General features: G+C 40.4%; 1 protein-coding gene and 2 pseudogenes across 1 annotated transcript; 2 read left to right on the plus strand and 1 right to left on the minus strand.

Annotated features, from left to right (window-relative positions):
* Positions 1–25,609: 25,609 nt before the first annotated feature.
* Positions 25,610–97,709, plus strand: Bard1 (BRCA1 associated RING domain 1). The gene is made up of 11 exons (XM_028870032.2): positions 25,610–25,884; positions 38,759–38,815; positions 40,527–40,675; positions 46,532–47,451; positions 58,285–58,365; positions 59,808–59,980; positions 72,847–72,955; positions 80,318–80,450; positions 81,054–81,146; positions 95,468–95,565; positions 96,888–97,709. Exons 1-11 carry the CDS (start codon positions 25,745–25,747, stop codon positions 97,218–97,220), a joined length of 2,286 nt encoding a protein of 761 aa, XP_028725865.1. The 5' UTR covers positions 25,610–25,744; the 3' UTR covers positions 97,221–97,709.
* A 26-nt stretch (positions 97,710–97,735) lies between these two features.
* Positions 97,736–97,829, plus strand: LOC114693641 (annotated as a pseudogene).
* Positions 97,830–98,238: 409 nt separating this feature from the next.
* Positions 98,239–100,380, minus strand: LOC114693627 (annotated as a pseudogene).
* Positions 100,381–144,179: the final 43,799 nt, after the last annotated feature.

Genomic DNA, 144,179 nt, shown 5'->3' on the forward strand with positions numbered 1-144,179 from the left:
GAATGACTGGTACATGTAGGACACAGGATACTTTGCCCTTTCAATAAACCAATGTCAAAACTGTCATTGCCACTGCCCTATGGGAATTGATGGGCAACTCCTGATATTGTGAGAACATACATGTGGTGGATAATAGTGAAATAGTAAAGCACAAAAAAAAGATAAATTTTAAGGAGTGTCTCTTCTAGTTAAAGCAAATAGATATAAGTATATCTGCAGAACTCTAAATGCAACATAAATAAAACACAGTGTTACAAAAAGAACACAATATGAATGAAACCTTAGAATATATAAGCATTAACAATACCACACAGCAAGCTTGTCTTATTCATTTAGTGATTTCCTATTGGGCAACAACAGCTTGACTTCTAGCAAACCATTCTTAATTGTTCGTTGGAAAGCATTGAAAAGATCCAAATTCAATTCACATTTTTATCATGGGTGATGGTTTGAAAGAAAATGGCCCCTTAGTAGGGAGTGGCACTACTAAGAGGTGTGGCCTTGTTGGAGAAAGTGTGTCACTGTGGGGTGGGCTTTAAGGTCCCTTTTGCTCAAGCTTCCCTCAGTGTGACTATCAGTCGACTTCCTGTTGCCTATGAATCAAGATGTAGGACTCTCAGCTCTAGTACCACATCTGTCTACACACCTCTATGCTCCCAGCCATGATGATAATGGTCTGAACCTCTGAAACTGTGAGTCCCTTTAATTAAATGTTTTCATTTATAAGAGTTGCCATGGTTCGCTGGGTGTGGTGGTGCACGCCTTTAATTCCAGCACTCGGGAGGCAGAGGCAGGAGGTTCTCTGTGAGTTGGAGGCCAACCTGGTCTACAGAGTGAGTTCCAGGATAGGTGCCAAAGTACACAGAGCAACCCTGTCTCAAAAAACAAAAACAAAAACAAAAACAAACCCAACAAGAACAAAAAAAAGAGTTGCTGTGGTTATGGTGTCTCTTCACAGCAATAAAACCCCAAACTAAGACATCATGATAATTCATTGTTTCAAGATAAACTTCCAGAATGAATCAATACATACATTTAATAGACAACTTCAGAAATACTAATTGGAAGCAAGAACTTCAAATTATGATACATAAATAACTTATTTCCTAGCAGCAAGTTTCATACCAATATTATATTTGTCTGACAGGAAATATGAATTTTATCACTTAAGGGAAGAAAAATGATGTCACCTCTCATCTTCTAAGTTCTTGGTTGACACAAACCTGTATAACAAAAGCCATTAATAAGATTAAAGAGAGAAGTGTAATACACACACACAAAAAAAAACATGCATAAATATTCCTTATATTTACAAGGAGACACTTAGGGAATTAGAAGTTCTCAGAGATGGCTTTTAATTTGGGCTTACAGAACATCTTCGATAGAGAACAGTAGACATTTAGAGTAATAGTGAATCAAAAAATAAGCTTGAGTTTCTTAAGGGTGGCAAATGTGAAGTTGTGAAGAAATGGGAGATAAAAGCTGGTTAGTAAAGATTATCAATATGGTGGTTTAAATGAGAATGTCCCCCATAGTCTTGGACATTTGAGTTCTTAGTCCCCGGTTGGTGGTGCTGTTTGTGTTGGAGAGGCTTGGGAAGTGTGGCCTTGCTGGAGGAAGTCTGTCATTGGGTCGGCTGGGGGGCTTGGAGAGTGAAAATTGTCATCCACTGTACTTGTTCTCTCTGCTTTGTGCACGTGAGCTCTCAGTAGTCTACTGTAGCCACCAAACCTAATGCTTCCTGTCATACTGCCCCGCCATGGTGGACACGCATCCCTCTAAAACCGTGAACCAAGGTAAACCTATCGATAAGTTGCTGTGCTCATGGTGTTTTACACGAGTAACTAATACAGTCCTATGGTGCCATTTCCAGACTGACAGAGTCTAAATTTGTTAGGGCGAGACACAGCGGTGCAGGTTTGCAATCCCAGCAATCAGGGAGGTTAGCTACGATAGGGAGATCTTGCCTCAAAAACAAGAGTAAGTTAATAAAAATAATTATTCACAGTGATCAACAACTGTACTTTTTAGTAGAGAGGGGACGAGGTCACCCCTTTTCTTTTTAGGTGATATCCTCATAATCCACATAGGGGAAGGGCAGAGGGCTTCTCTTTAATGTGCTCTTCTTAACTGCCTACAGATTAAAATCATTGCACCAAACATATATTTTGTAGGGTGGCATATACTGGCCTCAAATAACCATAAACTTATAATTGCATTTCGAATAGTCAAAATTTATAATTATCTTCCATATACATATACACACACAATTTAACAAAGAACAATTTTAAGAAACTAATAATTTTTATGCATTCATTTTTTTTCTATGCTGGAGATTGAACAAATAAGCCTCATAGTGTGAGCCAAATACTCTTTCACTGAACTACATTCTCACTACCAATTTTTACAAATTTAAATTAATAATAAAGTGTAGTGGGTAGCCATTCCAGCTTGGATCTGGAAGTTCCAACCCCCATTGAGACTCTGGCAACTGTCACGCCTACGAGGTGGGGCCAAGGGAGGTGTCTGGAGACCCGAGACCTGGATGGGCGAGCGCTCTCTCTGGTCCTGGACCCTAGACGGTGGAGGTTGACTGAGCAGAGCTCCAGAGAACACTGCTGGACTGCAATACACCTTCCCCAGACCCCCGCAATCTACCTATTCCTTCATTTGTAAATCACCCACTAAATAAATCTTCCTTTTAACTACGTGGAGTGGCCTTAATAATTTCACCAATAATAAAGAAAATCTACTAAAATAAAAATCCTTTATTTGCTGAGAAACTACCAGCCACATTTAATAGATAAGCAATTACTTTTCCCGACTGTATACAGAAAATATATACGCGTGCTTACACACACACACACACACACACACACACACACACACACACACACACATATGATTTTGGGAGACAGGATTTCTTTGTGTAGCCTTGGCTATTCTAGCTTTGTAGCCCAGGCTAGCCTTGAACTCACAGAGATCCATCTGCCTCTGCCTCTTGAGTGCTGGGATTAAAAGTGTGGGCTACCACCACACCACCACTTGGCCTCTACTGTATGTTTTGAGGTTAAAATTTGAGATGAACAATTGACTTGCAAAGACTAGGAACATATTCCCCAAATTTGTTAATGTGCCTGAAGAGGTCAGAGGACAACTCTTAGGAGCCGCTTCCCTCCTGACCCCTAGTGTGGTCCATTGACTGAACGCCTGTCATCAGGGCTTCAGGCAAGTGCCACCACCTAACTGCAGAGCCATTTTGCCAACTCAATAACCCTCTTCTTAAATGCCATGTAGATAAGGAAACATGTTTTCAGACAGATTTATGGATGAATGTATGCTTATAGGACTGTTGTTGCTTTTCTGACAAGGTCTCACTCTATAGCCCAGGCTAGTCCCAAACTCACAGTGACCTTTCGCCTCAGTCTGGTGTTAAGATTACAGGGACAGGCCGAAATACTCAGTTTACATCACTTGGTAAAAATGTACACTTCAGGAATCCTTTAAAATGCTTTCCGAACAAAACAAACAAAATTCATTTTCTACATGAAAATCAAGTTTTAGCAAATCAAACCCAGCAGAGCACACAAAATCTCAGGAGGACCCTATTGTATTATTATTTTTCACTATGTAAAAACAAATCGCCTTCGCCCTGGATCTGAAACTTAATCTCTTCCCTATCCAATGTACTTTAAAAAAAAATTCTAAGTATTGGAGACTCCCACTGCTTGAATAAATTTCGATGTCTTCCTGTACTGAGCGATTGAAAAAAGGATATGACTGAATAGCCTTGTTTATTGTGATTCAGCCAAGGTCGTACATAAGCGAAGAACAAGCCATATTGGTACATTTGCTCCCGGTACATTCTAATGAATCATGGGTAATGAGTACTTGATTATTTGGACTCTCCTTGTTCTGGTTTATAACAGGAAAGCACTGAGCACACAATTAGGTTGAAGTCCATTCTTATGGGCCTTTCTGTATTTTAAAGTATATTTTCAGATACCTGTGGCTGATCTTAATGGACTGTTGTGGACAGCGGTAAAACTTCACATTCAAAATGTAAAATGATTACTTTTTGGAGAAACACAGTTTATAAAGGTTTTTATTATAGTTATTAGGTAAAGTATGGACTACTATTTGTGATCAATTTTTTAATCAATTTTTATCATGATATTTTAAATTTCACACATACAGAACACTTGTTTTTGAAGAAAGAATTTTATGTCCCATTAAAGTCCTATTGGAAATGAATTAGAAGTTGAAAAGCAATTCATAATTTAAAATTTCTTAGCCGGGCGGTGGTGGCGCACGCCTTTAATCCCAGCACTCGGGAGGCAGAGCCAGGCGGATCTCTGTGAGTTCGAGGCCAGCCTGGGCTGCCAAGTGAGCTCCAGGAGAGGCGCAAAGCTACACAGAGAAACCCTGTCTTGAAAACCAAAAAAAAAAAAAAAAAATTTCTTCTCCTTTTTTCCATTTCTTTGAGTTAAAATACTGATTTTCTACAAACATTTTTTATGTGTTACTGTATTAAAAATTATATTAGACCTCATAAAATAATGAGTACAGTGTTTTTGTTCCAGATTTCTCCTATACCTTTTAACAATCCATGTATATGAAGTACCTTATGAAAAATGAAATATGGAACAAAATGCCAGACCTCCAGTAAAACATACCTTGAATATGGTTGTTCTTCACTTTCCCAAAAAGGGGTATTACCATTTTTTCATTCTGCTGGGAATTCATATTGCTTTCTTAATCAGGCTAGGATTTTTGCTGCCTTGACAAGACACAGTTCTTGATTCCTGTGGGTATAGAAGGAAAGCAGCACAGTATGTCGTAACACGTACTGAAGCTGTTTCACAAGCCTTCTGTCCTGTTTAGATTGACTTAAAAATACCTGTACTCTATGAAGGCAACGACTGCATTGTCTGTGCTTAAGTACTATGTAAACCTTATTTAGTGGTCTGTTTATTTTTCCCCTTCTCACTTGAGTGGACTCATGGCTTAGACTTTAGAAATATCTGACTGTCTACAGTAATTTCCCGAGTAAAGAGAAAGGTCTCCCACGTTTCTAGATTCTGTTCCTCCTTAGTCTTATTAATCGAATAATAACGAATCCATTTGATCTTATACCCTGTAGTGATACATCTGAATTCTGTACTGTAATATTCATATGTTTTATATCTTTATGTGATATGGTGGTTCTGTTCTATGATTACAGTTGTAAACTTAGAGGACAATGGAGAGATGCATCCCGATGTAGACTTAACAGCTAAAATGAAGACTTTTTCACTTTGTGAAGAAGATGGTCCATTTGTCTATGTTCTAAGAGGTCTGTATTGGTAGACTTCATTTTCTCCAGTGAATGGTGACCACAGAGCAGTGAGATCATCAGAAGTGGGACCACCACTTCTGAAAATAGAGGAGAAAAGTTTTCCCGATTGTTCTTCATAGCCACACTATAGGAAGGAAATTCTTCTTTTCCTTGGCTTAGAGGTATTGAAAGGAAAGCGCAGGTTGTAAATTCTGTGAGAACTTGGTTGGGTTACTCTTTCACCTTTATATGTCTGGTACCCAGCAAAGTGTCTTAGTTACTTTTCTCTTTGCTATGATAAGACACCATGACAAAGGCAACTTAAGGGAGACAAAGGTCTCTTCAGTTCTGTCACCCAGCAATAAACACAGATGACTTCTGTGTTTTCCAGTCACCATGAAGTAAGTGATAGGAGCTTCGTCTTCCAGCAACTAATCAGGTTTGTAGTGGCCGACTGCCATAGTTTGCCAACTCAATTCACTTTGGGTAGTATCTACTTGGAGGTAGCATTTGAACCCCCAGGTTGAGGATTTCAGTCATACAAGACTGTGCACACGCTCCCCATCACTTCAGGAGCCAACTGCAAGCTTCCCCCATGACTCTGATTAATATTGTAGAGGTGGCTCACAGAAACATACTTATACGCATTTATTCATTTATTATAATGAACGTTACAGAGGATAGGCGTGAAGAGATGCATTAGACAAGGTATTTCAGAAGGGAGGCGTGTTGAATTAAGTGTAAGCTCTCTGAATGCTGCTGCTTTGGGTTTTGATGCAGGTTGCATTATGCAAGAATATCAAGTCATATCGGGTAGGTTTCAACCTGGGACAAATGGCTGAGGTGCCTATTGAACATCCCAAAGCAGACCCTGGCAGCCAGGTTCTCCCAGTATCCCTCAATAGCCACCAGTGATCAACTTAACCAGCTCCAACCCCCACCCCCACCCCCACCCCCAAACCTCATTCTCTCCCCGCCCCCACCCCCCTCCTTTCCGAAGACCTTGAGGAAGAAGTGTGAGGTTGAAACTCTCTGAAAGCTTGCTTGGTTCCCCCATTCTGGGGTGGCAGGGGCTTTTCAAAAATGGCCTCCTTAGCATAAACTCAGGTGTGGTTGAAAGGGGCCTAAGGAGCCGTCATTTGTCTTGAAGTGCTTCAAGAACTGTTTAAGGCCAGTGTTTTAACAAAAGACACTTATGGCTCCAATCATTTGGACAATGACAAGGGTTAAAAGCGCTGAGCTAGGAACAGGGCAGTCCCCCAATCTCTCTCACGCTGCCATGGCGCTATTTCAACACTGGTATGCTTTGAACCAAGTGATACTTGAGAGGCGAGAAATACTCATTTTAAGCAATGCTTAACCTTTTTTGAATAATTATAAAGTACTCAACAGAACTAAGCTTATCAAGACTGCGCGATCTTCAAGTGTGTTCAAGCTGTAATTTCCTTTAAAGAGACATAGTATATAAATACCAGAAGAGGACAATAAGCTGTGGTTCTGTTCCATTCAATCCTAAATGTATTCCCCAAATGAGCAGGTAAAGTCACTATTTTAATTCAATATTTTTAAAACTTATTTTTAGGGATGGATTTTTCACTATCTTTTACGAATGTTGTATAATAAAAACATTACCTAGTCTGCGGATATTTCTATTTAAATTACAGGGCTTTTTTCGTCTGTAGTTCTCCCACTAGGATAGAAATACTGAGATTTTTGTGCCTCTTGTTCAATGCTTCAACTGTTTCTTCTGGCACCCTATAATTCAAGAAAGGAAATTTAATTCCTCCCTGGAAATGAAATATAGAAATTTCAAAGCAAGCCACATTATCTATTGATCACAATGGGAGTTACACAAAACCTTCAGAGGTTTTTTTAAAAGAAGGTATTTTTTTTTCTAAAGGCAATTGTACACTGACAATTGAAGTTAATAATTTTGTTTTAACTTCACAAAGGTGGGGTTGGCTGAGTACTTCTTATTTTAAGTTTGAACAAAGAGCGGTATAATCATCATCTCTGACACGTACGGTTTACAAACCGCTTTTACATAAGGTATTGCTATTTGATCTTCCCAGCAACACGATGAGAAGGCAATTATTCTTTCCCATCTTTGAGAGTTATGAAAGGAAAGCAGGAGTGGTAAGCTCCGAGGACAGGGCCGACTATTGTCGCTCACTCTCCTCTGTCCTTCTAGCAGCCAGCAGTGTTTTGCTTTTCCCGCTGCTGTGATAAAATCCGCTGACAGAAGCGTCTTCAGGAAGAATGGCTTCTTTCTGGCTCACAATCCAAGGGTCTCTGAATCATCATGGCGGGGAGGTTGCAGAGGCAAACGTGGCGGTTGGTCACCCTGCACCTGTAGTCAGGAAGAGGAGGAGGAAGAATGCCTGTGCTTAGTTCACGTTCTTCTGTGCGGTAAACAATCCAGGACGCTAGTCCAGGGAATGGCGCCACCCACGGTGGGCAGGTATTACTCCAGTTAATCTAATGAAGAAAATCTCCCACAGGTGGCCCAGAAACTCATCCCCCAGGTGATTCCGGATTTCATCAACTTGACAGTAAAGATGAACCATCACTCCAAAATCATTTGAGGCAGGAGGCCAGTTAAAAAAATTAAACATTAAATGTTTGTGATATTTTTGTTTGTGTTCTGACAAATAAAGCTTGCCTGGATATCAGAGGGTCGACATAGCCACTAGTTAACTATAGAGACCAGGCAGTGGTGGCACACACACCTTGAATCCCAGCATTTGGGAGGAGGAAGCAGGAAGATCAGGAGTTCAAGGGCACCCTGGGCTACACAAGATTGAACCGGTCTAAAAGAGAAACAGCCTGGATGGTGGTGGCTCACACCTCTGATCCCAGCACATGGGATCTCAAGCCTTTGATCCCAGCACTTGGGAAGATCATGCCTTTGATCCCAGCGCATGGGAGGCTCACACCTCTAATCCCAACACTGAGGAGGTGGAGACAGGATCTCGGCCCACTCAGTCTGAGGATTCATAGAGACAAGACCTCCATTTGGTCTGAGATTTCATAGAGGTGAGAAGTCTCTAGAAGTCTCTGCTTCTCTGATCGAAAGCTTTCACCCTCAATATCTGACTCCGGGTTTTTATTGTTAAGACTAATTAGGATTGTGCTTCAATTAAATGGCTTAACCGGGGCAACAAATACAGCATACAGACAGGGTATAAACATACATCTTATGGCTCCAGTAACACTACCATAGCCTTTCATTTCCTCTTTAGTAGCTATCTCTTGCCCTCCCCCAATCTCCTACCACTGTCACTGACACTCAAACATTTGTTATTATACATTTATAAATCTATCTTTCATTTTAGTTGTAAATTTTCTAACTAAAAAGTAGTTAGAAAAAAAAAAAAGGCTATTTTTCCTTTTTCCGACCATTCCTTGTTTCGATGATTATTATCACAACATCCACATTCACCTATAGCACTAAGCTGGAAAGATGTGGCAATATTTGACATGAAGTCACTGAGTGTGAAAATGAAAGATAACACGATCTGAAAGACAATCAGGTCCTATGCCCACAGGACTGTCATTTCTTGCCTCTGGCAGGATGGTGGGGGAGCCCTGAGCACAGGATGATAGAAACCTAGCTGGTTTCGGAACCTTTGACCATCTTGTTCTGGAAGCAGAATGTTTCTAGTTGGGATAGGGGAATATTTATATATGTTTATCACAGCAACAGCAGCAGCAGAAAAACAGCTGGGTATGGTGGCACATGCCTGGAAACTCAGCACTGGGAAGGCAGAGGCCAGAGGATCTTTGTGAGTTAAAACCTGTTCTGTATATCAAGTTCCAGGCCAGCGAGCTACATAGTGAGACCCTGTCTGAAAACCAAACCAAACCAAACCAAACCAAATAAAATACCCACTTAAAAAAACAACAAAAGGGGCCTCGTTGGTTCCCATGCAGGTTCCACAGCTGTTGGTCTAAAGTTCCTGAGTTCCTATGAGCTTGGTTCAGTTGTCTCTGTAGATTTCCCCATCATGATCGTGACCCCCTTTGCTCATATAATCCTTCTTCCTTCTCTTTGATTGGACTCCCAGAGCTGGGCCTGGCGCTTGGCTGTGGATCTCTGCATCTGCTTCCATCAGTTACTGGATGAAGGCTCTATGATGACAGTTAGGGTGTTTACCAGTCTGATTACTGGGATAGGCCAGTTCAGGCACCACTTTTGCTAGTAGTCTAATCTGGGGTCGTCCTTGTGGATTCCTGGGAATTTCCCTGGCACCAGGTTTCTCCCTAACCCCATAATGTCTCCCTCTATCGCGATATCTCTTTTATTGCTCTCTCACTCCATCCTTCCCCCAGCTCGACATCCTGTTCCCTCATGTTTTCATCTCCCCTCCCCTCCCCTCTATTGCCCCCCCCACCCCCCGGCCCTCTGCATATGAGAGACAGTTGTATAGTTGGGTCTGTCTGAGGGGCCCCTGGCGGTGGGATCAGGATCCATCCCAGGCCTTGCTCACCCTTGATGGAGAGGGGAGGGGCTTGGTCCTGCCTCAACTGAATGTCCCAGGCTTTGCTGACTCCCCATGGGAGGCCTTACCTTGGAGGAAGGGGTGGGTGGATGGGTCGCGGCGGGGGTGGGGGGTGGGGGTGGGGGTTGATGGGAGGTCAAATGAGAGGGGGATATGTGGTTGGTATGTAAAATGAATAAAAAACAAAAACAAAAACAAAAACAAAGAGAGGCCTTTCTTACCCAGTTCTACTGAGTAAAAGATTGGGTTTCAGACAAAGAGAGACTCTCCCCTCCTCCCTTCCCTTCTCTTTCTTCATTTCTTTTCTTTTCCTATCCTCCTTCCCTCCCTCCGCACTATCTTAATGATTTATATACAATGTGTGCAGCTACTTCTGCTTACACAAAAGGACTTACTGGAATATGAAATTTCTTCACCCTTACACTCAGTTCCGCAGTTGACATGGCATTTTCCAAGGAAATTTTCTGGGTCTCACAAGTCTATGGATTTCAGATTTGTTTCCATGGAGTCCTTACATGCTTCTAAAAAAAAGCGTTATACAATGAAAGCCTCTTGTTCTTACGGTGCTCATCTGTCTAACTCCTGAACTTCTAGCAGGCTTTATTTTTTCATGGCAAGACTCCTCTCTTACCTTTTTCTCGTCTTCTTTCTCATGCCCCCAAATTGACTTTTCTCTTCCGGTATCATGAAAAATAATTTAAACATTACCCTTTGCTGCTTTGGATTTTGCTAATACTTATCCCCCAGCCAAGGATCCTATCAAGAATTTCCCCCAAGTCATCCCATCAACGAAATTTGTTCTGAGATGTTAAGAAAATGTATTGCTTGTTTCTTTGATGCGAGGTGTCTGTTTAATAAACCCAGGATGACCCTGAACTCTCTATGTAGCTCAGGCTGGCCTCTAATCTCCTGCCTCAACTTCTGAGTACTGGGATTGCAATCCTATGCTACCATTGTAAGGATTTGATCCTTAATTACGTCATCAACCTTCGCCAGCTTCCCAGCCTAAAAAGAGGGTGAGCCCTTTGTGGGCTCTCTGTCCCCTCTCCTCTCCGCTCCTTCCTCCCGTCGGCTCCCCTCTCTCCCTCCCCCCCCTTTTGTGTCTCTCTGTCTCTGTCGTGTCGTTGTCCGTCCGGGTCCCGTCCCGTCTCCCCCCCCCCCCCCCCCCCCCCCCCCCCCCCCCCCCCCCCCCCCCCCCCCCCCCCCCCCCGCCAATAAAGCTCTAAAAAGGTAACCATGGCTATGATTCTTTTAATCAGCACGCTGCTCCGACGGCATGGTTGCTGCAAGCGGCGGCCAGCCACGAGGGGCAGCGCCGGGACATAACTAACAACCATGCCCATCTTTTAAAAAAATTTAAAGGCATTTTCAAAAGAAAATTTGGGTGCTGAGCTGTAGCTCAATGGTAGAACATTTGCTTCCAGTGAGCGCCTGCTGGCTTTGCGTGCCTGCCCCTGACCCCCGCCCCCTCCACAATTCCCGTCGATAGGTTCCATTTATTTTGCCCCAGATACTTAGGTTACATTATGATTGTTCTAATTACAACTTCATGTGCGGACAGAAGATGTGTGGGGTGAGGATTTAAAGTGAAGATAAGCTACGGAGCTAGAAGAGTTGAGTCACATTGGCGAGCTTGGTGGGTATGAACGACCTGGGAGCATCCACGGAGATCAAACATCATAGGAGAAAAGAGAGTTGGGTTGGGTCCAGAAATCAAACTACTGTAGGATCAAAAGATCAAATCTACTCTGACTGAGGCCTGGTCTCTTCTACCTTGTCCTCATTAGTTGATTCGTATGTACATATGAAGTATCCTTAGGGCTAGCTGAGGTATTATGATGGGTACAGAGAAATCCTTGCTCTCTTAGTGTATACACTATCAAGAAATACCGATAAAAAGTCAGGAGTAGGTTAAATATGTAATGTGTTAACTAGCGATGTGTGTTGGAAGTACATAAAGAAGGAAAAGTGAACTGTCCCTGACGGCACAGGTGTATAATCATAGCTACATAGTAGGCCGAAGCAGTAGGACCTCTCTCAGGTCCACGGCCGCCAGAGCTAGTTCAAAGCCAGCCTGGTCAACTCAGTGAGACCTACCCTCAAAATAGAGTGGAAAGAGAGCTAGGGAGAGAGAACATTTGTAGAACACTTCCCTAGTGAGGACCTGGGGTGGGGGGAGAACAAGAAAAAAAAGAAAAGTGGTACAGCCCTCCATGAACTTGCGCTATGAATGTAAAAAGCACCGAAACCCCCCAAAGAACTGATTTCACATAAGGTGTCTGAGAGATAAGAGTCCAAGACAACACTAGGTGTTGGGGTAGGAAAAGGCATTCTCTCTGTTTGAACAGAACAGTGTTGCCGTCCTGTGTCTAGAATATTAGTTTTGTACTGGAGGGATGTAGGGCCCCCAAAATGAGGACGCATGACTTCAGGCCATGCCAGGCATATGAACCTAGATGGAAAAACCCAAACCAAACAAAATACGGACCTCAAATACCCTGAGACATGGTCAAATACGCCATATTATTCTGGCAGCGCTGTGCTTGGGAGCAGTTGTGAAAACAAGCTGAACTTCTATGGGGTGGTAGTCGGGGAAGACACTAGATGTCATATTGGGCACTGGCACTGATGTGCCGGTAAACACTGAATGTGACCTTTCTGAGAGCAGTTTCGATATTTTGGTTGATACTCGCATTAAATTAGTAACGAAATAATTAGTAAAAATTTTGTCTATGATATATTTGCTGTTTGTTATTTTTTCTGATTCTGTTTTGAACACGGTAAGGAGATATGACTGACTTTTGTGGGGTGGCTATTCACAACACAATAGCAACAGACATGATACACCCATGCCTTTGTGGGTGTGAGGTGTAAATGCTCCCACTATGGTTAATTCCAAGCTACCATGGTGATGACATTGAACATGGGGCTGGCAAGAGATGTATAAGAAGATCCCTTCAAATACTACAGTATTTAGTCATAATGATAAAAATATAAATAATATCAAAAGCATAGATAATAAGAAAATATAGTAAAATATTTAGGAAGTGATGTTTTAAATAACTTACTACATTTGTTTTAAAAACATAATAGTTTGTTTGAAGCTGGGAGTGAGTAGGGTCAGGAGGGTCAGGAACTCAAGGACATCCTCAACTACATCATGACTTTGGGGCCAGCCTCGGCTACATGAGAATCACCTAAGAAAATCAAAATAAACAATAGCAACACATCATGAATTTTATATTCACAAGTAATTTTAAATGATAGTTATTTTAAACAAACAGCTTGTAAAATTCCTGGAAGATTTAACCTATGGTTCTTGTGAGCCCCTGTATACCAGGTAACACAGGCCTTGGAGGATGCCAACGTTAGATAAGCTTAGCTGGGCCTGGGCTTGCTGCTGTGGGCCTGGGATCCTGGCACTTGGGGGATGCCAGCAGGCAGTTGCTACAGCAACTTTGGGACCAGTCTACATGCTGAGTTCTAGGTCAGCTAGGGCTGCATAATGAGCTCTATCTTAAAAAAAAAAAAAAAAAAAAAAGCAAAACTAAAACCCAAACGCAGGATGAATAAATAAATAAATGAATAAATAAATAAATATCGCTTATTTTGAAAGTAACAATGCTTATTTCCCATCTCAAATACCACTGGGCTATTTTAGTTTTCTAATTTTACTCTCTTTCCTTTGATTTGACTAGGGGGTTCTCTCTGAATATCTAAGCACCACATTACCGACTCTCTTAGAGGGTGACACACGGGAGCAGACAAAAGCCTCGGCCAGCCTTTAGTTGCTGATTCCTGCCAGCCTCCTTCCGGAAAGGTGATATTTTCACTGAGTTCTCCCCGAAGTTTAGTGCTTCCTTAATGCGGCCAGTTGTGTGCTTGCTGGGGCCACTGCTATCTGATATGAATTAGGCTGAACTAAATGGATTGTTATTGTCTGGCTTTTGTGGATTGTGGGGGGAAAAAGCATTCTTGGCTTCAATTCAGTATCTCAGCTCTTCAATGAAATGGATGCAGTGTTTCCCCGTCCTTTGTCTGTGTGTATGCTCACTATTTTGCCTGTCCGAAATAATCCTCCTCCCTTCTACAATTTCAAACCGCTTTCTTTTCCAGGCTTAAGCTTCCACTTCGCCCTCTCCCACAAAGCTATCCACGGTCACACCAATCTTCTTAAGGCAATTTTAAAAAGTCCTTCCCTTGACCTCTTGTTATATTTGTGTGTTACCACACACACAACCGGACAATGGTAGTGTGCCACGTACTGTTTCCATTGTTTCTTCTATTAGCCTTGTCAGTAACTGGGCAGCCCGTTTTCTGCAAGGAGAGACTAATAAGGTTCTGAGGTGCTTGATCTATGGCAGCTTGATAAGCCAGGCTTTGCTGAAGCCCATGGGAGGTCTGCCTCTTTCTGAGTGATTACAGAGGAGGAGAGGAGGGAGGCTGTAGTCAGGATGTAAAATAAGTCAATGAATTAATAAAAAAAAAAGTTATGCTCCAAAACCAAAAATGTTCTGTAACGTACAATGCACAATTGTCTGGGAATTAGTGTGCATTCTTAGTATTTCAATAGATGTGGCCTTAAACGTCATCCTTTGAAGTTAAACTGAATACAAACTCGGTTACAAAGGTTCGGAAAGTCTGGGCTTTGAAGTCAGGGAGACCTGGATCTAGTTCTGTGCTGTGCTGCTTGTGAGTTGTGTATCCCTGTGAAACTCACCAACTACTTAGGACCCTGTTTCCCCTTCAGCCAAGAGGGGTGATAATGGTACCCACACTTTAGATCAGTGGTTTTCAACCTTCCTAAAGCTTTGAAACCTGTACACGGTTCCTCATGTTGTGGTGACCCGCAACCATAAAATTATTTCCTTGCTACTTCATAACTGTAATTTTGTTAATGTTATGAACTGTGATGTAAATATCTGATAGGCAGGAAATCTGGTATATGACCCCTATAGGGGCTGCGACCCACAGGTTGAGAACCACTGCTTAGAGTGCTACTGTAATTGCATAATGAATTTGGGATGACAGATTCTTTTCTAGGGGTTAAAACCAGTGGAATATGTATGTGCATGTATGAGCATGTGCATGTTTGAGACAGGGTTTCGCTATAGCTCAGGCTGATCTCAAAAGTGTGATCCTCCTGACTCAGCTTACTCAGTGCTGGGATTAAGAATGTGTGCCACCTAGGCCAGCTTTGTTTTAGTTTGTTTTGAGGCAGCACCTTGTAACACAGGCTGGTCTAGAACACTCGTATGTGTTCCAGGTTGATCTTCAACTCTGGATTTCCATGGCTCATCCTCTACAGTAGCTGGGATCAGAGGGTTGCACAACACAATGACTTCCTTTTTCCTTTTAGCATTAATTTTTAACTAATGTATTTAGTTTCATATAAAATAATGAGTCCATTATTTCTTTGAATCTAGGCTTTACTGTAGGAGTCTAAGTGCTAGGCTGTATCCATAACATTATAATGCAAGCACTCCACTGTATATGAGCTTATTTATTCATACACTGGGGATAAGACATTTTCTATTTTGCTAATTTCATATGAAAAAAATACATAAGACATCATTTGAGGTAGTGAGAAGTTACTAAATAAAGGTATGTGCAATAAGATCAAGGTGAAATTTAATAATCTCACATATAGTGGTGAGATTTAAGTACATCATTCTAATTCAGTCTTCTAAACTAAAGTGCATTACCTAGTGTCTGTTAACGGGTTCTACCAACACTAATGAAATGAACCCAACACAAACATGGCATAATTCCCAAGTGCATGGAATGGAGATGGGGAATAATGAAGTTGAAATGTAGTTTATAATTGATCACAACTTTTATGATAACGGTACATAGTCTTCATTTCTCATATTTATGGAACACACAGTACAGTGTTTATGAGGTATATTCAAATATGTCGGTTGTTTCTCACTCTTCTTTTGAAAGAAATTTTAATCATTGCATGAATTTGATTAAATCGGTTCCAGAATTTTGAAGTACAATGGACCCCACGTAGGGCCATGCTCATTTCCTAAATGAACATTTTATGTGCAAACAAACAGCTGCTGGACTCCAGCAGCATTTTAAACAAGCTGTTTTTAAATTTTACTGACAGCTGGTTTTGGTGATTTTTGTCAACAGAATTTTCCTGCTTTGCATCACGGCTCTCTTTTATTACAGTGTCCCTTCAAAGAATAACTTGCTCGCCTTAATCACGTTTACGGAGATTTACGACTTAATGCTTCTTCAGTGGTGGGGCTTCTCAACACAAAATGTCAGTGAGCCTGTTATAAATTGCTTCTGGCATTGCTACTCTATCTTTTATTTGGCTGGGAGTGTTTCCACCTGAAAGTGATAAATTCCTGCTATAACTGCTTTATGTGCTTCAGTAATTACACTGTACCGAAGAGGGGTGGGAATGGGGGTTTCTCCTGAGGTATTTCCTTAAAAATAGCAAGTAATAAAATGCAGCGGAATGGGCCGGACTCTGACATCTGTTGAACAAAAAGCAATGACCAATGGGCTATCTGTGTCAGGTGGAATTTGACAAGTGACGAGGAAGTACAGAAGATATACAAAAGCCTATCAAACCCAATTTCTAGAGGGGCCTATTGTAGCTATGCCCTTAAACTGGCTGCTTTTGATCCTATGACAGAAATGTGGGAGTGTCCACCAAGATGCTGCTTACGTCCTTCCAAAAACTGTCTCAAAACAGCAAGCGGATGCTTCTGGAGCCTTGGGTAACTTTCCACTGAATACCAAGGTCTACGTGACATTGAGACCTAATCTGTATGTGTGAGTCAAAGAGACTCCAGCCTGTCCAAACAGCTCAGTTATGCAAACAGTCCACTGCACCCGATATTTTGATCAATATATACAGACACAAGTGACCGGATCAAGGGGAGATCCACATTAATCATTATGATATCCATGGGTGGTGGATATTGACTCATTTTGATCCTACTGGTGTGTGCTTTTTTTTTTCCTTCCATAAAATCTGTCTATTGTACTTAGGAATAAAGAGCATAAATCGCTGAGGATATTTTGCCCATGAAGGAGCAACACAATGCTATAAACAAAAGATGTCCAAGTTATGAAGATTCTTATTATCAGGTTTTTATGACAAGTCAAGGAATCTTAGGGATCCAGTAGCTGCTTTATTTAAGATGATACTAAAAGCGATTTTGATCATTCAATAGGCTTTTGCCTTCCTTTCATGGTGATTGCATCATTTTGCAAAGGAATTGCAATAGTAAGAGTCTCTCCTAATAGAATGATTGGATCTTGCATAGAATATTTATTCTTTCATAAAAGTATTTATAAGTATATATACCTGGCTTAGTCCAATTCAACAATAATACAACCAGTTCTAAATGGGGGGGAGGATATACTGACTGTTCATTTTGAATTAAATTTAATTAAATTTAATTCTGTACAGTCCATGGTGAATGGGGCTCCATTGACTGTGTTATACTCAGGGCTTCCGACAGTTTCACAATCTATGATGCCTTTCAACAGCCCTAGGAGTCTGAAGTCAGTAGTTCTTTTCCTCTGTTCTTCTCATCCCCTCTCCCTCTCCTTCTCCAAATGTTCTTATTCCTGTCTGTCCTTATGTCTTCCCCTTCTCTCACCATCCTAAGTGGGACTTCATTTGTAAAGTCTGTACTTCTTCACTCATCTATATACCTGGCTGGGAGACTGGTATAAATTAATCCTAAATTTACAAACGATGAAGAGAAATCCTAAAGTAGGCAAAACAATGGGCCCTAGGAGATAATCCTAGGAAATGGCAGGGCTTGGCTTGTAACACAGCTTTGCTGATCTCCAAGCTCTGGGTACTTAATCATTATGCCACATTGGATTCCAGAGGGAGAAAGCCAGCATAAAGCGTATTACTTTAGCTTATTTTAATAGCATTTTTATGCAGGAAGGCTAGCTCAGTCAGATGCATACAGCAGACACCATGATCCTAAACTCTGTGACGGTTGGTTCATTTCATTAATTAACATACTTGATTGCTCTGAATCAATTGCTTTCAAACTGCAGGGTTTTTTTTAAAGCTTTGGATTTCATAAAAGTCTCCCCCTACCCAGCCTGCCCCGTGCCCCAAGACAGGGTTTCTTGCTGTCTTGGAACTCTGTAGATCAGACTGGCTTCCAACTCAGAGATCTGCCCACCTTTGCCTCTCAGGTGCTGAGATTAAAGGCACGGGCGACTCTCACCCAGCCATAAACATCTTTGCAAATAAAATTTGTATCTGACAAAGAGAATGTTCTCTAAAAATATCAAAGTGGTTGACCCCATTGCATGATTCCATAATGGAAAGCCAGAGAAGAATTAGTGTGAGGGTAGGGATTTGTAAAATATCCTTGCTAATTTGTAAATTATTCATAGGAGGAAAGTCTGGGGATTCCAATATCCATATAGTCCATTTTTCTTGTTATATATGCTTATCCAAGTGGCTGTGAGAAAGCCTTACCACTTATGAAACCTTTCACAACACAGGCAAAGAAAAGGGGTAGTGTTGTGACAACTTCCAACAAACTGTTCTATGACATTGAACCTGAAGAGCAGGAAAGAGATCCAGACCGGGATGTCTTTGCCTTTGCGCACAGAAGTACTACCGAGGATAACCAAAGCCCTGTGGGGAAGGTGTGGGAGAGTGTGGGAGCACAGGACAGGTAAATAGGTTAAAGCAAGCAATTTGTATGCCTCAGAATCCTCCTAGGATCACAGTGTTAATTGGGGGAAGGATGAATAGTTTTGAGAGTCGCAGGAACTTTGGAGAACTACTTAGCTGGGAAACACATGCAAAGTGAAATGGAGCAACAAGCCTAAATTTTTGTGTGCACAGTTGGTTCTTATGAAGAAACTCTAAAAGGGGCATAGAAAACCACTTAGCCCCTTTAAAGCAAGAAGTGCTGAAAACTAAGGCTTTAGTAACACCTTATTGGTGGACTGGGTATCTGTACAGATTTTTTTTTTCCCCTCTGAGAGAAGAATTCTAATATTCCTTCATGCACACTCCCATTCTTGTTGGGAGTGGAACAGATCTTGTGAAGTGCTCTACCACCACCCAAGAATTCCAGTATTTTCCCCATTATTGGTCACCTCATCCTAAAAAGGTTGTCTGTTTTACACACACACACACACACACACACACACACACACACACACACACACACACGAGAAAGAACTGGTTCTTGAAATTGAGCATTTATGGCTGAGGGGAGGAGCTGGTTCCAAACTATGAAACCCATCTCCAGTAATAGTAAAGGGCTAGCAACTTGAGTGATAGCAGAGTGAGCTTGGGAGTGATGGGATGGGCAGTTGCAGACAGGAGGGTAACCCTGTTTATTCTTTTTAAGGTTAATATCGCCACCATTACAGAGCTGCTAAGGATGACATGAACCCTGCAGAGAGGTATCTGGGCCATGGCAGAGGGACAGAAACCAGGAAACTAACAGAGAACTCATTGCGTCCGCATCACAATTGCTTCAACAGTATTGCAGAAATGGGCCAATTGCAATCATCTGGTCCCAAAAGTATTTTACAAATGTGAAAATTTTCATTTACCCTGATCACAGTTAAATAGTGCCATAATTAAAAAAGCATTTGAGAAATGTGTTCCATCTTCTTCTTTAATAAGTATGGGATTGTCCTCACTGGTACCATTTCTTGGACGCTTATTGACATAGGTGATTCATACTTATGCTCATGCGACAGCATCAAAATTCTATATCAATTATTGTTCTCATTTTTTTAGATAAAATTAATGCTCAGAGAGCTGAAGATTGGACCTAAGTCTGTAATCCTAGCACTTAAGAAGCTGAGGGAGGAGGATGGAAGGTTCAAGTCAGCCTGGGCTACATAGCAAGACCCTATCGCAAAAACTAAAATTTGACATAGGTCACACATTCGTATGAGATACTGTGGGACTCGGTGCCGAAATTACCCATTTATGTCATGAATGCTGCAGTGGCTTTCTAAGTTTTAACATTTGAAGTTACCTCGGACTTGACTTTCCTGAGGTTCAGCAAAGAGTAAGCAACAGCTTGACCGAGTTTGTGATCGGGGACTAACTTCTTGAGAGTGCTTCTACGTTCTGGAAAAACTATGTGGTTAGTTTTCTCGTGTTAAAGTCTCATTAAAATGCTTTATGAGCCTTAACAGGAGAGGCTGGGAAGTGACTCCGAGGTAGAATACCTACCTGCCCAGCGTGCACTGGGGTAGAGGTGGGGTCGAGACTCAGATTTGATTTTCATCCACTTCTCCGACTCAAATGGTCGCTTTTGGTTAAGTCACTGAAACTTGTTGGGTCTTTGCAGTGTAGAGGACTACTGAGGTTGAAGAAAAAAGATTGCTGAAAATAAAAACATCTGAGTCAAAACTAACATCTCTGAGCCATACCCTAAATGCTTCTTTTTAGATAGGATTTTGTTTGGCTGGGCTGCTATAACAAAATCGTAGTTTGGGTGATGAAAACGTCAAGAATTTATGACAGCCGGGCAGACAGACATCCGGGGTCACTGTCAGCATGGCCAGGTTCGGGTGAGGGGCTCCCCCACTCTCTGTGCTCTTACATGGTAGAAAGTGAGCAAATTCCTCCTCAAGTGAAGATTATTGTGGTTCCATCAGTCACACAGATGGGAGAAGAAAGACCACCGACCCAAATCATTATGGCCAAACTAATTAAAGCAAGCATTTTTATTTGTGTACACAGGCTGCCTCCCCCTAAGGCAGGGTTTGAGAGCTCAGAATGAGGACATGAGGAAGATTAAGGTTTTTATAGCTCAGGGGTATAGAGTTTCCAAATGGGGGATTTGGAGGGCAAAATAGGTGGGGTTATAGGAACAGAACACAAGCATAACAAGTTAGTCACAATGACCTCCAGAAACACAGAAATGACTGCAAGGTGGTCATAAAATAGTTATAACAAGGTAGTCATAACAACCTTTTGGAACAAACGTAAGTGTTGCAAGATGGTCATAACTTTTTGAAACAAAGACATGGTTGACATGGAACAGACAGTACAGAACCATTTGCAGTTAAGGTTACAGATGGGACACAGCCCAAATCTTGAGAAACAGAGGTTGAATCATAAACAGGAATGAACCTGGTTTGTCTTTACTATCAGATAGCTTTCAAGCCTAAGATGCAGGCTGGTTCATCAGTTCCACTCTCAAAATCTTGCTGAAGATCTCACTAAGTAGCTCCATTGGGCATTGCCTCTAAATGCCATATGATTTGAGGCTAAGGTGTAGCAGGAATCTTAAAAGTTCTTATTAATAAAATCAAACCTGAGGCGAGTTATCGGGGTCCATGCTGGTAGATCAGAGAGACAAACAAGCCACAGCTATCTCACCTTGCCAGTTGCTCAGCTGGTCCTGTTTCCTCAGACTAGAGGCTTCTGAGTCCTCATCCCAATGGCTTTCAGCTGAATTACTGCTCAAAAGCCTGAATGCTTAACCAGCCACATGCTTAACCAGCCCAAATGCTTAAACAGCCAAAAGCCTCTAGTTTCTTGCCCTCACGCCTTATATATCTTCCTGCTTTCTACCACCACTCCCTGGGATTAAAGGCTGGCTTTCTGGGATTAAAGGCGTGTCACCATGCTTGGCTGTTTCCAATGTGGCCTTGAACTCACAGAGATCCAGAGGGATTTCTATCTCTGGAATGCTAGGATTAAAGGTGTGAGTGCCACCATTTTCTAGCCTTTGTATCTAGTGGCTGTCTGTTCTCTGACCCCAGATAAATTTATTAAGGTACACAATATTTTGGGGAATACAATACCACTACATCTCCTCTCTTTTTGTCTAAAATTAAAGAAAGCTTATAACTAATACAAGAAAAACTATCTTCAATAAATATATGCAATATACAGTCAAGATTACATTAACAATGTCTAGTCCATTAACATTTGACAGATCCAGACCAAAAAACTCCATTATATATAGTAACAATGTCCAGTCCAGTAACATCTGATAAACTCAGACGAAAAATTTTCATTACTTATCTTATTTAAAACAAGTAGTTCCTTTTTAAAAGTAGATTCCATAATCTCCCTTTTTATCTTATCATATCCATATTCTTTCTCTTTTCTTTTCATAATAGATTCATTAGTCTACCTTTTGTCATTTTTATATCTTCCCCTTTTTCTTCAGTGTAGATTCAGTGATCTACCTATTTATCCTATTATTTCTTTATCTTTTTTCTCAGAGTAGATTCGATGATCTATCTCATATCTATATTCTCTTTTTATCTTTTTTCTCAGAGTAGATTCAATGATCTATCTCATATCTATATTCTCTTTTTCTTTTTGCTTTCTAGGGGTGAAGATATCTTTAGGGAATCTTGAAAAGAAAATTTTTGGGGTTAATCATCAAGTCCTGTATCATTTGTCCAGTCTCTGCATAATAGGAAAGTTCAGGGCTTGTTTCAAGTCCTTGTTTGAGTAGTCTGTCAGGCTGGATCATCTCAACTAGTCCTCTCGAAATTGTTCTGACCAGTTTGTAGTCCAAAGTTGATTTTTCCACAGTGTTAATCGGCTTAATGGCTTTATCATAGTCCATGTGGAATCATCGTTGTAGGATCCTGTCATCTTTTTGAAGATTTCAAAGTCACTGTTAGGCATGGTCATGGTTTCCTGCGGCTTTTTTTTTTTTTTTTTTTTTTTTTTTTTTTTTTTTTGCCTCCTCTGTGGTTTGGAGCAATCACAGTCTGATAAATGTCTGTCTCTAGGAACCATGAACATTCTACCCTAGAACAGAAAATCTTCACAGCAGTTTCTCCCCACCATTTTTCTTGCCAAACTTTTTCAAACTGACCTTTGCCGATGCTTTCTTGTAACACGATGGTCCTGACAATTCTTCTCTGAACCAGCAGCAGTAAACCCTTCGTCCCAGGTAGCAGCATCACCGCAGTCACCAACATGATGAGAAGGAGCTGGCAACATGGAGCAGTAGCCACTGCTTCCATGGTCCCACCACTGTTTGGGGCTCAGTCTGGGCCAAAGCTTCTCCCAAACCTCCTAGGCCGGCCTCAAACTCGGGATCCTCCTGCCTCTGCCTCCTTCAGCAAATCCTACCGGTGCGCGCCACCACAACCGGCTGAGTGTAGCTTGGGCCTGCGCTGGGGCTCACAAGGCCACAGGCAAACAGCTTTTTCATGAATTCGTAACACGAACGTTGGGCGCCAGATGTAGCAGGAATCTTAAAAGTTCTTATTAATAAAATCAAACCTGAGGCGAGTTATCGGGGTCCATGCTGGTAGATCAGAGAGACAAACAAGCCACAGCTATCTCACCTTGCCAGTTGCTCAGCTGGTCCTGTTTCCTCAGACTAGAGGCTTCTGAGTCCTCATCCCAATGGCTTTCAGCTGAATTACTGCTCAAAAGCCTGAATGCTTAACCAGCCACATGCTTAACCAGCCCAAATGCTTAAACAGCCAAAAGCCTCTAGTTTCTTGCCCTCACGCCTTATATATCTTCCTGCTTTCTACCACCACTCCCTGGGATTAAAGGCTGGCTTTCTGGGATTAAAGGCGTGTCACCATGCTTGGCTGTTTCCAATGTGGCCTTGAACTCACAGAGATCCAGAGGGATTTCTATCTCTGGAATGCTAGGATTAAAGGTGTGAGTGCCACCATTTTCTAGCCTTTGTATCTAGTGGCTGTCTGTTCTCTGACCCCAGATAAATTTATTAAGGTACACAATATTTTGGGGAATACAATACCACTACACTAAGGCTTCAACTCACGAACTTGGGCAGACATAGTGACTCAGTCCCATGTTGTAGTACTCTCTGAGGCTTAAAGCAGATAATTAAGTGAAGCACTTACAATAGACCTGGCTCATATAGTCCACAATTCAAATCTTTAGCTTGACTCAGAGCCCCACACTACACTGGTACTATATTAAGGAACAGGCCAGATGTAGTAGATCTCTGGCCTTTTGGGACTTGGAGAGAGAGGAGAAAACATGCTCATATAAATGTACATGCTACAAAATGTGATGTTGAAGGACCTGGGAGAATCTAAATGGAGGATGAGGAAAATCTTTCAAGGACTGATGATTGAGCTGATCTGGTTAACTTAAGGAGCCCTGGTTAACTTAAGAGGAAAATTCCAGGTTCCAAAGTGAATCTTTGTGTACAAGCCCAGAGGCAGCAAGACAGAGACCTCTGAAGAGTTGAATAAAAGCTCCATGGGACAACATGGCATGTTTCCCAGGTTGGCATAGGCCACCTTATCAGAAAGCAAGGAAATACCGTTAGAGTTTTATTTTTGGTTTTTTGACACAGCGTTTCTCAGTGTAGCCCTGGCTATCTTGGAACCCTGTAGACCAGGTTGGCCTTGAACTCAGAGGTCCGTCTCTGCCTCTGCCTCTGGAGTGCTGAGATTAAAGGCATGCTGCCACCACCAGCCTGCTGACTGAGTTTAATCAGGGTAATGCCAAGATGAATTTTGTGTTTGGCAATGTTTTAGATTGCTTTAGTGAGGCCTAAGGATTGGAGGAGACCTAGGCAGATGTGTGGGTTCCAGAAAGAAGGCTGTAGCAACAATTTTGGGGAAAAAGGCAGTTGGGGATGTTAAGCAGAGAGTAGGTAGATTAAAGTAGGGGGAAAATGCAAGAATGTGTAAATAGGTTGGAAGCCCTGGAGAGGCAAGGCACTGCTCGCCTTGTGCTACTTGTAAAATACTCAGCTCCCCAGGAGGGTTGGGGATATGGCTGGTAGAATGCTTCTAGCATGAAGGGGACTCTAGGCTCAATACAGCGCACGAAACTGGGCATAGTGGTACATTATCTGTAATCCCATATCGCTCACGAGGTGGAGGAGGATCAGAAACTGAGAAGTTCAAGGTAATCCTTAGTTACAGTTTAAGCAAGCTGGGCAAACATCAGACCCTGCTTTAAAAAAAAAAAAAAAAAAAAAAAAACATATCCCGGAGGAAGGTAGACACTCTTTACCAAACAAAAACGTTTTATTCTTTTCATATTGTAAAAGTAAATCCGACTTCTCAGACATGCCCTTGATCAGATATTTACAGCTAGTTAAAACTCGATTGAAACCTTCTTTCTACCGGGTTCTTGTATCTTACAGCAAGAAGGAAAAGAAAACTTGCTTATGTAAAGGGTCGTACTTTCATTGACATGGGTAAAGCTTTTCCAAGTTCAACAGTAGAGGCCATTCTTTGCTGATAGCTTTCTGGGGCCGTGGGTGCCCTTGACTCCAGCTACCCTGGGTAGGTACACAAGCTCAGCTCCGGAAAGAAACCCATGCTGAGCCCCGCTCCTCAAGGCCCCGCCCCTTTGCTTGGCGCTCAGGAAGTTCGAGCGCGTTATGTCCCGCCTCCCGGTGCTTGAGGTCATGATCTCTACCCATGCCTCCTCAACCCGGCCACCAGGGACATTTGCAACATTTCCGCTGTCCGGGACGCAACCCCTGAGGGCGTGGCCTCCAGCCTCTCCCCCTCCGTTTTCGGAACTTGGAGCGCACTCCTGAAACACCGCCCCCAGCCCCAGAGGGCGTGGCCTCCAGCCTCGCCGCTCCGTTTCCGGAACTTGGAGCGCACTTCTGAAACCCCGCCCCCAGTCCCTGAGGGCGTGGCCTCCAGCCCCGCCCCTCCGTTTCTGGAACTTGGAGCGCACTTCTGAAACCCCGCCCCTAGCCCCTGAGGGCGTGGCCTCCAGCCCCGCCCCTCCGTTTCTGGAACTTGGAGCGCACTTCTGAAACCCCGCCCCTAGCCCCTGAGGGCGTGGCCTCAAGCCGCGCCCCCTCCATCCCCGGGAATTTCAGCGCCTTTCGGCGGCCGCCCAGCCCCAGGCGTCCCACGGGCTCCGAACCTCCGCGCGCCCCGGGCTCCGGCGGTGACCAGGGCGGGGTGCGGCACCCGAGCTAAACCTGACCTCCCGCCCTCCGAGGGGATGCTGCGCAGGCCGCCGACGGTCCGCTCCGGGAACAAGCCTTCTCCCGCTCCCGCCATGGAGCCGGCTGTCGCCGGGCCCTGGGCCCACAGCCGCGCGGCGCTCGCCCGCCTGGAGAGCCTGCTGCGCTGCTCCCGCTGGTAAGGACCGGCCTCGCGCCCTGGTGTCGCCTGGCCCTCCGGGACCCGTTCCTGTCTCTTCCGAGCGGCCTCCCAGCCACTCGGCCGCAAACTTGGGTTCAAACGGCGCTTTTCGAATTTTCGCGGGAGAACAGCCTTGGGGGCGTGGCCTGAAGGAACTCCGCTCGCTGGCCCCTCCCCGAAGGCGACGCTCCGAGCTGGGTGGGGCTAAGGCTTGGAGGGGAGGGGAGGGGAGGGGAGGGGTCCTTGGGTCGGAGTGCCCAGGGAAGGTGGTCCCCTGGTTCCGAGCCACCACTGCCCCTTTGAGGCTGACCTTTTGGACCTTTTCCTAGTAGCATCCTCGGTGTGGGGCAGAGTAGGCGGGCGGCATGGATGGTGACCTGGTTAGGGGTAGTTTGACCACGGCAGTGGGATGGCCATCGCAATTTTCCCTTAGTTTGATGGGTGGAGAGATGATGGCACTGGACCACTGATCTCCACCACGCCCTGTCAAGGATTTTATTCTGTCCAAAATACTCATCTTGTGTGGCACTTCCTTACCTGTAGCAGTTTGTCGAATATGACCCAGGAAGTGACCCTCTTTTTCCCATTTTTCTCTTTTGGCAGTAGTGAATGTTGAACCTCTAGCCTCTAGCACTCAAATTACTGTAGTGTTAAACAGCACCTTTTTTTTTTTTTCAAGTAAGAATTAACTGACAGCGAGTTTTTCACTCATATTATTATTATTATTTACAAAATCTTAGAATCTGAAAGAATGTCAATACAGTCCTTAGAAAATTGGCATGAAGACATTTCTTAGCATGAAGACATGCTAAGCTGTGCTTATGTTTTCCTGAAGTATATGGGTCATCCTTCTGGGTGTTGACATTATCTGAAACTGTACTAATTGCAATAGCTGAAGCCAATGAGGGCGCACACTTTATATTTATTATTTATTTATTAATTTATTTTTGGTCTTGGTGGCGCACACTTTCAATAGTGGAATCAAAGGTGGACGCTGGGATGGCAATGACATTTCACTTAGGGTGTGTCAGAGCACTTGAGTTCAGGTTCCAGCCACATCTTTGGTCTTTCTGTACCTCAGTCGTAATGATTTGCTCATTCGTGTGTTATTTTGTGAATAATCAATATTTGTGGCACACAAGTCGTACCATGGTGACAGTGTTCTGAATATCAGCAAAGCAGACAAACACCCCGTTTCTGTCACTCTGTCTCAGGGATCCCAAACCTTCTATTTGGGAGAGAAGACTAAATGTAATTATACCTGTAGATTGTTCCCTGTGATGAATATCATAAACGGTTACAAAAAACGTGATGTTAAAGTGATTTAGTCCATTGGCTGAACCATTTGGAAAAGACTAATTAGGTAAAGTATATTAATAATCTGTAGATTGTCCTAAAATTGAAAAAGTTTTCCTTTTTACCACCTGCCAACTATTTCTTTATCATCTAAATTAAGTGAACTTAACATGAGAGCCACCAGCCTGAAGATAGACAGCAGTAGTTAGGCCCAGACTTTAATATAGCACATCTAGTTGTCCAGAGAATATTGGATTTCTTTTTTTTTTTTTTTTTTTTTTTTTTTTAGTATTTGAGCCTCAGGTAGATGAACTAAATTTAACTATTAGATGATATAATTTCATAGAGGGCCTTGAGTTAATGTTTTCCTGTGAAGTGTCAGCAAATACTACTTAGATTTTGCAGCCACAAATAGTCCATTTTCTTTCTTTCTTTCTTTAAAAGGGTTAAAACAGTGCTTGTGCCTTTAAGCTCTCTGGAGGCAGTTACAATCAGATGGCTCTCTTGAGTTTCTAGCCAGCCTTGTCTACATAAAGTTCCAGGCCAGCCAGGGCTACATAGTGAGACCCGGTCTCAAAAACCAAATCAAAACAAAAATATAAAAGCGTTCTTTGTTTGTTTGAGGGTTATAGAAAAGCAGGCTGCTGGCTTGATTTGGACTAGAGATAACTTTCCAAACTTAGTTTTGTATTGTTTTTTTTTCTGTTGATACTTGGTATGTAAGCCTAGGCTAGGCTGGAAGGTATTATATACCCATGCTGTCCTTAAATTCAGTGATCTCCAGCTGTAGCCTCCTTAACATTAGGATCAGCTATAGCCTCCTTAGCATTAGGATTATAGATGTATGCCACCAGGCCCAGCTTCAGACTCAGTTTTAACAAAGGAAACTTAAGTTGAAAGAGCCTTTGAGCACCGGGCGGTGGTGGCGCATGCCTTTAATCCCAGCACTCAGGAGGCAGAGCCAGGCGGGTCTCTGTGAGTTCAAGGCCCAGCCTGGGCTACAGAGTGAGTTCCAAGAAAGGTGCAAAGCTACGCAGAGAAATCCTGTCTTGAAAAACAAAAACAAACAAAAAAAAAAAAAACCAAAAAAAAAAAAAGAGCCTTTGAGCATACAGTTTTACATTGCACAGAAAATGATTTCTGTCACATTGGGAGTGCTTTTCTTTTCCCCTTTCACTGTCTGTCAAGCTCTCTCTGCCTCTCCCTTCCCTCCTACTTGCTAGAAAAGAGCTACCCAGGATGGTCTGCTGCTTGCTTCGGCTCATCATCATCCGGAGTGTCATGTTATTTGAAATTGTGTGTGTCCTTTTACAGAGCTTCAGAGTCCTCCCCGGTAGGCTGGCGGTTACCCCGATTACCCTCACATTCAGCTTGCAGCTGTCATCTCTCTTGCTGCTCCCAGCTGTCACCTGTCTTGTGTAGCACATTGGATCTGTTTTGTAGCAAGCAAGACTTGCTCTTACAGTGGATTGGCTACATTACAGGGCATCCTTTCCTGACCTTTAACATGACTCTGGCTTCAAGGGAAAGCTGGTGAAAGTGTCCAAGAGGCCAGATGTGACATTTATTTCAGACCAAGGCTCACAATGAAACAGAAGCTATTTAAAGACTGGGGGAAAGCAGACCGGAAGACCTTATTATTTGAGGGGCTGGCAGAAAGCAGAGTAACTAGTGTGTTCCTGAAGGAAGCAGGAAATGCATGTAGGAGCTGCCCTGTCAAAACTCCAGGTCTTCCCTGGTGCTCTTTTGTGAATTAAAATTAATTAGGTACTTCCTGGCATAGTTTTTGGGGTAGGGAGGGTTGGGCTTTTTATGCCAATTGTATTTTGAGCTTTTTATATCATTTTAGAGAAGATTAAATGTAATCCTAACTTTGAAGATAGTTGATTTTCTTTGATCAAGTTATCCCTTATTTAAAAGACAATTCATTTTACATGATATATACGTATCTATGTGTGTTCATGAACATGTGTCTTTTGAGGTATTCTTGCTCTGTGGTTCAAACTGTCTTGGTACTCACTGTGTAGCCCAGGGTGGCCTTAGGCACATAGTGATCCTCCTGACTTAGCCACCTAAATTCAATGATTATAGATGTGAACTTGGCTTTTTTTTTTTTTTTTTTTTTAATGTCTTTTGGCGGGGATTTAGAGATATAGGATCTTGCTCTGCAGTCCATGTGGGCTTTAAATTTAAATTTGGGATCCTCCTACCTCAGCCTTGAGAGTGCTGGGACCACAGCATTATACTTGGGTTCTAGGGGCTGGGTAGGTTTTTCAGTGGTTAAAGTGTTTGCTGTACAAGCATGAGAATCTGAATTCAGATCCCCAGCTTCCACATAAAGGTGAGGCTGGGTGTGCACACATGTAACCTCAATGTGGGGGGTGGAGGGAGACAGTATGGCTGAAATAGTTATCTCTAGGTTAAGTAAGATTGTCTCAAAAAAATTAGGTGAAATGATTGAGGATGATATCCTAGCATTAGCCTACACATGCATATATCACACATGTCTATACCATGCCTACAAGTAAGTATACATACAAATAAAGGAGATAGATAGACACATGCCAGGCCAGCCCAGCCCAGCCCAGCTTCAGATCCTGGGTCAGTGTTATTACTCTTTGTTTATTCATTGTTTACTTAATAAGATTACCTGTTTTATACTAAATGGTAGATGAATGTTCCTAAAATAAAGCACAGATTGCCTGACTCTAGCATTTAGCTCTTGCCTTTCTTTAGGAGTTTTGATTCTTCAGAGTGATTCTTACAGGCCAGTGATCCTTAAGTAGGATGATTGCTCCCTCTGGTTTGCTGTGGCTCTGGTTGGCTATTCATTAGAACAAGAAATCACTGAGGCATAGTAGTGGCAATGCATTTTCTACCCGGAAGGCATATGTGCTCAATTTGAAGGAGAGTAAGGGACACACACAGTTCAGGGTAATTGATGGTGAAGGCCCAAAAGATGTAGAGGAATGAACTTGGCTTTGGTCTGTACAGCAGAGGCAAGCCATGGGCTTGCACTTGTGCCGTTGAGATGTGGGTAGATGTTTATTAATAGAACCATTGGTCACCGTGGTGGGGGTGGAGATATGATTGTGTGCCAAAAATGGGAGTGGGTGAGATGGTCTAGGAGTTAAGACCAGTTGGATCTTGAGGGATAAGTAGCCCAACAACAAAGTGTTCATTTAGTTTACATAATTAATGTTCTAGTTTGCTTCCCTGTGGTTGTGATTAACACCATGACCAAAAGCAATTTGGGGAGAAAAGGATTTATTCCAGCTTATATTTCTAGGTAAGGGTCAATCACCAAGGGAGACCATGGCCGGAACTCAAGACAGGAAACTGGAAGTGGGAACTGAAGCAGAAACTATGGAATACTGCCTGCTCTCTAACCAGAGTTCAGCTGGCTTACTTATTCAGCCCAGGCCCAAGCCCACAGTGGCCTGGGCTCTCCACATCAATTGTCAATCAGCACAATAGCCAATCTGATAAGGCAGTTTTTCAATTGAAGTTCCCTTGACCCAAGTTAACTCAAGGTTGTATCTAATTGACAATTAAAAAAATGAACCAGCACAGCTGACTTCCTAAAGAAAGCTATTCCTGTGGCCTCCTAGAATTCTGGTGTCCGTAGCTATCCAATGATGAACAGAAATGAACTGGCTTTTAAAGCTGTCTCCAGTGTACAGATTTCATAATTGTCAGCATTGTGTAAAGCCTTTAATAAAAATGGAACATCTATGTAAAAAGGGTACAGATGGTGTCCAGCTTGCACCATATCCTCCAGTCTAGAAATCATTTATTCATGGAATTTATGTGTTACTTTACTTATTAGCTTGATAATCTGCCTCCTTCAGTTATGGTATAGTTCTCATAAAGGTAGGTTCACATTTTTAGCCACAGTGCCAGATATAAAATAATGAATGAAAAAACATTAGGTTAAGTAGGTCCCACTTTCAAAGTGGTGATACCAAGATGACCTACTTAATTCATCAAGAGCACAAGAGAATTCTGCATTGGTTTCTAGTGTTAATTACCAATACTGAGCAGTGGTTAAGGCCTCAAGGCAGCTGTCCATGTAGGTCAGTCTGACTTCTGAGATTCAGAGTCGAAACGACCATATATGCGGTCCCTGTCTGGCTGAGGAAGGGCCCAGCTGCTGTTGTATAGGGCTTGTGACTTCTAGAGAAATTTATCAGATACATGGGACGCCTTTCTTTAATTTTGAGACAGGGCCTCATTATGTTGCTTAGGTTGGTCTCAAACTCACAGATTCTCACTCCTCAGCCTCCCTAGTGGCGGGATGGCCGGGGCATGTCACCGAGTGCAGCTGTATGCCCCCTTTTCTGTCCCCTATACCACAAGCCAAAGTGTTACTGGTAAGCAGGTTTGGGCTCAGAGGAGACATCAGAGCGTGACAATGGACACATGCAAGAGTTACTTACACGTGATTGAAGTCTATTTCTAGAAATGAGGAGGGAAGAAAGGAACGCCGAAGTGTGAGCCTTGAAATCCAGCATTCGAATGGCAGATGAAAGGGATGAAACTTTAAAGGACAGCCAGGGCAGCAGCTGCTTAGATGCTGTCTTTCTTTGGAGGACAGGGAATGGAAGACAGACACGACACTGCTCGGTCAGGTCTACCTGACACTCACTGGGGCTTGTATAGAGATTCTCCTAGGATAGGATCTACTATAATTAGTCATTACTGAAATTCTGTTGTGCATTTACTTTTGGGATAATTGTCTCATTCATTCAACAATTGTGGACACTAAGCAATTAAATACAAATTTAAAGTTTTCCCACGTGATTTACCTGAATCTGACATAAAATCATCACAAAGAGACTCCGGCCAGGGAAGCAGATCAGTGCCTTGCTCAGCCATCATCAGAGAAGCTTCCTCCTGCAGCAGATGGGAACAAAGACATACAGAGAGCCACAACGAGACAATATTCAGAGAGGAGACACCTGGGAACACTCAGCCCAAAATGGGATGTCTCCATCAAATCCCTCCTCTCAGGGCACAGAAAACCCTGAGGAAGAGGAGACAGAAAGAAAGAAAGAGCCAGAGGGGATGGAGGACACCAAGAAAACAAGGCCTCTGAATCAACATGAGCAGAGCTCATATGAACTCACAGAGACTGAAGCGGTATTCATCAGGCCTGTACGGGTCTGCACCTGGTGCTTGTAGTATTATGGCTTCCAGTTCTGTTTTTGTGGGATTCCTGGGTGGGAATGAGTGGTCTCTCCATCTGTATCTTTCCCTTACACCATTTCTTGGGTTCTTTACCTTCTGGTTGTTTGTTTTGGCCTATTCTGATCTGTCCGTTTTTGTTTTATTTTATCATCCTGTAGAAGTCTGCTTGTCTCTAATGAGAGACAGAGAAGGGGTGGGATCTGGGTGAGGGGGTAGGGTGGGGAGGAACTGGGAGGAAGAGTAGAGGGAGGGGAAATTGTAATCAGGGTATATTATGTGAGAAAGAAATCTCTCACGAATAAAAGGAAAGAAATAGTCGTAAAGAATAGTATGCTTAGTTGGGCATGATGGCTCCTGCACTTGGGAGGCAGAAGCAAGAGCATTATGAGTTGAGATTAGCTTGAACTGTATGGGAAGAATGTCTCAAACAAACAGACATAAAGCCCAAACCAAACGAATAAGGTATAGTTCATTTACCTTTTGCCTTACTCACCAAAGATGTCTCTTCTTCTCTTAAAGGGACATGTAGCAAATGGCTTAATTGGCTTGGAAAATTTGTACAATTTCTTGTTAAATACACTGATCTACAACTTAAAAATACCTTGAGGATACGCTAACATGTAAGAGCACTGGAGGCCTTGTTCCATCTAAAATTAACTAGTAATTGGTACCTCATGGGAGTTTGGGGGAGCCGTTTAGTTAAACCCTTCAGCTTCATTAGTATAATCTCAATTGAATTCAATTTTCCTTTGTAAAGAAAATTTTGTCAGTAGGATTTTTGTAGACTTGCTTGTTCTCCCTGTTTAGGTCTTTAAGTTATAATGCATAGGTTACTCTGATCTTCTCATATCCTCTGTAGAGAAGTGTGAGTGTAGTTGAGAGTTGTAAAGCTGAGTTTTTAAGAGGTGTGGAGTTTTTTTTGAAAGATCTCCTTATCAAGTAAGTGTTTTTCTGCAGTTTTTCCTTTGCAGTGTATTTCTATATCATGGAAAAGGGGGTAAAGGTAGAGTGATGGATTTTTGCACAACGTCTTCCATTTGCTTCATCGTCTGAGGGTTATTGAGATCAATGCTAGGTGGGTAAAAGGGACTAGGGACTTAAAAAAGAAAAGGTCTCATGTGAAAGGCTGTAGTCTATTTGGAGAAAAGGAAATGAGAATTGGCAGGTAAAGTAAAAGCCTCTGTTTTCAGCATTAAATTCCAGAGCCCCAATTAGATGCCATTGCTGCTCTTTGGAACTTGAGAACATTTTATTTCTCCCTTCGGTCTTATGTTACTTTGTTTATACAACCCCCCACTAGATTGCAAGCCCCTTAGGAAAGAATGGCAGAGTCAGTTTAGTGTTCTTCACCTGCCTGGTAATTGCCTGCAGTCCTGGGATGGACCTGAAATCCACGAAGTTCTCTGCTTATTTGTGTAGTGTCTTTTTTGTGTGTTCCTGTATAGTGTTTGGGTAGTGTGTTGAGTGTATTAGATGCTCATATTTGTTGCATAGAAGGAAGTATATTTTAGACTTGGAGAACAGTTCAGTCAGAGTTGTGGGGCTGGAGCTGGATAGAGGATATGTGGGAATTGTCAGTGACACTGGCCCAACCACAGCAGAGCTTCTGCTGGAGAAGAACAAGAAGGGTCCTACTGCATGGCTTTGCTGTTTCCAGATTCTGAAGGGCACTGTCATGGTAAAATGTTTAATTTAAGATAACACTCCTGAAGGAGTGAGTGGCAGATAAGGTTGATCCTTGATTGTCTGGTAACTGAACATTCTCAGTTGCTTGTGTATCCTTTAAGAGATCCTCTGTGTGTGCCTCCATATGAGATGATACTGTACATGAAGTAAGTAGTACAGGAAGTAATGGCTTAGCCATTGCCTCACTGCTAAAGACTTAAGTTGCTTGTAGTCTTTTTAGTAACACTCAGTGCTGGATTCTTTTTACCAGATTTTAAAGGCCTATGCATGAACATAAGGTAAAAGCCTGTAGTGAATACATTGTTTATCTCATTGCTCCTGAGGTCCATAGTTTGGGTTCAATTCATTTTTTACCTCTAGGTTTTCAAATAACATTTATATCACCATTTCTAGGTTGTTTTCTAGTTTAGATGCTATTTCCTTCCTTCTTACTCTCAAAGCTGAATTTTCTTATTCTGTATTAACCTTGTACTGTAGAAGGTGACTGACTGGGTGTAACACTCACCATTATTAATTAAGTCTTCACTATTCTGTCACACCTCTTACAACCTTTGAAAAGTCCTATGTGCCAGTTTCTTTTTAAACAATATATATGACATTTTAATTGGATTTCCTTTTCATATTTTGAAATTTCAAATAGGTTTGTCCTGGGGCCTTTAAAGCAGCAAAGACGTCTTACTTTTTAAACATCTATCTTTAGTTTTGAGGGCTTCATACATGTATATAATGAAATATGATCATAGTTATCCCGTTTCCCCCTCTAGTTCCTCCTATACTCTCCCAGCCCACCCTGCTCCAACAGCTCTTGAAATTTCCTTCAACCTGTTAAGTCCTCTTCGTGCTGCCCTGTGTGTGTGTGTGTATGGGGGGGGGCTGTCCACTGGAGCATGGGAAACCTCCCAGGACCACACCCTCAAAATGATTCCTTCTCCTCTCCTTGGCAAGTCTGTGGATCTCCTTAGTAAGGCTTGCACCTGGAGATCACTACCTCATCTGTGCTTTGGCTGTCTTGATCTTGTGTGGGTTTAGTGTATTGTTTAAGTTTCTGAAGCTTTTAAAGACTTAACCAGATAATGTTTGCTGTTTTGAAGTTTCATTTACAAGTATTTATTATACTCAACAGAAATTCCTGCAGCTTGAATAATTGAGTTAAAGTTGTGTGCATTTAAGATTTTGGTTAGTATCTCTTAGTTGTAAGATAAAATTTTTCATTCTTGGTATCTTATTAACCAAAAGTCTGGCTTTGACATAGATGAACCTCTGCAGTGTCTACCTTGTACCTCCTCTTGAAGTTGGCCTGCCTTCTCTCAATTTGGCCATCACATTTCCCTCACTGCTCTTCTCCCCAGAACCCACACAGAACTCACTCACAATTGCCATGTCTTTTCATTTGTTAAAAAAGCCAGCCTGCCCCACTAATTAGAATAGTTCTACTGATCAGTTACTCATAGATATCATGCCACTGCTAATCACATGGTAACATATCATTGCCAGGGTGAAAGGGAAGAACTATAGAAAAGGTTCAGAGTTATCTTAGCAAGGAAATGGGAGGCTTAGAAACAGAACGCAGACTTAGTGGTACCAGAGGAAGCCAGGAGGCTGTGGACTGACTGCATTGCGGAGATCTGCTGCCGTGGAGGGTAGGAGGCAGAGCAGCTCAGGCAGGGAGAGGTGCTGTGAGAAGATGAAGATGCAGTGGAAGGAGAGGCTTCAGGAAGGAGATGAGGTCAGTGTAACATCACAGGGAAGTCAGGGAGGAGAAAGAAGCAACACCCTCCCTCGGGAGAGCTTCGTTGAGGTACGAGCCAGAGCTAAGATGGTAAGAACCGGATTTACTGGTGGAGCACTTAGTTCATTTGGGGGAGATGGTAGAATGGGCGTTGGGGGCCAAGTGCAGGGTTTTTTCAGGTTGAAGGGGGGGTTACCTGGATTAAGTTTTCTCTTGCTGTGAAAAGGCACTTTGGCTACAGCTACTCTTACAAAGGAAAAGATTTAATTGGGGTGGCTTACAGTTTCAGAGGTTTAGTCCATTATCATCATGGGGTGGGGACAGGACATGGCAGTATGCAGGCAGACATGGTGCTGGAGAAGGAGCTGAGAGTTCTACATCTTGATCTGTAGGCAACAGGAAGTAAACTATGTCACTGGGCTTACCTTGAGCTTAGGAGACCTCAAAACTCACCCCCACTTCCTCCAACAAGGCCACACCCACTCCAACAAACTGCACCTCCTAATACGCCACTCCCTATGGAGGCCATTTTCTTTCAAACCGCCACATTACCTGTGTATGCTTACATGTGAGTGAAAGAAAGGTGATTCAACCCGTGATGGCCACAAACTTTAATCAGCTATGGGAGCTTGAGAGTAGCCCATCTCAGGAATGAAGAATACCCGAGGAAGGGCTTCTGCCCTGAGACCAGAGGAAGAGATGAGGCTATGAAACAGGTAGCAGGGCGTCTAGATGGTCACAGTTTCATACCGTGGGAGGGACTTCGGAGCACAGGCAGCTTTGAATAACCATGTAGTCATCGCTTAGCTTTTTACTTACTGATCATCTCATCATTCTGGAGATATAAAGAATACTACTTTTTAGAGACGTATTTTTTCCTCTTTTTCTCCTGTTCATTTTGGATAGAGTCCCATTTTTTTAGGCCAAGATGGCTGGGAACTCGTTGTGTAGCATAAGCTGTCCTAGACCTAGGATTCTCCTACTTCCGCTTTCTGAGTGTGGAGAATTAGGTGTGCACACCACGTCAACCACCCTCCCCCACCCTTTGTGTTTGGAGACAGGGTTTCTCTGTGTAGCCCTGGCTGTCATAGAACTCACTCTGTAGATCAGGCTGGCCTTGAACTCACAGAGATCCGCCTGCCTCTGCCTCCCGAGTACTGGGATTAAAGGCGTGCACTGCCACCACCCTGGGCTTCCTTCAGTTTTTATTGTGGTATCCAGAGCCTGAGCAAATAAGGCAGAGAACCCCGGGCCTATCTAGCATTCTGAACTTACATTCACGAGTATCTTATGCCAGTGGCAAAAGTGGCTCTGAATCATTAAACCTTGTAGTCTGGACTGAATAGGGAATCCAGTGAACTACAAAGATGGTCAGTTTTCACTCTAGATAGAGAGCAGATGGGTTTGGCTAGGATGATGCAATATGAAATACACAGAAAAGGTATAGGAAGTCTATATTGTAGGGGACCAAGTAGAATTAGCCCTTAATTATGAATGAAGTGGTTAGTTTTGGTAGTTAATATAATACAAATTATAGAAGCCACATGAATACTGGTTATAATGATCTAATTGCCAGGGTTGGGTCACCAAACTCATTTTGTCAATCTATCCTGTGTAGTGTGGTCGAAAAATGAGATTTTGTGAGTTTTTGAAAGGAATGGGTTTTATAATGTCAGCGAGCAGCATTTTTAGTAGCTTGAGAATGACGGGGCTGTACTCTCTCTTCATAGCCTCTTCTTGAAAGCTCCATTTCACCTTAATGTTCATATCTATTAAAATGTGCAATGTGAAACGTTTGATCTTTGCAGAAATGTGGAGAACTGTGTTTCACTGATATGTGGTTTGTGTTCAGAGGTAATTGGATAATAATGGTGTAAACACCTAAAGGTCTTGGGGTTGGTATAATAAGCCAAGTGCAGGAAGTGGTTGTCCTTTAAAGGCTTTACTTGTGTGCTGTGCTCTTGACGCATTACCCCGCTGAGTGTCAAGGCTTAGCATATACACATTGGAATTGAAATGTACCGTATACAGAAGGCTAGTGTTAGTGGAAGAAAATTTTCATAGAACGTGTATGAGTTGGTTGTAATGAAATTGTGGGTAAGATGCTTGAATTCATGAGAATAATGTAGTTAAAATTAGGGTTTTGATTATGAAGTATGTAGTGAATATTTCTGAATTACAGGGGTCGCAGAGTGGGCCTATAAATACAATAAGAGCCTGTCCTTTCCCAGGACTTTGAGAGGCAGCAGGCATTCTGATGGACAGTACTGGGGAGGTTTTGCTTTGGCCTCACTTCTCTCAATGTATTGACTCTCCTTCAGTCTGAAGACTGCCAGCTTGAATTGTGTCTGGAATTGTTTAAACAGTCAACTAGCTGTGGACTGAAAGAATGATCATATTTGGTCAAAACTTCTATAAAAAGTAGATGGCTCCTTAGTAGTAAACAATTAGGTTTTGTTTGTTTGTTGTTTTTAAATGGGAAGCCAAGTATTATTATGGTCAAGGTGTCCCAATGCCCTAGTTTTTTGGGATAGTTCTAGTTTGTATCCCTTGTCTCAACATTTTATCCAGTTAAGCAACCCTCTTCACTCTGAGAAATGCTCTCATTTGGATGGCAGGCCACATTTTGAGATTTATGGGTTTCACTTCAAGTCAGTCAGGGTAGATGTACCTTAGCTGTTGAAAGAGGAAGTTTAGGGGTGCTTGAATACTGATCCCTTTCTCTCACCTCTCAACAGATGAATTATAAAAAGAACTCAGACTTGTCATGACATTGATATTTGCTATTTGAATACAGCAAGTATGTCCGTGGGGTATATAACCAGCAGAATTAAAGCCTTTGCAATAAATGTATCCTTAATATTTTCTGCTTTGATAAAGAGAGAAATGATAGTGTGGGGTCTTGGGTTTGTAACATATTGGGAATGAAATGTTTATGTAGCAATAACTTATCTTCCTTTCTTCAATCAGCACTAATATTCTGAAGGAGCCCGTGTGCTTAGGAGGATGTGAGCACATCTTCTGTAGGTGAGTGGTTAGAGCCTGACGTCCACTCTGATGTATATCATGGTGTCTATCTTGATGTCCACTCTGATGTAATCATGATGTCTGTCTTGATGTCCACTCTGATGTAATCATGATGTCTGTCTTGATGTCCACTCTGATGTAATCATGATGTCTGTCTTGATGTCCACTCTGATGTAATCATGATGTCTGTCTTGATGTCCACTCTGATGTAATCATGGTGTCTGTCTTGATGTCCACTCTGATGTAATCATGGTGTCTGTCTTGATGTCCACTCTGATGTATATCATGGTGTCTGTCTTGATGTGAACTGTTGTAATCATGATGTCTGTCTTGACGTCCACTCTGATGTAATCATGGTGTCTGTCTTGATGTCCACTCTGATGTAATCATGTCTGCCTTGAGTGCACTCTGATGTAATCGTGATGTCTGTGTATTACCTTGAGTTGAGATTTAGAACTGTTTTCATTTACAAATAAGAATTAATGCTCAGAGGGGAATGTCTAGCGTTCCAACGGAAGTAGCTCTGCTAAGGTTTTAAAAAAACCTCAATGCCTTTGACATAATTCTGACATGTCTTCTTGAATATTCCAGTTTTGAATTACTGAGATAATAATCTTTCAAAATTTATTGAAATCCAATTCTTCAATTTCCAAGGCGGGGTGACTTCAAACAGTAGATGTTTGTTGTTGTAGTTCAGGAGGCAGAAGATCAGGTTCTGATAGATGTTGGTAGGGTTCGTTCCCTCTGAAGGCTGCAAGGGAGACTGTTCTTCCCTATATTCTTGTGGGCTGGTAGTAAGGTTTTCATTGCTGTGACAGAATATCGGATTGATAATGACAGTTGATGGGCATATATTAGTCAACTTTTTGTCACTGTGACGGAATACCAGGCATACATTACCTGAGGAGAGATTTGTTTGATTCCAGGGTCTCAGGTTTCTGAGGAGAGATTTGTTTGATTCCAGGTTCTCAGGTTTCCGGTACAGTGCTTGGCTTTGGTGTCTTTGGTGCTTGAACACCAATTTTGCTTCTTGGGGTTAGTGTAGTAAGCCAAGTGCAGGGCATGGTCATCCTTCAAAGGCCTTGGGAGAGAACCTTGTGAGAGAAGGGCGCTGTGGTGAGAGGTGCGGGTGGAGGTGGATGCTCTGTCATGGCGGGCAAGAAACAGAGGGAGGATTTGGGGATTTGGCTCTAGGTATAACCTTCAAAGGCATACCTCTAATGAATTTTCTAGCTAGGTCCCACTTCTTAAAGTTCCCTCTACCTCCCAAAATAGCACTACATGGTTGAGCACCAAGTATTCAACTGTGAGTCTGTCGGGGACTTGTAATGTTACGTTTGAATCATAGTCTCTGAGGCACACATTTGACATCACACATATATAACAGGGGAGGTGGATTTATTTTGGTTCATGGATGTAGAGGTCTCTGGTCCATAGTCCTTTATATTGAGACTGTATTTCTTCATATCTCTAAAGCTTTACCCTTTAGGAGCTATAGATTTGTTTGCTGGGAAAAATTAGGCGGATTGTTATACTAAATAATGTCTCATCATAGTAAATTGATCGGAGACTTGACATATATGTGCATATCATATTCTCAGAGCACACTGCTTTACCATTCTATGTTAGACAACCGCTGTTTTCCTTCTTCTGTTTACTCTCTAGTGTTTGGAGTACAGATTCTGCTGAATTTTCTTTTAATGTTTTTAAGTGTTTGTATAAGCGACTGTGTTGGATCAGGATGTCCAGTGTGTTGTACCCCAGCCTGGATCCTAGACCTCAAGATAAACAGACAGTTGGACAGCATGATCCAGCTTTATAGTAAGCTTCAGAATTTGCTACATGCCAATAAACTTTCAGGTGAGTAACATACCTTCACTGTTTTGTTAAAGAGTGGACAAATTAATAATGATAATGATTACATGAAAGATGGATAAAGAATTCTGAATGATGTAGTTCAGATTTTAAGATTAGTAGGTTTTTTTTTTTAAGTTATTTTGAGAAATGAGATAATTAAGTCTCAACTTTATAGATGAGGTGCCAAGGTCCAGAGAAGTTAAATGCTCTTGCCTGCAGTCACATGTATAGTTAATACGAGTAGCCAGAGAAATAGTGCTCATTTCTGGATGTCAGTCCAGAGAGTCTCACTTCATACTGACTGCTTTCTACAGTTGGGATAATTTCTGTAGACTAGATGCTAGTGATTTTATTTATAATAGTGCTTAATTCACTTAAGTACCCTGTTACAAGATAGAGTACAATATTCTTGAAAGGATCACTTTTCTAGTCTGAATTAATTAGGTATACATTTTGAAAGAGCAAAAATCTAACACTCTTTTTCTTATCTATTTAAATGGGGGTTAATGTTTTTCAAATTGTTCTTAGACTCTGTGTATTAACTATATATCTTCCCATTGTGCTTTCTGCTGAGAACTAATTGGCTGTGAAGAGAAACTAAAGTGTTTTGAATTTTCATAATTGGATGTCGGAGTTGTCTTTTTATTGACCAAATCATATCATTTTAGCATGTATTTATAGGAGAACCTGTCTTTCAGGATGCCATGAAAGATTGATAATGGTAATATAAAATTGTTGGCTTTTTAAATCTTTTGTTCTTTTGGATTCTGATGTGAATAGTGTAACTGTCAACTATTAGTAAAATTGATTGAACAAAATTAAACAAGTCAAATGCTTTTAAAGATTATTGACAATGGGTCTATATTTTTAAGAATGTAAGTCATAGTCAGCCGGTGTTTACATTTAGTTATTTGGTCATTGTATTAGACTCCATTTTTTAGTGATAAAATAGGTTATGGTAGTACTATGACTTATGGTTTCCAGGTCTGTACATATATTTTGTAAAGTACTTGCTTTGTAAAGTATTGTGGTTATAAGTCTCTTAATACATTCATTTTAGGACTGACAACTTGGTATTGGGTATCCAGGTGGGGGACACTTCTTCAGCTCCCAGCCTTCACTAGTTTCCTGTTGTTCTGTGTTTAGGTTTGAGGCCTCATGAGGTTTTTCCCTTTTGTGCTAGCATGTCTGTTGGTGTCATTGGTTCTGGTCTTGTTTGGGCAGCATGTATATGTGTATATAATTAATTATATGAATAACAACTCTGTGTGTGTGTGTGTGTGTGTGTGTGTGTGTGTGTGTGTGTGTGTGTGTAAAACAACAAAGAAAAAGAGTATGAATTTGAGAGAAAGCAAGGTGGGAAGATAATTAGGAAGAGTTGGAGGGAGGAAAGGGAACAGATGTAATTATAATTTCAGAAAATAAAAATGATACAAGAAGAAACAAGATTATAAAAAAGATGTATTGAGGGAGCTAGAGAGATGGTTCAGCAGTTAAGAGCACATATTGCTCTTGCAGAGGCCTTGAGTTCAGTTCTAGTACAGGTCAGGCAGTTGACACTTTCTCCCCCTCCATCTCCAGGGCATCTGACTCCTGGCCTCTGGGCACCTGTACTCATGAGCACATATACATGTTGATGAAATTAAATCTTAAAAAAAAAAAAAAAAAAAAGACTGCATTGAGAAAAGCTTTGTCATTAGTTCCTCTGAATGCTTTTCTTCCTTAAGATCAGCATATGATGGTGTGTATTTGGTAGTTGAAAAGATTGTGTGTATGATGTAATTGGCCCCTCTCTACCCCCGATATGTACTTTAAATTGACATAGTGATTCCCAGTAAGGGTCCATGTATCTTTGGCAGTGTCAGAGTTGGGAATGGAGAAGAAGCAATGAGTTCCTTGAATTACTTGGACAGTATGAACAATATGTCCCTGAAAGTTGCTTTCATTAGATTCTTAGAGTTATGTCTGATTGCTAAGATTATTGGCCAAGCACTGAAATGTGGGGTTCTACTTTTGAGATTGTCCTATTTTAACTCGACTCCTCTCTAATTACTGTGTAGTAGGGTGCTAGGTTATGGCAGATGCCGTAACACAAAGTGACACACCAGGTGGCTTAGGTAAAAGAACCTGTCTCGGTTCCGGAGGCTTGAAGTTTTAGTTTCAGAAGTGTCCTCTCTGAGACCCATGGCTTGTACTCATGTTCACCTCATGTCCTCACTGCGTTAGGGTCTCCAAGCCAGTGCAGCTTCATCTGGATGAGTCTGTCTAAGACAGACTTTCATTCAGATTACATTTTAGGTACCAGGTATTAGTTATGGTTTCTGCATATGGATTGAGAGAGGAGAAGGAACTTCACAGTTTAATGCATAATTAAATAACTTGACTTTTTTAATGGTGATAACATAGGAAGAGGCTAGTCTGGCCTTTGTAGGGTAATTGCCATTTTCAGTGGCTCACTAGGGTGTTAGATACCTTGAGGTACAAAAAGGCCTAAGAGTCCTAGAAATTTACTGCAATGAAGGGTGTTTGAACCATAGTATAGTTTTTGTATTTTGTGGATGGTGGAAAGATTGAGTTTCAAGCAAGGTTCAGGGTGGGATCCAAGCCCTTTTAGAGTATGTTCTTATTGTTTTTCTATTTTGAACATTTGTTTATTCAGTAGGTATTGGCTAAATTGGTTGAAGTAAGTTGGGTGGAAATTGGCAGGGCGGGACTGGAGAGCAGATCCCAGCGCTCCCACTGCACACTGACCATGCCGTCAGCACCTGTGACTCAGGCTCTGAGAGCTCTAACCGCCTCCTCTGGCCTTCCTGCACACACAGGCACGAGCACTTGTTTACAGGTGCGCACGCATGCACGCGTGCACGCTCACACACGTGAAGTAATCTAAAAGAAGAAAACAAAACCGACCGTGCGCCTTTGCTATCTTGATAGGAAATCACAGAAATGTAGAGAAACTTACTGAATATGCCTCTGTTTTCAGAGGACAATTTTTTTCCTCTTTTAAGCTGTATCACTATCAACTTCTCCCTCAGTCTTCTCAAAACAAGGCAGCTCTGCAGGGTGTCTCAGCTTTACATTCCCCTCCAGAGCTAGCTCCCTTTGTTTCTTTATAGTTCCTGTAGTACATGGAATGAGGGCCTGTGCCGGTTTATCTAGGAAGTATTTCTAAAACTAAATTTAAAGGGTAGAGGTGAAATGTTTTACAGGTAGAAGGAACCAGGAATTGGGAACAAGTGAGGATTGATAGTTTTGTAAAAAAAAAAAAATATGATCTCACCTTAAGACAAGGACATCTAGGCGGGCGGTGGTGGCGCACGCCTTTAATCCCAGCACTCGGGAGGCAGAGGCAGGCGGATCTCTGTGAGTTCGAGGCCAGCCTGGTCTACCAAGCGAGTTCCAGGAAAGGCGCAAAGCTACACAGAGAATCCCTGTCTCGAAAAACCAAAAAAAAAAAAAAAAAAAGACAAGGACATCAGACCGAGTGATTCCTGAAGCCTTAGCTGACTCCAAAATTCCGTAACTGTTAAGTGATCACATGTCAAAATGCTAAACTAAGTAAAATGGTTAAACAGCTCTCATGTTTGCTCCATCTTTAAACAAAATCCTGTAGTTTATAATTTATCTTTCAAATGAACCTTGTTACCTTCATTTACTACAAACTATGCAATTACTATAATTAAGGTGGGTAATTAGGAGGAACTTGTCAGATCATGGACATGGTATGTGATACACTAGAGATGAAGCAGCCTGATTTATAGGAAGTGTGCAAAGAGGAGCTTCTAAACATTTCAACATATTTTTCTCGGTTCAGTGTACTTTAAAGAGAAGAGGTTGTCATAGTTTCCTGATGGCCATTTATGGATAATTTTAGTTTATTCTTTATAACAATCTGTTTTCTACTAATAGAGTTAGATTTAAAGTTTCTCTTCTCCCCCTGAACCCATCATATTAAATCAGCCCTTGCAGGTGCTGGTCAAGTTTTGTGGAACGTGTCGGTGTTGGTGACATTAAAATAAAGCACGCTGATTGTGCTTTCATAGGAGCACAATTTACATTTCTCTTCTCTAGTTTGGGGAAGGATGCTGGTCCTTCTGAAGTGATTACACAGTGTTTCATGTATGCTGCGACTTTGTAATAGACAAAGAGGAGGGTTTGGATGGCCATGTTGCTGCTGTTCTTTTAAATAGACCTAAATACATCTTAACTTACAGGATAATTATTCTTCAGTGAAGGTGTTAATGTTACACAGATGGTTAACAGAGTGCCTCCCTTTCATTTTTTTTTAATAAGGAACTAGCTAGTCAGAGATTTCTCAACTTCTGTTGTGTAACTTATAATAGAGAATAATTTGGGAAGCACACAATGTACATCATTATAATCCTTTGATGTAGATTAATGATAGTGAAATCACATTTTCTAATTGCTTCTCTTTTCTATGCTTATTAAATTTTAAGAAAAAGAAAACTTGGCTAAGCAGCTCCTTAGTAACATGTGTGTGTCTGTTTCTTGATATTTTGTAGTATATTCTGAAATATTTAAATTCAGAGAATAAGATTCTTTTAAATGTCATCATTAAGAAATTTGCTATGCAGAGGAAGGACCAATGTTTTTCTTCATGAAATGAATATGATAATTTATCAAGCTTAGAAGCATTCACCCATAAAACAGTTGTAGCTGTTAATAATATGATTTATGTTCTAGCAACTGAGTTGTTTTGCTTTTCAGTTTTATCTTAGATAGGCTGCATAAAATCCAGAATTTACAGTTATTGTTTGTGGTTATCCTTGCTTAGTTAGACCACGTGGGGTGATTAAAATCCGTGGGCATAGGTGGGAGTAGCCCTTAGTGAAAGGATTGTGTGCGTGTACATTGCCTCGTTGTGCGCTCTCCTTCGCTCTTTTCCAAGTTAGCAAACATGCTCTCGAGGTTGAAATGTAGTGTTTGTAGACTGAATGTGTTATCACTGCGCACATACCTTAATTTCCCTGTAGCTGCCCAGGTCTACTTCTTATTAGTGTTGTAAACATTGAGAAATCAAGATTGGACTCTTTTTTTAGTTGAAAATGTCATCATCTGCATTTAAAATAATAAATTAAAACCAAATGCAACTTTTCACAGACTACTTGAGGATTAACCTTTAAGGCTTTGTAATCCTAAGGCCTTCTTAAGAAGTAATCTCTGGTAACATTTCATTTTGACCTTTCTTTAGACTCGAGATTGTACCAGAAGTGGCTGAGTTTCAAAATCTACTTATCACTGAAGAGAAAAGACCGTGTTGAATTTAGATGTATAGTCGCTCTGTGAATGGAAACTCATTCTCACTGTTTTGATTCCCAAGATTCTATCTCAGTAACACGGTGTGGACCGTGTATCGCTCAGCAAATCATTTCAATGACTGTGGGGAATCTGCCCTCATTCAGTTACATAGTTTTGCTTGTAGCTAGCCTTATGTGTTTACTGTCGTCATGGCACTCATTGTGCTCCCATGTCACCAGGAAGAAGTAAGTGTTGGCCTCTTTAGAGTATAGCCTGAGTGCTGTTATTGCTAGGCCAGGGTCGTGTGTGACCTTCTTGCAGTGTTAAAATCTACTTATTTATTAAACACGGTGTTTTCCAGTTCTTCTTCCTTACCTAGGGCGATTTTTACCTGGTGGGTACGTTTATGAGATGGGAGGTGAAAAAATAAACAAAGGAAGTAATTCTAGGCACTTAGAATTGGTAGTGTAGCTGTAGAAAAATTAAAGGTGACTGTCCTTAGGAAAACTAAAAGCCAAATTCATTGGCAGCTCAAGATGGAGAAATTAATCCTCATAGCCTGTTTTTTTCCCTCCTTTTTTTTCTTTTTTGTTCTATCAGATCCAAAAGACACCACACCCAAGGCAAGTTTATGTGGTGACGCAGAAATGAAGAAGAATTCCATAAAAATGTGGTTTAGTCCTCGCAGTAAGAGAGTTAGATATGTTGTGAATAAAGTGTCAGTGCAGACCCAGCCTCCAAAGGCAAAGGGTGACAAAGCCCAGAAAGCCTCAATGTATGAATTTGTTTCCACAAGTCCCCCTGAAGTTGTTTCTAAGAGGGCTAAAACAGCTTCTCGAACATCTGCGAAAAAGCAGCCGAAGAAAGCTTCAGCTGAGATCAACCAGGAGGGGAGTTTAAGGCCAGAGACAGAAGATAGATTTGATTCCAAAGAGGAACTGAAGGAGGAAAGGGTTGTCTGCTGTAGCCCAACACCAGTTACGGAAAGTCCACGGGTGAATGGTGAAATCGACTTATTAGCAAGTGGCTCTGTTGCAGAATCTGAATATTCTGGAAGCTTGACTGAAGTGTCTTTACCATTGGCTGAGCATATAGTGTCTCCAGACACTGTGAGCAAGAATGAAGAGACTCCTGAGAAGAAGGTCTGTGTAAAAGATCTTCGCTCAGTAGGGCGTAATGGGAATCACAAAGGCTGCAGCAGGCCTCCCAATCCCACTTCTGAGAATTGTGGGAGCGATGTTTTGAGCCCCAGCAGAGATGGCATTAAGCCAGCTGCGCTTGCAGAAAACCCACCGCTGGTTGACTGTTCTTCAGGGCAAGTTGATGTCACACTCAGGAGAAACAGTAACGTGTCGGATGACTTCCTCAGCCTCTCACCAGGCACACCCCCACCTCTGCTGAATAATTCAACTCACAGACAAATGATGTCAAGCCCCGCCACAGTGAAGCTGTCACCCGGTGTCACGGCCTTGAAAAGAAATCACAGAGGAGAGACTTTGCTTCATATTGCTTCTATTAAGGTAGGCTGCCTGTTCTACATTAAATCTTGGAAGGAGACCATATTAGTTTGCCGTTACTATAACAAATACTTGAGATAAGAGAACAGATTTAATTTATCTCACAGTATTGGAAGTTTCTGTCCATGCCCAATAGGTTCTGTTGCTTGAAATGTGTTATGGTAGAAGTGTGTCGTGGAACAAAGCTGTTCAGCTCATCATTGAGAAGCAAGAGAGGGAATGAGGAAGGAGTGGAGAACCTCTCCTCTCTTCATGTCCAGTGACTTGAAGACCTTGATGTAGAGAATGGACACAAGAGGTTGGGGTAAGGGAACCCTGCCATTAGCTATACTAATGGTATAGGGATCCTATACTCTTGGTACAACTCGAATTTTTGGAGTTAACACCTGGTTATGTTTCAGGTGATTTCTGCTGGGACTGACTTAGAAAATTAGTCTTTTGGTCATCTTGTCACATTTATCAAACATCTCGGCACTTAAGATGTTCGAATATTGTTAATGCTTTCTAGACATAGCTAGTTTATAATTAGTATGCTCCATCCAACTTTACAAACAATATAGTATGTGTCAGATGTTATCTAGAGCAGAAATAACCACAGACAACAAGTAAACCAACCAAACTTGGCATGCACATTCAGGTGGCCCACTCATAAACTAGATTATACTCTGTTCTAGGCATGGAAAAAAGCCACAGTAGATAGAATAAGTAGATAGGGAAAAATAGTGGTATGATGGTGTCTTGGTGATTTTTCTTCATGGATGTGCTCATGATTGCTTTGTGTAAGTTTTCTCAATTGGCTATTTCCTTGAATAATCTTGCCCAAATTAAAGTTGCCTGTTTTGTTTTCTTGAGCCCGATTATCAGATATTATTATTATTATTATTATTATTATTATTATTATTATTATTACTAGTTGACTAATTCTGATTTTCTACTCTTAAACATGCATTGATTTGTACCGTTCTTTTAAAACCATTGATTAACAACCATGTCTTTTACAATCTGATGATGAGCTGCCTGTGTATCCCCACCTGTCTGATTGGTGTGTGTTTTTACAGGAAACACTCTCGCAGAGTAGCTGTGCATCCAACTTCTGTGTTTGGCTTGATAGTCAGTATCTAGGACGAAAAAAGTATCAGTGGGTTTATCAACAGAGTTTTCTTTTTAGAAATAGTTTTCATTTAGTTCTCACCTTAATTTTCTCATTTGTAGCAAGAATGAATTGTCTAGCTGTAGGAAGCCAAATCCTATAATTCTGCTGTCTGATTTCAGCGGCATGCCCACCTTCTTTCAGGAAAAGACTTGAATGGGCCTTAATGTTAAAGCTGCCATGGAGCCAGGAGCGGGAAACGAGTTCGTTTTGCACAGTGATTTCAGATTTGGTGACCTTTAAAGCAAGCAGAGCGGAGAAGGGGACGTGGCAGGTTTATGCAAGTCAGAAAGTTAGGCTTCCTGTGTTGCTGCTGCGGGGATGCTTTTCCCTACAGTACGTAGGGAGATTTGCAGCTTCCACGGTTCATGGTACTTGGGATGGTTAATCTTGATTGTCAGCCTTTTTAGAGCTGGGTCCAATAATTCATACCTGTAACCCTAACATTCAGGAGGCTGAGGCCAGCCTGGATTGTGTAGCTAGTTAAAGGCCAACCAGAGCACAGTGAGGAAATGTGGACCAAAGCAACACTGAAGCCCAGCAGGGCACACTCCACAGTCTGATATCTCCATGTCTGATGGCAAGATGCTCTTCAGAACTCCAGCTCCTTTCAACTTTGTTAACTGCAGCATACTTCTTTCTCTTGGGGCTGCCTTCACACCCAGTCTGTAACTCTCCTTGACAGATATCCCTACATCTCCAAAATTTTGGGGGCTCCAACACAATCCAGGCTTCACCATTACAGCTCCATGCAATGACCTTTATGACTACATGGAGGGCCTACCACATGCCTAGCCTCCAAGGCTTTCTTTAATGGAGGACGAAGATTCTACAAGCTCTTTCCTTTATTCTTAACCCTAAAACCATGTGGCCAAAGCTGTCAAGTTCTGCTGCCTGCTCAGGCTGGAATGTAGCTCTCATGATGATGTACATTTGCATAAGCTTTGACTTGCTGATGTTTTCTAGGCTAAGGACATCCCTCAGGTTTATTCCTTTTACAGGTTGCAGGATTAAGCTGGTGGTGTCTTGCCCTGAGGTCAGCAGTCCCTTTATTTCATTTAACATTAAGCTTTTTTTTTTTTTTTTTTTTTGGTTTTTCGAGACAGGGTTTCTCTGTGTAGCTTTGCACCTTTCCCAGAACTCGCTTTGGAGACCAGGCTGGCCTCAGACTCACCGAGATCCTCCTGCCTCTCCTCCCGAGTGCTGGGATTAAAGGCGTGCACCACCACCACCACCACCACCACCACCACCACCACCACCACCACCACCCGGCGCATTAAGCTTTAAAAAAACAAAACAAAACTCATTGAGCCCCAGACTTGTCTCCAGCGTTACATTGCTTGGTGCTCTTTTCTCCTGAAACTGCGCCTTTTATATTTCTCTTTGCTTCATGTGCTCCTTTTCATTGTAGGTCTGTATAATGACCACTAATAACCATACAATAGAGTCGATACTAGGCTGTCTTGAAATCTCCTCTGCCAAGGCCATTAATCAAAAACTCTTTACTTCTGCCCCTGACAAATTTTTAGGACAAGGGCAGAAAGCAGCCACATTTTTGCCAAAATATCACAAGAATGTGGCCAGCCAGTAATATTCTTCCCCTCTGGAACCTTTTAAGCTGGGCCCCACATTTCACATCACTCTGCACCATCGTCCATGCCTCTACTGAGTGGCCTGTTAAGCACTACTTAGAGCATCAACTGCTTTTCTAGTCCAAAGTCTCATGTCTTCCATATTCCTCCAAACAGCAATGTGGTCAGGCCTGTCACAGCAATATCCCAGTCCCTGGTACCAACTTCTGTTTTAAAAACACCAGTGATATTAGTAAACACAATTCTGTGCTTTCTCTGAGGCACACAGTAAAGACTCTGGCCTAAAGAATGGTCAGTCCATTGAATAAGTCAATCTTTAAACCAACTATGGAGAGACTCTAGAATCCTGGAACAAGTTGATCACTGAGAGTGTATCCTCATAGGCATGGCTTGTACTAGCTTTCCCCCTATTATTTCTGCTCCTCTCTGCCTCCTAGTTGTCATGATGTGAGTTGTTCTCCGTTGCCTCTGTGCCAGGGTGGACCAAAGCCCCAGGAGCAAAATAAACCTTTCTTCTTGTAAGTTGTTTCTGTGTTACAAAAGTAAGCAACACAGACGTGATTACTTGTATTTCATGCCTCAGTAGTGGCTTTTCTGAGCCGTGTAAGAGGCTGACATTTCATGATTCCATGCAGACATAACACGTTAGGATGGCAACTTGAAGGAAAGGTGTTGAGAATCTGAATTCTAATTCTGGGGAGAGACGGTCCCTGAGAGGATCTGCTTCAGTCTGCGGCTTTGCAGCTCATACTTCTCGGTGGTCCTGTTTGTTCCCTCCTCCTAGGGTCCTAAGAAAGTATGGAACCCAAGCCAACTGGGGTCCGGGATATGCTGACGGTTTTGTTCCAGAACACCGTGCTGAGTCAGCACCTAGGCTTTCAGTCGGCCACCCACCTCCCCCTTTGACACACTAGTAACTTTGTATCACCGAGGTGTCCGGATTAATTGTTAGTAATTACTTTATTCCCTGAATTCTAAGAAGAAGCCAGAGAACTGTTTACCATAGTGGAGAACTCCATCCCTAAAGGTCATTTTGTTCTCTCTTTTTAAAATGACATCTAATTGCTGAATGGGGCAAAGTTTTAACTATCTGGTCAGCTGGTTTCAGTGAAAAAGCTTAGCTATGAAGGGTAAGTAATTTTTATTGTACATAATTGTAATGGCCTATAGTTTTTATGAAGATTTTTTTAGTGGTATTTTTGAAGAACCAATCTTCTAATAGGGAGAAAGAATTTCGTTTGCATGCTTTTGAAAAGTTACTTTATATTGCTGGAATATGCACATAGTCACAGTATGTGAGACCATATAAAGAATTTTTCCTTTTACTGCAAAGTTGCAGATACATAAATTGACTTGGGCACACGCTTTTATTTTTGTGCCTTTAAAGTATTACTTGAAAATACCAAAAGCATTTAAAATTTCTTATAAGTTTTCATAAATACTTTCCTCAGATGATTTTTTTCTTTCAGGGCTTTAAGGAAATCACAATTATTCTTTTAAGTTGTAAGGGGTGAGAGAGTACCCCTACTAAACAAAATAAATCTGCTAGAGAAGAAAGTAATTTAAAGCAAGAAGCAGAAGTTAATTTAGTTCCTGGAAACTTTGTATCCGTGCAAACTATCCAGTTATTTCGGACCCTTCCTAATTATCATAATCTTATTTATGGGCGTGACATTAAGTTTACATGAAGCAGAAAGATGAAAATGAGACAAACTTTTAAGTTAGGAGGAAAAAGCAGCTAAGGTCTGAAGAGCATCAGCTTGCTAATCAGCTGTATGTTTTAGGGGTAGACTATGAATGGAAGGCCAACTTTGATGATACTCAGAAGTGACAGGAAAGCAAAGCAGGTGGCTAGGAATAGAGTCGGCGCGTGTCTCCAACGCTGCCACTCATTTCCCGTTGGACGTTCCCAGGTGCCTTCTGCTCCTCACTTGTTTCTAGTGTTTTCTGGACTTCTTAGGTTATTCTGTTCTGTTCTGTTTGTTTGTTTGTTAATAAAGATTTAGAGGAAAAGAAGTTTTGAGAATTTGTGTGTGTGTGTGTGTGTGTGTGTGTGTGTATGTGTGTGTGTGTGTGTGTGTGTGTGTGTGTGTGTGTGTGTACATTTTTGTGGATGCTTTCTGATAAAGGTAGAGTAGATGTGTGGTTCTGGCAGTTCATCTCTACCAGGGAAAAGCTACTAAATTGTGTTAACTGTACAGGAAGTATGGAATTTATACCTTAGGGATTTGAGGCAAATGTTTTAAAGTTCTACCTTTAAAGTCTTTTGTTTTTTCATGTATTCATTATACATAGTAGTGAGTTTCATAATGACATTTCATACAGTATCAAGCATCCTTCAGCTGTCTTTCCATGTTCTCGTTTCTTTCCTGTTGCTGTGAGCACCATAGTCAAAAGCAGTTTAGGGAGGAAATGGTTTGTATCTACTTAACCTCAGGGTCACCGACCATGGTTGAGGACAGGGCAGGACCGCAGACAGAAGTCCTGGAGGAATGCTGCTTACTGGCTCGCTTGCGCCCTGGCTCATGCTAACTTTATACAGCTCAGGCTTGTCTGTCTGCCTTGTGAGCTGGCCTATCACCCCTGGTGAGCTGGGCTCTCCTACATAATCATCAGTCAAGACAATTTCCCACAGGCCAATCAGGGCAGTTCTTGGGCCGAGGTCCCCTCTTTCGGGTAACTCAAGATTGTCAAGTTGACAATAAAAACTGAGGCTATTCTTCCCCTTTTCTCCTTCCCACCTCCCAGTAGTCCTCTCTATTCCCCTGGGCAGTTTCACCTCCACTTTCATGTCATATCATACATACACGATTTTATGTATATATAGAAAATCCCTATAAATCTAGGGTCCACATGAGAGAGAATGTGATATTTGAGATTATTTCCTCTAGTATGATTATCACCAGTTGCATCCATTTTCCTGTATGTGACATAGTTTCATCATTATGGCTGAATAGAGTTTCATTGTACATATGTGCATCTTATTTACCCATTTCTGTGTTGACAGATACATAGGTTGATTCCGTAACGTAGCTAATTTGAGTAGCACACAACAAACATTAGTATGTCAAAGTGTCTCTGAAATGTGTTGACTTCCACTTCTTGGGTAAATACCTAGGAGGGGTCAAACTAGGTTACACGGCTGTCTTAGTTACTGCTTTATTGCTGGAAGGAGACTCCATGACCAAGGCAAGATTGAGTTTGGTTCTTGCTTACACTTTCAGAGGCTTAGTCTATGACTGCCATGATGGGGTGGGGTGGGCGGACATGGCAGCAGATACACAGGCATGGCATTGAAGTAGTAGCTGAGATTACATCTTATCCAGAAGTTGGAGACACCCCCCACTTCCACACACACACACAGACAGACAGACAGACTGATTGACTGACTGACTGGGTTTGGCATGGCCTTTAAACTTAGAAACTCACTCCTGGTGTCACACCTGATCTAAAAGGTCATACCTTCTAATCCCTTCCAAAACAGTTGTAGCAGCTAGGGACCACACATTCCAGTATATGATCCTATATAGGGACCTTCTCAATCAAAAACCACAATGACTAATCTTTTTAATGTTTTCCTTTGTCTTGCTTTTGCCTTTATTTGCGTGAGTGAGTGGATGGGCAAGTGTGTGGAGGTAAGAGGACAACTTTGAGGGGTTTTTTCTCTTCCACCATGTTGGTTCCTGGTGGTAAGCCCATGTTAAGGCGTGGTTGGCGGCAGACACCTTTAGCCGCAGTTGTCTCAGGCTTACTTTGTATTTGAGGATGATAACTGATTTCTGTTATTGGACTTAAGTTCCCAACAGCATTGTGGGAGGGTTCCCCTCTCTGCAGCCTTACCAACAGTTTTTCTTGTTTCCAAACTAGGATGGGGTGGAATCTCTCAGTGTTATAATTTGAATTAAACACTGATGTTTAGTGATTTTGAACATTTTCTGTATTTACTGATCACTTGTGCTTCAGTTTTTGAGAGTTCTCTGTTCATATTTTTAGCTCATTTATTGATTGGATTCTTTGATTTCCTTTTTTAAAGATTTGTATATTTTAATTTTATATGTATAAGTGTTTTGCCTGTATGGATATCTGTGTGTACAGGCCAGAAGAGGGTGTTGAATTCCTCGGAACTGGAGTTACAGATGGCTGTGAACCCCCATGTGGGTCCTGGGAATTGAACCTGCGTCCTTTGGAAGATGAGCCAGTGCTCTTAACTGCCAGGCCATCTTTCTCTCTAGCTCCAGGTTGTTTGATTCTTGGTAATTTTTTTGCATTTCTTATATGTTGTAGATATTAATCCTCTGTCAGATGTCAGCAGAGATTTTATTCCCTTTGGTATGCTGTGTCTTCATTTGATTCTTTGCAGAAGGTTTTAGTTTCATACAATCCTATTTGTCAGTTCCTGGAGTTAGTTCCCAAGTGATGATGAGTCTTTTTTAGAAACTGTCTCTTCCTGTTTCATGAGGTGTTTTCCCTGTTTTTTCCTTTAAGAGGTTCTATATCTTTGATCTATTTTGAATTGAATTTTGTACAGGGTGAGAGAGAGGGTATTTAGTTTAATTCTCTTACATGTGGACATCTATTTTTCCAAGCATCACTCATTGAAAGACTGTCATTTCTGTATATTTTGTTTGCTGTCTGTCACAGTTCAGGTATCTGCAGCTATGTGGTGGGCTCTTGGGCAGTTGATCTATGTGTCTGTTTTTGTGTCAACACTATGCTGTGTGTGTGTGTGTGAGATTGATTTGATTTTGGGTGCAATAACATGCTTTAGTTACTGTGTACTGGTACTCAACTGTGTCTTGCTAGTACCTGCTTTAGTTTCTGTGTACTAGTACTTTTGCTCAGGATTGTTTGACTCTCCTTCGTCTTTGCTGGTTCCAGATGAATTTTAGGATTCTTCTATTACTTTTAACGCAAGATTTGTTTGTGTATGTATGTGTATATGTGTGTGGGTGGGTGGTGGTGGTGAGTATGAGTACAGGTTCTGTGTGTGTATGTGAGTATAGGTTCTGAAGAGGCCAGAAGAAGGCATTGAATTACCCCTAGCTGGAGCTGTAGGCATTTGTGAACTTCTGATATGGGTGCTAGGAACCAAACTTACATTCTCTGCAAGAGCAGTAGGCACTCTTAACAAATGACCTGCTCTAGCCCCTCTTTTATTTTATTTTATTTTTCTTTTCTTTTTTATTTCAATGAAGATTGTCATTAAAATTTTGGTGGGGATTGCATTGAGTCTATGGATCGCTTTTGGTAGTATAACCATTTCCAAAATATTCAATATTTCAGTCAGTTGAAATGTATTTAATACTTTCTTTTAGGCTATTAAAATTTAGTCATTTGGCTAATTTAGACCATTTGAATATATGTTGCACGTGGATTAAAAAAAAAAGACACTTAAAGCTATCATCTGAAGATGTTCTCTATTTGAGAAGTAGCCCCAAATATGGAAATAGAAAAGTAAATTGTAGGGGCTGAAGATGTAGATCAGTTGTCCAGTGCTTGCCTAGTATGCAGGGCTTGGATTCTGAGCATTCCAGAAAAACAAGTGTGGTGGCTCTAGTGCCTGTTTACCCAGAACTCCCTATGGATGTAGGGGCAGGATCAGAAGTTCAAGATTATCCTTGGCTGAATAGGATGTTCAAGGCTAGTCTGGCTTACATAGGACCATGCCTCAAAAAAAGTATTTAAAACATAAAATTTAGGGCCCGATGTGTTGGCGCACACCTTTAATCCCAGCACTTGGGAGGCAGAGGCAGGCGGATCTCTGTGAGTTCGAGGCCAGCCTGGACTACATAGTGAGTTCAGGACAGCCAGGACTACATAGACTCTATGTCATAGACCCAATCTCAAAAAAGAGAGAGAGAGAGAGAGAGAGAGAGAGAAGAGTAGATAGATTCTATGTCATAGACCCAATCTCAAAAAAGAGAGAAAGAGAGAGAGAGAGAGAGAGAGAGAGAGAGAGAGAGAGAGAGAGAGAGAAAAGAAAAGAATAGAAAACCATGAAGCCAAGGCAAATGTTATAGCATGGACTGGGGTGGGGGATGGGGTGTGGGGAGAGGGGCTTAAATGACTTTTGCACTCTTAACCCAGTAGAGGTACAGATAAGCTTTAGAAAGAAAGTGGTCTGAGGTACACTTGGATAGGAGTGAGAGACTGTGGTATATGGTTACACAGGATGAGTATAGTAATGGTGCTTTATATTTACATTTCAGAAAGCTAGAAGATTCTGAATGGTTTCATGTTTGAGTTAAAAAGTAAACAAAGTGTATTGAGCCTGGGTTTGCAATCTTCGTTAAAGAAGGAATTAAATACAACATGTGTATAGTTTTACTTGCATGTAAATTTTATTTATTTATTTATTTATTTATTTATTTATTTATTTATTTATTTATTATATTACTCTAAAAGAGCTGGTTTTGTTTTGCTTGCCATGACTGGTAATAATTTTAAGAGAGTTTTAGAAACTTCATCCCACTGTATAAATGCTATTTCTTTTCCTAAAGCTTTATGTTGCTTTTAAGAGGGTGTAACATCTTTTATAGCTAAGAGTTTTATTTATTTATTTATTTTTGAACGTTAGGGCTTTGCCTGCATGTATGTCTGTTTGAGGGTGTTGGGTCTCCTGGAACTGGAGTTACAGACAGTTGTGAGCTGCCATGTGGGTGCTGGGAATTGAACCCCAGTCCTTTGGAAGAGCAGTCGGTGCTCTTAATCTCAGAGCCCTCTCTCCAGCCCCAGCTAGAGAGTTTTTAAAAAGGCTTTGAGGGTTGACCAATACTTTGATTAAATAGGTAATCAAGTATGGCAGATGGCTGTCAGATCCTTCCACCTATATTGAGTAGGGATTGCATGTGATAATGGGACCACATTGTTATGTAGTTTGGAGATTGTGTTTCTGGGGAGAGAAATAGAAAGGAGGGTTGGGGGTGTTCTAAGGTGGTAAAGGGCCTGCTTAAAGAGATGATGCATAATTGTCAGCCTCGGCTCCTTTGCCAAGGCTCTCTTCTGTTAACGGCTAGCAACAGAGGGCATCTTATTGACCAGACCATGGTATGTGCTTCAGTCCACTTACCTATACTAATTAGGATTTAGTTAGATAGAGATATGTAAGACACAGGATGCTCAGAATTGGAAGGAGACTTAATTTTCATGTCATTTAATAATTGAACGTACCTTAATAACTTGAAGGGCGAATGAATACTGTCTGCTAGGCCTTTACTTCATCTTAGTTCTCTTATTCTCAAACTCTTGTTCATCTCCTTTGAAATCAGGCTCTGATGCTACAATACAGTGACTGCCGTTCTTATTTTTCCTCTCTTCTGCCCTCCCCCTGTCAGTGAGGCGCTGGTGAAAAGTTACTCTATGAATCTCTAGATTACTGGTCTAGGAAGAAGAGAAAGAAGGCAAACTCTTCAGCTAGTGTGAAAGAAATGGAAGGAATAGTATGGATTTGATGGAAGCTGCATTTCCTACTGTTCAGTTAATTGATAATGGGTAGTGGTTTTAGTTTCAAAGCAGAGGATAAAATTAAATGCCAATTTTGTGTGTTGTATGACTATTTCTCAATCCCTTTCCTTTCATTTTAAACGAAGCAACTGTTTCTGCCATGAAGATACCTTTGGTGCAAATAAAGTGAATATAAACTAAATTAGTGAATCAGGGTAAATAGATAACTGCCAATAAAGCAGGACTTTTTGGCAGTTTTAACATTGGTTTCATTGACTAGCTTGTTGGCTGTATACAAGCTTTGTTTATTTTAATGCTCAGAAATTATTTTCATGAATGTTCAAAATGCCACTTTTACAAATGGAATGATGACTTGAATTTTAGGATAGTATCTGGCTAGAGGTCTTCATTTTGTATCTTGAACTGAATTTTCAATATGGATTGCTAGTAATATTCAAGTACAGACAAAATGACTTGGCATCTTGGGACTTTAGAGACACAATATTTCTTGGCTCATGAGCAGCAGTCAGGGTGTAAGGGGAAAGATTCGATTGACTTGAAGAAGACAGAATCTTTAAAACAAAGCCTCAGTAGCCTCATTTCATTCATGATATATTTTAATATCCTTTAATTTTTTCGTTATTCCACCAGGGCGATATACGTTCCGTTGAATACCTCTTACAAAATGGAAACGACCCAAATGTTAAAGACCATGCTGGATGGACACCGTTGGTAGTTTTCTTTTGTGTATCTTTGCAGTGTTGTGGATCTCTTTGTTTTTCATTTTTTTATGCTTATGGTTCTAGTTTATGGTTTTGTGGTTGTTCATATATCATGCTCTGCCACCTACACTCTTTAGTCTGAAGAATTTATGTTTTGACCAAGTACGAAAAGAAAGTTATTTTTCATCTGGCTGTTTCAGTTGTGACAGGAAAGTAATTGGCTACCTTTGGAGTACTTTTAGATAGAGGAGTCCAGTTTCCCTGCATTGGTGTGAGGGAGTCAGCTCATGTGTGGTGGTAGCTGCTGCCGTGGACATCAGGCTGCATTGTGTAGCACTGCATGCCACTGGAACCCGATAGATTTTTGGTTTCAGTTGGAAGGATGGAATGCGATGACCAGGGAGTACTCAGATCTTGCCTCAGACCTTATCCATTTGCAAATTGAGGCTTTATCATAAATATTTTGAAAGTCTGTTCATTATTACTATCATCAATTGCAATGTGAGGAATAGTCTGGAAAGAGAGAATGGAAAACACACTTGAGACCAATTTCAACATGAGCTAATGAAGACAGTAAGTGTTGGGTTAGAATGTCACTCCAAAGCGTCCACAAGGGAGAGGGGTTCCTTTATCTTGTAAACTACTAGAATTTCAGTGCAGAAATGAGACTCCTTAGGCCAGGTGCAAAAAATGGCTTGAAGGTACAATATATAAATATGTAATATTTATGTGTGTTAAAATAAATATGTAGTATATATAAAATGACTTCTTGACAAATTTTAAGCCAAGAGGGCTTAGTCTGGATCAGTTCACTGTGTTCCACGGGCTAGCCAGCACCCGTTCGGAGGGATGGCAGTCTCAGCCTTTAACTCTCTTGCTCCTCCCTTTGTTACTAGCTCCATCATTTTGGTCTATTCAGAAAGCACATTTAAGAGCCGCTCTTGTTACCTCTGTTGTCACTGACACCAGATAACCAGTAGTGTCCATCAGCAAAGAGAACATGTCTTATAAATCGTCCGAGAATGTCACTTTGCTGGGTGGTTACGTTGGTGTGCAGTTTGGTATATGGATCGAAGCACTGAATTCTCCTCAGCCTTGGAGAATTCCAGATCTGTATGTGATCTGGTTGTCCCACACTAAGAGTTTTTTCTAATGTTGTAAAATTATGGTAGAAAAATTTGGCAGCTGTAGTTACTTTAAAGCACATTTTTTAAAAAAGAAAAATATGTGATCCAAGGCTTGTCCTTTCCTATGAAGTACGCAGATTTTCATTACTATGTATTTGACCATGAAAATTACCATTAGTGGCTGTGACTGTTAACAGCCTAAGGTTTGATAGTAGTTATGTAAGACTAACTTTACTGACTTGATGTTCTCATTCATTTTTCTAAAGTGTACTTATTAATACACTTTTTCCTTCCATCCTCTTCCCATTTCTCCCCTTTTGATTAGCATGAAGCCTGCAGTCATGGGCACCTGAAGATAGTGGAATTGCTCCTCCAGCATAATGCTTTGGTCAACACCACAGGCTATCAGAATGACTCGCCACTCCACGATGCGGCCAAGAATGGGCACGTGGACATAGTCAAGATGTTACTGTCCTATGGCGCCTCCAGGAATGCTGTGTAAGTAGTTCCCTACACTTTTCTAAATGGATTTATGTTCTTGAAGGAAGGTATGTACTGACGCAGGAACTACTCCTGTTGGCATATTGGTCTCTTGTCTTCCACAGCTAAAGTTAGATGTGAGGATCCGCGTACATGTCAGACTCAACACTCACACTCTTTTCCTCAGCACTCACACATTTGAAGGGGATTGTTCTCTTCATATACAATAGCAAATCCATTTAGAAACCTGGGTTTCATAGACAAATTCACTTAGTGGTTCATATTCTGTAGATTGGATCATACTTAATAAAAATTAGATAATTTTTTTATACTTAATAAAAATTAGATATTTAATTTTGTGGTATTTAATATTTTAGACTCATTTTAAATATTCTGTTAGCCCTTTCTGTATATTAGTTCCACAAAAGTTAAAGTGGATAAGAATTCAGGTATTGGGCAAGTGCAGTTGAATTATCGCCCAGATTTTTCACATTATTCAAATGAGGCTCTGAGCAAATTGTTCTGCAGTGTCAGGGCACAGAGGAATGTTAGCAAATGCTGGCGGCTTCATCTTAAAACTGCTATTGTCAAGAGCATTGCAAGCAAATGCCCTATGCAGATTTTTATATCTTTAATCTGTAACTTGGCTCCTGTCTCCCTATATGTTATTTTACTCTTCAGTTAATTAGGTAGTTGAAATGAAAATGCAAGAGTTGCTTCTCTGAGCTCTTATTGCTTTTGTAGGCTTCAAAAGAGCCCAGCAAAAGCCTCACCCTTGGTAGAAAGATATGTAAGAACCACAGCATGCACATCCTCTGACTTGTAGTTTTTTAGTAGGCAGCCACTTAACACAATTGAAAAACAAATTACTAATGAAGAAAATAACATACCCTGGTACTTCAAACTCCAGTAAACATGTCAGCCCTTCTTTATTTCCCTTCACGAGTTGTAAGGCATTTGGGTCAAATTCTAGGGGAAATGTGTATGTGTGTGTAGATGCATGATTTTGTGTTTATTTTTCTGTCTGTGTGTATTTGTATATAGGAATCTCATAGAGGTAATATATGACTAACTATGTGAAGACCTTACAGACAGGGGCCTCCTGTGGGTGTAGTAAGCCATTTGATGAAGCAAATGGTTGCGTGGGTCAGGTGAAACCGAGTAGTTGCCATCCTCGGGTTCTTAAATCAGCGGTGACTGCTTTAATGAATGGAGCACTGGTCACGGTGTTAGGGAATCCAGCTTTTATTTGTGACTCTATTATTGACTTTCTAGCCGCAGGCAGGTTAATTTCTGTGCTTCGGTGTCCTCACCTATAAAACACGGGTGCTGCCTGCTGCTTTTCTATTTCTTCAGAGCAGAGTGACGATTAATGAGCCAAAACACAGAGCCTGTCTTGTGGTTTGTACACCATGATTCTTCACTGTGCTGGGAGGACTCGTTAATATCCAAGGAGTGAGCATGAGGCAGGGAGGGAGTCTGCCTTCCCAGGTGCTTTCTCAGAGATCAGGTGCCATTTTTGTCAGAAGTGGCCTGACCTAGCAACCCTTTTCGCATTAAAGGAAATGTTTATGTCAATGTCTGGTATTCATGAGCCAGTAGCCATCTGTGTCTATTAAACATTTGGAAACTACTTCTGAAACAGAATCCTTAAAGGTGCTTAATTTTGACCGAGTTAAATAGCCACAGGTGTCCAGTGACTCCTGTGTTGGTCAAGTGGTTGGTACAGGTAGGACAGTTGGGGAGGAGGATGGATTTGGCAACAGAAGTTGAGACTGATGTTGGATAAAGGATAATAGGGTAGGTTTATCTTTGAGTTCATGCTGTCATCTTAGAACTGTGTGGAGTGTGTTATGAGGCAGGCATGTTCTCTCTCCTTTCCAAATGCGGAACTGCTGTTAAGAACTTTTCCTTGGATGGACATTGCATTCTCAAGTAGAAAAATACATGGACCAACGACCTATTAATTGTCTTCCTGCCCTAGTGAATTTAAAAGAATGAATCCTCTAAAGCAAAGATAACTGTTTTATAGCATTAAAAAACATGTTGATCTTTTGAAAGATTGTGCTTTTGCCTGCTCACAGCAAGCAAAGTGATGTGAAAAATTAAATCTTCGTGATTTCGGTTTTATAGTTGTTCATAAAGGATTCCATTCATCAACTCTCTTGACACTCTGTCATGCCCTGTAGGTTTAGTTTAGTAAAAACGCCTAGTTTATGATGTTTTTGCATGTTGGGTGATCTGCACGTGCAAACATAAATTTTTGTTTCTTCATCTGTCCTTACTTTTTCCTGTTGCTACAGCTGATTCAGGACACAGCTGTAGGTAGGTGTCTCCCATGTCACTCCTGTATGGGAAAGGACATTAAAATTTTTGTTGTCTGAGCACTGCCCTTTGGTTATAGCTGAAGCATTAAACTCCTCAGCTTTTAACCCTTCAATAAATGAAGCTCATCTGTAATCAGTCTTGATAAGGAAGAATCCTGGCTAAGAAAAGGGTTTTCAGTTCCTGTCTCATACTCTTTTATGTTTAGATGGTACCGTATAGGAAATTGAACATTTCTTCTTATTTTCATTAAAAAAGCATGCTTTGATATATTTTCTCTTATTAATCATTAATAATAATAATAATTAACCATTATTATAAAACCTGTGTGAAATGTTTCATCAAATGGGGGAAACTATGGTATGATTAGTACTCCAGTCATACCCTACCATGTTTTCTTATTTTTGGTCTTTATCTGTCTCCCAACAGTGGAAATCCTGCAGTATTAGCAGTCACTGATCTGGTACTATCTGCTGGGTACCTTCTTAAGGACTTTGAATGTGTTAATTCATTTGTCTTCCTATTAGTCTTAGAAAATGAGTTCTATCAGCGCCAGTTTACAGGTGGAAAACAGACACTAGAGGTTGAAGTAATTTGTGTAAGGCCACACAATGATCCTCGAACTAAACTTACATTTGGACAGTGTTTCTCTGTAACCCGGCTCCTGGCTGTGTGCACTACCTCAGTAACCCGGCTCCTGGCTGTGTGCACTACCTCAGTAACCCGGCTCCTGGCTGTGTGCACTACCTCTAACCCGGCTCCTGGATGTGTGCACTACCTCAGTAACCCAGCACCCAGCTGTCATGCACTACCTCTGTTTTTAGTGGCTGCTGCTCTCCTTCTCTGGTCTTTCAGCTTTCACCCTCAATATCTGACTCTGGGTTCTTATTTAATAAGACTAATTAGGATCACACTACAGGTATTTGCTTTCAGTGGTTTGTGGAGAAGGAAAAGTTCTTCTAGATACTTGATGTGAGTGTTAAGGCTTACGCATAATGCCAGAAAATAGCATCATGCCAGAAAATAGAGAACGTAATGTTTATATTTAGAAAAGAATCATTCTGCAATCTCCTTGTCCTTTTCAATAAAATAATAAATTGTGTCTATTTTGAGTTAATATGTTGTAATCTTAAAAAAACTTCCTTATACATTGATGGAGAATCACTAATTTACTATTGTTCTAATGAACAGTCACAGTGTTAGTGCCTAACATATGAAATAGTGTGTTACTTTTCCTTCAGATATCTATTTTACACAAAGGGAATAAATAATGTGAATTTTAAATTAATTTTTCACGCCATACCTGTAACCCATTCAAATATCATGGAAAGAAAGCACATGTACGTGTCCACATAATAAGAGTGGAATATACCTCATCTTTGCTTGCTGTGGTTAAGTTTCTACTTGTAAACCTGTATCTGTTTCCATCATTCTGTAGTTGACAATAAAACACAAAAAACCAAAACACAGTGCTGTAGGCCATGTCTTCTATGAAGCAGGACTGGGTTTAACCTTTCCGGAACCTGTGGTATCTGTAACATGTCATTCTCTAATTTCTGTATAATAAATGCCTTATAAAAATCCTGCTAGAAAGTCAGTGAAGACATTCTTCAGAATGCAAGAGTGTTTGATTGCTCCAGACCATTTATTTATGTGGAAGTTCGCCATGGTCATACTGTGGTGGTGATATGTTCTGAAGGACTTTCTTTTTTCTTTTTCTTTATTTTATTTTATTTTACAATACAATTCAGTTCTGCATATCAGCCATGGATTCCCTTGTTCTCCTCCCTCCCGCCCCCCTCCCCTTCCCCCGAGCCCACTCCCCATTCCCACCTCCTCTGGGGCAAAGCCTCCCCCCAAGGACTGAGATCAACCTGGTAGACTCAGTCCAGGCAGGTCCAGTCCCCTCCTCCCAGGCCGAGCCTAGTGACTCTGCATAAGTCCTAGGTTTCAAACAGCCAACTCATGCAATGAGCACAGGACCCTGTCCCACTGCCTGGATGCCTCCCAAACAGATCAAGCCAATCGACTGTCTCACCCATTCAAAGGGCTTGATCCAGTTGGGGGCCCCTCATCCATTGGTTTATAGTTCATGTGTTTCCATTCGTTTGGCTATTTGTCCCTGTGCTTTATCCAACCTCGGTTTCAACAATTCTCGTTCATATAAACCCTCCTCTTTCTCGCTAATTAGACTCCTGGGGCTCCACCAGGGGCCTAGCCGTGGATCTCTGCATCCAGATCCCTCAGTTGTTGGATGGGGTTTCTAGCATGACAATTAGGGTGTTTGGCCATCCCATCACCAGAGTAGGTCAGTTCGGGCTGTCTCTCGACCATTTCCAGCAGTCTATTGTGGGGGTATCTTTGTGGATTTCTGTGGACCTCTCTAGCACTTTGCTTCTTCCTATTCTCAAGTGGTCTTCATTTACCATGGTCTCCTATTTCTTGTTCTCCCTCTCTGTTCTTGATCCAGCTGGGATCTCCTGCTCCCCCAAGCTCTCTTTACCTCGACCCTCGCCCTTCATTACCCCCACTCATGTCCAGGCTGTTCATGTAGATCTCATCCATTTCTCTATCTTTGGGCGATCCCCGGGTCTTTTTTGGGGTCCTATTTTCCAGGCAGCCTCCTTGGTGATGTGAGTAGCAGTCCAGTCATCCTTCTTCCACACGTAGTATCCTCCCATGAGTGAGTACATACCATATTTGTCTTTCTGAGTCTGGATTACCTCACTCAGGATGATTTTTTCTAGATCCATCCATTTGCCTGCAAACCTCATGATGTCATTGTTTTTCTCTGCTGAGTAGTATTCCATTGTGTATATGTACCACATTTTATTTATCCGTTCTTCAGTTGAAGGGCATCTAGGTTGTTTTCAGGTTTTGGCTATTACAAACAATGGTGATATGAACATAGCTGAGCAAGTGCTCTTGTGGTATGATTGAGCATTCCTTGGGTATATGCCCAAGAGTGGTATAGCTGGATCTTGGGGGAGATTGATTCCCAATTTTCTAAGAAAGCGCCATATTGATTTCCAAAGTGGTTGTACAAGCTTGCATTCCCACCAGCAGTGGAGGAGAGTTCCCCTAGCTCCACATCCTCTCCAGCATAAGGTGTCTTCAGTGTTTTTGATCTTAGCCGTTCTGATAGGCATAAGGTAGTATCTCAGTTGTTTTGATTTGCATTTCCCTGATGATTAGGGATGTTGAACAATTCCTTAAATGTCTTTCAGCCATTTGGGTTTCCTCTGTTGAGAATTCTCTGTTTAGTTCTAAAGCCCATTTCTCAATTGGACTGTTGGTCGTTTTGATGTCTAATTTCTTGAGTTCCTTATATATTCTGGATATCAGTCCTCTGTCACCTGTGGGGTTGGTGAAGATCTTTTCCCATTCTATAGGCTGTCGCTTTGCCTTGTTGACCGTATCCTTTGCTCTACAAAAGCTTCTCAGTTTCGAGAGGTCCCATTGATTGATTATTTCTCTCAGTGTCTGTGCTACTGGTGTTATATTTAGGAAGTGATCTCCTATGCCAATGCGTTCAAGACTACTTCTTACTTTTTCTTCTAGCAGGTTCAGAGTAGCTGGATTTATGTTGAGGTCCTTGATCCACTTGGACTTAAGTTTTGTGCATGGTGACAGATATGGATCTACTTGCAGCCTTCTACATGTTGATATCCAGTTATGCCAGCACCATTTGTTGAAGATGCTTTCTTTTTTCCATTGTACACTTTTGGCTTCTTTGTCAAAAATTATATGTTCATAGGTGTCAGGGTCTTCAATTCGATTCCATTGGTCCACATGTCGTTTTTTATGCCAATACCAAGCTGTTTTTATTACTGTAGCTCTATAGTAGAGCTTGAAGTCAGAGATCATGATGCCTCCAGAGGTTGTTTTATTGTACAGGATTCTTTTGGCTATCCTGGGTTTTTTGTTTTTCCATATGAAGTTGAGTATTATTCTTTCTAGGTATGTGAAGAACTGTGTTGGTATTTTGATGGGGATTGCATTGAATCTGTAGATTGCTTTTAGTAATTGCCATTTTTACTATGTTAGTCCTGCCTATCCATGAGCATGGGAGATCTTTCCATTTTCTGACATCTTCAGTTTCTTTTTTCAGGGACTTAAAGTTCTTGTCATATAGGTCCTTCACTTGCTTGGTTAGTGTTACCCCAAGGTATTTTATGTCATTTGTGGCTATTGTAAAGGGTGATGTATCTCTGATTTCCTTCTCAGCTTCTTTGTCCATTGTATATAGGAGGGCTACTAATTTTTTTTGAGTTGATCTTGTATCCTGCTATGTTGCTGAAGGTGTTTATAAGCTGTATCAGTTCCTGGGTGGAATCTTTGGGGTCACTCAAGTATACTATCATGTCATCTGCAAATAGGGAAAGCTTGACTTCTTCCTTCTCAATTTGTATCCCCTTAATCTCCTTATGTTGTCTTATTGCCTGGCTAGAACTTCAAGTACTATATTGAATAAGTATGGGGAGAGCGGACAGCCTTACCTTGTTCCTGATTTTAGTGGAATTGCTTTGAGTTTCTCTCCATTTAATTTGATGTTGGCTGCTGGCTTACTGTAAATTGCCTTTATTATGTTTAGGTATGTTCCCTGTATTCCTGATCGCTCCAAGATCTTTATCATGAAGGGGTGTTGGATTTTGTCAAATGCCTTTTCTCCATCTAGTGAGATGATCATGTGGTTTTTTTCTTTGAGTTTGTTTATATGGTGTATTACATTGACGGACTTTCGTATGTTGAACCACCCTTGCATCCCTGGGATGAAGCCTACTTTATCATGGTGGATAATTGTTTTGATATGTTCTTGGAATCTATTTGCCAGTATTTATTGAGTATTTTTGCATCAATGTTCATGAGGGAGATCCCTCTGTAGTTCTCTTTCTTTGTTGTATCCTTGTTTGGTTTAGGAATCAGGGTAATTGTAGCCTCATAGAAGGAGTTTGGTAATGTTCCTTCTGTTTCTATTGTGTGGAACAATTTAGAGAGTATTGGTATTAACTCTTCTTTGAAGATCTGGTAGAATTCTGCACTGAGCCGGGCGGTGGTGGCGCACGCCTTTAATCCCAGCACTCGGGAGGCAGAGGCAGGCGGATCTCTGTGAGTTCGAGGCCAGCCTGGTCTCCAAAGCGAGTTCCAGGAAAGGCGCAAAGCTACACAGAGAAACCCTGTCTCGAAAAACCAAAAGAAAAAAAAAAAAAAAAGAATTCTGCACTGAAACCATCTGGTCCTGGGCTTTTTTTGGTTGGGAGATTTTTAATGACTGTTTCTATTTCCTTAGGGGTTATTGGACTATTTGAATAGTTTATCTGGTCTTGACTTAACTTAGGTATGTGGTACCTATCCAGAAAATTATCCATTTCTTTTAGATTTTCCAGTTTTGTGGAGTAGAGGTTTTTGACGTATGACCTGATGATTCTCTGGATTTCCTCAATGTCTGTTGTTATGTCCCCCTTTTCATTTCTGATTTTGTTGATTTGGATTCTCTCTCTCTGTCTTTTGGTTAGTTTGGATAAGGACTTGTCTATCTTGTTGATTTTCTCAAAGAACCAACTCTTTGTTTCATTAATTTTTTGTATTCTCTTTGTTTCTATTTTATTGATTTCACCTCTCACTTTGATAATTTTCTGGCTTCTATTCTTCCTGGGAGACTTTGCTTCTTCTTGTTCTAGAGTTTTCAGGTGTGCTGTTAAGTCACTAGTGTGAGATTTCTCCAACTTCTTTATGTGGGCATTTAGTGCTATGAATTTCCCTCTTAGCACTGCTTTCATAGTGTCCCATAAGTTTGGGTATGTGGTGTCTTCATTTTCATTGATCTCTAGGAAGTCTTTAATTTCTTTCTTTATTTCTTCCTTAACCCATTGGTGATTCAGTTGAGCATTTTTCAGTTTCCATGAGATTGTAGGTTTTCTGTAGTTTTTGTTGTTGTTGAAATATAACTTTAAACCATGGTGGTCTGATAGAACACAGGAGGTTATTCCAATTGTTTTGTATCTGTTGAGATTTGCTTTGTGGCCAAGTATGTGGTCGATCTTAGAGAAAGTTCCATGGGGTGCTGAGAAGAAGGTATATTCTTTTTTTGTTAGGATGGAATGTTCTGTAGATATCTGTTAAGTCCATTTGAGTCATGACATCAGTTAAGTCCTTTATTTCTCTGTTAAGTTTCGATTTGGGAGATCTGTCCAGTGGTGAAAGTAGGGTGTTGAGGTCTCCCACTATTAATGTGTGGGGTTTTATATATGGTTTATGCTTTAGTAATGTTTCTTTTACATATATGGGTGCCCTTGTATTTGGGGCATTAATGTTCAGAATTGAAACTTCATCTTGGTGGATCTTTCCTGTGATGAGTAAGTAATGCCCTTCTTGATCTCTTTTGATTGATTTTAGTTTGAAGTCTATTTTGCTGCATATCAGGATGGCTACTCCTGCTTGTTTCTTAAGACCGTTTGATTGGAAAGTCTTTTCCCAGCCTTTTATTCTTAGGTAGTGTCTATCTTTGAATTTGAGATGTGTTTCTTGTATGCAGCAGAAAGATGGGTCCTGCTTTCATATCCCTGTAAGCCTATGTCTTTTTATAGGTGAATTAAGTCCATTGATATTAAGGGATATTAATGACCAGTGATTGTTCATTCCTGTTATTTTTTGGTGGTAGTGTGTGTGTACTTCTCTGGGGTTTACTACTGTGGCTTTATCTATTGCCTGTGTTTTCGAGGGTGTATCTGACTTCCTTCGGTTGGAATTTTCCTTCTAGTGCTTTCTGTAGGGCTGGGTTTGTAGATAAGTATTGTTTAAATCTGTCTTTGTCTTGGAATATCTTGTTCCTTCCGTCTATGATGATTGAAAGTTTTGCTGGGTATATTAGTCTGGGCTGGCATCCATGGTCTCTTAGTGTCTGCATTACATCTGTCCAGGTCCTTCTGGCTTTCAAAGTCTCCATTGTGAAATCGGGTGTTATTCTGATGGGTTTGCCTTTATAAGTCACTTGGCCTTTTTCCTTTGCTGCTCTTAATATTCTTTCTTTATTCTGTACATTTAATTGTTTAATTATTATGTGGCGAGGGGACTTTTTTTGGGGGTCTAGTCTGTTTGGTGTTCTATAGGCTTCTTGTATCTTCATAGGCATTTCCTTCTTTTAGTTGGGAAAGTTTTCTTCTATGATTTTGTTGGATATATTTTCTGTGCCTTTGGGTTGGTATTCTTCTCCTTCTTCTATCCCTATTATTCGTAGGTTTGGTCTTTTCATGGTGTCCCAAATTTACTGGACATTTTGGGTCATGACTTTGTTGGCTTTAGTGTTTTCTTCGACTGATGAATCTATTTCTTCTACCGTATCTTCAATGCCAGAGATCCTCTCTTCCATCTCTTGCATTCTGTTGGTTATACCTGGCATCTGAAGTTCCCGATCGTTTACTCAGATTTTCTATTTCCAGCATTCCCTCTGTTTGTGTCTTCATTTTTTTTCTATTTCCCTTTTCAGGTCTTGGACTGTTTCCTTCATTTGTTTCATTGATTTTCATGATCTTCTTTCAGTGCTTTATTGTTTTCTTCTAGGACTTTATTGTTTTCTTCTACTTTATTTGTCCTTTCCTCTAGTTTTTTTTTAACATTCTTCCCATTTTTTTGTCTTTTCCTCTATACAAGCCTCTACCTTCTTCATGATGTTATTCATAAGGCTGTTTTCTTCTGCTTCTTCCAATTTTTGATGTTCAGGTCTAGATGTTGGAGGAGGGCTAGGTTCTGGTGATGCTTCATTTTGTTGTATGTACTTCTGCCTTGACGTCTGCCCATCTCCTTGTGGTTCGTTCTTGGTCTTATCAGTGCGCTTGGTTCAGACAGAGCTGACAGATTCAGGAAGTCTCTCTCTCTTGTCCAGATGGGAGCTCTCTTGTCTAAATGGGAACTCCGGAGCAGGATGGGAGCTCTTGTCCAGACAGGAAGTCAGGGGCAGGATGGGAGCTCTTATCCAGACAGGAAGTCGGGGGCAGGCTGGGAACTGGGGGCCGATCTCTAAGTCTCAGGAAGTGGCTGGGGTCTCGGGCAGATGGGCGTGGGGGCAGGGTGTGGAGATTGCAGGGTCTGCTGGGGGTCTTGGAGGAGGGGGGCCTTCCTGGTAGGGCTAAAAGGGAACCTGCCCAGGGGCCAGAACCTGGGGCCAAGTTGGGCAGGTCTTCCCCAGAGTGGCTGGTGCACAGGGATCGTAAAGGACTTTCATTTAGCACTTTTTCATGTTGTCATAGGGGATTTTTACTTCTGCTCATGTAAATAGCTATGCTGATGTCATCAGTGTGTATTAAGTTCACTTGACTAAGGTTTTTCTTTGAAGTCTGAAATCTGCTTGTACTTGTTAGAAGTACAAGCATGTGTGCTATGTGTACGTTTTTTAATAAAAACATGTACTATGACTGTTTATTTTTGCAGTTGGTTTAAGAATTAGAGTCTTGGTTATTCAGATCAGGCTTCTATTTTGTGGTTGTCATTTATAGCGTATGCATATGAGAAGGCAGTAAGTAGAGATGGTATGTGAGCATAATACAGTATGCAATTGGGAAGTCTCCAGGAGAGTGGCTGAGGTCCATTTGAAATGCTCTGACATCACTTGCTCTAACTGTAAACAGTGGCTTGTGTTGAAAGGGAAAGGTATATGGTGTGGACCTGGGCATAACGGGGAACCTGAGAATGCAGCCTTATCACTGTTTATTCGGCACTGCTGAGAGAAGACAGAGCAGCTGAGCCTGGTGGTCATGAATAGCTGTCATGAAAGATTTGCTGTGGCTCATTTCTTATCTTAATCCACTAGCTCTCTTTCCCAAGATGCCATTATAAGAGCTTTCACTAAGGTCATTGACTCGGACAGGCTTAGATCCTTATGTGTGTGACTTCTGTGACTTTTCAAACGAAGTTGACACTTTTCTTCTTCCCTTGACGTTTCGTTCTTTTTCCTTTAAGATGGTTTTCTCTCCACTCAATTAAATTTATAAAACTGGTATAGTACCTTGTTAATATTTTTGTTTCCCATTTAACACACTTTTATTTTCAGTGCTTGGGATCAAATCTAGAGTATTGTGCATGCTTGACAAGCATTGAACCACTGAGCTGTATACCCAGCCCTCATGAACTTTAATGGAATATATATATATATATACAATATCTGTAAAGACATTTTAAACATGTCATTAAAAAATATGAGATTACAAAAGATAATTTCATTTTGAAAGCTTAATACCACAATATAGTATATTAAAATGTATTTTAAAATATTCTCAAATTGTAAAGAAGAGGAATGGTTGGCCACCAAGTATTATAGCTTTAACAAATCATTTACAATGGACTTGTTAAGCATGGGCTATATTGACTATTACTGAGTATACAAGGCAAATGTGACCTAAATAGATCATTGGAACTTGTTGCTCTGTTTTATAGTCTATGAAATGATAGTGTTGTACTTTGATCTCTGAAATCTCTTCTAGTAAATCATGCTGTGATTTGTAAAGATATATGCATTCAGATATATACAGTCTACATCAGGCTGTTCTCTGAACCACACTAGTTTACATTACAGTGGCCATGATTTATTTAGACTAGATTAAATTCACATATACATGCAAACCCCCCACACCCACGTACACACTGATACACATATATAAAAGTACACTATCCATTACTTTATTGTTTGTCCTGTGATGCAGTTTTCGTTACAGTGAATCCTGATGGTTTTCCTATGGCTGTATCTGTGTGTTAGGGTCACACCTCTAAAAGAGATCATAAGGATGGATACTTTGACTTCTTCCTTTTCTATTTGTGTTTTCTTGCTATCTTTCCATTTTCTAGAAAACTAGGTCCACCGTACGTCCATTATATAGTGGATGGAGATGGGCTGGGAGGAGTCTCCCAGTCCCAGCTAAATGTGGTGGCTATGGAGTTCCTGGTAGAAAGTGATTCTGAGCCTTGGGGTCTCTGACATCCTACAGATTGGTGGCAAGTCTCAATGCAGTGGAGATGGGAATAGAAGGAAAGGCTGAAAGGGGCCCCAGGAAAGGACTAGGGGAACCTGGGTCTTTGTTAAGAGGCCCAGCCTCTAGGGGGATGGAGGTGTGTGCCGGGAGGAGGGGCTACTGTGGATAGGATGCAGGGAGACTAAGGGTAAATAAACCTGGAGAGACCTTAATAGAGGACAGGAAGGGGGATAAAGATTGCTCACCTGAGCCCCAGCCTGGTGTGGAGACTGGGAGTCTCTGTGGGTCGTCAGCATCACAGGGGAATGGAGATGGGGTAGAAGGAAAGGGTAAAGGGGCTGCTGGGAAGAACTAGGGGGACCCTGGGTTCTCAGCTGAATCCCTAGAGAATGGAGGTGGGGCTAGGTTCCTTTGCTTCTTTATTGAATTCAGTAGCCTTTGATAGTAGATCTTCATGACTAAGTGAGCTCTAAGTCACTTTAGTTACAATTGTGTATTATTAAGGATGTTGAAAAATAGTTCTAGAAGTACATCTGTTTGTTAAGAATGAAGTTATACATTTTATTTGCTTAAACCCATCTGTACTTGTTTTACCAGTAACATATTTGGTGTACGGCCTGTGGATTATACAGACAATGAAAATATAAGATCATTATTGCTGCTACCAGAGAAGAATGAATCATTCTCAACTAGCCAGTGCTCAGTCGTAAGTATGGATTTAGCTTTGGGACATTTATATCTTTTATTGAACTTGGTTATGAAAGGAACATAATAGAAAAACTTCCAGTTAGCAGATAGCTTTTATTCACCAATTATTGAGCACTTCCAGAGTAGTGACTACTATGGATTCAAAGGCATAATCAGAATACATCTACCAAGAAATATTTATTGAAGCCTGTATATTTTAGGCAGCATTCATACAACAATGAATTTGACTAAAGCAACTCTTACTTCAAGGAATTTGCTTGCCAGTAAGAGGTAGAGAAAAAAATGGTCTGTGAATATGCAAATCGATAAATGCAATCATTTCAGAAGTGGGTACACGATTGCTTTCAGGGTGATTTTGTATTGTGTAGCTGGGTGGAGGTGCTAGGCTCCTGAAGGACACTGAATTAGTGAGGGCCTTTTAAGAACCAGTTTGAACTGAAATTTGAATTATGATGGGGAGCAGCCAGGTGGCCACAGAAAGAAAGACATTGTATAGCAGAGACCCTCAAGTAGATGAAATGGGCATGCTTGGAGATTACAGAGGTGGTAATGGCTGGAGAGAGAGAGAGTCCGAGACTAGAAACCATTGAAAGGTTTCAGAGCACAGGGGAGACAGGAGTTGGATTTTGTCTGAGCGTTTGTTCTTTTGATTTACAAAAGGGAATCTGGAGTGTGTGCAGGAGTGGAAGAACTAGCACTTAGGATTGTGACAAGCAGGTGCCAACATGATGTGAACTAAGTGAATGGCATTGGAGGTCTGTAAGGAAGAAATAGTGAAGCTGAGTGTGTTTTTCCCAGCAGTACTTTTCTTGGCTTTTCTGTGACGAGAGAGGAAGGAGTAAACTTCGTGTCACTGGAGCCTTTTGCTGGCATTGGGAAGGGACCCTTTGTCCCCTCTGCCAGTTTTACAACCTATTGATGGAGCTGTTAAGTAGTGGTTGGATATATGAACCTGTGAATTAAATAAAAGGTACAAGCTAGAGACACAGTGGACAAAAGGCCCATTCTTTGGGAGCCCATGGCCAAGTGGAAGATAAAAATATAAAGAAGTTTGTTATAAATTGTGATATATAATAAAAGCAATGAAATGTGCAAAAGTTATAACATGTGCAGCAGAATCAAGGAAGCTCACTTCAGGAGCTGTCAGGAAGAACTTCCAGAAGGTGACAGGGTGTCTGAGGGAAAGAGAGCTGATGGATGCTGCTGTGGAGAATGACAGAAAACTTCTAATCAGAAACATTTGACTTTTAAAGATCATCCCACTGGCAGTTGTGACTGCATTGAGAACTCATGTTTTTTCCTTTACCTGCCATCCTTGATTTAGTGGCTCTGGTGTAGCTGGAGTTTTCTCTCTAGGTCCTGCCAAGCCCCTGCAGTCTGACAGCCCACTTATAAAATAAACACACAGATGCTTATATTATTTACAAACTTTATGGTCACGGCAGGCTTCTTGCTAACTGTTTTTATATCTTAAATTAATCCATTTCTATATATCTACACCTTGCCATGTGGCTCGTGGCTTATCGTCATCTTCACTTGCTGCTCGTCGTGGCGGCAGCTGGCAGTGTCTCCCTGACTCAGCCTTCCACTTCCCAGAATTCTCCTCTCTCCATGTCCTGCCTATACTTCCTGCCTGGCCACTGGCCAGTCAGTGTTTAATATAGACAGAACGATATCCACAGCACTCTGGTGTTACATGTGTGTCCTTGTGTCTGTAGGTTGGTTGCTGCAATTCCAGATGTAACAGTGGCCAGCTAGAAGAAGACATGAAAGCAGTTTCTTAAAGTCTTCACTGAGATCTTTCTTATGTTTTATTCTTTAGGACGGGCTGCATGCTTACTGTTTTTGGTGTATTGAGGGATAGAGATGGGGCAGATCTCGTAGGGGGGCTACCAGAGCAAAATCTGGATTTTTTTTTTTTTTTTTTTTTTAGCGTAGAAGATGGGAAGAATGGGTTTTGTGTGGAAAGCCAACACAGCCCACTGCTGCGGCCTCTCAGAGGGAAGGAGGCATAAAAAAACTCTTGGAATTGTAAAGAACTAGAGGGTTAGCGTTCAAGGAGCGTGAGGAAGGTTCAAGTAGTTTTCAAGTGAAAGGCTAGATTGGGATCAGCCTCTGCAAGGCCTACCTTCCTCAATAGGGATGTGTTTAGTAGATTTAATAGGGCACATCGGCAATGTGTTTATACCTGGAACACGATGGTCTGCAGGACAGCTTGGAGTCAGAAGAAACTCAGCTTGAGTGGAGGCTGCTGTGGTGAAATCTAGGGCTAATGGGGTCTGAAATTATGGGTGATGGTAGTGAGATGAGGACGGAGAGGAGAGACAGACTCAGGGAACTCACTGGATTTTCATATTTGTTCAGATGATGAGAGGTTGGCAATGCTACGACCAAACTTTCTTACTGTCTTAATGATTGATATGTGCCTGAGGAAGCTCATGAGTGATAAGTAAGTGTAAGTGGAGGTAGTAGGTCATGTGCACTTGTGAAGAGGTAACTTACATCCGGGATGTGATACCTCTAACCGTTACCAGACTCCACTCACTCAAGCCAGGCTGCTCTGCTGGTGTGTGTCGGGCTGAGATGAAGCCGTGACTGTTCTGCAGAGCCCTTTCTGGACAAGTGCGGTAGTGACTGATGCCATTGCTTAGTTACAGATTGAGCCAGAGCTAGTTATAATTTGCTGAGGTCGTAGGTGCTATCATGGGTAGTTACCTTTATACCCTGAGAACCCTTTATCTTTTGTTTTAGACCGCAGTCTGATAAATGTGTTCCAAATGATAGTTTGGGAAATGAGAAGGACCTAGAAGTCAGCACTTTAATTTCTTCCTTTTAAGAATGGGAAAACTGAGACCTAGAAAGGTCATGATTTGCCCAGGATTATTAACCAGACATTAAAACATTTTTTAATGGACCAGTTAGAACTCACATTTCTTAAGTCTTAGGTCAGCTCTCATTCAGTTCCACCATACTTTATAAATTGGTACTTATTTTACTCATTTATACTTGAACTCCCTGCCAGAACATAGTACATTTAAGTTGTCATCATAGATTATGTTAAATGTGTCAGAAATACAGATACCTTTATGGTATTCTGAGAATCTGATTATGGTAATCACTTTCAGAAAAGGATTTTTATTTTGAAATCTAAGAAACATACACTTTCTGTATGCCATGTGGCATTGACTTTATTGCTGGGTCTTTTTGCTGTTTTGAGACAGGCCTTCATTATGTAGCCCAGGATAGCTTGGAACTCGCAACCTACCTGCTTCTGCCTTGAAGGGTAAGAGGCGACACCATGGCCAATCTTACTTATTTTCTTAGTGATATGTGGCTAAGGAAGCTAATGGATGATAAGCAAGTCTGTGTAAGTGGAGATGGTTGCTATGTGCAGTCATTAAGAGGTAAGGTCTAGGATGTGATGTCCTTAGCTACCACCAGACTCCACTCACTCAATCCTGCTGTCTAGCTAGGTCTGTAGTCTGTCATGTATGTTCCCATTCAGGTCCTAAGCTTTAGCTATTTTCTTTACCAAGAAAGGATTTGAGAAGCCAGGGCCCCTCTGTCCTACTTCTTACACCCTTCAGACCTGGCTGAAACTGAAACCTTATATTTGCTGAGTAAGCAGTCCACCCCTGAACTACATCCCCAGCTCTGGACCATTTATTAAAAATAGCAGTCTCCTACTGATGCACCACACTCCCTCATTCCCTTCTACCATACAATTGAGAAGTGGTATCATGCGCTTCCTCTAGTTGATTTTTCTCTTCCCCATTAGAATTAAACTGTGTGAGGACTGGTTCACCGCAACAGGTCTTTGCGTGGAGAATAGTGTGGCAAGTACTGAGTGCTCAGTTACATGTGTGTTGACTGTGAGCAAGCTTTCAAGCCTGAGAGTGGTGGTTGCATTGCATGCTGGTCCCCACATGATGTACACTTGCTTGGTAGTGGAGTCTAGAATATTCATACTTATATTGCAAGCTGTACTGAGCAGTGTGGTTTAGTCCCGCTGTGTCTCATTCCAAATTGTGTTACGAGTAAAACTTGGTGGCCCTGCTTCGAGGCTGAGAAGCATCTTCTGGTGTCAACCAAAGCTTCCTGCCATGTTCATTTACGGACTTCTCTGCCCATGGTCTCTTAAGCCAGAATGCTTATCTTTTCTAGTCTTTCCTGATTCTTTAAAAGTTTTTTTTTTTTTTTATATTGTATTTGCTTATGTTTATGTGTGAGTGTGTGTGTTCATTGATGGGCACATACCATATGCACATGTAGAGGCTAGAGTCAACAGGAATCACTCTCTCCTTCTACCGTGTGGGTCCTGGGGATCAAATTCAGGTTGTCAGGCCTGGCTGCAAGCCCCTCCTTCCCCAAAGCCATCTTCTTGACACTGTTTTTAGATGCTTTAACCCCACTAGTTTGATAAATTTATTAACAGTAACAATTATATCTAAGAAAAAGACCATGTTGAATTTACGTTTTGAGTTTATTTAATGCCAAGAAACATAATCTCTAAGTCTCTATAAAGTCAAGTTACTCCGTTTGGGTTTTTTAAGCATCATGACTTCGAGATCCCCTTACTTGAATTACGCCCACAGCCCCTTTGATGTCCAGTCCCAAGCTGACATGTGACTCTGGCAGCTGTTTGTTTATTATAGCATTCCTTAACTAGAAGAAGGTAGTACCGATTTCTCTATTCTATGCAAATTTCAAAAAGACGATGATGGGAGAATGCTTGACCCACTTTGATACTTCCCTTGGTTGGCACTAATAGTAGTATCTGCTATATTTAGAAATGATATATTTTCACTCCTGCTTTATACAGAGAGCTAATTTAGCTAAAGTGGAGTCATGTAAATCAAGAAGCAATGTGTTCTCTGCAGAGCTATTTTGATGGCACTTATTGAATGGAGAAGAATTTCTGACAATTGATTTTTAATATCATTGTAATTGAACAATTTTAAAAAATGTACTGAACTAGTTTCGTGTTATAGAGTATCTACACTGTTTGGACTTGACTTGGCTATGCTTTCTTACAGAAACTAGTAAGGCATGTATATGAGAATGTGATAATATCTGTGTGTCTAGTCCAACCTTTGTTATCAGAAGCATAAGGGAGTAAATTTAACTTGCTGAACTTAATTGCCAAGCATAGTCATTTAAAAACTTACTGTGGTATTTTTGTGTACTTACTTGCTGTGTGGTGGGTCTCACTGACTTTAGTGTGAATGAACTGAGTTCAGCTGTTTGTAGATTTACCCCGTAGCTGAGCTGCCATGTGTCTGGGGTGGGGGAAGGAATTCGCACTGTTATGACATGGAGGTCACTGTGGAGACCCTGGCTGCCTCTCACCTGGCTGCCGAACTGCAGTGGTTCCTGTGCCTTTGCTGTTCCTGCATATTCTGCAGAGCGCTCGAAAGCCCGGCTTTCTACTCACTGCATGCGAAGGCCCCACGCCTTGTGCTGTATGTGGTGACTTGGCCTTAGTCCAGTAGTGCTGGATTTGCCTGTTCCTCTCAGGATCAGTCCTTCTCTTTCACAGGCACCTTTTGTCTACTTCTGGTCCTGTCTGTTCCGTCTTTTGCATGCTCCACCTGTCATTGTTCCTGACTTGTCTCTTCTCATCTCCCATACTGTTCACCGTTGCTTTCTGTCTCCTTTAAGTGCTGAGGGTAGATGTTAGGCTGAAAACATTAGTTTCTGTAACTCGGCCTGTGTTTCTTATGAGGAACTCCCTCTGATTTGTGGATCTGCTTTCTTCACTCTCCAGTTCACTTGCCCATGTTCATCTTCTTGTTTCAGTGTCAAAATTCATTTTCTTCAGAATCAGTGCTGAATTTTCAAAATCATTTAGCTTAAACTGAGTAGACCAAGTGTGGATATAACTCTTTGGAAGAGAGATATGAAATTGGTCATTTTTAATGGCTATTTTAGGTTATTGGGGACAGAATGAAATTACGAAACCCTACAGGAATCCAGTTCAGCATCAGGGGAAGAAGCTTGCCATTGTGGAGAGAGCTATTCCAACTGACAGTGACTTGGGAGGAAAATAATTAGAACAATAGTTATTCAAATGGATTGAGTATTAGAGTTAAGGGTACTGATTCAGTAGGAATTACTATAGATTATTAGCTGGAGTAAAGCAATTCATAAAATAAATCCCTAGTCTGGTGTGTCTTCTCTCTGTGTTTCTTGTGTGTTTTTACCATGATGTGTCTTCTCTCTGTGTTCCTTGTGTGTTTTTACTCTGGTGTGTGCCTTCTCTCTGTGTTCCTTGTGTTTTTACCCTGGTGTGTGTCTTCTCTCTGTGTTCCTTGTGTGTTTTTACCCTGGTGTGTGTCTTCTCTCTGTGTTCCTTGTGTTTTTACCATGGTGTGTGTCTTCTCTCTGTGTTCCTTGTGTGTTTTTACCCTGGTGTGTGCCTTCTGTGTTCCTTGTGTGTTTTTACCCTGGTGTGTGCCTTGTCTCTGTGTTCCTTGTGTGTTTTTACCATGGTGTGTCTTCTGTGTTCCTTGTGTGTTTTTACCCTGGTGTGTGTCTTCTCTCTGTGTTCCTTGTGTGTTTTTACCCTGGTGTGTGCCTTGTCTCTGTGTTCCTTGTGTGTTTTTACCATGGTGTGTCTTCTGTGTTCCTTGTGTGTTTTTACCCTGGTGTGTGTCTTCTCTCTGTGTTCCTTGTGTGTTTTTACCCTGGTGTGTGCCTTCTGTGTTCCTTGTGTGTTTTTACCATGGTGTGTCTTCTGTGTTCCTTGTGTGTTTTTACCATGGTGTGTGTCTTCTCTCTGTGTTCCTTGTGTGTTTTTACCCTGGTGTGTGTCTTCTCTCTGTGTTCCTTGTGTGTTTTTACCCTGGTGTGTGCCTTCTGTGTTCCTTGTGTGTTTTTACCATGGTGTGTCTTCTGTGTTCCTTGTGTGTTTTTACCATGGTGTGTGTCTTCTCTCTGTGTTCCTTGTGTGTTTTTACCATGGTGTGTCTTCTGTGTTCCTTGTGTGTTTTTACCCTGGTGTGTGTCTTCTCTCTGTGTTCCTTGTGTGTTTTTACCCTGGTGTGTGTCTTCTCTCTGTGTTCCTTGTGTGTTTTTACCCTGGTGTGTGTCTTCTCTCTGTGTTCCTTGTGTGTTTTTACCCTGGTGTGTGTCTTCTCTCTGTGTTCCTTGTGTGTTTTTACCCTGGTGTGTGTCTTCTCTCTGTGTTCCTTGTGTGTTTTTACCCTGGTGTGTGTCTTCTCTCTGTGTTCCTTGTGTGTTTTTACCCTGGTGTGTGTCTTCTCTCTGTGTTCCTTGTGTGTTTTTACCCTGGTGTGTGCCTTCTCTCTGTGTTCCTTCCGTGACTTTACCCTGGTTCTTCTCCATTTTTCACTGACAGGTGACTGCTGGACAGCGAAGGAATGGGCCATTGGTGCTCATAGGCAGTGGGCTTTCTTCGCAACAGCAGAAAATGCTCAGCAAACTTGAGGCACTTCTTAAAGCTAAAAAATGTGCTGAGTTTGACAATACAGGTGAGGCATTTGATTTTTCTTTTTTCTTTTTTTTTTTTTTGGTAGAAAATAATTTGAAGTTAGTCTCTTTGAAGAACGACCTTTGATTATATATGTTTTGAGCATTGGGTTATGGTTATGTATTTTGTATCTTGTAATCTTAAATGTTTCTATACTTTATAGTTTTAATATACTTAAGAAATGTAAAGTGTTTATTTTGCTTGTTTTTGTGGTTCTGGGGATAAAACCCAGGCTGTTTCCATGCTAGCAGTCAAATGCACACAACTACATTTTCACCAGGAACTGTAAAGTTAAGCCTTACACATATTGTAGGATAAAACACTATTAAGAACAGATTTAAGTTTATTAATAAAGTATAATGTAGTGTGATACCACAAATAATTTGAAAATAGCTGAAAAACGTGTATTTGTTAATATGCTTTTTACCATCTATTTTTCGTGTTGATGGCCAAGTTAAAAAGTACTGAATAAAATAAACGTTATACTCAATATAAAAGTTGGCTTTGATGAATACTTAAGTGAAAGTTAATAAAATAGACTTAACTGGTTATAGAACAACAGGGAATTCTTTTGGTTTCTTCTTACTACTGTTTTGTATCTTAGTAACCCATGTCATTGTGCCCGATGGTGAGGCTCAAAGTACTCTGAAGTGCATGCTGGGGATTCTCAATGGATGCTGGCTCCTGAAGTTTGACTGTGAGTACTGGATTTGGGAGGATTACTAGACTAGTTAGTAAATGCCTGTGCCTTCACGTAGTTGCTGTTTTCAAGAGGATTCTCGCATAATTGGTGCCATGCAGATATTTTTAATAAATGTGAATATAAATATGCTCTGATTTTAAGGTAGTTTTACTTTGCAATTCCAAGTATATTATTAAAGAATTAATGTAGCTTATTGTTAACTTTGAAGTCTAAACAGTCCATATTAATGTTAAATGGTGTATTTGACAAAAATATACTCACGTTTTAAATTCATTGCATGGTGTATCTATGAAGTGAAATTAATTTATTGCTTTCCATTTAAAATTTCTACAGTATTACCCGTATAACATTCTTTTAATCTCGTGGCTGACTCAGTCCTTTCAGGTAGCTGTTGGTTTTATTACCAATCCAAAATTTACCGTTTTAGTCTACTTGATGTGATTACAGCAGCCCTCACCTCAGCCTCCACTGGAACTGTATCACCGTTTCTCATTGTTGGCGGTCAGTGCCATCACCCTCACAGCTCCCTTCCCTACTGTTGCTGAAGCTTTTCTTCAAACATCCCTCCTCTCCTCCCTCCAAACCCTCTCTCTCCCTCTTCCTAGTTATTTTCTATTCCTTGGTTCCTCAAGTATCTGCTTTTTGGTATGGTAGGCTAAAATATGATGGCAGCTTTTTGGTATGGTTGCTAAAATATGATGGCAGATGCACCAGCTATTCTTAAGCACTTCTTTAAAAAGCTAAGTGGCTGCAAGGACTGACAGGGAGGTCTTATGATATATAGTTGAGAACCTTGATGTTGCTTATGCTCAGGAATGATTGAGGGCCCAAATTTCTCAGACCTGCCACACACATCTGTGCACATGGAGTTGCTCTGTGTTGTGATTTATTAATCTTCTAGAGCTGGATACTGATACTGGACACTGCAGTCTCCTGTGATGATAATTATACCAAAGCAGAAGAATGAGTATGTTGATTTTAAGAAACACATTGTATATTAAAATTCATTAAAAATACTGGCTTTGTGCTTTGAAGGCCTTGTGGTAGAGTGATTATCAAGATCTTAAGTTTGCAGTTGATTTGATTTCAAGAGCAGTTTGATGTCAGCCGTCAGCATTCATGTCCTCTTAAAATCGGCTTCCACTTGCTCCCTATGGTACTAGTCAGTTCTCTGGGATATGATTCACCATGATGAGACACCACTCCATCTTTTCTCCTCATTCTCTGTTAATAGTTGTTACCAGTCAAAACCAGCTTGAGAAGCATGATAATTGATTGACAATATGTCTAGTTTGAACTTTATTTTACCTTTTTTAGTCTCTAGTAAGTCTCTGAGTCTCAGTATTTAAAAACTTAAAATGCCTCCAAGGTTATGGCTTCTTTTGTACCACACCTAGGCCAGAACCATTGCCAATGGTTAGAATTAGTCAATTTTCATAATAACAAGATCTTACTAATAAAGAAAGAGTGTGGGATTTTGAATAATCTGTTTCTGAACTTTGAGTCTATTTCTTAAGAGTTTGCTGAACTGGCATTTGGATACATGTACAGTCTATGATCCATTTCCATAAAATTTACCTTCTGTAGGAAATGTGAGTTTTGTTACTTTAATGGCTTGGCCATGTCATTTTTATAGAATCGCAGATAGACTCAAGCTGACTGAAGAGTGTGATATTTGGTGATTTTCATAGTAGTGAATGTATTTGCTAATGCTGATGATTCTTTTAGGATAAAGGATGGATAGGATCGCTGATTAAAGTTCATTTGTTCATATTTTCTAATATAGAGCCCAAGGAGAAATAAGTTCAAAGTTTGAGGCAAGTATTTGGGTAGTCACTAGATCACTGGGATTATCAAAGTAAGTCATATACTCTCAAGGTCTTTCTTTCATAACAGAGATTCCTCAGTCTGTTTTTAGTGCCACCTCTATTTTTATTGGAAAATATTTCAGAGCACTTCAGAACTGTCTGAAAATCATATATATTAGAGAAAAATGAAGGGGATTACTCATTTCAAAATTAATTATCAAGATGCATGACTTACTAAAACTTTCTTGTGTAAGATTCTAAGCATTAGTTTGTTGGTAGATAAAATTGTTAATTGGAATGACTACTTATAAACTTTAATATTGACTTTTTATGGTGTTTTCCATAAACCAAAGAAGAATTTTTCATCATGTGTGAACATGTCCTTGTGTGTGGAGGTGAGAAGTTGATGGCAGGCGTACGAGGTTCCCACCTTTCTTTTTGAGATCGTGTCCTGGAGTTTCAGTGAACCAGGCACTCGGAAATTGTGGGACAGGCTCAGCACCGTCTGGAAATCTGCCTGTCTCTCCAACTGTTTCCCACTTCACTGTGCTAGGTTTTACTCCAGACCAGTTATTCTCAAACTTCCTAATGCCTTTAATACGGCTCCTCATGCTGTGCTGACCCCAACCATAACATTATTTTCACTGCTACTTCATAACTGTAATTTTACTACTATTATGAGGTATAAACATCTGATATGTAGGATGGTCTTAGGTGACCTTTGTGAAAGAATCCTTCAACCCCCACAGGGCTCATAGCCACAGGTTGGGAACCACTGCTCCAGACTTTTGTCTGTGAACTGAGTAAGGAAGAGCAGGGAGGATACTCTTTAGTGTTGTTTTCTGATTGGTTGGTTGATTTGAGTGATGGACTCTTAAAGAGACAGCCACCAAGTAACCTCATGATCAGCTTAACAGAGTCATTCTTTCCTATTAGAGTTCCTTTTAAAAGTTTTAAAGTTTTAATGTAACTTCTGTTTTGCTCAATAAACTTTGCCAACTAATAAAATTTAAATAGCAAAATATTTCTGTAAAGTAAGACTGATTAGGAAAGGATGTGTCCAGAAGTCTCATTGAGTGGGACAAGGTGGCACAGGCCTGTACTCCAGCATTTGGAAAGCTGAGGCAAGAGGAATAGGAATCCAGAGCTATCCTTGGCTACAGAGAGAGTTCCTGGCTAGCTGTTCTGAATAGACTATCAAGCAAGTTAACAAACAGCAAAAAAGAAGTCTCCCATCAAAGATTCATTATTTAATAATAAAAAATATTTTAAAGAAAGAGAGAGAAAGATTATTTCATCAGAAAGGACTATTTTGCTAGGCAGTGATGGTCCATGCCTTTAATCACAGCACTTGGAAGGCAGAAGCAGGCAGGTCTCTGAGTTCTAGGCCGGCCTGGTCTACAGAGTGAATTCCAGGACAGCCAGAGCTGTTACACAGAGAAACGCTATCTCGAAAAACCAAGTTGTGGGGGAACTCATTTTTCTGATAATTTACTTAAAGTAGGCAATACAAGTGGAATGAAAACGCGTCTGTGTTACAGTAGCAAGAAGAGGAGAATGACCTGGGTAGGACTAAAACAGTGTGTCTTTATCTTATCAGGACAACTGTCGGTATGTGAGTACACCCAGAAAATACATGGGTGCGGGGGAGGGGGGCTTGCAGAAGACGATTGTTTTCCTGTTTTGAAATGGACTTCCTGTATAGTCCAGGCTGGCCTCAAACCTTCCTTTTTCCTGCCTGTGCCTTAAGTATGAATGCTGGGATTACAGTCAAGGGTGCCTATATTCTAATTCATTTTTAACAGTTTTCAAATGAATATCTGCTACATCCTCTAGCAATAAACTCAAACCTTCATATTCTAATACCAACTAGAAAATGTTTTTCATTTTTGTCTTTTCCAAAGATTAGTTAGACTGCTCAGGGCTTTGATCTTAAAAAGAGAAATTAAAACCTGTATTTGTAATGTTTCCTACCTACCATAATAGAGCTTTTAAGTTTGTTTTGCAGATCTAAAAAGTTAAATATTCGATTGAAAAACACTGAGCATAAGTTTTCTAATTATCAGGAGAATCTTTGGATATTAGACAATTTGTTCTTTAAACAAACGGACAGTTTTGATATTATTCACAGTACAGGTATCAGTACTAATACCCAAGTTTTGTTTAAACCATTTTTATGATATACTGATACATTTTGTGATGGGATTAGTTTGCTTTTTTGTATGCATTACATAAATAAATTCAGCATTTTGTCTCAAGAAGTATATATTTATGTATAAATACACTTATAACTAGAATATTAACATGAAGTATAGGAAAAAAGTAAATGATTACTGTAGACGGAAGTTTCTGTCCTGCCTGGTCCCACAGTTATTCAGACACACACAGGCTTATATTAATTACAAACTGTTTGGCCTATTGCTCAGGCTTATAACTAACTCCTATGCTTAAATTTACCCATAATTCTGGTCTATGTTTAGCCATGTGGCTTGGTTCTTTTTCTCAGTCCCGCATTCTCATCTCCTTTCCTCTGTGTCTGGCTGGCGACTCAGTCTCTGCCTTACCTCTTTACAGCCTTCCCCTTCCTGCCCGGCTACTGGCCAATCAGCATTTTATTAAACCAATAGGAGTGACAAATCTTTGCAGTGTACAAGAGCATTATCCCACTGCAGATTACTAAGTAGTACTTAGGATAAAATCTACTGTCCTATGACAGTATTTTCAGTGACATTCCAAACTGGATGTTTATGATGACTTGTGCTGGTTAGTTTTTTTATCCCTTGACACAGCTAGGGTCATCTGGGAAGGGGGAATCTCAGGTGAGAAAATGCCTTCATCAGATTCGCCTTTGGGGAAGTCAGTGGGGCATTTCTTCATTAAAGATTATAGTGGAAGGGCCCCGCTCCCTGTCAGTGGTGTTACCCTTGGGTAGGTGGGCCTGGGCCGGATAAGGGAAAGTAAGCCAGGAAGCAACATTCCTCCATTGTTCTGCTCCAGTTCCTCTCTCCAGATACTGGTGGTGTCATGCCATGTGTCCCACCCCCACCCCATCCCGTCCCTAAGTGCAGGCCCTGACTTCCTCAGTTATGAGGATGTGATCAGGACATGTAAGCCAAATAAACCTTTTCCTTCCCATGTTGCTTTTGGATCATGGCAACAGAGAAACCTACCTGCGCCAGAATGAACGGAACATCGAGGTTTTCTTTTACACTTTGAGCCTTCCTTTTTCATTCATTCATCTCATCCAGTGAGCTCATTTCTCTGTTGCTTACCTGCCACCTGACTCTTGAGAGATGGTGGTGACAGTGTGCTTTGTTAGCTTCCATTTTGTCTTTGTATAGAACGTGTGAGTTTTTTTAAGTGTAGCTCAATCATAGTCTATTTATTCGACTAAAAATTCTAATATAAACACATTTGCAAAGGAAGATTCCTTTGGTGTTACAGCCTGAGTGTCAATTTTTAACTGAATCAGACAGGAATTCCATGGATGTTTATTTATTGTCATTCTGAGTGACATAAATTCCTAGTTTAGTTCTAATGCCATATCTATTCAGACTCATGGTTTTGACGTGGAGTGATGTTTATGTATTCTAACTTTCTTAAAGGAAATCTGTTGACTGAGAATGATATTTAATTCCATGCTTTCAGTTGGGAAGAGCCAGGAGCCCCAGAGCAATAAGAACTTGTTAAAATCCATGACTTTGTACTGCTCTAGCTTTTGAAGAAAGTGAAGACACTTCTTTGCTTTCCATGTAAGACAGGCCTTCTCTTCCTGTGAACACTCTACAAATCTGTATCTTTTAGTTCTATTCATGTTGATGTATTCTTTCATAATTTTGTGTAGCTGTGGGTTTGTGGTAGTTTGAATGTAATTGGCACTCATAATCTCATAGGACATGGCACTATTAGAAGGTGTGGCTTTGTTGGAGTGGGTATGGCTTTGTTGGAGGAAGTGTGTTACTTTGGGGGTGGACTTTGAGGTTTCCTATGCTCAGGATCCCACCAAGTGTCTCAGTTGTCTTTCTGTGGCCTGCATATCAAGATGTAGCCCAGCACCATGTCTGCCTGCCTGCTGTCATGCTCCCTGTCATCATGATAATGGATTGAACCTTTGAAACTGTTAGTGAACCCCCCCCCCACACACACACCCAGTTCAGTGTTTTCTTTTATAAGAGTTGATGTGGTCATGGTGTCTTTTCACAGCAATAGAAACCCTAACTAAGACAGGGTTCAAGGGCACTCCTTTTTACTCTATTTCCTTTGTTGATCCTTTTCTGCCAAGCTTCAGAAAAATTACTCAGCTCAATATAAATTGATGATCATCGGTGTATCTAAAATGAAGATATATCTACACATTATGTTTTTATGAGCTGGAGACAGGAACAGATGCTAAAGGAATGCTTTTCTGTATAGTAGAAATCTTTTTTAAAAATACTGAGTAGCCCTGACAATCATAAGCTGCCTGAATATGCAGAGACCCCTGGCTTTGCGAAGGTGGCCAGAGCTGCTCTAAAGACTTTCTGTGAATGATTTTGAGTTATGTAGTACTTTGGGAACTGTGCTTCTCCTGCATACATAGAAAAATAATGCATTTTCCAGGCCAAAAGAAAACTAGCATGAGATAGTAGGCGTGGTCAAGAATCGAGCTGGCCTCAGAGTCTGTCTGTACAAGTGACTTATTGCCTCATCCCTGCAAAGTGGTAGCTCCAGGGAAAATCTTAGTAGAAAATGTTCAAGGTAATGAAGATGAAATAAAGTGTACATTATATGAGAATGGGGACTCTTGACACATTCAGAGTATGTACAGTTATGGCAGATGGAGAAATCTGTGTTTACATATATAACTATCAAGTCAGTCTAGTTTGAAAATTATTAGTGGAGAAAACAAGCAAAACTATGATCTTGAATTTGCTTTTTTCTTCAAAAGGAAAAATATAAGTATCTTTCTGCCAAACTTTAAATAGCAAATGATAGCATAATGTTGGGCTTTATTAAACATTTAAGATGGATAAGAAATAATTGAATTAAATTTTAAGAAGTAGCATTAAGTTGTTGGTAAATGACTTGTTTTTAAACTAATGATGTAAATAAAGAGATTAGGAATTATGGCATATATTATACTTTATATAAGTTAATGAATAAGAATGTTTGTAAGTTATATTTTAGAGATTACAAAAAACCTTCAAATGGGAAGTAGGTTAAGAATTCTTGTTGCCATTTGCCTAATTTCTGTGCAATAAGTAAAAGTTTCAAATATCCATTATATTAAATAAATAATATTTGGCTGGTTGATTCTTTCATTTCATTGCTGATATTACACTGTTGTTTAATTACTGCAAGTTTAGAGTATCTCATGTATGTTCGTTTACTTGCTTAGTGGATTGTTTATTTGATTAATCTCAAAGGAGGTTCACAAGGATTGAAGTTTGGGTTGTGGCAATTATCTATTGGATAGTGCGTCTTCATTCTGGAACTTGGGGTGCCAGTTTGACAGTGGCAATTTTGGCATCAGATTAGATAAACTCCTTGACCCATTGAAGGCAGAGATGAATGTTTTATTGTTCTCTATCCTTCTCCTGGCCGAGTCCTCAGCACTTTTTACCATGCATTGTGCTTTTTGGCTAGTCTCTCAAAAATGACTGTTTCCCTGTTTAATTCTTAATAAATGGGTCATGTGGTCTACGGTAAGAGAAATGGGACATATCTACTCTAAATAGAGATAGCTGATGTTTCTTGAGGTGATTTTTTTTTTTTTATACCCAAGAAAAAGACTGAAGGAAAAGCTAATGAGCAGTTGGAAGCTATCTGAGTTTTGATCTCAGTTGTGTCCCCAGGAAAACCATTTAAATCTGAGGATTTCTGTAGTCTGTTTGATCTGACTAGGCATTGGAGTTGCAACCTGAGGAGTAGATGCCACTCAGCTGCAGAACTTCCCCGGCTTTTCTGTGCTGTGGTAGCAGCTTTAGAGAAGGACTTTGTTACCATCACACAGTTCTAGACCTGGAACTGCTCGGTTTTCCTGAACTGATACTGGGTGGTGTGAGAGCTTCAGGAGAGTGTTTCTTTAGCTCAGTCCCTGTGACTAGAGCACTGAACTTTCCTGGGAGTCCTGGGCTAGCAGAGGCTAGCCCAGCACACCTGTGGGTTAGCAGCAGCAGTGGATGCCCCCTGTGGTCACAGTCCCTGTGCTGATGCAATCACTCTCTCCTGCTCTGTTCCTCCCTTGCTCACACTAAGGCTGGTCACCTAGATGAAGAACAGATTGCTGAATTCAAGGCACCTTTCTCTTTATCTGATAAAGATGGCAACGACACCATCAAAACCAAAGAACTTGGGATTGTCATGAGGTCACTGTGTCAAAACCCTGGAGAAGCTGAATTGCAGGATCTGATCCGTGAAGTAGATCCTGTTGGGATCAGCACTATCCACTTCCTAAAGCCTTAGACCAGGATGGCTAGAAAAGTGAAACATACAGATAGTAAAGAAATCTGTCCAGTGTTCCAAGTCTTAGACAAGGATGGTGATGGCTACATCAGTCCAGCAGAACTGTATCACAAACTCACGACAGACTTAGAAGAAAAATAGAGATGAAGTGATCAGAAAAGCAAGATGAGGATGGGCAGAGCCCCCAGAAGATTTTGGGCTTATGATGACCGTAAATGAAGACTTACTTTCCGCTACATTCTCCCATGTGCAACAATCACACTGATTCTTTTACTTACCTCTTGCAAGGAAAAGGGTCATTTACTGTTTTTACATAGCAAAAATGGATGTCAGAGAACCTTATGCCCATTCACAAAATCTGCATGTATTACCTTGTGGTTCTGTCCCTTAAAGATCATGGTTCACATCAGTTTTACAGTAAAAATACATGGTTTGCTTCAGGATGGTGTACAGAAAATGGCTGAAGGATGAACTTGAAACACAGCCCTAGATGTAGGGTGGTCCTTTTGTATTTCTATGTGTTTCAACCCCACAGTGACAGTGACACACCCTGGTAACTTGCCTCAGCATGTTATTTAGTTCTGTGTGCGTTGTACTAGAGTGGTGTAGATGTAACCAACCATTTTATTAAATAAGAAACACAGAAATAATGTAAAAGAGAAAGCCAAGAGGTCAGAGCTCAGAGCTAAAATCTCACCCTTCCTCCTGCGGTGTCCCAGCTTCCCAAAAGAGAGCTATTTCCCTGTGTGTAAGTCGTTTCATAGTCATTCTGCCTTCTCATTGGTTGTAAACCCAAACACGTGACTGCCTCGTCACTGTCTGTATGTACAGCCCCCCAGGTCTTAAAGGCATATGTCTCTAATGCTGGCTGTATTGGAGATCTATGGGATTAAAGGCGTGTGCTACCACCGCCACACTCTGTCTATGGCTCTAATAGCTCTGACCCCCGGGCAACTTTATTTATTAACATACAATCAAAATCACATTTCAGTACAATTAGAATACCACCACAGAGTGGGGTGAATGTCAGGCTGTCACACATTGTTAGTAAGACATCCGTACCAAAGGAACATTTCTGGACTCTGTTCTTACACCTTGTGACTCCATGGCATGAAGCCCGCAGAGGAGGCTGTAACTGTGGGCTTGAGCACAGCCATCAACATTGGTCTTCAGGAAACAGGATCTGGATTCATTCCAACTTGTAAATGTTCCTCTTATTTTTTCCAAAAAAAAAAAAAAACCTTAAGGTTACTTATCAACTGCTATAAAGCTGAAGATTGTGTGAGCTAGGGCATAAGCACTGGTCCCTTCTGATAGGAAACCATGCTACCCTCTCAATGGATATTTTCCGTCTCACATCTCCCTGGCCTTACTTAGCAAACTCTATCTATCCAGGCTGTGTTCTGTTAACTGGCAACGGCACATTGTTAGAATCAACAGATACCATTGTGAGAGTTAAAATAATCAGCCAAATAAACGTTCCAAACAGATAAAGCAGCCCCCATAGGCACCAACCACCTTATTCTGTAATTGTCTGCTGGCTACTCCTGATACAGTAGGCATTGTTGCACTGGTATTCAGCTAAAGATTGGACTGCTCTGCAGATAGAATTAGGAGTGGATGGGTACATATGCTCAGTGATACAAATGAAAATAATAGCTTAGATATCAAAGAATGAGTTTGTTGATGATTTTGCTAGAATGCTGATACCTTTTAGGTTCACATTTTGTATACAAACAGTATGTGGTCAGCATACTGGGCATTGTTGCTAAGATAGTATTTTGACCTAGTCACAAATTTTGAGTCTCATTTTCAATATACAGTAAACATCATTCCACATACACTCCCCTTTCTTTTGAAACAAGGTCTCACTCTTTAGCTGAGGCTCTCCTGGAACTTACTGTGCAATCCAGGCTGGCCTCAAACTCATAGCAGTCCTGCCTCAGTCTCTCCAGTGTTGAAATTCCAGATGTGAGCCATCATACCCAGCCAAAGTTAATATATTAATAGTAGCTACATCAGATAGCATTTTAGCCATCAATTATTTAAAATACTTTATTGTGTGCCAATATAATAAATATTATAAACAATAATTTATAAGTTGGAATAATAAGATTTAGGACTTCAGCTCAGCAAACTCAAATGATACAATCTTAAAAACTGGGGGAAAGATATTTGAACACCAAAACACAGGCAAAACCAACAAATTAATAATCATACAAATAGGGAATTATGGGAAGTTTAAGAAGTGTTCAGTTTTTAAGATGTATTTTTATTTATATGTGTGTATGAGCATGTGTGTGCAGGTGCCCACAGAGGCCAGAAGAGGCGTGGGGCCCTCCAGATGTGCAGTGCAGGCAGTTGTGAGCTGCCTGATACGGGTGTGGAGTCTCACTTTTATCCTCTGCAAGAACAGCAAGGGCTCTGAACCTCTGAAGCATCTCTCTAGTCCCTTGTGGTTGGATTTTAATGCACATTAACAATCCTAAAGGAAGGGAAGGGTCTACTCACAGCTCTCCACTTTGGGAGAAATGGGGTATTCACTTGCTAACATTTTCTTTTTTAATATTATGCAACTTCTTGGAACACTCAAAGCAGCTTAAAATCATTTGATATATTCACAGTCACGCCTTTCACAGTCCAAGGTTTAGCTTGCATACCAAAAAATATATTTTTATGAAAAATGCACAGGCTTTAAAAAGCTAAGCAGTCTTGGGTTCAGATTCCCATTCTACCACATGTACTAGCTAAATGGCTTTGAGCCAGCCAACTACATTGTGCTTTAGTTCTCTGAAACGGAAATAATGCACAGTAAATCCTATTGTTGTGGATTCTACATTTTTGAATTTGCTTTACATGCTAAAATTTTGTAATCCCCAAGTCAGTATTTAAAAAGCCTTTGTAGCCATGTGGAGTATCTTGGGATTTGAGATGCAGATGAACATGCTCCCAGCTGAGACCAAGCTTGTGGTTCTCTGCCTTCTCTGTTCAAATGCACACTGTAAACAAGGAGCTCTTTGAGTAAGCAGAGTATATTTCTCACGTTTTTGTGTTGGTGAGTCCGTGCTTAAAATAGTCCCCAAGTATTACAAGTATTACAGGTAATACAAAGCTGTTCACCATTCCAGATGCAAAAAGATGATCTAGAGAAAACAGTTGGAGGGGGATCTTTATCCAGGTCCAAATTTTAATGTTGTTCCAATGTTAATGAAAGGTATAGTGGAAGAATTATGGTGATTTTAAACACATATAGAACAAGAAGTATTCCTTAGTTTACAAAAATGTTGGAACCAAAGTCTCACAGGAGCCCAGCACTGCATTTCCAGAGTAGTCTGAGCATCTCCACACTGAGTGTTTGCAGCTTCTTTCTACAGAATGCCCACTGCAGGTAAGGAACACCAACCACGCCAGTCTTGCTGAGTACAGGGACCAGCACACAGAGCAAAACAGAGGTGGGAGCTGCAGTCCCTAACAGTTGTCAGGGTCTTTCATGGGCACAGTGCCAGCATCACTGGTCCTTTAGAATTAGAGGAATGGGGCAGCAGGGTGGCCCAGCAGGTGTCAAGCCTGATGATCTGAGTTTGATCCCTGGGCCCCATGTGGTAGGAGGGAAGCAGCTCCTGCAGGTTGACCTCTGACCTCCACCTGAGTGTGCGCTCTCACACATATAACAAAGTAAATAAAAATAATTAAAGTGAGGGCTGGAGAGAGGGCTCAGAAGTTGAGAGCACTGGTTGCTCTCCCCAGAGGTCCTGAGTTCAATTCCCAGCATTCACATGGTGGCTCACAACCATCTGTAATGAGATCTGGTGCCCTTTCAGGAGAGCAGGTATACATGCAGGCAGAACACTGTACACATAATAAATAAATCTTAAAAAATAATTAAAATGATTTTAAAAACATAAAGTTAAGCTATTTTAAAGAGAAAATGCAGTAAGTTGTACTTGGTAGTGTTTTGTCTTTTTTTCATGTAATTTCATCAGAAACCATTAGTGTGTAGTTTTAGCTAGTTAAGAAATATATTTCTTTTAAGGTTCTTTGGTTAGGCCCTGTGCTCATTACTATTTTATTATTTAACTAGTGGGGAATTCATATTTTTGGAATATTAGACAGTACTTATGCATTTGGATTATAACAATGCATCTGTTCCTGGGATGACTATGAGATTACACAGCATCCATAGATTTCATCAAGTAATGTTGCTGTGGTGGCTTTGCACTAATGAAAATGAATGAAAAGAGGGTGTTTTCAAAAAGATTTACAGGTACTAAGAATAAAACATCACATAAGCAAGTCCCTTCTAGTCATAGTCTACTCATCTGTATCCAAGGAAGTATTGAAAGGTTGTTTTTTCCATATTTCCTTAATGATATCCTAATTTTCCTCTCAACATTTAATATTTCATACCAGAGATGAAAGAATTAAAACCCTAGCTATGCACAATTTCCTACCTCACTACAAATTTTACATTTCACTTCACTACCACAGCCAAACCACTAATACTTCTAGAATAGTTCAGCAGCAATTTAAAAAAAAAAAAAAGGTAAATTGGTCTAGAATTGTGTTTTAGAAATAAGTATGCATTCAAACATTTTTACTAAAAAAAAAAATCCAATTATTTTTGCTTTTAGTATATCTGAACTAAATGTGAAATGTAATGGAATTTTTTTCTTTTAAATTGCCTCTCTGTCAATCTGATATAACCTATTCTTCTGAAGGTTTGTAATTAGATTGGGAGAGAGGGAAAAGGTGAATCTCAAAAGCGTGGATCTGCTTGTGTCCGACTGTATCCTTGACCCGAGTTCCATAACTGGCTTTGTAACAGAAATGCAAATCATGCTGAGCTCTGGGAGTTGCTGAACAGGAGTAGAGCCTGCCCCTTGGTATCGTGTGTGCCTTGGCTGGAGCTGCCTGCATCCTACTGACATCCTTCATATCTCTGAAACATAGGTACCTGTGAAAGTTTATAATGGATTAGGACAGTGGAGCTGTGAAATTACATTCATTCTAATTAAGAACTCACTTAAAATAAAAGACTTCCAATTTAATGAAAGTTCAAGATAAGTTTTTGCAACAAGAAAGTATATAGAACTTCTTTATGGAGACATGACTAGTTCAGTTTGTAAACAGTAGGTGCTTAATAATAAAGCTGCAGAAGACCCTAAGGAAGAAGCCTGTGTGAGCAAGTCAGCAGCTTCTACTTTCTGTGAGCACACTTGCCTAATCCATAGGAAGAATTCTTTCTCTGGAGAATAGCAAGCCAACTTCTCTACAGGAGTGATGTCAGGTCCCAGGCATGTCATGGGCTCTGCTCAGGATTTGTTTTAACAGGTGCTGCTGAGCCCCTGTTGTGTGGCTAGCTGAGGAAGGTGCTGTGGACAAATGCAGTTTCCCAACATTGGGTCTCTAACAGGACCATATTTGCAACTGGCAAAATGAACAGATTGTTAAATGTTCAGTCCAGACTGGACTGAATTTACTCATTGCTTAAAAGCTTCCATAGGAAGGAAGGATGGATTTCTCTTTTTTTAAGTACAGAAAGCTAATTTTATTGTATTTTCTTTTCTTTTTCTATGTGGGTTGCATGTGTATGTGCGCGCACGTGTGCGCGTGCGTGCGTGCGTGCGTGCGTGCGTGTGTGTGTGTGTGTGCGCGCGCGCACGTGTTGATGTCAGAGGCAGACATTGGGTCTCTTCTGTCATCCTCTACCATTTTTTTTGAGACAGAGTCCCTTTTGGAACCTGGAGCTTACCATTTTAGCAAAGCTAACTGGCCCTTGACCGCTGTGGGATCTGCTTGCTCTCCACAACCCCAGCACGGAGATTATAGGTACATACTGCCACACAACTGGAGATCCAGACTCAGTTCCTCATACTTGCATGGCACACTCTTCACTCTCTCTCCAGCCCTAACTTTATTGTGTTTTCTTTTGTTATGATTGGGATTTCAAGATTTCAGAATATATTTAGGATATTTAGGGCAGCCATGAAGAAGAGACTAACTTAGATGGATGTCACAGATGTTCACCTGCTATTTGTTTGATTAGTCCTCATTTCTTGTCAGGGGTGAAAGCCTGTCTGCACAGCAAAGTACGTGAACAGGAAGAAAAGTATGAAGTTCCTGGAGGTCCACAGAGGAGCAGGCTCAACAGAGAGCAGCTGGTATTTTTCTTTTACATACTTCTTGCTTGTTCTTATGGCTTCACATCATTATCACCATCAGGAAAACTTTGCCCTTTCAGCCAGTACAGGTGACTGATTAAAATTTTAATTGTGCTTATTTCAAGCACTTGATTCTGAAAGATGATCACGGTGTGCAGTAAAATCCAGAAGGTAATAATTTCACACTGTTAATGGATTTTTGGCATCTTGAACATTCCCATAAAGCTTTCAGAATCTGAGGTAAATCTCAGATACAGGAAGTAGCTTGAAAGAAGAGTTACAGCTGCTGCTCGGATTTAGTTACCATATGTTTTTATTGCCACATATTGCAGTTTTAATGGACAATATTCCATTATTCTGTCGATATATAAGTATGGTAGAAATGACAAAGACATTTTCTAATTGGATCTGTAGCTATGACTTCATAATCTGTTGCGTACTGGCAGTGCATCTCTGGAACCCTGAGGCCACACTCCTACCATGGCTGCCCAGGAGCCCTTTGGTAGCATGTAGGGACCTGAATGTAGAAGAACAGAACTGAACTGTGTGTGGGAAAAACACTGCCTTCATAGTTGAAATCCAGCCTGGCATTACTAATGCTTACTTTGGCTATCTTAGAATTTGAGAGATTTAAATCCTACCCATGTGGACAAGCATCCTGATGGAGGAAATTTGATGAAAAGTTGTGGTTTTGTTTTTTTTTATTTTGGACAGGGTCTCACTATATAGTACAGGCTGACCTTGAACTTGCTTTACTCTTTCTTGGTTAGCTTTAGTGATAGGATTATAGGTGTATAGTGCTATGCTTGGCTACAGGTTGTTGTTGTGTTTTGTTTTTGTTTTGTTTTTCACTACAAAGCACATCTGAAATTTTAGGAGAGTAAAAGGAATCAGGCAGTGGCTGAATATTTGATGAAAAAAATCATAAGTAAGAAACTCTTATTTTCATGGCTGGAGAGTTAAGTGCTTTGGCTGTTCTTCCAGAGGACCTGGACTCAATTCCCAGCATCCACATGGCCGTTCACAACTGTCTGTAACTCCAGCTCCAGGGGATCTGAAACCCTCATACAAACATACATGCAAGCAAAACACCAATGCACATAAAATAAGAATAAATAAATCATTAAATTTAAAAAAAATAAAAACCTCTTATTTTCTAAGTATACTTCCTGATCTATTTAGTATGATTGAAGTACAATTTGTGCCAGCCCCTCATTAGGGCACTTCTTACTGACTCCTGACTTGTTTTATGTCTTTCATTCATATATAGTGTTTTAAAATATTTTGATCTACCTCTAACAATTGTTTTCTTGCCCTTTCAGTTGCCAAAGCTGTTTGATGGTTGCTACTTCTTTTTGGCGGGAAACTTCAAACATCATCCAAAGGACGACCTCCTTAAGCTCATTGCCGCAGCAGGAGGCAAGATGCTCAGTAGAAAGCCCAAGCCAGACAGTGATGTGACTCAGACCATCAACACAGTTGCGTACCATGCCAAACCTGATTCTGACCAGCGCTTCTGTACCCAGTACATCGTCTATGAAGATCTGTTTAATTGTCGCCCAGAAAGGGTTCGGCAGGGCAAAGTCTGGATGGCTCCTTCCACCTGGCTTATCAGCTGTGTAATGGCCTTTGAATTGCTGCCACTTGACAGCTGAGTGTCATACATGAACATTTTAAGCTGAACATGCATAGTTTATGAGAATGCAGCCATTGTGATGTGTTTGATGATTCGAGTTTTTATGGATAGGTAGAACCATTGTATTTTTCCCCTTTAATTGCTAAATAAAACAATTGATGCTAGATTAGGAATTCATTCAGATGCCAAAATTGCTTTCAGGATTTTGTATTCTCTTGAGGTTGGGGCTGTATAGTCTTCATGAACCATGCATGAGGCACGGGGTTCCATACTGGGAACTGCAAGGAAGTTTTCATTTTACAAGTGGCCTCTGATATTTGATTGATCATGTTGTCTTTCAGTTTTATCAGCATCTATCAAAGATTAATAATTAGTGAGATGACATCAGAACTACTTGTTAAATCTGTAAATGGTCTATCATTAATATAGCATCTTTTAGTTAACGCTATCATCAGATGATTTATCCTGCCTTTGTTATAATGATAATAGAGCATCTATCTAAGTTTGCCACTATAGTTTAAAAGTTCTATTTGCATCGCTTCTCGGCCTTTTGGCTAAGATCAAGTGTAGTAAAAGTTCTATTTGCAGTTATCTTTTTCTTACATTATATTTTAGTTTCTCATATTTTCTTGGCCTTTATGTTTATTCATTTTTAAAATCTGTGTACACATTAGGAAATCATGATTTGAACCATTGGATGTTAGTGGCAAAATCATCAGTATGCTTGTGTGCATGCTTTTATTGTGCACATTTGCTGTCTGTCTACTGTGCATTTGTGCACACCTCTTTTCTGTAACTTATTTTAATGTCACTGTTTCGTAGAAGGTCTTGCCAGTTTAGAAAACTCAATGTCAATTCATTAGATTAGAAGAAGCATTTCGTTTATGGTAAATCTTTCTGAACTAAAGTAAGTCTCTGTAAGGATTAATCCCCTCCCCCTTCCTTCCTTCCTTCCTTCCTTCCTTCCTTCCTTCCTTCCTTCCTCCCTCCCTCCCTCCCTCCCTCCCTCCCTTCCTTCCTTCCTTCTTCCTTCTTTCCTTCCTTTTCCTCCTTTTCCTCCTTTTCTTCTTCCTTCCTTTTATTTGTGATGCTGGGTATGGAAGTCAGGATCTTGTGCATGCTGGGTAGTTACCTACCACAAAACTATCCTCAGACCAGGTTTGATCTTTCCTCCTCTTCCTCTTCCTCCTCCTCTTCTTTGGTGGGTTAGGGTTGGAGTGGTGGGGGCCTTGCACATGCCAGGAAACTGAGCTACACTCCCAACCCTGTATTTATTTTGAGACAGACTTACTAAGTTATCCAAGTTGGCCTTGAATTTACTCAGTTTTAGTTTCTTTATAAAGTTTTTAGGTTGGTGAGTGTGCAAAAGTTGGAGATGGATTAATTCCTAACATTTTCACCATATCCTATACTCAGGCCATAGAAGTAAATATGGAGGTATGCGTGAGAAGAGCTTCCTCTCGATATGGAAGGAGCCAAAGCAGAGAACAAGGGATATCCTCTCTAGCCTGCATGTCCTCATTGAGAATAGACAGGATCTATATTCAGCTTCACTGAGGAGGATTAAGATATTGCAGACACAGTGTTTCCATAGGGTGGCTCTTCAGTGCACCAGCAGGGCTGCTTTGGAGAGGTAAGGACTGAGTTCATGTAGGAGACACCTTTGGCCTGTTTGCTGGACTTAAAGTCACACAGCGGAGCCACCCATTCCCATCAGTGCCTAGGGATGACTCGTTGTGCTGCCCTGCCGTTTGCTTTGGAGCTGCTCATCCTGTCTCATCTACCATCCTTCTAGCTCCTTAATGCCTTTTCTTTCCACCCGGCCTCCTGCTTCCCAGAACTGGCATCAAAGGCTTCCAAACGCTCCGTTTGCTCGTCTCCATTTATGGATACTTTCAGTCTCTGATTGCAATAGATCCACTTCTGAAATAGCTGCGTAACTGTCTGTTGGACCATTACTCTCCAGGTAGAGTTCCCCATTGGTCACTCTAGCTACGGCATCCAGAGTTGGTTTATGTTAAGCTTTCGTACTTGACGTTGTACTTCCTTCTCTGCAAACGCTTATAATTTTTATTTTTCCCTAATGGAGTTAAACTTGACACTTATTTAGCATAAATCATTAAAATTATTTGTGCTTGTGTCTGTGTCTTCTTTAAAAATGACTTATTTCCATATTGAAGAGTGAGAATTAACATGACTCCTGAAGAAGTCTTCCAGCTGTGGTTTTGTATGGTTTCATAAGGCACAAAGTACATGCATTAGTTACTTTTCTCTGCTTTTCTCCTTCCTAACTATGAGAGAAGGTTATTCTGGCTCTCGGTCCTGGGTATAGTCCATCCTGGTGGGGAAATTGGGCATCAAGAGTTGTAACCAGCTGCTATATCGATTGGTAGGAAGCAGAAACATGAATTCTGGTGCTCAGCACGCGCTCTCTCCCCCTCACTCCCCCCCCCCCCATCCAGTTGAAGCCCTTAACCCATGAAATGATGCCATGCCACCCATATTCAAGAAAGGCCTTTCCACTGTACTTAACCTAATTTAGACAGTCCCTCACAGACGTGCCCAGAGGCTTTTCTATTAGATGATTCTGATCCTGTCAGACTGACAGTGTTAACCATCACAGGTGGCTTTTGGTGCTGGGAGATTTCTGTTTGAGTGGTAATGTAGGAGAATTGAAGTCACTGGCTTATTCTGCCTTGGCCAGACTGAAGATTCATGACTAAGATGCAGCCCACAAGGAGGCTCCTATACAGATTTTGAAGTCAGACTGTCTGGTTTTGTTGTTTGTTTTCTAGTTTAGCTGCCTAAGCCGCCAGTTGCAGAGTTGGAGGTAGACTTTCCTTTTCGCGAATCTCAAGTGTTCTGAGCATAGGGCAACTCAAGCTCCCCCTTCAGGACCACCACGAGTTAGTTGATGGCTCAGAGACGTCTCTAAGGGCATCTTAGGAAGAAGTAGCTCTGATAACATGGCTTGTCTCCGACTGGAGTAGATTGGCTGTTTTCTCTTTCCTTCATTTGACTGCTGGCTGCTCCATGCTTTTACTGGAATAAATCTTACCAACGAGAACCCCACGTCTGGTGAATTTCTTGTCTGGACTCTCTATCCCATTCACACTGACCGGCTGCTCCCATCTGTAGTCTTTTCTACACATTCCACCAAAGTCCTTTTGAGCTTTCATCCCTAAATGTAAGCATTGTTGGTATACAGAATTCCTAGGCTCCCACATTGCAGGAATGGACCATAGGAAGGCCTGCGCTATCCATTTTGGGCATGGTACCACAAAACTCTCTTAGCCTGAGCTCTCGGGTACCCTTGGATAACTTCACTACATACATGCATTAAAGAAAAGAAACCGAAGAGGAGCTTTTTTCTAATTTGATTCTAACTCACTGCTTTGTGAGACACATTGTGGGGAAGCATTCATTTACCTTCTGGCTAAAGTAATGTGACCTAGATGATCCACTCAGTAGAATCTGAAGGACTTCTGAGTTTAACTTAGCTTTGGGTTTCTCAGAAACTGCTAAGAAGTGTTAGTTACTGTAGAAATTTTGAAAAGAAAAATAAAATGGAGGGGGTTGGGAGTGGAGAGATGGCTCATGGGTTAAGTCCCCGGGCCGCTCTTGCACAGGGTCTGGGGACAATGTCCAGTACACTCATGGAAGGTCACAGCTGTCTGTAACTATGATTCCACAGGATCCGATGCCTTCTGACCTCCACAAGCACTCTGCAAACCACACCCATGTGGTACACAGACACACATATTCATGCAAACATTTTTAAAAATAAAATCTTTTTAAAAATTTCAGGAAACAATTGTCCCAAACCTAGGATTCCTAAGTTTTATGTGACTTTTTATGGTGCTAAAAATCAATGAACACTGTCAAAAGGGCCATGTACATAGTCCACTCACCCCAAGCCTGGCCATGCTACTTGGCTTTTGTTTAGGATTTAGAGCTGCAGAGTTAACCCATTCCTTGCAATAACAATTGCCACACCTGCTTTGTTCTCTTCTTTAAGCATGCATATGGTCTGCCCTCAGTATCACTGGGAATTTGTTCCAAGAACCCCCCCCCACCACACCTTCATTGAACTCTACAGGTGGTTAAGTGCATCATAGAAAAAGATTGAATGATGTAATGTTTGTGTGTGCTCCTGTATGCTTTACATTGTCCTTAGACTAGCTACCATGCCAATACAGTGCAAGTATCAAGAAAATATTACTAGGATGATGGCAGAAGGGAAGAAAAAACATATAGAACAGATGGAATGGTTTTTTTCTAAGTATTCTGATCTGTTAAGTTGTGGATGCGGAACTCAAAAGTGGAAAACAGACAATAGCCCTCATAATTATGGGATTAACCTTGTATTCATATTTATTTCCTATATTGTTGCATATATGATTTCAAATGATTACAACTCCCTGCCAATAGACTGTATCAGTATTTAATCTGGTCTCTGTTACTGGCTGTCTGAACTGTTTCTTTACAAATTAGTTAAAAATATTTTACAGTAATTTTTATGGAGAAAATATTTTCAGTGTGTCACAGTAAGTCAGTGTCTCATCTCTACAGATCACACTGTACATCTTTCACATTTAAATTAGGTCAGAATGAGAAAATGAGCCCGATTGATTGCTATAATGTTACTAGTTGATGAGATTTGGGGTGTAAGGCACAAGCCATTACAGCTTTTATGGGTTACGGGCGTGGGAGTGGGTTTGGCCTTTTGGTAGTAATCTGAGAGGACCTTGCTTGTGTAGAACTTGAGTTGAGGAGCAGACATGGAACATCAGAGGCTCACCCTAAGTCATGCCGCTCACTAGGAGTAGGGTCTGCACCGCTGTCTATTAAAGCGGCATTTGCTATGGGAGTCTGTGGGCTGCCATGTACTCCCGTGGGCTTACTGGACTGGGCTGGGACAATGAGAGGCAGAAATGGTATTCCACATTTGGTATAACCACCTCTTCTACCTCAGCAGACATTAATCACCATGCTTTGGTTTTGAGACCAAACTGATCTGAACATCTCCCAACTCTTCTTTTATTCATCTGCAACTCATTGGTCAAGTTGGTTTATTAGCTGGAACTTAACCCTCTAAAGCGGTGGTTCTCAAACTTCCTAATGCTGTCAACTTTTAAAAACAAGTTCCTCATGTTGTGGTGACCCCCAACCATAAAGCTATTTTAATAGCTGCTTCATAACTAATTTTGCTACTATTGTGAATTGTAATGTAAATATCTGATATGCAATCCCTGTGAAAGTGTGTTTAACCCCCCAAAGGGGTCATGACCCACAGGTTGAGAACTGATCACCTAAGCTAACCCATGTCAAACAAACAGTATAACTGAAAAAATTCAGTTGAGTATGGTCAGCATACAACATATATAAAATCTTTTAAAAATAATTAAAAATTCTCTGGTATATGTTAACATTGATATGTTTATTGCTTTCTTTACATTGGAATAAATAAAAAAATAAGAAAGACTGACAGCTCTGTGGGACCTGCAGTAGTATAATGCTGTGCTTTCGGATCTCTGCTGTTCTTATTCTCATGGCAGCATCTCCCTTCTCTTCCTGCTCAAGTCCTGAGCCTGGTGGTAAATTCAGATCGCTTTCCTAGCCATGGAAGTACCGATTAGCATGTGATATTTAATTTCTGTTAAAAGAATAAATTCTGGAAAGAAAAGTCTACAGAATTGTTTCTGTTGCCCATCTGTGACAGAAAGCATGAAGGGCAGGTAATTGACTTTCAGTAAGTACTCTTATTTAGCTTGATGCAGAGATTCATGTGTGGTTATACATATGCATCTTATCCTTTTCCTTAAAATGTAGACCTGGGGTTTACATTTTAAAAGGAAATTGAATAAGAATCTGACACTGATTGACTGAACAATTCATCCATTGACTCATTGAATATTTATTGAGCATCCACTGGGTACCGGGCTTTAAGTAAGTCATGACCACAGCGATTACTGGGTTTCTTGTATTCTAGTAAAGAGCCAAAGGAACCAACTTGACTGCACAGGAATCACTCCTGGCAAGACAGACCCTTGTCCTATGTAAGAAGAACAGCTTGGAAACCTACATCCATTGTGGTGTTAGGACATTGTTATACAATCTACCTTGCCCCACATGCCTTAATTGGTAAAAGAATTGACCAGTGTTTGCTCTAGACATTTTAGTTCTTTTTGGAAAAGTATATAAGGTGCACCTTAGAAACAAATAATACTCACTGTGGAGCCTTTGGGAGACTGAGTCCATAGAAGTTGTCTAAGAATTCAGAGAAAAATGTTTTTGTTTGGTTGTTTGTTTTTTACTCCCCTAGAAATGATACTTTAATCTTTTGTAGAAGAGGAATTCATGTCAGAAATGAGAAATGCTACTTGGTGAAACTATTAATTGAAAATGAGTTTTTTTTTTCTTTTTTGGGCTACCTATGTTTAATTTGTTAAGCTAATTAATTTCATCTGAAGATAAATTAAACAGTAAAATCTATGCAGGTACATCAAATCTAATTTTTAAAAATGCTTCTTTTAAACATTCATCCTGGCTTTCTAGGAATCCAAATATAGTTAATAAATGAGAGAGTTGGCTTTTTTTCTAATGTCAGAAAGGTGGTTTTTTTTTTCTGTTTATAGCATGTTGGCATTAAAGAATTTGTCTTGTAACAGTGATTTAGACCATTGGAAAATGGTCTAAAAGTGCTAATGACTTTAGACCTGGTGGTGGTGGTGGTGGTGGTTGGTGGTGGTGTGGAGGTGGTGGACACTAACAGATTTAATCTAAAAACATGCTGCCTGTGCCTCTCGCAGCCTCTTTCCAGAAACAGTCACTCTATACTGTTTTGGGATTTACCTCCCATATGGTATATCTGTCCTGTGTGGTTTGATTTTTTTTTTGTTTTGTTTTGTTTTTTGAGTTGTGTGTTTTAGTTGACCATTGATTTTTCTGTTCTAGTACACAATGGTCTAAAAACTCAGATTCCTTCCCTCCATGTTCCTAACAAGTCATTTCAATCCCTTTCCAGAGTTTTCACCAAAATCACTTGTGGAAATATTTATATTTCAGGCTATTTGCAATGAATGCATTTCATTTGGGAGACATACTTTTATGTTTGTCTTGAACTTTTTATTACTTAAAGGAAAAAGCTGTATGTTAAAAAACTTGGGTCTAAATCTTCCATAACTTTTTACTTCCTTATAAGAAGTCTCGAAGTCTCATATATTTCATAGAATATTACTTTTAACTGTGTAAAAGTGTGTTACCTTTGTTCATGCTGCATTGGCTTAATGATGCAAGGATGTGTGTTTAATTATGTAAAGATGTGCTGCATCTGTTTCGCTCTGCCTGCCTAAGCACCTGATCAGTTAAGAGCTGAATGGCCAATAGCTAGGTAGAGAAAGGATGGGTGTGACTGGCAGGCAGAGAGAGTAAATTGGAGAAATCTGGGCTCAAGAGAGAAGAGAAAAAAAGACTAACAACAAGAGAAGGAGGAGAGATGGCTCAGAGGTTAAGAGCACTGACTACTCTTCCAGAGGTCCTGGGTTCAGTTCCGGGGAGGGAGGGAGAGGGAGGGAAGTGTGGTGTGGGAGAGGCAGCAAACACACACACAGTAGTGTTTAGTGAAGGGCTAGCTTTAAGTTAAAACTTCGCATTTGAAGGATTATGGCAAGTGACTTAGTATCTGGTATTCAGCTTTCTCCTTTGTATAGGGATGGTAATGATACCTCAAGGGACTCTGAAGATCTTACAAAGTACTTGGCATAGAGAGGGCAATAAATAATACGGTACATATCTCAGGAGTCAGGCAGCTACATGTGTTCTGAAGGGTAGCAGCCTAAACAGTAGAGGATTTGTTTTTCCTCTTATGGAACTTGAAATCTAGAGAAAAGTGGTCCAACATAGTATTCTGTTTCCCCTTCCCCATCAGGCATCATGCGTACAGATGTGCATTGAAACTTACGTCTGCAGTTTAGACCCAAGGAGGGCAAAGGGGCTCCAACAGCCACACCCAACTATTGCTTTGTCTTAATGCCCAGAAAGTCACATGAGCTCCCCACCTGCCTAGTGTTGACTGACAACAAAATTAGAGAGGAAGAAAGGCTGGCATATGTGTATGTACATGGTGATTAAATGTGTATATTACATACCCAAGGAAGCAGCCAAACATCCACACTGTGGCAGAAGAGAATGACCAACTGCCAGTAGCCAACCTGAGCAGCAGCCACTAATTAGCTCAGGTGGAGTAGGTTGGAGAGATAACGGGAAGATGTGCCTGCTACATACAACAAAACATAACTGAGGTAGATAGAAGAGAGCTTGACCTTTTCAAAGTAATGACATGAGGATATTTTTTAAGAGATCACATTCCCGTCTTATGTTGGTTGGAGTGATAGGGCAAGGTCCTGGCTTGGGGTTGGATTACACAGGGATTCATTATCCGTTACTTTAGTCTTTAACCTGGATGAACCACATGAGCTAGACTATGGAATTGTTTCTCAACCTTGTCCCACAATGAAGGGAAAAGCAATCACAAGCCATAGACTATTCACTGAATAGAAAATGGTTGGTGCCATACTCTTGGCTATAAAGACAAGATCTAGTTTGTGATGACTGCATGCCATTGGCTTAGGATGTGGAAACCATTACAAGGAACTCATTTGCCAACCTGCAGCAGACTCAAACCTTTCTGGAGCAACTGTTAGAGGTCTCTAACATTGGGCTGATTTAATGGTTTACTTGACATTTGCAAAGCAATTTATTTGTAGTGAAAAATAGACCAAATGCCAAGTCCCCATTGTTCTAACCAAGACTATGATGAAAGGTTAATTAAGCCTGGAATGCACACACACACACACACACACACACACACACACACACACACACACACATGATTGGATACATTTAGATAATATGTTGGTGTTGTTTTGTTTGGCTAAGTTAGCTTCATGTGAAGACAAACACAGGTAAGTTATTTAAAATCCATTTCCTAAGGCTAGGATAAATAAGGGAATGACAGTTGTACATAGTAAGATGAATTTTTTTTAAAAGTTATACTAAAAAAAATCCTATCGTACAATATTTAATACTGATGATGTTCATATCAGGCAAATGATTTGTAAAACCAGCTAGGGCTGGGGGGATGGGCTCAGCAGGCAGAGTTCTTGCCACTTGAACTCAAGCAGTTGAATCTGACGCCCAGAACCCATGCTGTTGTCTTGTGTTTGAACGTGAGTGTGGTTGCATGTGCTTGGAATCCCCTCACAATGGAGGTGAAGATGAATGACCCTGCATCTCCCTGGCCAGCCAGCTTAGCCCAATAGTGAGTTTTTGGCCAAAGAGTGTGACCCTGTCTCAAACAAAGAAACAAAAAACCAAGGTGAACATCACCTGAGGAACAATACCCAAGGTTGGTCATCATGATACTGTCTAAATTCACCACTTACAGTAAATACTTTATAATGCTGGGGGATAGGTGGTCAAAAATGATATTTATGACTTCCTTTCTTTAGAACAATGATATAACACAATTCCAATGTGCCAGATCTTAGTTGGGGTGTGATGGTGCACAACATTAATCCTAGCCCTTGGAAGGCACAGGCGGGAGGCTGAAGAGCAGGGGGCCATCCTGGGTCTATAGCAAGTTCTTATCTCAAAAGGAAAGGAAGAAAAGAAGGAGAGGAAGAGAGAGAGGAAGGAAGGAAGGAAGGAAGGAAGGAAGGAAGGAAGGAAGAAAAGATGGAAGGAGGGAAGGAGAGAAGGAAAGGGAAATAGACATGCCTGATCCTAATAAAGGACAATGATCTTCAGGGTTTTTCTCTGTGTGTGATGCTAACTGGAACACCAGGGCTAAGCATACACTCCACCACAGAGCTACACTTCAGCAGTCCAGGATCAGTACCAGTGTGTGTGTGTGTGTGTGTGTGTGTGTGTGTGTGTGTGTGTGTGTGTACATGCTCACTCTCATGCTTCAAGTCAGGTTGTTTTTTTTTTTTTTTTTACCATTTTATAAGATTAGCATTTTCCTGCCTGTTAAAAATTAAAAAGAAAAAAAATAGCAGAAAAGAGTCCAAGATTTGTTTCATCCAATTAAAAGCATTCAAAAATTTAGAGAGCAATTTAAAGGCTGGGCTGCCTTTGGATTTTACCAGGAGCCTAGAACTGGAGCCTTGAAGGCTGCAGGTTCTTGTTGCCATTGCTGCCAATGTCCTTGCAGGAAGACAGGCCTCCTGGTGCCCTGGCAATCCAAGTGGAGCCCCTTTCCCTGTGGCAGTGACTGAGGGCTGGCTTTGGCTGCTGGGTTCGAGCCATTTTGAAGATAAGAGCCAATGCAGTCATCTTGAGCCCCTGATATTTATGTAGATGTGCTCTCCACGGCAGGGCGGACTGTGCTCCACCTAATTTCAAATCACTGCCAGGCATGATTGGGCCTGCACAATGTTTCTCAATTTCTTGGAGCTTTGCTACATCTTTCTGCCACATAAAAGTCAAGGATATATTAAATTAAATCTCTGTCTCCTGATAATGAGATCTGTGGCTGCCGCTCATATCAGAGCACATTCCCACATCCGAGACTTTGAGATGTCAAGTATTTCTGTCTCTATCAGAATAAATTCAAGCATTTCTGAAAGAAGGTTCAAATTTTACATTTTGCTCGACATTTATATTTCTTTTATGTATTTAGAGCTCGGCACTGAAAGCACTGTTTTGTTTTTCGCTTGCCTGTGTCACTGCCAATGATGGTGACTCTGAAATCAGAGTTTAGTCAGCAATATTATTGATTCATGAGGCAGAATATTATGCATTTTCCTCTTTTGTAGCAGTATTAGTTCAGCAGAGGAGGTGGCTGTAAAATATTTATTTTTCTGAGTAAACTAAGCAGACATGAATCGGGACACATGGGAAAGAAATATATGTTCTTCCAAAACAGGCTTTGCAAAGGTGTTTTACGACAATAACCACACTTTATGTTCCTGTCCTTTACAATATTCTGAAATTTCTAATGTAACATGAAATAAATTTACACTTCCCGTTTAAAGACAGCAGTTGTGGGCTGTGCTATCAATCTCTCCAGTTAAGGTGTGTTGTGTGGCTGGAAACTGAGTGACTCAGCAGCAAAGTCCGACTCCGTGTCTGGGGTTCTAGGCTGAAGCTCACTGGTCTCACACAAAGCTTTCAGAGACTTGTTCTCTCTGTGTGTCTCTCTGTCTCTGTCACTCTCTCTCTCTGTGCACATACTACACACACACACACACACACACACACACATACTTTTCTGGTTTTGAGACAGGATCTCTCTAAGTAGTCTTGCCCGGCCACGAACTCACAGAGCTTCTGCCTCAACTTACTTTAGAATTAAATGTGTGGAGATGAAAGGCCTGTGCCATCATGGCCCACCCTATTTTGTGACAAAGTCTCTTGCCGAACCTGGAACTGGCCAATTTGTCTAGACTGACTGGCTAGCATGACCAGAGAATCCTCCTGCCTCCACTGTGCCGGTGCTGTGATTTCAGGCGGGCTCTGCCATGTCTGGCTTTTCATGTGTTGGCAGTCAGACTCAGGTCCTCATTTTCTCACAGCGAGCACATTAGTGACTGAGCTAGCTTCCCATCCCAATGTGTCTTGCTTTCCTGATCTTTTTTTCTTATGGGTAGACATTATTGTAGAAACATTTCTGAATTTTCTATCACTATTAGGGAATCGTACTATCCACCAAAACCCCACAAAACCACCAGAGCTGTCCACCAAAGTTGACACTGATGAGGGGAATAAGGAAATAAGCATTGTAACTGAAATGTTTTACTCCTTTGGAATTTTTTTTCCCCTGTGTCTTTGCTGTCTCCTGTCTTAAGTTTTGATAACCAAAAATTTCAGAATGTTCCTGGTTATCTTCCCCCCACTACATGGATCGTGGTCTTTAAATGGTCATATGTGGGTATTTTGGCCAAGTAAGATGACATACATCATGGGTAGATTCCTCCATTGATGCAGGAGGCACTTGACATACTGTCCATTTTAAATCCAGGGCTTATTCCAACAACAACAACAACAAAAATAAACAAACAAAAGCCCAAATGACCATAGTGAATAGATGTACTTGCTGAAGGCAGACCAGGTTCTTAGCTATTAAGAGAAATGGGAAAAACAAAAAAACAAAAAAACTTGGCATTGCTGCTCTGATGTCTGATATCTTGATAGCCCTCTAGGAGCTCACTAGGCTAAAATGCAAGTTTGCAATAATCACAGTGTTATTGTCAGAATATTCACAAGCTATCTATGTTGTAAGTATTCCATAGACATAGGTTAAATCCACAATATCTTTAATAAATACCTTAAACTCTATTAAAAACCATGGAATGTTTTTGTTATATATGGAGTATTACAGGTTGATTATCTTCAGATTGTATTTTCTCATGCTTTCATATGATCTCAGGGTAGTAAGTAGTTTCTTGAGAGATTGTTTACATACTGAAATAGGGAGAAACTTAGATGTAGATTCTTTTTATCCTAAACCTTGTAATATGTTTTGCTTCATAGAATATAGAGAATATTTTCTTGGGCCATTCTTCATAATCACATACTCAGTTGGTATAAGAGAATCAGGAATCACAATCAAGATTAATCTTTGCAGCCTTTAATCCCAGCACTCGGGAGGCAGAGCCAGGTGGATCTCTGTGAGTTCGAGGCCAGCCTGGGCTACCAAGTGAGTTCCAGGAAAGGCGCAAAGCTACACAGAGAAACCCTGTCTCGAAAAACCAAAAAAAAAAAAAAAAAAAAAAAAAAAAGATTAATCTTTGCATTAGATTTTCAGTATGCATAGACTCCTGATCATCTTTACAAATTAGAAGGAGGGACTTTAAATGGCATAGACTATTAAGTTTACAAAGTAAACACATAAGAAAGATCCCCAAAGCTGTCTACAGTCTGAGGTTTTGTTGTTTTCAATATGGTAAAAAGAATATTTGAACTCCAAATTTGGCTCTGAACTTATAAACCTGCAAAATCTACACAATGGTACAGGAAATGTGTTTTGAAAAGTAGTCAGAACTCAAAGGTCAATTCAATATGAGTAACAAAATGAGAGATTACCAAAAGTGGTTTGCTTTTTCTTGCTTTTTTTTTTTTGAAGGAAAACATTTTATCTGTAAATGTCATTCCCTTAAAATGTTCAAAATAATTTCCAAAAGCATAAATATTTTATTGAAATTTTCACACTGCTTATCCAAAAGTCTTCATTCTTTATACCTCACTTACTTTTGACATTATAAATGTGTATGTCTTGAAGAGCATCATGTTTTTCAATAAGTATTTACATAATGACTGGGTCTGGTATTAGTCAAGGCAGTGTGAATTCAAAGATGATTCAAGAGGAGAAATTGGCATTTCCTGATGATTTAATAAGCCCAAACATGATGATTTTAAAATGACAACAAATATCATAAGTCCAAGTTAGAAGAAACCAAATTGCATTTTATTATACTCTAACATTGCCGTGCGCACATCAGATGTTACCGTATGAGAACGTTGTCTCTGAAATGTACCGTATTTTGTGAATTTGTATCTTGACACACTCAGCTGGATGGTTCTACCTGCATCAGCTGGGATGCTAAACATCTGTGGTTTTGATTGTGCTGTGTCTTCCAGCAGAGTTCAGTCTCGTGGCTAGCAGCTGGCTGTGCACCCTTCTTGTGTCTTAATTCCTCTCCACATGGCCTCTCACTCTGGGTTAGACTTCTAAGAATATGGCAGCTAGGTTCCAAAAAGACGTATTTCAAGTAGCGAAGGAAAAAACTATCAATTTCAGGCTTAGGCTCAGAGGTTGCCTAGTATTGCCTGTGGTGGAAAGTCAGATCAGTTGTTAAGAGAGGAGATAGAGTTTTGTCTGAACAGAAGGAAGGACACAAAAATTTACAGCAATTGTCACCCAGGTACAGGGAGGAGATGCTCCATGTCTGGTGAGAAATTGTCACAGCCTCCTGTAAATTGTGTCAGACTGTGCTAGTACTTATGACTTGTCTTTCCTACCAACATCCCTCATTGCATAATGCTTAAACTAGATCTTTTGATCTCTCACACAGTTCTGAAATAAAATATATAGGCAAAAAGGCTGCCAAACAATTGCCACCATCACATAAAAATAGAAGAAAAAACTTGAAACTTGAAATGTCTGCAGACAGTATATGAATGTTGTTTGTGCTCATTGCTTTCCTGGATTTGGGGGACCAACAGAAACTTTCAGATTGTGGCATATACAATTCGTAGAGATTCCTAGATGTTGCCTCTTATTATTTGTCTTCTCTTCTTTCTTAGTGGAAACTTAGAAGCTTGTAACTGAGCCAGCCTACTCTACTCCTCAGTGTCTGTGGTAATTAGTGGTGTGACTAAGTGCCGGTGATTAACCACAAGGAGTATGGAGGATCCTTTTTTCCCCCTCTTACCTCATGTTCTTCTTCAAAGTGGAGAACTGTCAAGCAAGGGTCTATCTGGATATGGAATGGGAGGATGGATGGAGATTGTTCTCTATGACATTGAGTACCCTATGCCAGATCCCAGCTGCCAGCCTTGAGATTTCTTTGATGGGAGATAGGTGAGCTTCTTTCTCAATAAACCACTTTTCACTGTGAACATTTATTATTGTAAAGAAATAGTCTAATCTATACTCATCCACCTCATTATCCATGTTTTCCCTCTGAACTGAAACCTTAAACTGAGGAAGGAACCAAGAATGTGTGTAGGGGAAAAAAGAAGGAAAAAAAGGAATCCTTTCAAAAAAGTGAATAAGTTTGTTCTAGGAGTTCAAGGAAAACTAGCAACAATCAGTGTTAATGATTGGGCTTGACAGAATGCAAGACAGGAAAGTCTGTGGAATAATCAATGGATACCTGAGGCCTGTGATGTAGTGAGCCTGGGTGAGTTCATTCCTGAGGAATCAGTCATAGCAAAGGAGACATCTCGTAGGAGGGAAGGATGCTGGGCAGAAGTCACAAGTTTGAGTGTAAGTCACCATTGTCGCCTGCCTGCCAGCCATGTTACTGCTCACATCTTAATGTGCTTGCTTATGAATTAATGACGTGTCTACTAGAGCCTTCACAACAGAGTAACACCCAGAGCTAGTATACACATCAAACATGTATTTTCTCATAGTTCCTGAGGGCAAAAGTCTGAGATCAAAGGGTTGTAAAGATTGCTTTCTTCTAGAACCTTCTCCGTGACTTGCACATGGCATCTTTAATGCTATAACATGGTCTTCCCTTTGCATACCTATGTCCTAATCTGCTATAAGAACAAATGCCACATCATCTCCCATAAGTGAACCTAGATTAAAAAAAATACATTAATGTCAAAGAAAGACTAGTTGAGGAGTATCTGAAAAGGCACATATGATCAAGGTATGTTACAAGTATGTGTGAAAGCATCTCAATGAAACCTATTATTTTGTGTAATATATTTGTAAATTGTGTCTTAAACTAAAGAAAACCTGTCACATTGGAATAGGGCTAGCTTCCTTTAAGTGTGGGCATTATTAGGATGACGGTTGAATGTGTTGAGTATTGCCTTTCTGAGTCTGATGCTTGACAATAATAGACAACTGTTTCAACACATGTGTGAAAAAAATGCCTGGTGTTACCAAAGCTCACCAACTCTCATTGACTAAACAGCTGAAATCAACAAAATGTGTGAACAACATATATTTATATGTATATTAGAGATGGAATCTGAAACAAAGAGAAAGATTGACTGCAGATGAAATGGAACCCATTTTGTATTCTCAAAGATATATTATGCATAAGATATGAACAGAAATTTATAATATTCAGGGAAAGTGCCTACAAGTTAATATTTTTCAAATAAATTTTAAAGTAAAGAAGTTGGAAATAGGGCAAGGAAATCTCCATAAGGTAGACAAATACAGGAAAATGAAAACTAAACCCACTAGTCCAAATATTTATGATCAGGATATCAAGAACAGAGACACAGAAAGCATCCATAACTTGGGTGATATATGTATATATGAATGTATGTATGTATGTATGTTTGTATGTACACAGAACCCTAAGTTTAGATATTTAGGAGGACACCGAGGTTTGACACTGGTCACTATAATTTATCATTCTGATGCAATTACTAAAGAAAGCTGCTGATACTTTGAAGGTTGCAAGGAAATAAGTGTGAACTAGGACAACCACAAGCTCTTTGTGTTCATTTTAAAAGGTTTCTTTTCCAGTCCTCCACTGTATAACCCAAGACAAGCTGTATTCATGAGCTAACACAGACAGCTTCCGTTTTACCTGCAGGGTGAAGACAGGAGATCCAGTGTCCCGCAGAGCGCATACTTAGTTTTTCTCGCAAAGATCTCTGCTCTAAAGGACATGCTGAAGATGCAGCATTCTGAGAAAAAGAGTTTTCAAGAAAATCAAAATGTTGTGAGGAGCTGACCAGTGGGAAGAGGTGAGGGGGTGAGTCTACCTGAACCGATACAAGCACAAACCCATTACATGTACCTGGAACCATTGGCTGGATCATTGCTTCCTTGCTAAGGAGTCAGGGCCTGTCAAGTTTACAGAACTCTGCCTCAAAATCAGAACTTTGCTTTCTCACTCCATGACTTGCCTGGAAGGGAAAAAAAATCAATTTTTAAAAATGTTTTCAAGTGGTGAAAACTTGAGAAGACTGTGGGAAGCTAATAGCTAAATGTGTACATATTTTTTAAATATATATGCATTAGAATAATAGATTCCAGATAATACTCATTGAAAAGTGTGTGAATATATATGAACATATATACCTACACACACAAGTAGCTATATATGGATCAATAATAGCTGACAAATAATAATAACACAAATAACAGTCAATGCCACTGAGTACTTGGGGCTTGAGCTTTCTAAGCATTTCACAAGTCTACTGTTGAATCTCACAGTAACCAGACAAGGTCAAATTTAAAAGATAAAGTGACTTCCCTATGTCTTTAGTGGCAGAACAAGGATTGGACCCTATGGCTTCCGAATCCATCCTCTGAACCAGGAAACTCAGACACTATAAACTGCTGATAGGAATGGAGAGCATGAGCACAATGTCAACAAGGTAGTGGGGATCTCCATAGTTGTAACAAAAAGATAAGAGTAGAAAATTAGCAAGGTTAGACAACAGAGACAATAATCAGAATTGCAAATACATTGGTTGTCATAGTTAATATTCTAATGCTGTGAAGAGACACCATGACTAAGACAACTCTTATAAAAAAGAAAACATTTCATTGGCTTTCTTGCAGTTTTAGAGGATTAGTCCATGACCATCACGGCAGGAAGCGGGTGGCCATGGTGCTGGAGAAGTCGCTGAGTGCTCATATCTGATCTGATGCAGGAGGCAGGGATGGGGTAATGACTAGGACTAGCGTGGGCTTTTGAAACCTCAAAGCTCACCCCCAGTGACACATCTTCTCCAAACAAAGTCACATCTCCTAATCCTTCCCAAACAGTTCCACCAACTGGGGACCAACGATTTAAATATATGAGCCTATGGAGGCCATTCTCATTCAAAACAACACTCTGGGATATAGCATGAAGAAAAATGGAGATAGAATTTTATCAGGATGCTGCAGAACCTATCAGGGGAACTTCAACATCTGAAAGCATGAAAATAGTAACACAGATTAATAGAGAGTGAAAACAATTACATGTAAAGATGATGAAGCACATTTCAAAATCCATCCTTTCGAGAAGTACATTCAGATAAAAATTAATGGAAAACTAAACCAGGAAGAGCTTTAAGAAAGTAGAGAAAGACTGTACAACCAGCATGGCTGGGCTATCTCTGAGGCTTAATAAAAACTTACAAAATGTAGTCATGCAGGCTCTGTGCCTAAGCCTCTGGGGAAGTACAGGTCAGTGGAAGGATTACGGCTCTGGTACTACCTGGAACCAGATCCAATTACAGGTACTTATTTGTCCTTGTTACCTGATACAAAATTACTTCATTTTCCTGAGCCTCATGAGGAAAATGGAAGCAAATTAGCACATGATATTGTAATAACTAATTAAAATAGCATTTGGGAGAAAAACAGTACATCCACTAAATAGCAGTTCTCTGTTGAACCTTTTCTCATTTGGAAAGTGAAGATTTTACATTGTTGAATGGTGTGCATTTGCTTTGTTTTTCTTTCATTGTCCACTCAGGATGGGAAAGGAGAAAAGGTCTGCTTTTGTTCCATTTGCTAAGCAATCGGGGAAAAATAAAGAATATTGAAGTGGTCAAAAAAACATGATAGAAATCTTGGCAAAATATCAAAGTGAACATGGGTGTGTTCTGTTACAGTAAGATCTACCTCTTATTATAAATTAGTAAGCTTTTTTTTTTTTTTTTGGTTTTTCGAGACAGGGTTTCTCTGTGTAGCTTTGCACCTTTCCTGGAACTCATTTGGTAGCCCAGGCTGGCCTCGAACTCACAGAGATCCGCCTGCCTCTGCCTTCCAAGTGCTGGGATTAAAGGTGTGTGCCACTACTGCCTGACAAGATTTTTCTTTTAGCATTTCTTTTTCCTTTTTATCCCAAACTTAACATCAGTACTAGATGTATTCCTGAGTAACCACGAGTTCAAAGAAGAAAACACAAATAAATGATAATAACTTTATTAAAAATGAATTTTAGTTTTTTTTTTTTTTTTTTTTTTTGAGACAGGGTTTCTCTGTGTAGCCCTGGCTGTCCTGGAACTTGTTCTGCAGACCAAGCTGGCCTTGAACTCAGAGATCCACCTGCCTCTGCCTCCCAAGTACTGGGATTAAAGGCTTGTGCCACCACGGCCTGGCTAAAAGTGAAAATTTTAATGTACTAAATCATACAGAATACAATGTATCAAGTGCTTAGGGGTTTTAGCTATAATTTCCTATGTATAAGAAAATGCAAGGGTTCAATACACTAACCATGTAACTTTATAGTAATAATAAATAAGTAGTAAAAAGAGAAAACAGCCAAATACAAAAACAAACAAAAAACCATTGGAGATATATATATATGTGTGTGTGTGTGTGTGTGTGTGTGTGTGTGTGTGTGTGTGTGTGTGTGTGACAGAGAAGTACAACCATGGGTAAGAAACACAATGAAGAGAAAAATTGACTCTTTGAAAGGATTTACAAAATGGACAACTTTTGCTTTGACTGACTAAGAAAAGAAGAGACTAATACTATTAAAACTAGGAATAAACATAAAGGCATTGCTAAGGAGGCTATAGAAAGATGAGATGATAAATGAACAGTATGAACAATTACTGGCAGAAGTTTCTTAATGAACATGAAATGTAAAAATTCCTAGAATGACATAAACCCAAGAAACCAATTCAAGAAGGAAGTTTAAAATCTGAGTAGAGTCTGGGGTCATGGCTCATACCTTTAATCCCAGCACTTAAGAGGCAGAGTCTGGTGGATCTCTGTAAGTTCAAGGGAAGTCTGGTTAACATAAGGAAACCTAAATCAGTAATTCAGATCAAGGTGTGGTTTTGGGTACCTGCTAGTCATATAAAGACTATGAAAGAAATAGATTTGTTCAGGAATACATTGTTTGATTATAATCCATTGATGCTGTCAAGGGAGAGAGAAATAGCAAATGAACGGGCTTTTCAACAGAATGCCAAGGCAACTGGATATCCACACGCAAAAGAGTGAAGTAGAAGCAGGCACTGTGGTCCCAGTACTTAGGATGTAGAGTCAGGGGAATTTTGAGTTAGAGGCCAACCTGCATTCCATGGAGACTTCCCCGGCACTTCAAGCTGTTAACATAGTAAGGCTTTGTCTCAAACAAACAAAAGTGAAGTAGAGTACCTGTCTTGAAGCAAGTATAAAAGTTAACTCAACAGAGATCAAAGACTTAACTCTAAGACCCAAACCTATAAAATCCTCATAGAAGTAAAATGCTGTGGGATAATGCTTTTTTGTACACTGGTTTACTAAAACACTGATTGGCCAGTAGCCAGGCAGGAAGTATAGGCTGAATAAACAGACAAGGAGAATGATGGCAAGAAAAGGGCTGAGTCAGAAGAGGAGGGCCAGTCTGCCCTCCAGGGAGCAGCATGTACTGGCACACAGGTAAAGCCATGGAACCCCTGGCAACATATAGATTAACAAAAGTGGTCTGAGTTTAAGTATAAGAGCTAGTCAGTGGTAGGCCTGAGCTAATGGCTGAGCAGTTTTAATTAATATAAGCCTGTGTGTGTTCACTTGGGTCTGAGTGGCTGCGGACTGTGGGGCCATGGGAGCCGGACAGGACCAGGAAAACTTTCAGCAACAGTATAAAATGGTCAATCCCATGACTTTTGGGTAAGCAATGATTTTGTAGATATGATACTGAATCCATAATGGGTGGAAGAAAAAAACAGATGAATTAGACATCATCAAAATTCAGAAGGTTTTACTTCAAAGGATGCTACTAAAAAAGTGCAAAAACAGCTAAAAGAAGGAAAAAAATATATCTGAAATACCATATCTGTTAGAGAACTTGTCTCCGTGACAGATAAAGAACTTGTACACCTCGACAATAAAGAGACAAATAACCCAAATAAAAATGTGTAAAGGCAATGAATAGATAGTTCTCCGCAGAAGATAAAGGAGTAGCCTGTAAGTATATGAATGGTTTTGACATCATTAGTTATTAGGGAAACACAAAAGCATAACAAAATGCCACTTCAGTCCTATAAAGATGCCCAGAATGTAAAAGTGGTAGTCATAGTTATGAAGGCTGCAGAGAAATGAGAACGCTCGTCCACTGCTGCTGACAATGAGAGATGGTACAACCACTGTGGGAAACAGCCTGGCTGTTCCTAAGATGACGAAGTATAATATTACCATACACTTGTCCAACTCTTGTATATAAATCCAAAAGAAATGAAAGCACATGCCTATGCAAAACTTTTACATAAATATTTATAGTGACATTATTAATAATTGCCAAAAGAAATCCATGCTGTGGAAACCATTCAGCCATAGAAAGGAATGGAGTCCTTGGAAATACTGTGCAATAGAAGAAACTTGAAAGCATGGTGTTAAGTGAAAGAAGCCATTTGTCCAGACCAGTCATAACACGATGGAGAAGAGCTGTGCAATTCTCTTCATCTCGCAGAAGGGAAACTCCACAGCAATTAAGCAACTTCCTGCTTCCTCTTTTCCAGTATCCCGCAAAAAGCATCCTACTTTCTGGCTCTAAGACACTCACATGAATGGAATCACACGAAGTTTGTCTTTCTGTGACTGGTCTATTTCACTCCCCACCCACCCCTACCTGGACACACCAGATACTCTTCTCTGAGTGTCTTTAGTTCACATTCCACTGAAGAAGGGGAGCTCCCAAACCATTCATTAATCTAAGCACCTTCTGTGAGGCAGGGAATTCTCTGAGAATGTTACGTTTCTAATGAAGATTATGTGAGAGTCCCTTGATTGCATCCTGCCTCTGTTGACTCACCCAGAGCTTCATCATCAAGTGAAGTGGCTTGATGAGACACTCCCTGAGACACTCCCCACAGCTCCAGCCTCCCTTCTCAGGCAGCACTGTGTATCACCAGGCACACACACACACACACACACACACACACACACACACACACACACACAAAACCTTAGAAATAGGTTTTACGGTTATAATGAGATCAGCAACGTGTGTAGTGGATCTGCATGAAAAATGAATTTCTGTATGCAGTTTCCTCTGTAATAACATTTCATATTTTCATTAATCTGATCCACAGAGAGAATCAACGTAGTGACTCTGGGAGAAAAGAAATAATAAAAATTATTAATATACACTGACCTCGGTCTCCAAATTGATGTTTTATAATGACTCAGAATTACTACGTTGAACAGTTCTTTACAGGTGTATAAACACATAAAATTGAATTTTTTTTCTTTTGCAGACACATACTAGCTTGCACTTAATAAGCCAGTAGTTGTTTAAAAAATGGTACCAAGCCATACATATGTGTGCAATGAAATAGGCTGGAAACCCAAAACAGGCTTTAGTACTAACAAGACTACTCAAGTTTTAAGAAGAGCTACACTTTTGTGGAAAGTTAAGGTGGACCCAGCAACATCTCTCACCAGTTTTCTGGATTGGGAGGAAAAAAGTTGAATTATAATTAGTTTGCAAGGTAGAAGTTCTACAATAATTCAAAGCCTTCTCCGTGGAATGCAGCTCTTATTAATGTGCTGGTAATTCCTCAGGGATTACAAATCATTTAAATTCCTGTAAGTTGCAATTTTAATTATTTTTTATTACTTAATTTTACCAAATGGGCAAATTTATAATAAGAAAGAAATTAAGTACAAAGAGCATGTAAATAGGAAAATACATCTTACTTCTACATTACACTCATGGGACTATTTAAAAATATGTTAGGTCCTAGTTATTTTCTTTTTCTTTTCTTTTTTGGGGAGGTGGGGGGAGGTCAGCAAAATCTGTATGAATATGGTAATGTGAACATGATCCATCCTGTATTCCATGTATTAAAACCAAAACAAGTATGTATCGAGAAGCATTAGTGTAGATGGAATAATGCATGCCTAGGAATACAAATACAGCATTTTTATATATTACAAGGAAACCTTATACGTATTTAAGATTATCTCTGGCGAGACACCTGAATCATTGGTGTTTAGGTAAATGATATCTCATGTTGGTTAAATTCCCTAAGAAGGTAATTCACTGATCTCTACCAGGGAAATGTAGTTATTAATACAGACTCTATTTTGAACTTGTCTGTGGTGGTTTGAATAAGAATGGCCCCCATAGGCTCATAGGTTTGAATGCTTGGGGAACAGTGCTACTTGCCAGGGATTAGGAGGTGTGGCCTTGTTGGAGGAAGTGTGTCTCTGATGGTGGGCTTTGGAGTTTCAAGCCAGGCCCGGTGTCTCACTCTTCCTTCTGCCTGCTGAACTGGATGTAGCAGTCTCAGCTGGAGAGGTCACCAGCACCATGTCTGCCTATGTGCCACCACGGTTCCCACCATGATGATAATGGACTAAACCTCTGAATGTAAGCCAGTCCCAATTAAATGCTTTCTCTTATAACGTTACTATGGTCATGGCATCTCTTCACAGCAATAGAACTGTGAAATGGGCAGATTATGTAGTATTGTTATATCTGAATTTTAAGAAATTTGTTTAGCACATAATTTACTTCTCAAATACAGGAAACTTCTCAAAGCCTTCTTGAACCTACAGATATAGTGTCAGCACATTCAGAAACTAAATGCTATACAGGTGAAACACATAAAGCGCAACATATGTCCATTTGTCAATAAACAGTAGAGGGGAACTTGTCTGCATTTCCTCTCTGAGAATCAAGTATAAAAAGATGTGGCCAGAGTGCTCACATTCTCTGTCTATAATAGGCGTCTTTTGTTGCCTTCAGTTGACTGTGATTTTTACAGCTTGACTAGCCTATTTCCACTTGACTTATCAGGCATGTTCCAATGGAGTAAAATTCTGTCGACAAAAACTCCTTCTTATTAAATTATTTTAAAATTTATTTATTTATTTATTTATTTATTTATTTATTTATTTATTTATTTATTGTGTGTGTGTGTGTGTGTGTGTGTGTGTGTGTGTGTACCATATACCATGTGTGGCACAACCTGAGAAGGCCAGAAGAGGGCACTGGATTCCCTAGAACTAAAGTTACCAGCAGTTGTGTATTAACCTGATATAGGTTCTGGGAGTTGAATTCAGGTCCTTTGGAAGAGCTTCTTAACTTCTGAGCCTTCTCTCCAGCCTGTAAATTATTATATTTAACCTGTGCCACAATCTGGGTTTCTTTTTAAAAAACATTAATATAACCTCATAGTTTCTTCTTCTCTTTGCTCTTTTGCCTGCCGAACACACCTGCTTTATCACATTGCTTTGCCATCTGACCTGCCACTGTGTGTGCCAGTTTTCATCGCTACCACCACAGTTATTTCAATATTTGAGTCGATAGAATTTAACTTGTTATTAAAGTATCTGGGATATTCAGATTAAGGCCCAGCTATTGCTGGTAGATAGCAGAGTTTCACTGTTTGATGGTCAGCCCTGATTGTGGACTTGACTGTAAGCGGTACCAAGAAGGTTAGTCAGACACACTTCCGGCTGCGCCCCGCGCCTCTCCAGGGTTACCAGAGACAGTCAGATCAGGGGGGCTCTGCCCCAATGAATGGCTTTAATCCATTGAAGATGTAGAATTTGAATCGACTACTGGGCGGGGAGGAGAACTGTGGAGGGCGGAGTATGGCTGGAGACCGCAGTTCACAGCGGTCCTGTCTTTGGAGCTGCCCTGGCCCCTTCTTGTGGCTCTGCGCCGCTACCTGGGCACCAGCACACGAACATCTCTGTTCTGGCGTCCTGGACCAATGGAATGACAGCTCAGAGACTGTGAAGAAAAGAAATCACTCCTCCTTTGGGTTGTTTTTCTCAGGTACTCAGTCACAGTGACAGGAAGCTAGTCGACGGCCTGGCACTGTTTGAGGTCCTCTAAGCAGTTAGCGAGGTCTTCTTTTTTTTTTTTTTTTTTTAAAGAAAATTCCCTGTCGATGAAACACCTTCCAGATATTGGAGCTGCCTGGCTGGATATCTTCTTAGCAGCGCCCTCAGCCTCTGAAACAGATGTAGCTTCTCCCTTTCCTGTGTGGCTGTGGTTGATACCTGCCTACGGATGCTGACGTGATTGTTGCCTCAGATCTCTGCAGTTTTGTTCATCGCTTCCTCGACTCTTCCCTGGACTCATTCGCTCTCTTCTTTTTCTCCTTCTGAGAAACGAAAGCCCGCATATGTCTTTCCTTACTGTGGGAGAAGCAATCAAGCACATGCCGCTTTCCGTAGCGTTCCTGGGTCTGACTTTCGGTTTACGTTGTCTTTTGGCTTGATTATGGTTCAACATGTTGATTTTTCTCTCAGTTGCCTTGGCATGGGCACAGGGAGGCTGCAGCAAGCTCCAGGCGTCACGCAGCTAATTCCAGTGTCTGAAAAGGGTTCCCTCTCGGTAAGAGCCTAGCAAACTCTCTTGAATCACCACAGCAGATTTATCACATTTCAGTGGCTAGAGCTGAACGGATAGGCAAATTAGGCAATCAATCACTGAGGAGGGAAACAAAACCACCATGACAGGCTTACAGCACACAAGATCTATCCTGATGGAGGAGAAGCCCAGTCTCTCCTGGAACACGTGGACACAGATTCTTCACAGAATCCAATTTCCACTGATGAGAATATTCCAGGGCAGAATTGGCTACAATTCTGTAGGTTAGCCAAATCTCCTGTAAAATTTAAAGCTATGTAAGAAGGAAGCCCCGGTGAGCTTAGACAAACCATTTTGTTCTGCTGCAGTTATTAGTATAACACTTCTTGACAGAGTAATCTAACCATTTGGAGTCACTGATCTTACTCTTACGTATTATTTCCCCAGCTGGATGATATGCAGATGAATATTTTGGCAGAGAGAAATCAATAAAAGGGTTGTTTTAGGACTAGATAGATAACCATACTTCTGATCTCAGTTGCACTTATGGGCAGAAACTGGCCCTAAGCATCAGATAAAGTATGCTGACTGGTGTTGCCATCTTCTAAGCCAGAGGCTACAAATGACCACAGGCATCTTGTGAGTCACAGATGTACTCTTTCAACAGTATAATGATTTCGTTCAATTGAATAGCTGCTATTGGTATTTAAAAGTTAGGATATATAGAACATGCTCATTTCTACCTTCCCTTGAAAAACCTGATTTGTGACACCATTGTGCCCATACCCTACAAGGAGTTATTTGGCCAGGGCTACCCAGTCCCGGCCTACTAGAATAGAGTCTGTGCTCTCATGGTCTCCACTGTGTGGGCAAGGACCAGTCTCTTCCTACACTAGAGCATTGCATTCTTTGAAGTCACCTCTCTGGCTCTGGCCCTGTCATACTTAAAGATGAGACTGATCTCAAATCAGTCTGTATATCACTGCTGTATTCAGTTTTGACAACAATCATCACTTCACACTTTTGATTTTTCCTAGTTGTCTTTAAATATTTCAAGCATCTTTAATAACATTTCATCCTATCGTGGATGTGGAGATCCCCAATGTCCACTGCATACATGTCTTACCATGTCCCATTGGCAACACACTTGCTTCCATGGCTTGGATCAGAAAACTTCCTTTATGTGTAATATTTCTGTGGAAGTCTGAATAATACCTGACTCCCAAAGATGTGCTTGCCCCTAATCCTTGGAACCTTGTGGTTATGTTACATGGCAAAGGAGATTTTGTAGTTATTATTTATTAAGGGTTTTTGGATAGGGACGTTCTTCTGTATTGCCCCGTTGGTCTCTCTATGACAGGAGAACAGATTTGGAAATGATGATGTGAGTGAGGGTGATGATATGACAGGGTGGAGAGTGTCAAGGAGGCCTAGCAGACCAGCAGGAGACAAAGGTTCAGAAGAAATCAATGCTTCTGGAGACAGACTCTAGACTTTGGGCCTTTAGTACGTGGATGCACTGCATTTTGTGTATTTTTAAAGCCACAACTGTTATAATTGCAACAAGAAAGTCACTACAGGTTTTTATATTTGCTTATAAATGTTGCCCTTTCCTTGAAAAATTTCTGCGTCACCATACAATGCAGAGTCTCACTGATTCTAGGTGTATGCATAGCTTGTAAGGTTATTGAGAACAGGCCATTTGCAAGTTAATGTTGTGTTTGTCCTAGGCCTTATTGAGTGATTGAGCACAGTCAATAGTTATAAAATATATGTTGAGTGAAAGGAAGACAGGACATAAGGAGACGCAGGGGATACTGAAAACTAAAATGGCCATGGAGAGCAAGTGTGCCTACATCTCCTGAGATGCCTGAGTAGTGAGCGTGGTACGCTTGGCATCTTAGCGTTTTAGTGTGTCTTGAGTACTTACATTGGCTTGATGAGACTGCAGGAAAGAACAAGGTAGAGAGGAGAGGAGGGGAGTACTTGACCAGAGCAGTCAAAGTGGACATCCTCTCATCCTTGCAGGTAGGTGTAGGATGGATCATGGCATGCCTTCACTGTTTTTTGAAGTAATAGATGTGGAGATTCGAGTAATCAAGATTTCAATTTTACTTCTTCTGAATGTTCCTCCGATATGCTGTGGAGTATAGAAAACTTAAGGCATGTTTTTGTTCTTTTGAGACCTTTGTTTCCAGAATGCTACTTCAGTCTAGAAATTGCAGATTCCCTTAGCAAATGAGGTCAAGATAATTTTTCCTTGTTCTGTGACACACATTAGAGTAGGTTACAGCTGTCTACACGGACAATGTGCTATTTCAGTGCAGCGTAGACATTGGCATCGAGGCAGAAAGTCTCCAGGGAAGGTTACCCATTTGCATAATGTCACCGAAGGTTTGTGTTCCTGTTTAACTGACAGCGATGGGCAATGACAGGATGCCAGACAGCTGTGTTGATGACAGAGCCTCTGAAAATAGAGAGTGCATGTGTCTTCCAGATGACATCAGCCTTCAATTATGGGAAGATGAGAGGACATCCAAAGGAAGGAGAGTGAGGAAAGGTGGGAAAAAAGCCACCTGGGAGTCAGGACGACAGAGGGTGGCATTTGATCACTGAACAAAGGAGAAAAGGAAGTGTTTTAATCATGTCAGATTCTGTGTAACAGAATGTAGAGCTTGGCACAAATGGCTTAAACATTTTGTATAAAGAGTTGATGGAAGCAGAGAGCAAATAGATTCCGATTAGGCTAGTATTATTTCTGTCATTTTCCTATCCTGCTGTATTGATTGCAAGCTGAACTCTTGTTTTTATGGGCAACCAGAATGAAATGTGCCTTTATGCTCTGCTCCAGGATTGGACCACAAGACCAACCTCTCCATTTATGTGTTGTGTCAATCCCAGTGAAGAACTCAACACTTGGTCTAGTTCCTTAAAATAATCCATTTGTTGTATGAGCACCTTAGAAAGTGGCAGAAGCATCCTTAGTACTTGATGGATGATGTGGTTACACATGGGCCCGTGTGTGTGTGTGTGTGCATGTGCGTGCGTGTGCGTGTGTGTGTGTGTGTGTGTGTGTGTGTGTGATTATTATATAACACAGATAACCACCCCCAAAGCTTTTTTCCAGTAACTACGACTATGTTTTCATTCTCAAACCCACCAAAACAAAGGATCTTCTGACGAACTTGATTCACAGAGAGAGAGAGAGAGAGAGAGAGAGAGAGAGAGAGAGAGAGAGAGAGAGAGAGAGAGAGTCCCTTTCATTGTTTCTGCATCCCTTCAGTGGCTCATTGTCCTGGTAGGAGTCCCCAGATGAAACTTCGAGATGAGGGTGCTTACGTGCATAAGTGATTTATTTAAGGCACTCCTGAGAAACTGCAAAAGGAATGAAGAAAGCAGAACACAGAGTGGAAGAATCGAGCAGAAGTACAACATCTGGTGGAGTCCTGAAGGGCACCAGATCCTGAGCAGAGGTACAACATCTGATGGAGTCCTGAAGGGCACCAGATCCCGTGAATGAATGAGTCCTCATAGTGGTATGCATGCTCTGCAGGATTCAGCACTTAGCAAGCGCCTGCACCAGGATTCTAGGCATACATACTTGAGACTTTCTCTGTGTATAGATATCGGACTCTAGTCACCTAGGGCAATCCCTCAAAGATGCGCTGCTGCGGCCCTGAGGTTAAAAAATATATATTGATTCTGAGGGGCAGGGGCACAAAGACACAGGGTGTGGAATCTGGGGGTATCTTAGATGAACAGTGACAGTGTTGGCTTCATATCTCTAAGTGTTCATACTGAATGTTGAGTGCCTTTTCCAGGGGAGCTCTAGTAGAATATTTTTTACGTCAATTGATTAATGCATTTATTCATTGTGTTTTGTTTATTTGTTTATTTATTAGTATGTTGATGCATGGGCCACCAAGCACAAATTCAAGTCAGAAGACAATTTGTGGGAGTCCGTTTTCTCCTACTCTATGGGTTTCTGGGGTAGCAAATGTCTTTATATATCTGAGCCATCTCATTGGCCCACCAGGAGTCCTTGATGTTGTCATCTCTCCCTACCATGCCATTTCTATTTCATGTCATCAAGAGATGTCTCTGTTTCTTTTGATGGCTATTCATCAGGGCACACTGTTCTTTAAAAATGGTGTGGCAAGTGGGGTGGTTTACACGGTTCATGATGTCCTGTCTACTTGAGTTCCTCATAGTCTTGACTCCTTTGGAGTACTTGCCTCCACTGATTCTAATCTGTACCCCTGTGATTTCGTTATTGTATTTCTCCCTCCCTTCTTCCCTCCCTCCTCTCTCTCTCTCTCTCTCTCTCTCTCTCTCTCTCTCTCTCTCTCTCTCTCTCTCTCTCGTGTGTGTGTGTGTGTGTGTGTGTGTGTGTGTGTGTGTGTTTGTGTTTGCCCTAATTAACCTCTCCTGGAGTGACATCTTGTCAAAGTGCTTTCTTTTTATGTTCCCTGTGTTTTAGCTGTTGTTCATTACTGAGACTCATCTCTACTCTTTTAGTGATAAGAGTAAACTTCACAGATGGTATCTATCTAGTGCTTATGTGTCAGACGACTAAGAAGCAGTTTTTCACATTGGTCCTAAGAAATGGGAAATATCTTCTTATGGATGAGGAAATGGAGGATAAGTAGGAAATGAACAACAACAACAACAACAACAAAAAAAAAAAAGCAATCACCATTTTCCAATGATCCTTCCACTCCTCCATGGAGCAACAGTGGTCTTTGCAAATCAAAACTCAATACCCTTTCCTGTTACATCATCACTCAGCACTGTCTCGCAGACCTCTGCAGTTTGAATTTTCTAAAATCTGGGGAAATTAAAGGTAAATGCATGTTTGAGTTCTCCAAGGTCAGTTATAGTTGTTGCCTTCTTGGGCGAGGCCTGCTGTTGAATGAAAATCCATTCTGCAGTCCCTGTGGGCAGTCTGCTAACAAACAACAAACGAGATGGCTGTTCTTTACTGAAATCTTTTTTTTTGAATTGATGTTTTCTGTCCTCATTAGAGGCTCTTAGCATATCAAAAAGGTGTTTTAAAAATCACTTTGAGAATCGAAAGAGCAAACCCAAGCATATTTTGATGTATCCAGAATGAGGCTGGCTACTTCAGTTAATAAATAGACTGAAGCATTATGAACAGAAGTCCCCCCTCCAGCGGTCCCCACAGCTGAGTTTACCCTGGGAGCCTCACACTTCTGTATGTTAAGACTAAACGATGTCATGAGAGAAGAGTCAGTGTTTTCCCACTGGAGTCAAGCTAGGTGCCTTTTATTTTATTCTAAAACTCTGCATTAAATAAGCTCTAGCTTAGATATACTTTCTAGTTATAACCTCAACTGAGTTTTGTATCATCTGTCTCAGTGTAGGAGCTTCACTCTCTGGTCTTTGCTGCTGTGAATGCAATATTGAACCATTGAACTCAGTAGCGCGGTTAAGAAGCATACTGTAACTCGCCATCCTGTGGGTGAGGGTTTGTGGAAGACCTTGAGAAGATGACTGCTGCTCTCTATCTTGCACTATCAAGTTGGGGTTTGGATAAGGACGGGATGTGTGGGTGAGATGCAGAATGAGCTCAAGGATTAACAAGTGGGGAGAAGGCTGGGAAGTCTCCAGGAAAATCTCAGACAAGGATTAAAAGTTGGAAAGGATGAAAACCGAAACAAAACAAGAAAAGATTTGAAGGGCAGAAGTAGAAAGGCCAATGTCCCTTTAGTATGAAACACAGAAAGAAAAACAAACAAACATTAAAGGGCAGGGAACAACATTTAAATAAGCAACAAGTGTAAGTTCATCATACAAAAATCAGTGACATTCTACAAATTAGTAGCACAGTAGAAACTAAAATAAAACAAATTACTTTTCCTAACAGCAATAGGAAATGTAAAATATATAGGAATAAGCTTAACAGAATGTACAAGAACATAAATAGATATTTTTATAATGCTATTATGGTTGGTAAAACTAAGCTATAAATAGTCAAGAGATACAGTATTTTTAAGACAAGGTCCCACCCCCAACCAAGACTCTATCCATAATTGATACCTGTTGGAAAAGAGAAAATTGGTTTTCTACAATTGACTGTCAGTGGGTGTATTAGCCACAGTCAAGGGCAAGTCCCATGCCCAGTGGTAGTTGGCCAGCATAAAATGGACTCCATGTTGATGATATCTATGTATTTATTTTATTTATGTATTTATGTGTGTGTGTGTGTGTGTGTACTTTTTATTTTGTTTGGTAGTTTTTGTCTCTGTCTTTTAGTTTGTTGTGCTTTTTGTTTGAGAGAGGAAGAGAGAAGGAACATGAAGTTGGGTGGGGAGGGAGGTGGGGGAGGACCTAGGAGGAGTTGAGGAAAGGAAAAGAATTTGATCAAAATAGATTGTATGAAAATAGAATTTTACAAGTGAGATCACCTAACCCAAGAAAGAGCTAATTTATCTCTCAAATAAATCTTGAGTTTAATCCCCTTCTAGTTAGAATTCTTGAAGGACTCTTTCATGGTATATGTATGGCCTTCTAAAATTCATATGGGTAAATAATTGGCAAGTCTTTTATAAATAAATGAAAACTTTAAAAAAGAAAAATCAAGAAGAGCATGACATATTAACCCTTATGATTTATTACAAAGTAGCAAAACCATTGTAACCCCGGTGAGGAAAAGAGCCAGCTAAAGGACCAATATGAAGGCCCAGAAATGAAGTCACATGCCTGACTATTTGGCAAATGACCGTCATGGCATTGCAAATCAGCAGATGGCATTACAAATCATGGGGTAGATGGTTAACTCAAGTTGGAGAAGTTGTCCCTCCATGAAGAGAAAAAAAATATAATTGAGTAATGGCTTAATGTTATATCAACCTCAAATGAATCAAAGACTTAAATGCTGAAGATAGATGTGAAAGCTGTGTGAAATAAAACAGATGAAAGTCTCTTGATGGCCTTGGATGGTGGAAAGACTAAAGAAGTTAGATCTCCAAGTATAAACCACCCAAGAAAACCTTCATGCATTTGACTTTCACCATGGCTTTTGTTGCTGTTGTTCTGTTTTATTTTTCTTCCTAACACTTTTCCATAACCATGTTAAGATGTGGTGAGAGACTGGAGGAAGAACATTTGCAATACATCTAAGATGTGACAAGACATTAAGTATCCGGACTACAGAGGAAATATCGTATGAGCATGAATAGAAAACTGCACAAGGATGACAAATGTGGGTAATTTAGAGAAGGGGAGAGCAAGTGACAAAGAGTGTATTCAGAGGCATGCAGAAGAACTGCAAAGTAAATATCCAGATACCGCTAACTTTGCCAGGTGTCACATGGCAGGTAGTCATGGTACAGAGAGGGAGGCTGTAAGGGAAGGAATCCTGATGTACAGCCACCTGGGGAAAGGTTTTGGGTATTTAGTGACAATTATAAGGCTATATGCTCAGACCCCAGTGGCCCAGTCCACTGTATGAAAAACTTAGACATAGACCCTTAGCCTGTGCAATGCCAGTTTCCCTGTCATTGAATGTAGATGTACTCATTGAGCCTACTAGCTCATTCCATGTGAGAAACTCAATCCTAGACTCCCAAGGAGATGCGCTGGAGGAGAGATTTCGTGTGTGATAGATTGTGATAGATAGCCACTTCTAGGAGATTCAGCACTTAAGCTGTGTTATGAACGTGATATTTTGTTGCCTCAGTATTAGCCAACTATCTTGAAAAACAGTAGTGTAACTAGAACTACACATCGATGTGAGAAAGAAAACACAAAATAACTTAAAAATGAGACTCAAATCCAGTATAATATAGTGCATAAAATTTTATATCCGATGTATTTTAAGATTGCATATCTGTCTATGTACATAAATACGGTCATGAGAGGTATATTTCACAAATGTCAACAGAGGTGACTAGAGGTAAGGGAGGGGGAATGGGAGAAGAAAAAAAGATGAAAAAGGATTGTTGCACTAATCCTAAATGGTCCTCTAATAAAAACCCAGAGCCAGATATGCTGAAAGATCAGAGAGACAAAGGAACAATATATCATCACAAAGGATCATTGTAGATGATGTAACTAATCATCTTATTAAATAAGAAACACAAAACCAATGTAAAAGAGAAAGCCAAGAGGTCAGAGCTCAGAGCTAAAACCTTACCCTTCCTCCTGCGGTGCTCCTACCCCTCCGAAAGAGAGCTACTTCCTGTGTGTTTGTCTTTAATATAGTCTTTCTGTTCTGCCTTCTCATTGGTTGTAAACCCAAACACATGACTGCCTCGTCACTGCCTGTAAGTACAGCCCTCCAGGTCTTAAAGGCATATGTCTCCAATGCTGGCTGTATCCCTGAACACACAGAGATCTACCTAGCTCTGTCTACCAAGCACTGGGATTAAAGGCGTGCGCCACCACCGCCACGCTCTTGCTATGGCTCTAATAGCTCTGACCCCTGGGCAACTTTATTTATCAACATACAATGAAAATCACATTTCAGTTCAAATAAAATACCACCATAGATCATGGCATCAAAGCAAGTGTGTAAGCTGTAGGCAGCGGTCTCATTAACTTATTTCTGTTGCACCTGAGATAGAGGAGATGAATAGAGCCTTCTGGAGGTGGCTGTCACGTGATGCATAGACAACTTCCCCCTGGAATTGTTTGGATGACAGCAGTTGAGGTGGTGACAGCAGTTAGACTTGGTAGAAACAGCCGACGAAATATTGGAGAGCAGGAAATAATCCAACCCCCGCCTCCCCTTTAAAGCCTTCCACCAAATTACACAATCTTTTGACTACATTAAGAGAAAACTAATCTTTAATTCCATTTTCCCCTTATAGCCACAGGCAGAAGGCTTGGTGCTTTAAACATGGTTTTGGTATAAGTGTAAAAGTAATTGTGGGCAGGAAACCAGGGAAGTTTTTGCCACTTCCTTGTTTCAAATCTTTCCACGCTGCTGCTGTTTACACCTGTCAGACCAGAAACCAACAGGACACTGGAGTGCGAAGTCACACCTAGTCTATATTTTCTCCTAATGACTCTGCTGTCACCTTGAATTTGGGTGTTGGCTGACCTAAGTGCCCAAAATCTATTCTGATGAAAGGCCACTGGCAACTGCTTGGGGGAATGTGTGCCGATAGATTTCTAAGTGAGAACTGGGCATGGAGAATCAGTTGTGTTTGAGATTTAAAATGCAATAAAATGAAAAAATAAGCCAAAACTCCAAATTATAAATGGCATGTCAAGCTTCTGGTGATTTTTTTTTTTTCATGCCGACTCCGTGGCATCAAATACTACTTTAAGGAAATCATTCTAAAATAGAATGTAGTGAGAATTCTGAGTATATTAAACTTACGGGATGATAATAATGGGAAGTTAACATTGTTCCTGGAATATATCCCTTTCAGATTTGTTATATATAAGAACAGAGGTTTGAGGATTGAATGAAGGCACCAGCCATGTTTAATGTGCCTCCTTCCTGCAGGACTCTTTCAGTATATACCCTTACTTTCACCTCTGCCTTGAGCAGGTATTGAGAAATTGTGGAGATTGTCAGTTTTCTTATTGTGTCAAGTAATGGAGAACTGAATTCCATACGGGGAGAAAAAACACAAATCTCTCAGTTTTTTTTTTTTTTTTTTTTTATGGTTAATCTTAATTGACAACTTGATGGAATTTAGAATTTCACCATGGAAACAAATTTTTAGGCATGTCTATAATAGATTATCCAGATTTAACTGAGGCAGGAGGAGCACCCCAATTGTAGGTGGTACCATTTAATGGGCTGAGGTCCCAGACCAAGTACAGGAGGGAGAATGAACTGAGCACCAGCTCTCTGCTTCCTGCTTGCAGATGGAATGTGATCAAATGCCCTAAGCCCTTGCTACCATAACTTCTCCACCCTAATGGACTGCATTCCCTTGCACTGTGACCCAAAATAATCCTTTTGTTCCTCAAATTGCCACTGTTGGGCCTTTTGACACAGCCACGAGAAAACTAATACATTGCGCTTAACTGTTTAAAGAATGTTTGGAGTATGAAAGAATTCTAAAAATGCATCTTCAGTCCTGCCCAAAGATTATATATCAGAAATGATCATCCAGTTACTTAAAAAACTGAACAAAGCATCAGGACACTTTATTTTCAATTTTGAAAGATTCACTATGTACACGAACACATATACATATATAAACAGCTCATAATATTTTATTTTATGTATATACATAGATAAGAAACATACACACATATAAAAAACAGTTTGTAATTGTCAGACTTTGTTCACGAATTTGTAGGTATGAACATGTATGTATATACATGTATATAATCCTATGCATGTATATGCACATGTTTGTATAATTCATAGATGTAAAATTTGACTATTGCAACCTTAACAATCCGTGTGGTTTGTTAAACCTAAAATTTTGAATCCTATTCTGTAATGTCTTGTAGTTAGAGGATGGGCAGGGGTGGCTACTTCAGTTAGCTTGCTTGGACTACACTTCTTCATATATATTATGTTGCTGCCCATCAGTTTGGTGGGCCAGCGTTCTTAAAAGCGTCCTGGTTTGGCTGATAGATTACATAGCTCCTCTGCTTTCGTCTCCTCCCCTTCAGTCTCCTACCATGTAGTATATTGGAAACAAATCTTAAACCCCATCTTGCCAAGTGTAGGATTTGTATTAACACGAAGGTGTGAAAACAAAGATACAGCATGCTCTGAAAGCTTGACAAGGGGCCATGTCTTAGTCCTCACAGGTCTTCAGGCAATTTCTGGTCTAAAGGTCTTGTGAGACTTAAAGCATAAATAATTCTGAGTGCTCTCTTTAATAATAAAAAAAAAGCAATACGAGACAATGAACACAAACGTAGCAACAAAAATGAATATTCATCTAGCAAGAGCAAAGAAGGTACAAGAAGTCACACATCATAGAGCTGACAGATGGCATCTGACAGAAAGCCCAGATGATATCATCACAGCCTGGTCAGTGCTTTGATTTTTTTTTTTCCCCTCAGTCTCCCTTTTTCGGTGGATATTTTTTGCTCATTTCTTCATGTAATGACAAATTATTCATTAATTGTTACCCTTTCACTTTGTCACTAGTATATGACTTACTAGCTTGCTTTCAAAAAGTTTTCTTGGTTATTCTCTTTTCAGATTTATTTATTTTTATTTTGTGGGTACAAGTTACTTGCCTGTGGGTATGTATATGCTTGGACTGTGTGCAGTGCCCCACAGAGGCCAGAAGAGAGCGTTGAAGCTTCTGGAACTGGAGTTACAGACCATTTTGAACCATCTTGTGGCTGCTGGAAACTGAACCTGGATCCTCTACAAGAGGAGCAAGTGCTTTTAAACATGGAAGCATCTCTCCAGCCCATGGGGATTCTGTTTACAACAGAAAGTCTCTAAATATCACATGCCTTCATTGGAAAGCTATGGCTCTAGAGAGCTATGCATATTTCTTTGTCTCTGGTGTATCTATCATTAGATTTACCCATATCTTATAACCTTCATGTCATTATTATAAAGTAATAGTGTCTTATGATTATTTTATTTCTTCTTGTTGTAACCCCTAAATTATTGTCAGACAATTATGTTATCAATTGTTTTTTTTAACATTTTAAATAAACTAAACTACTAGAAAATATAAGCTTTATATTATGCATATAATGGCTTTCCAGATCTCTTCATTCTTGGGGTAAATTTTGGTTTTTCTTGGGTTAGTCTTTCAAATGAAAGACTGAACTTCAGATGAACTTCACCCAACATTTATACTTGAACAGAACTGAGCAACACTTCTGTATGTGTCTTGCTCTCTTTTTGAAGGTCTTTATTTTCTCTTAGTTTTGGAAATATGTTTTCTATTAGATATAAGATTGCTGATTGACATTTTATTCTTTAAACATATCATTATTTTATTGTCTTTGGCTTGAATTATTTCTGATGAGAAGTCACTATATTTTTCATTTTGCTTTCATGGATCACATTGCTTTTTTAGCATTGGCGTTGGTGTTATCACTGAGTACATGAGCATTTTGAGCCTCTTTGGGTTTGTAGTTCTTCTTAAATTTGAAAATTTAGGGTCAACATTCGTGAATTTCAGTATTTTATTTCCATGTATGTTCTAGATGTTGACATTGCCCAATAAGTAAATTTCTGTTTTGTTCAGCATTGTTTCAACTTTTTTTTATTCAGTTTAGATGGTTTCCTTTACCATATCTTCACATCATTATGGTGTACAATATGAGAGAATTTGACATTTTTTGTATTTTTCACTTCTAGAACTTCTGATTAGCTTCTTTTTTTATAAGTTCCATGTCTTTCCTCACTTTACTCATATTTTCCTTTGTTTATGAATTTCCCCTTTTAATTGATTGTTTTCTTTGTGACTGGTCATACTTTCCTCCTTTTCTGGATGTCTTTGTTTTTTTTTTTTTTTTTTAAAATGGAATTCTAGACATAATCAAGAATTGGGATTTTTGCATTTTCTAGAATTTAGAATTTTATTTTGTCAGGCAACGGAGTCAACATGCTTGTTTTAGGCTTGTTCTTCTAGTGTGAGTCATGAGGGTCCCTTACTGTAGGTTTTGGTTAGTTCCATGTTAAGGCAATGGCACTTTTGGAGCATATGGGTTTTGTTTGTGCTTTGAGGAAGTCTCTCCATTAGCTGGCTGGAACTCATGTGTTTCTTGTCCTCTATGAGCACTGAGAGTCACTCAGCTCACAGTGCAGTAGTGTCTCTTTTGTTGAGGATGCCTTTGGAGGATTCTGGAACTGTCCAGTAGCACGCTCATGTCCAGTACTCCTGCTGCCAAGTTCATTCGCCTCCATGAAGTCTCATCTCTACACTCTCCATTCAGCAAGGTCACTGTGGTATGTTGAGGATTTCTCTTTGTCTGTGGTACAGTCTGGAAGTTAGCTCTGTGAAGAAAGTCAGGGCAATTTCAGAGTTTACCGTACTTGTTTTTGTTATTGTGAATGTTCAGTCACCACTCTGCAATTCCTGTTTTTTGTTTGTTTGTGTGTGTGTGTGTGTGTGTGTGTGTGTGTGTGTCTATAAACTCTTATTGATATTATACTTTATTTCCTAATTGTATTGGGTGGAAGTCAGGCACTCTTTAATGGCTAGAAGCAAAAGTCGTATCTTATAATCCTATTGAGAGAAAAGCCTTAAAATAAAGTTTTTACTACAAGGTTAAAAATCTGGTGTAAGTATTTGTGAAATACATGACTGAATGGCTGCATTTTTTAAAGTGAGGCTGACCTCTGCTATTGTATTGATGAGGAAGAAAGCCTTATGAGATGATTATATCAGTTTGTTGGTTTTTCATAGGATTTCACTATTCCTATGACATATTCCCCAGGCTGTTTCTATCACTGTGGTTTCAAAGGGATCCTCCCCATTCAGCTAGCCAGGTAAGTAGGAATACAGGCATGTGTATGACTACTATGCCTGAATAATCAACTTTTATTTTTTAAATTCTTTGTTCATTTCCTACTCCTATACATTGCATTGTGATCATATTCATCTTCCTTATCCGGCCCTTTCCCTCCCATTCCTGCTGATCCCTTCTTCCTTCTGGCTAGACACTCCCCTGAAGCTTTATTCTGCACACAGCCGTTGCTGCTGTGTGTTCCTGGGCTGCCTGGCTTGCAAGTGCCACTCATTACTAACAGCTATTAGATCCATGTTCCTGACTAAGACACTTCAAGTATTAACTAATAGCTCTCAGATAAGATATCTCAAAATATAAGATAATTAAAACACTACATATATGCCAAATTATCAACATTGAAATATTCTTTTTCAAATTGTATTTTATGTGTGTGAGTGTTTGCCTTGTGTGTGTGTTTGTGTGTGTGTGTGTGTGTGTGTGTGTGTGTGTCGCCTACAGAGGCCAGAAGAGGGTGTTGGATGCTCTAGAGCTGGAGTTATAGACAATTATCAACTACCATGAGGGTGCTAGGAGCCAAACCTGGGTCTTCTGCAAGAACACCAAGTTCTGTTAACCACTGAGCCATTGCAGTATTTTAAACAAGAATAGAGACAATACAACACTACAAAAGTTGTTACTCTATCAGCTTCCTTACAGCGACTGCTGTTTTTAATTGCCTGTGCACATATAAATTTTGTGCAAATAATTAATTCCCCTTTTGTTTCACTAATGATTGCATTTGTATATACTAAAATGCATCTTTGTATATTTTTAAGGAAAATTTTGTGAACCAACATTATTTTAACAGTGGCCCAATATTTCATTGAATGCACCATAAATTTATTTGAAGTATTTCTTCTTTATGAATGTTTCTTTTCTTCAGTTATTTGCCATTAAAAGGAGCACAAGTAAGAGCTTTGCATGCATTATGTGTCCATGTGCCACAAATTTGCCCAATTTGGGCAAAGCACCAATAGAAGCATACCCCAGAATAGATAATATATAAATGACTTTTCAACACAAAAGTCCATTAATAATGCACAATAATTGTATCTTCCCAGTTCAAATGATTATAGTAAGAAATTTGAGGCACAAAAAATTACCCTAAGAGATTAACATGTCTTGTAATCCACCATCTCTTCTCAGCTGCCTCTGTGTGATATTATGTATTGATAAGTAAAAGTCTTTTTGTTTTGTTTTGTATTTTTAAAGAAAGGTAATTATATACTTACACTTCTTTGGTCACTGGATTAGACAAAGAAAAACATGAAATGTTGGCCTTTTTTGTATATGTAAAAGGAAAATGATACTTCCATAAATGAAAAGCCAGATTAATGGGTGCTTCCCCTTATTTCTTTAATTTAATCTACTGTGTAAACCATTAAACTGGCTGCTTGCATTCACCAGAGAATTGCTCTTGTCTTGCCTTTATTTTCTCATTAAGCTGTCTCAGGACATCACTGCTAACTGAGGAAACTCATGTTCATTAAAAAAAAGAATGCATGATAGCCTCATGTTGATAGAATTAAGGCTATAGCATATTATTCCTGGCAAGATAAGGCACATGCACTCTTTCATATGCTAAGAAAAAAATTCAGCTTTACCAAAGAATAATTGGGAGTAATGAAGTCCTTCAAATACCTTTCCTTCTTTCTAATTAACATCTTTGTGTATTGAAAAATTCCCAGTGGAAGCCTAAAGACATTAAAACAAAGCAGAAGCTTGTTTTTTTCAATGTAAAGATTCTTGATAGACATGTGATAGTCTGGAGGTGAAATAGTTCTTAACGCCTTGCAATTAAAGGTCATTGTATATGACACTGAAATTATATTTTTCCTAAGGCTTTGTTAATTGTTTTTTCTTCCTCATCAACATCCAGAGGGTTGCCCAAGCTCGCTTGCTCCGTAATGTTTCCTTTTATAACAACCCCCCCCCCCAAATGTTCAGAACTGATAGCCTGAGAGGCAAAAATTTCAGGACCAAATCTTTGGAGAGAGTCTGCCAGAGTTACAGTCATGTCACAGCATAGCAAATCCTGGTGATAGGGAGAGATGGATGTCCCTATGAGGGAGATACGAGGCTCTATGCACTGTTTTCTTTTCTTTTAGCCACACAAATATGTAACACTTATTTGTTGATGAGAAAAATTTGTCTTACTTTGAGTCGGATTTGAGGCACAAAGTGAAATGCCCATTACCTCAAGCTAAATGAATTAGAGAATAATTCTTTTCACCAAGTATGTAATTTCTTCCCTGCATGTAGTCATTTAAAAATGATCTGTAAAGTTGAGGTATACATTTGAAAATCAGATAAAATAAGATATTTCACTTTTTTTTAAGCACACCTGGCACTCATCCCCATTCCCAATACAAATAGAAGAATTTTGGTTTTGGTCCAACGTACCTGAAAGTCAACTCTAGGGAGGAGTTGACAAGCTGTGTCTCAAGTTTTTCTCCTCTAAAATGAGGATTAATGAAAATCATATAATTAGCTGCTTGGATAGACTAGATGATAAACATTTTTGTTTTGCATTTAATAGAATTACTTTATTGTCGTGAACTCACAAATAACCCCATCACATAGCTAGATTATGATAACCACTTAAACATTTGCCTTGCCCCATATACTATAGATCTCAGTGAGCTACTATTCAGTTATAATGGCCACTCTGAAGCCAGTATAAAATAACATTCAGAAGCAGTCAAGAAAAAGTACTATTAGGTGATGAAGACTGAAACACAGGCAAAAGAACAGGAGCCATAAAGGAGATATAAACCTAATTGTTTTTCTAGTTTTCAGCTGGAAACTTCTTTTTGTGTGTGTGGTGGTAAGACCCTGAGCTATTTTCTGAAATGCCAATGGAGTCACATAGCTGTGTGATGAATAATAGGAGCACCCCGGGGACTGCATTTGTTGGCACCAGACTTGCAATGTAACTTCCCTTGACTCTGTGATAAACTTGGGTTGACCAGAAGTTCTGATGGGCAAATGGAACTGAAACTTGGTCATGTGCCTTTGCAATCTCTCCTTCCCTTCCTTCTCTGGCCTTCCATCCTTAATCAATCACTGATAATAGTCTTGTGTTAGCATAGACTAGTTTTTGTGTTTTAGAAAGAGTTTCCTAATCTTAGCACTGTTGATTTTTGGGGACTAGATAATTTCTTGTTAGAGAGGGCTGTCCTGTTGATCACTGGAGATGTATTTCCATCCCTGATATTCCACTACATGCAAGAGTTCTTGTCCCTGTTTTAAGAACCAAGAATGTTACCAGACATGAAGAGATGTCCCCTGGGAGGAAAATCTCGTCCCAGTTGTGAAAGCACAGTTCTAGAGTGTAGATTTAACCAACCGTCTTATTAAAATAAGAAACACAGAACCAATGTAAAAGAGAAAGCCGAGAGGTCAGAGCTCAGAGCTAGAATCTTACCTCCTGCAGTGCTCCTAGCTTCCCCAAAAGAGAGCTAATTCCTGTGTGTCTGTCTTTAAATAGTCTTTCTGTTCTGCCTTCTCATTGGTTGTAAACCCAAACACATGACTGCCTCGTCACTGCCTATAAGTACCGCCCTCCAGGTCTTATCTCCAATGCTGGCTGTATCCCTGAACACACAGAAATCAACCTAGCTCTTCTACCAAGTGCTGGGGTTAAAGGCTTGAGCTGCCGCTGCTGCTGCTGCTGTTGCCGCCGCTGCTGCCGCCGCCGCCACCGCCGCCGGCGCCGCTGGCGCCGGCGCCATCACCACACTCTTGCTATGGCTCTAATAGCTCTGACCCCAGGGCAACTTTATTTATTAACATACAATTAAAATCACATTTCAGTACAAATAAAATACCACCATATTTCCCCTTTTCTATTTTAATAAAAAGAAAAAAGGCAAAAGGTTATAACAAAAGAAAAACTATATACAAAAGTACAATAACTATATACAATATATACAAGTAACAAATATCTAAATGATGTCTAGTCCATTTGTATTTGACAAATCAGAGAAAATAATTCCCTTATCTATCCTATTTTGGTAAGTCCAAAATGTATCTAATTCACTTTCTATCCTAATTAACCTTCAACTATAACTAACTAATCTTCAACTCTCTCAGAGACCCAAGAAGGAAATAATATTAGCTAACAAAAATAAAAACAGGAAGTGCATGCAAGCAACTTCCAAAAATTTTGTGAGTGGACAGAAACAGCCAGCTGCCTGGACAGTCACCTGAGGTTTCTCCACAGTGTTGGGGCATCATCTTCAGCCTATAGGCTTAGTATATCTGGCAGACTCATTTGTGAAGTAGGATGTACACAAGGTCAACAGTTCAACCTCACATTGGGTGAGAGCAGTCCACGTACCAGAAACACCTGAATTCCACTAGTGTCATGTCAGGATTTTAAATTCTGGAAATTGTTGACGGTTTTTGAATTCAGCTGTCCATTCTTTTTGGCTGTGTATATATGGCTTCATCTCAGCATCCCCTTCTTCTCCACATCCTTCTAATAAATGCCAGTCTACTATTGAGAGGCGTGAGCTTTCAGCTGCTGTTCCATTGCACAACAGAAGCCATCGGCCCACTGCCTGTTCAGCTGCCTTTGAAGAAAAGGGCACTGTACCTTTTCCGGATTGTGAAGGCCACTTCAGGGATGGTGCCATATTGTCCTGGCTTCAGAAGATGCCTTTTGATAAAGCCATAACCACACTTGTTTTGGCAACAATCAGTAGTCCTTTGTTTTGTGTCCTGTCTGTCCATTTTGTACTGTTGATTCAAGGATACTTTGTTGTCCAGTGGCTAGCTTTTGCCACAATGAAAGTTAACTCCATATGCAGTTTCTTCAATGCCCATATTTTCTCTGAAGTAGATTGGTACTGCCAGGAGCTGACATGTCTCAAAAAAGAAAAATTTCTAAGTTATTAAAACAAACATTTTAAATGCCATATTCTGTAGATCTCTGAAGGGTTTGAAGATGACCTGTCTGAAATATATCTGCTCAATTTTTAAAACATATCTAATATAACTACAAGTTCTATTGTAATGTCTAACTACTAACTTTCATTTCTTTATATCCTAATAGTGGTAATATTGTAAAGTATTTAAAACTAGTAATTGTCTTTTTCTTTTCTTTCTTTTTTTTTTTAAAAACAAGAACCTTAAATCTAATCTCCTTTGCTTAGCCTTTTTCCTAACCCTTGACAACAACTTGTAACCAACCCCCCTAAACAATGAAAATTATCCCAGACCCAAAACCCATTAAAAGAACCGAAAAAAACACCTGCCCCATACCACCTCTTTGGGAATGTGGGCGTCATATTCTTAAAATTGCTTCCTGCTGGGCATGGGCGAAGTTATCTTTATCCTGAAAGAAAAATTTTAGGTTAATTGTCAAATTCTAGGAAAGGTAACTATTTCTTTCATTATTATCCAGTCTGTGTATAATGCCAAAGTTCAGGGTTTATCTCAAGTCCTTATTCAAGTAGTCTTTGAGACTGGATCACCTCAGCTAGTCATCTCAAAATTGCTCTGAACACCTTGTAGTTCAAAGCTGATCTGTAGATGATGTTTGTCAGCTTAGTGATATTATTATTGTCCACGTGGAATTGTTGTTGTTGTGGGGCCCCATCTTCTTCCTGGAGACTTCAGTTGATGTTAGGCCTGGCCGTGATTTCCTGCAGAAAACTGATAAGAGACTCGAACACAAAGACATATATATGCAGCTAATTGAAGCCTTTTTTCTAGAATTAGTTAGTACTCTATATGACCATTCATATCTTAACAAAGTTTAAAATGTATATATATCTATATATATATTAATCTTGTAAATTTTGATATAAAATTTATACTTTAAGAAAAGTTTAAAGAGTCAGAATAGAATCAAAGAGTTGAGATTAGTAATAGAATAGTCCCTTAATTAATTTGGCTTTTGTCCTGTCCCATAGCAGAAGATGGCTCTTTTATTCTGGCATGATACTGGGAGTTTGCATTTTCCTTTTAACAACATGCTTGAGTTTAAAGAAGGAGAGAGCCATTCTCCAACTCCAAAGTCAGCTTTAAATTTTAATTGAACTGGGACTATTAGAAGACCAATAGTGTTAAATCTTTAGAGAAAATCAGAAACAAACATTTAGGAAGACATAACATTTTTTAGATAATATATACCCATACGCCGTTTCACTCTGTTTCCTGGGATAGATGATTTATCCCTTTTCTTCAGTTGTTTCATTTGTCTTGTGTTCTTCAGATTCCTTAACCTTCATTCTCCTAAAAGACAAAAACAAAAACCTTTCCCCAAGACTAATTTTGGGGATGTTCCTTTTTGGCAAGTTATTATCTGATTAAATGAAAAGGCATGTGTTACTGGTACAAGTTAGTTTAAATTGGATGTTCATGCTGGTTGATGAACTATCACCTCCTCTAATTAAGAGGTTTCTCTTATTCAAATTGAACCTTTATCAATTTTGATGGTACCCACAGCTTATCTTCTCCTGTAGAAACAAAAGCAAAACCTCATCCCCAACGTAATACATACCCTGGTTTCCATTCTGAGGTCAGCACATCCTTAAAGTATATAGGCTGATTTAATTCTGTAGTTTTTTCTATTATCCAATGTCTCTCTGCAGCTGTTGTTCCTTTCTCATTGGCATTCAGAAAATTCAAAGTTAATAGAGCATTATGCAGTCTATTTCTGGGGGTTTTTGTTACTCCTTTCTGTTTATTTAGCATATCCTTTAGAGTTCCATTTGATCTTTCTATAACTGCTTGACCTGTAGGATTATGTGGTATACCTGTAATATGATTTATATTGTAATAAGCAAAAAAACTGTTTCATTTTAACAGAGACATATGATGGAGCATTGTCAGTTTTGATTTGTGCAGGTATACCCATGATGGCCATAACTTCTAGCAAATGAGTGATTACAGAATCAGCTTTTTCAGAACTCAAAGCAGTTGTCCATTGAAATCCTGAATAAGTATCAATGGTGTGGTGTACATATTTCAATTTTCCAAATACTGCAAAGTGAAACACGTCCATCTGCCAGATTTCATTCCTCTGAGTACCCTTTGGGTTACATCCTGCTGGTAATGGCATTTGATTGTAGAAGGAACAAGTAGGACATTTCTTTACTATTTCTTTGGCTTGTTGCCAGGTTATAGAAAAATCCTTTTTTAAACCTTTACTATTGACATGATGTTTTTTATGAAATTCTGAGGCCTCCAGCACATTTCCTATCAATAATTTATCAATCTCATCATTGCCTTGTGCTAGAGGGCCTGGCAGACCAGTATGAGATCGGATGTGAGTTATATATAAAGGATGACTCCTTTTCCTGATTGTATCTTGTAATTGAATAAATAATGAAGTTAATTCTGAAGCATCAGGGATAAATTCTGCAGTCTCAATATGTAATACCACTCTTTCAGCATACTGAGAGTCAGTTACTATGTTGAGAGGTTCTGAAAAATCCATTAACACCAACAGAATAGCATACAATTCTGATTTTTGAACTGAATTATAAAGACTTTGAACCACTTTACTTAAATTTTCTGATTTGTAACCTGCCTTTCCTTGTTTGTTGCAAACCCAAACACATGACTGCCTTGTCACTGCCTGTAAGTACCGCCCTCCAGGTCGTAAAGGCATATGTCTCCAATGCTGGCTGTATCTCTGAACACACAGAAATCTACCTAGCGCTTCTACCAAGTGCTGGGATTAAAGGCGTGTGCTGCCACCATCACCACCACACTCTTGCTATGGCTCTAATAGCTCTGACCCCAGGGCAACTTTATTTATTAACATACAATTAAAATCACATTTCAGTACAAATAAAATACCTCCATACTAGAGTCTTAAGGAATGGAACTGTAGGGTATGTGTGTTTTACTTTGTGGTTCTAGTCCCTCAGCATGATTATTTGCAGGTTTACACCATAGAGATTCTTTTCCTTAAGCTACCTGATGAAGAGTCTCTGAGAGTGCTTGGTTTGCTATCAAAGTAGGTATGCATCTGTATCAGCAGTTCTAAATCTGTGGGTCGACCCCTTTGGGGGGGTCACATAGCATGTATCCTGGATATCAGATATTTACATTATGATTCATAGCAGTGGCAAAATTACTAGCAATGAAATAATTGCATGTTTTCAGGTCGCCACAACATGAGGCACTATTAAAGGATCACAGCATTAGGAAGACTGAGAACCACTGGTCTAGATCATTGAACATGCAGGGGTAGAAAATTATGGTTTCTGAGTATAATAGTTCTAGTTATTGGCTGCTATAAATTATTGGCATGAAAATATCTTGTTCACTTTGTAAGGTTACCAGTAAGATCAAATTTAAGCAATATAACATGAAAGTAATAGCATTTGTGCTAATATTGCAGTATGAGAGAGTATAATGCATGTGTCATATAGTTAGCAGGTATTTGTAGAGTAGTTCAGGTGGCATGAAATTAAACTTAGCTTGTTCTCTAAGCCAAGTGAAAAAGAAACCTAGCATTATGATTGAGATGCAGAAGTAAGAGAGAAAGGAAGATGATGGGACCTGACAAAGTATGAGTAGAGCGATGTCCCGGGACAGGAAAGACCTGACCTTGATTTTGA

Source organism: Peromyscus leucopus, chromosome 13, assembly GCF_004664715.2.
Source record: "Peromyscus leucopus breed LL Stock chromosome 13, UCI_PerLeu_2.1, whole genome shotgun sequence".
In the NCBI taxonomy this organism is placed as follows: domain Eukaryota; kingdom Metazoa; phylum Chordata; class Mammalia; order Rodentia; family Cricetidae; genus Peromyscus; species Peromyscus leucopus.

What these genes read in the sequence shown, in the direction of transcription:
- Bard1 (XM_028870032.2), top strand. Translation starts at nt 25,745, where the DNA reads ATGCTGCGCAGGCCGCCGACGGTCCGCTCCGGGAACAAGCCTTCTCCC. An exon ending in CTGCTGCGCTGCTCCCGCTG is followed by an intron (nt 25,885 to 38,758) that starts GTAAGGACCGGC and finishes TTCTTCAATCAG; the next exon opens with CACTAATATTCTGAAGGAGC. An exon ending in TGCTGAGTTTGACAATACAG is followed by an intron (nt 80,451 to 81,053) that starts GTGAGGCATTTG and finishes TTTGTATCTTAG; the next exon opens with TAACCCATGTCATTGTGCCC.